The sequence below is a fragment of the Typha angustifolia genome, chromosome 10 (genome assembly GCF_048772165.1).
Source record: "Typha angustifolia cultivar Huaian chromosome 10, ASM4877216v1, whole genome shotgun sequence".
Lineage (NCBI taxonomy): Eukaryota > Viridiplantae > Streptophyta > Magnoliopsida > Poales > Typhaceae > Typha > Typha angustifolia.
This window is the reverse complement of record NC_133248.1, coordinates 2,919,121-3,063,299: the sequence shown is the minus strand read 5'-3', so window position 1 is coordinate 3,063,299 and position 144,179 is coordinate 2,919,121. Positions and strand designations below refer to the sequence as shown.

At 34.7% G+C, this 144,179-nt stretch overlaps 10 protein-coding genes and 2 long non-coding RNA genes across 27 annotated transcripts in view; 7 read left to right on the top strand and 5 right to left on the bottom strand.

Moving 5' to 3' along the window:
- The window catches only part of LOC140768285 (zinc finger CCCH domain-containing protein ZFN-like), a 15,459-nt gene extending 6,615 nt beyond the window's left edge, over positions 1-8,844 (bottom strand). The window contains exons 1-3 of the mRNA XM_073108517.1: positions 8,625-8,844; positions 8,387-8,544; positions 3,513-3,575 (exon numbers count right to left, since the gene is read on the bottom strand). Of these exons, the coding sequence (XP_072964618.1) occupies positions 3,513-3,575; positions 8,387-8,544; positions 8,625-8,661 (258 nt within the window). The 5' untranslated portion in view covers positions 8,662-8,844. The remainder of the gene's footprint in view (positions 1-3,512; positions 3,576-8,386; positions 8,545-8,624) is intronic.
- A 10,562-nt stretch (positions 8,845-19,406) lies between these two features.
- Positions 19,407-34,140, top strand: LOC140768847 (uncharacterized). 4 transcript variants are annotated; one of them, XR_012105805.1, is made up of 9 exons: positions 19,407-19,621; positions 19,909-20,063; positions 20,154-20,222; positions 20,342-20,648; positions 20,726-20,828; positions 20,918-21,187; positions 25,596-25,645; positions 27,753-29,613; positions 33,811-34,140. It is a non-coding gene; the product is annotated as an uncharacterized lncRNA (long non-coding RNA). The 4 variants fall into 4 exon arrangements; XR_012105807.1 differs by lacking the exon at positions 33,811-34,140 and having other exon boundaries at positions 27,753-29,055; positions 29,473-29,979; XR_012105806.1 differs by lacking the exon at positions 33,811-34,140 and having other exon boundaries at positions 27,753-29,055; positions 29,283-29,978.
- A 9,845-nt stretch (positions 34,141-43,985) lies between these two features.
- LOC140769401 (leucine-rich repeat receptor protein kinase MSP1) lies at positions 43,986-51,391 on the top strand. Of its 4 annotated transcripts, none has more exons than XM_073110112.1 (3): positions 43,986-44,019; positions 45,767-45,828; positions 47,033-51,391. In XM_073110112.1, exon 3 carries the CDS (start codon positions 47,119-47,121, stop codon positions 51,031-51,033), a length of 3,915 nt encoding a protein of 1,304 aa, XP_072966213.1. In that variant the 5' UTR covers positions 43,986-44,019; positions 45,767-45,828; positions 47,033-47,118; the 3' UTR covers positions 51,034-51,391. The 4 variants fall into 4 exon arrangements, with proteins under 4 accessions (XP_072966213.1, XP_072966211.1, XP_072966212.1 ...); XM_073110110.1 differs by lacking the exon at positions 43,986-44,019 and adding an exon at positions 44,053-44,391; XM_073110111.1 differs by lacking the exon at positions 43,986-44,019 and adding an exon at positions 45,020-45,330.
- Positions 51,392-57,858: 6,467 nt separating this feature from the next.
- LOC140768958 (CRIB domain-containing protein RIC4-like) lies at positions 57,859-58,729 on the top strand. The gene is made up of 2 exons (XM_073109446.1): positions 57,859-58,164; positions 58,249-58,729. Exons 1-2 carry the CDS (start codon positions 58,032-58,034, stop codon positions 58,530-58,532), a joined length of 417 nt encoding a protein of 138 aa, XP_072965547.1. The 5' UTR covers positions 57,859-58,031; the 3' UTR covers positions 58,533-58,729.
- Positions 58,730-64,849: 6,120 nt separating this feature from the next.
- On the top strand, positions 64,850-68,875 carry LOC140769071 (inositol diphosphatase DSP3-like). Its single transcript, XM_073109619.1, has 5 exons — positions 64,850-65,098; positions 65,188-65,281; positions 67,743-67,800; positions 67,919-67,962; positions 68,402-68,875. Exons 1-5 carry the CDS (start codon positions 64,896-64,898, stop codon positions 68,618-68,620), a joined length of 618 nt encoding a protein of 205 aa, XP_072965720.1. The 5' UTR covers positions 64,850-64,895; the 3' UTR covers positions 68,621-68,875.
- Positions 68,876-75,388: 6,513 nt separating this feature from the next.
- Positions 75,389-87,934, top strand: LOC140769096 (uncharacterized). 2 transcript variants are annotated; one of them, XR_012105851.1, is made up of 4 exons: positions 75,389-75,553; positions 79,025-79,121; positions 79,201-87,550; positions 87,628-87,934. It is a non-coding gene; the product is annotated as an uncharacterized lncRNA (long non-coding RNA). The 2 variants fall into 2 exon arrangements; XR_012105852.1 differs by lacking the exon at positions 75,389-75,553 and adding an exon at positions 75,748-76,571.
- A 4,597-nt stretch (positions 87,935-92,531) lies between these two features.
- LOC140768744 (purple acid phosphatase 15) lies at positions 92,532-96,165 on the bottom strand. The gene is made up of 7 exons (XM_073109135.1): positions 95,776-96,165; positions 95,396-95,587; positions 94,893-95,226; positions 94,276-94,493; positions 93,675-93,865; positions 92,887-93,171; positions 92,532-92,796 (listed from the first exon to the last, which is right to left on the bottom strand). The coding sequence occupies exons 1-7, from the start codon at positions 96,038-96,040 to the stop codon at positions 92,662-92,664; spliced, it is 1,620 nt and encodes a 539-aa protein (XP_072965236.1). The 5' UTR covers positions 96,041-96,165; the 3' UTR covers positions 92,532-92,661.
- A 5,179-nt stretch (positions 96,166-101,344) lies between these two features.
- On the bottom strand, positions 101,345-104,086 carry LOC140768875 (protein XRI1-like). Of its 3 annotated transcripts, XM_073109324.1 has the most exons (10): positions 103,903-104,086; positions 103,249-103,304; positions 103,045-103,167; positions 102,877-102,965; positions 102,640-102,715; positions 102,460-102,562; positions 102,328-102,365; positions 102,124-102,204; positions 101,731-102,000; positions 101,347-101,643 (listed from the first exon to the last, which is right to left on the bottom strand). In XM_073109324.1, exons 1-10 carry the CDS (start codon positions 103,932-103,934, stop codon positions 101,639-101,641), a joined length of 873 nt encoding a protein of 290 aa, XP_072965425.1. In that variant the 5' UTR covers positions 103,935-104,086; the 3' UTR covers positions 101,347-101,638. The 3 variants fall into 3 exon arrangements, with proteins under 3 accessions (XP_072965427.1, XP_072965426.1, XP_072965425.1); XM_073109325.1 differs by having other exon boundaries at positions 101,346-102,000; positions 103,922-104,049; XM_073109326.1 differs by lacking the exon at positions 103,249-103,304 and having other exon boundaries at positions 101,345-102,000; positions 103,903-104,066.
- Positions 104,087-105,271: 1,185 nt separating this feature from the next.
- On the bottom strand, positions 105,272-107,535 carry LOC140768469 (small ubiquitin-related modifier 1-like). The gene is made up of 3 exons (XM_073108749.1): positions 107,371-107,535; positions 105,620-105,769; positions 105,272-105,526 (listed from the first exon to the last, which is right to left on the bottom strand). The coding sequence occupies exons 1-3, from the start codon at positions 107,446-107,448 to the stop codon at positions 105,455-105,457; spliced, it is 300 nt and encodes a 99-aa protein (XP_072964850.1). The 5' UTR covers positions 107,449-107,535; the 3' UTR covers positions 105,272-105,454.
- Positions 107,536-110,383: 2,848 nt separating this feature from the next.
- Positions 110,384-115,666, bottom strand: LOC140769383 (uncharacterized). 5 transcript variants are annotated; one of them, XM_073110078.1, is made up of 9 exons: positions 115,508-115,666; positions 114,632-114,747; positions 113,652-113,793; positions 113,312-113,563; positions 112,166-113,225; positions 111,835-112,070; positions 111,677-111,750; positions 110,816-110,924; positions 110,384-110,738 (listed from the first exon to the last, which is right to left on the bottom strand). In XM_073110078.1, exons 2-9 carry the CDS (start codon positions 114,676-114,678, stop codon positions 110,688-110,690), a joined length of 1,971 nt encoding a protein of 656 aa, XP_072966179.1. In that variant the 5' UTR covers positions 114,679-114,747; positions 115,508-115,666; the 3' UTR covers positions 110,384-110,687. The 5 variants fall into 5 exon arrangements, with proteins under 5 accessions (XP_072966179.1, XP_072966181.1, XP_072966178.1 ...); XM_073110080.1 differs by lacking the exon at positions 115,508-115,666 and adding an exon at positions 115,081-115,134 and having other exon boundaries at positions 110,384-110,720; XM_073110077.1 differs by lacking the exon at positions 115,508-115,666 and adding an exon at positions 115,081-115,132.
- A 5,885-nt stretch (positions 115,667-121,551) lies between these two features.
- LOC140768131 (uncharacterized) lies at positions 121,552-132,856 on the top strand. Of its 3 annotated transcripts, none has more exons than XM_073108260.1 (10): positions 121,555-121,714; positions 121,765-121,830; positions 123,521-123,676; positions 123,757-123,869; positions 124,192-124,267; positions 129,875-129,903; positions 130,611-130,704; positions 131,182-131,271; positions 131,455-131,638; positions 132,088-132,856. In XM_073108260.1, the coding sequence occupies exons 3-10, from the start codon at positions 123,533-123,535 to the stop codon at positions 132,501-132,503; spliced, it is 1,146 nt and encodes a 381-aa protein (XP_072964361.1). In that variant the 5' UTR covers positions 121,555-121,714; positions 121,765-121,830; positions 123,521-123,532; the 3' UTR covers positions 132,504-132,856. The 3 variants fall into 3 exon arrangements, with proteins under 3 accessions (XP_072964359.1, XP_072964361.1, XP_072964360.1); XM_073108259.1 differs by having other exon boundaries at positions 123,508-123,676; XM_073108258.1 differs by having other exon boundaries at positions 121,552-121,830; positions 123,508-123,676.
- Positions 132,857-136,210: 3,354 nt separating this feature from the next.
- On the top strand, positions 136,211-138,379 carry LOC140768132 (pathogen-related protein-like). Its single transcript, XM_073108261.1, has 4 exons — positions 136,211-137,351; positions 137,468-137,600; positions 137,742-138,043; positions 138,148-138,379. The coding sequence occupies exons 1-4, from the start codon at positions 137,214-137,216 to the stop codon at positions 138,289-138,291; spliced, it is 717 nt and encodes a 238-aa protein (XP_072964362.1). The 5' UTR covers positions 136,211-137,213; the 3' UTR covers positions 138,292-138,379.
- Positions 138,380-144,179: the final 5,800 nt, after the last annotated feature.

Genomic DNA, 144,179 nt, shown 5'->3' with positions numbered 1-144,179 from the left:
GTACTTGAGCTATCCCACGAGGACCTTAAATGAGTTAATTCATTCATGTATTTATATTCTTGTATTTCATAATATGATTTCATTGTATTACTTTCATGCAATATCATACTCCATGCATTGTTAGTATGTCCATGCTATATTACTTTTGGTGTGATATTATAGTTCATGAAATGTTAATCTTCATACATTACTATTCTTCGTACAAATAGCAAATATATTGATCATGAATAATTAGTGAAACACTTGTTATGAGTAGGTAGAACTGTGAGAACAGACACATACTAGATATTCTTCGTACATCTCCCTATAGTGACTCAAGTCTATCTTAAAATTCATAGGACATACCTATTTCTGATCAATCTATGGTCTATTTAGGTGACTTTGACGAAATTAGAAAATAATCCAAAGTTAAATCAGGAATTTCTCCGAAGTGACCATAATCTCTCTTAATAGCTAGTGAAAAAGATTATCACACCTTCTAGTGACCCTAATTGGATTAACTACAAGGAAAAACACGAGTATCATCTTAAGATGACTTCTAATTGACGTGGATCCATAAGCATAGTCCTAAAATAAGACATTTAGCAATTTTTAGATTAAGAAGTTCTGAGTAATGAAATTGAGCATGTTATTAGCTTGTTAATCGCGTTATTGTTACTTGTGCTTTATTATTCACATTATGAGCATACCGGTTATTGTTATTAATATTGAGTTTTGGTTTTACTAGCTTTTGGGTGGATACATCCATTGAGATAAAATTATTAGCTCATTAATCTCTCTTAATATTTCAAATGCTAATTAGTGTGGCAAATAAGCGTGGTGCACCAGGACTTTACCTCAATTTAAGATTTTGGCCATCTATCTTCAGTTACAGTAGTGGTTTTAGTTTTAATTTGAAAAACTATTTGTTGCCTTATCTTTAGTTGGAAGACATTGATTGTATAATTTGGATATCTTTATGCCTTTGGGAGTTTTTGAATTGGAGTTATTAAAGAAATTTTGAAACTTTATATTGTGAAGTTGGATAGTTATTATTAACGCTTAATGTATCCCAAGCCTATTGGAGTGCATGGTCGGTCATAATTCAGAAATCAAGAAGTGACACTGCTCCTTGGTATAAAAAGAACACCAATCTGCAAAATCCGAGATAGGTCACCTTAGTGGCCTTTGAGGTTTCACATTTAACTTATTTGTTGCCTAGAATTGCTTAGCCATTAATTTGTATATTCTCATCAATCTTCAAAGAGTTGGCATGATGTTGATTATCAACTATATGAATCTGCTAAGTGCCACCATAGAGCCTACTCTAAGTTGCACCGTCAATGACCAATATTAGTAAAATATTGCATAACCTCACCGACAGAAAATAAAAATGGGGAAGATTTTGTAATCTCTAAAGGGAGACAAGGGACCTCAAGATACTTGCTACATAAAAGAAAGAACACAACTCCTAAATGCAAAGTATAACAGCAATGAAAGAACTTGCGGTTCTATTAGAACGGAAGCATGAGCCAAGAAACATAAACAAGTTACAGCCTTCACTCAATTCACTATTTGAAATGCAACTTAAAATATAATACTGCGTGCAGTAAATATAATTCCTGCAATTTAGCATTCAGGACACTTTGTTAATGCATACCATGTTAACTGTTAGTTTCTAGCTTCCTCAGAAGAATTAAGTATGATCTGGAAAGAAAAATAGGTATTTATTTTCTTACACAGAAGCTGAATATCCAAACTGATAATTATTTCACTTCAGCATGGATAGGGTCCTTCAAAAGATTGTCAGCAAACTAACCATCTACCTTAAAGAGTTCCCTCTTGCTTTTCAGAAGTCTTTGATATTTTGGATAACTAGCTACTTTTATTTACAGCCAAGTTCTTCCAGTATATAACCTTAGATAAATCAAGTACTGCAGGTGACAAATCAAGAGGAATAAATGCTTAATCAACGTCCATGCTTTATGAATCCTTGAAGCAGTAAGATTGTCATCAATATATTGAATACTTGCATATGTTCACTAAATTACAGAGATGACTATGTAGAAGACTAAAAGCATATGTCGAAAGTTTTAAAGTCACTCCATCTCTCAACTAAGTATACTGAAAGTTTTAAAGTCACTCCATTATCTTCTCCTCTTATCAGAAGAAGAGTAAAGAAATACATACCTGCCAGGTAATGCATGTCTATTTATAGTAGAATTACTTCTTCAAGAGTCTAGGTTAAGCATGGGTCTGTAGTTGCTTGAATTATAAAATTGTGCTTTCTTGGGGTACATTATGTTATAGAGAATAGATCTTAACATATACTATAGATCTTCACGATATGATGATTTTTGTAATCTAGTTAAAGCAATTCCCTAAACAATACCTCAAAGATGTCAAAGATTAGAAAATAGAGAGACAGACAGACAGAGAGAGAAAGAGATGGATAGTCGATTTAGAAAAAAAAAAACTAACATGAGAATCGTTTTATGTATGGTAGAGGTCCATACATACATGTCACTTTCTATGCAAAAGATGCTGAAGAATCATTTGATGAATTCACTTAGGAGCGTAACACCTTATGCGAACAGATAGTTTTTAGCAAGACTTTTCCTGGTCATAGGATCTAGACCCTAAATGTAAATTAAGGTGGAATTTTGAAAATGTTTTGAATAAGAATGAATAATGAAAAATACAAAAAGCAACCATTCCTACGTAACTAACTAACATCAGTCCCACATACAGACATAACCATGGCTGCCTCTGAGACAATCCACTGACTACTGCCAAAGTATCTACATGCCTCCAACTTACCCCCTCTTAGCTGCTATGTGGAAAGAGACAAAAGAGAGTGAAATCAAATAGGGGTCAATGATCAAAATGAGAGCATCAGAGGTAGTGAGTAGTGAAATGGTAGCTTTGCAAGGTTATAGAGATAAAGAGACAGGCTGTCCCCAGAGGGTATAATTTATAAAAACTGATACTCAGAGATAAAGGCCTGCACGTTCACTGGCTGCTTCCATTTCAGGTAAAACTAGAGCCGAAAGCCAATCTATGTAATTACACAAGAGGGTATAATTTATAAAAAAACTGACACTTCTGCTTCTGCTTACACTAAAAAGTCACTAGGTGTAAGATCCTCAATCTAAGTAATTATCAAGGATTTGAGATAACAGCTTGATTGGAAGCTCTTTCCCACATGCTATATCATTGAAAAACTGTCAGGATCCTTTCCAAATCAGCCTCTAAAACTAATCCAGAACCCATAATCATTAATTAGTAGAAATATATACTGGTTTCTGAACCAAAAGCAACTATAACATACAACAAAGCAGTTAAACCTTCACTTCAGAACATTTTAAAAATCTAGAATTATTTATGTGTGGGCGTGTATACATACATGTGGCTAGTCCATGGATATAGCAAAAAGAGAACGAGATGAAAAAAATTAAAGCAACAGAATCACATATACTAATCGAGTTCTATTGAGAGTTACATGAAAATCTTCTTAGACAGGAAGAGATTACCTGGCATTCAGGTTGTCCTACTCTTTCTGGATATACTCCCTTCATTCTTGCAGCAGCAATTGCCTGACATTCAACAGGAGCAATCAGGATAACAAATTTAAATAAAACAAACAAGCTTAAGTTTCTAGGTCAAAACAAACATTTTGCTCTTCTGAACTTTGATTCAGTATCAATTTGCCCACCCCATACAAAACTACAAATGTCCCCCTAAACTTTTGGAAACCTGTAACCAATCCTATCTGCTAGCCTACTGTCAGTTAACTTAAAAGAAAATTATCCTATGTTCTTGCCATAGACAAATTTACCCTCACGAAGATGAATAATTACTTGTTGGATGATTTTGCCTTCCATTTCATCTCCTTCCTCAAACTGGCCTAGAAAAGGGTCTTGTCTCATTCATCCCCAACCCTCAAATCTCTCCACTTCTCCTGCTGACCTTAAAAAGGCCAGCCTCCTTAATTTTTGTTATTCAACTTCTCTATCCCACCTCTTTGCCTTCTTGCAAATCCTTCTACGCTTCTTCTCCACATGGCCTTCAATGGAAGCAGCAGCAACACTAAGGGTGGGATCAAAACATCAAGTGACAAACCTTATATAAATCTCAAAATTATGGGTAGGACCAAGCAACAAACTCTGAAATCTCTGCAACAAACTGTATGAAATCTCTGCAAAAATCTCCCTGATGGCACAACAATCCTTGGTTTTTCATGGACCAAAATGGCCCATATAAGGTGTTTGTCATAAATAGATGATGAAGGGCCAGAAAAGTGGGTTATAGGAAGAGAACAGGCTGTGAACAGAGATAATAATTTGCATTAGGTGTATGCAAATTTTGGGTGCGATTGTGAATAGAGATAATAGTTTGCATCAGGTGTTTGCAAATTTGGGTAGGACCAAGTGATTCACCCCTCCCCAAATCAATATTTAGGGGCAATAGGTGACTTATGCAGCCCTAGGTGGAAATAAAGTGAATCCAAGCTTATTTCTCAGATCCACTTTCAGAAATAAGTCAAGATCTGCTAAAAAGTGGATCTGCTAAGATAAACCTACCAATCTGCTAAGATCATCTTCTTTTTCCACCCCATGATATCCCTTCTCTTCTCCATTTTAAGGTTTCGAAGGGAGATGGGTGCCAGTTGAGACAGAGTCCAGCTTCAGTAGTTTGACTAATACAACTGGGGCTAGATCAGGTTGTATCAAAACAAAATAAATTTGTTTTGGAAGAAAATAAAGTTTTTGTCGGGGGGCGTTCGAACATACTGTGTGAACGCCTACACGCATTCACAAATATAGAGAATGGAAATTGTGTATTCGAACAGCCTCGAGCCCGTTCGAACACCTGCATATGTTCGCAATTATAGAGAACGGAAAATCCACGTTCGAACGGCCTCAGGCGCGTTCGAACGCACTGCGACAAAAATACTTTGTTTTTAGGGTTTTATTTCTATTGTTTGAGTCCAAAGGATAGCCTCTAGGTATTGTGGAGTACACCCTAGTTGAGTAATGTTATGAAATCATATTTTCTTCTCCTATCTCTCTTTCTCTTCTTCCTTCTTGCCCTAACTTCTCATTGTCCCCTAACCTTCATTGGTTAGACCTTTCTCCTCCTCTGTCGTGGCCCTACTTCTTCTAGAAGCAACATCTTCTTTCCTTTTATCCTATTCCCATCTCTATTCGCCAATATTTCCATCCACATATCATCTTCTCCTTCCTTTCCACCACCATCAAGATCTTCCTTCAATCTAAATAACTAACCCATCCCATATTGGTCCGGTCCTTAACATTGACACAAAAAATATGAATGCGAGACGGCGGAGGTTGCAACAATGAGAAGAGATAGAGGCGGAGGTTCATCATTGTCTCTCCGCCTATCATTTATGACTTCAGAGCTCTTTTAACTTAATCGGATATAAACTTAGTCTTCTATTATCAAAACTCCACTACTTCTCAAGCTTTGACTTTCCTAGAATGATATGGCATTATTATTGTCTCGGGTACAAATAACAATTCGAAGACTTCCATTATATTTGAAGATTACCTGAAAATTTTGATCAAGATAACAGATCTTATTCAAAAACACCTATATCAAAAATCCAAACTACTATCATAAGATTTCACATCTTCAAACTGCTTCCATGACATCATTCATTGACCGGACTGCTCAGATGCATCTAAATGAATATGTTGCGCAAAGCTCATCCTCAAACATGTCACAAAACTGGTAGTAATTGATGATGTCGGACAATGCAACAGCTTCTTATGATCTCACATTTGGCAAAATCTTTCTTTAACCTTCAATTTTCTTAATTTACCAAGTATAGTATGTTCACTGCTTTTCTAGATAAACAACATATGGATCTAAAATCTTGACTGATAAAATTTTCAGGATTTGCTATTACATCAAGATAAGTTGTTTCTTGCAAATGTGCTAATATCATCAACTCTTTTATCTCCTGGCTGATTTAGCACAACCTCAGCTTTTTTATTCAAAATCTAGGACTCACTGATTTATCTTCATCTACCACTCACTGTTTTATGCATGGATCCCAAAATTGGCTGATCCGAATCGAGATCAACAATTACCGATCCTGATCCAGACCCAAAATCATTCTAGTAACTGGTCTCGGTCTGGGATCGATCAGTTTCGACTGTCTCAGTCATATCGACCCATCCGTCTCAGCCATATCGGCCGAAATTCGACTATCAGCCAAAACTAAAAAAAATTTAAGATTCAGTTCAAATCTAAAATATATCAAACATATAATTGATATCCTCACCTATCTTCTTCGAGTTTTCAGTTTTTATCCTCTATCTATCACACACTCTCCTCCCACCCCTCATACTTCATCAAGCTCATCCAATGGCTGATCCAATGAGTCCCTCCGGCTACTCCGCATTCTAATTAACTCGGGTGAGTATTTTTTTTATTCTCATTTCTCTTTTCTTTCTCACCCGTTCTTTAACTTCTCTTTTCTTACTATAAAACAACAATAGAGAAAGAAATCTCTCTCTTCACTATTGTTTTGCAAAAACAATTTACTAATATAAAAATTTGTTAAATTAAGGTCAAAATTCATCATAGTTTTTTAGTGGATTTTTCTTTAGTTTTTACCTTAATATATGACTAATTTTTATTTTTATTTTTCTATTATTTTTCCTAAATTTTTTTAAGTTTGCTTGTATTTTTAAATAATATTTAAAATTTAATGTAATTAAAAATAGTCTAATCCCATACGGATAGCCGATATAACCATTACAGCCGATACGTATCATTTTGTCTAACGGCCGAACCCGATACAGAATTTTGAAACATTGGTTTTATGCTTCCTCTACCACCCACAGGTTTATGTTTCCTCTATCTGTGTATTTCATGACTAAAGCCTCCTCAATGGTTTTTATAATCTCTATAAATAAAGCATTTGGAACTCCTCGAAAAGGTAAAATCGTCAATTCTACTTGTTGACGGTAATCCTGAGTTAAATGAGGGTCAACAAGCTTTCGAATCATGCCTATCATGGTTCAAACTTCAAAGTTCTAGTAAATTGAACAAATCAAATCGAGGCATAAACATTGCTACACTAGTCACAACCTAAACATCATACATCTTAGCTCAAGCATAAAGATTATAAATTTCAATTGAGCCCAATTTTTGCCAAAAGAATGCAAAAGGAGTAGCTTTTCCAGATCAGGACTCTATGGATTGGATCAACCCATTGACAATTACAATCACTGCACTTCCAAAAAATGCCATATGTTAAGCTAGACTTTTTTTAAAAAAAATCAAAAGGAAAATTTTATCTGCAAAGAAATTATTAAGAAAAATGCAAGCAACATAAGATAAAGTAGTCAATAAGCCCAAAATGTTACAGGGAAGTAAGATGTGATCACAACTCACAAGATTCCAAACTTCAGTTACACCTATCTATCCTCTGCTGCAAATAAACTGAAATAGAAATATAGGAGCATATAGTTCCTATCATATATGGAGTGAAATCAAATGGCACATTCTGAATAATCTAATGAAATATTAATGATATAAACAATACATAGAAGGAGGCATCAAAAATAAAAGTCTAAACAGGAACCCATGTTGTTCTTCTTTCAACCAAAGAAGAAAATAAAAATATAAGGAACACAAGAGAATAAAACAGGTCTGTACAAATTGGTAACGAGTATTGACAGGAGACAAGTGGACTAGACATATCTTATTGAGCATTAACATGGAACCAGAAGAGGGGGCAATTGTTAATGGAAACCAATGCCAAAACTATGATAGGCAGGCATGTGTATTTGTCCTGTAGTACCAACATGTTTCACATTAAAGCTCATCCATTTTGGTAATCTTAGATTTTTCAACTATAAAATGACATATCCATTCAAATCTATGTTCTTCATGTACACTTATATCCATCCCAGTTTGTGATCTTAGTTAGCTCTTAGCTAGCGGGGAACTTAATGTGTCGGACACTCAACAATTTTTATCTCAAAGCTAACCATATAGTAACTGCAAAAGGAGCACTTATAAGTATTATTTTGGGTCAGACCCAAACTTATTTTTTTCTCCCAAGTCCAAGGTTATACAGCGTTATTTTGGCCAATTTAAATCAATTTCCAAATTCATGCATGTTCTTGAGGAGCCTGCATATAGCTACAGCCAATGCAAAGGAGCCAAATCTCATGGTTAAAAGACGGGATGAATTGGTATACATTGTAACAGAGAAGCTCTATAAAAGGTAATCATAAAAACAGAAAGAAAACCAAAAACACATGGTAGTACAAAATTGAAAAAAAAAAAAAAAAAGTTGAACACATTCTTAATATTGCGAAATAAAAAAAGTCAAAATATTATTCGAAAAAAAAATTTTGAAATATACCAGCTTCCTATCGGGAGGGTGGTTGAATCTGCAAGTCATCCCAAATCTACAAAGGCCAGTCCTGACATAATAAGCACAGTCTGGCTCCCCCGGCCGCTCGGGATACGCTCCAGAATCCATAATCTCGCCTCCTCTCATGCCCATCTGCCACATTATCTCTGCAATACCATCACGATAGCAGAAGATTAGCTCAGAACCCAATTGCACAAATCCATGAAACCCTAACTCTAATCCTGACCGTCACCGAAGTCGCCGGCAGCGGCGTCGTAGTCCATCGGCGGTCATCAAGGGAATCCCGAGGCGGTCGGAGGCGTCATCGAGAGCGGCGAGGCTTCGATCGGATAAGAGAAAGAGGAACCCGGAAGCGAGAGAGGAATGGAAAAGGGAAGGGAAGGGGAGAGAGAGAGGGATGAAGGGGAGAGAAGTGGAAGGGGCGGGGGAGGGGGGTGTGGTTGTTTTCTCTCTCTCTCTCTCTCTCTCTCTCTCTCTCTCTCTCTCTCTCTCTCTCTCTCTCTCTCTCTCTCTCTCTCTCTCTCTAAAGAAAGCGTGAGGAGAGGAATAAAAACGACCACAGCCATTCACTCCGACAGCCAGTCGTTTGAGGGCTTTTTTTTCTGCCTATTTTTCTTTCCCACCAGCGGGAGCGGAATATGACGCGATAAATGTTAAATATTAGTTTTTTTGCATACATACCCTTAAAAAATCCCATATTTACTTATATACTCCTCTAAATTTTATATTTACACGTAAAACCTTCAAAATACATGGGTTTTACATGTATACACATAAAAACCCTTGCTCTTTACATGGGTACCCCTAGAGTTAACAAATCGCCAAAATTTGAATAATTTAGACATTATAAAAAATGAAACTATCCTTATTTTAATTTTCATAAATTTTCTTACTCAAGGATATTTTTATCTTTTCTTATCTTAAATTATTGAGATTTAATTTGAAAATAATTACATATGTTTTAAGGGGTATATATATATATATGTATGTATGAATATCAACTCTAGAGGGGCATACAAATAAATAAGTGATTTTTGAAGGGTATACACACAAAAAATCCAATAATATTTGAGGAGTTATACAAAAAATAATAATAGCATAGTCGGTCAATATGCATATGTGAAGATTGTGTGATTTATTAGATAATAATTATGGGGTTATTCGTGGAGTAACAAATAAAAGTTGTTTTTTTAAAAAATTATATTAACGAAAAGCATGGGCTCAAAATACAGTTTTAGATAGCAGGGGATAACACAAGCCATGCGCGTATCTTGACAAAATGGCTTGAAACTTAGATTGCTCTCGTTCACTGCATAAAAAAGTATTTTTTTTTATCTATTAAAAGTAGCAAGTCAATGAGTTATTTAATTTGTTTCATGATAGATATGTATGAATATGAAATTGGTAAATGTTGGCATCAAATTCTTTTGATCTACTAATTTCTTGGTGTTTCCATGGGCTGAATTTTTTGCTTAACTAATAAGTTAAAAGTTGAGAGTCAAATTCTATAGCAACATTACACAGTCTAAGCTTCCTTGCCTTTCTAAGCGCTCATGCTTCAATAGAGATTGCATCACTAAAGTTCGAAGGAACCAACCTGCAAATAAAACACACAAGCATTAGTATCTCTAAAGATCACCCTCTTTGCATGATTAAATGGCTCTAAAAACTATCTTGGTCAACTTTAATCCAATCAGGATGAGAAACCAATAAATATTAGAAACAAAATATTTTAGAATAAGAATGTGTTTAAGAGAGCCTTGAAAGTATTCGTAGTCATCATAAGCATATTGTGCCACAAATGATGTATTAGCAAGATATCCTTCTGAAAAAAAAATTATTATTCTAATTCTTTTATAATTATCAAACAATATAGTAATGACAGCCAAGATAAACATGTTCCTCTAATTATTCTAACTATCAACCTCCGTAATTACCATTAAGAGAAAAATGCAATCCCAACATTACCATAAAGAGATATGAAAATTGTTTAGCAACCTCATAATCAAAAAAATGTGCTTTGTAGATTTCTCATTTGTAAACAATCCGATTATACCACGTGACTCCTATAAGATTCTACCCCTCTCTATATGCATCACGTGGAAGTTTATGAGCTCAATAATATGCCACTAAGAATGAAGAGACCCAAAAATTAAACGAAAGAAAAAAAAAAGGTCCTTCAAGCTTCAACAAATTTATTCAAATAGAGTTAAAAGAGTGAGAACCTTTATAAGAGTACATACTCAAAGTACGATATAATAAATAAACAACATAAATCCCTTAAAATAAGTATAAAAAAAAGCATGAAAGAAAAGGGCCCATCGCCCTGCGAGATAAAATGTTGCTAAGCATCCTGCCAGGGTACTAATTAATCTACATCACTTGCTCAATCTAGTCTAACATTACAAGGCTTAGAAGAAAAAAAAAATTATATTACTTTACTAGAAAGTCAAATTCTCTGTAGCTTTTACGTCATAGTTATGTTTGTGTCATTCACATATTAAATATCAATATCATCAACAATATATATCACAAATTCTGAATTCTAAACAAATTTTGAATGTTGATATCAAATATATTTATTTTATAGAACAATATAAATTCAAAAATAACTTAATTTAAATGACTATAATGTTATTAACTAATCTTAATGCAATAAGTTTTACCACCCTAATGAAATCATTAGAGCCCACATTGAAAATAAAAAATTGATAGAGAACCAAGTGATATGCAATAACACACATTGAGGGCTTAAACATGGTGAAATAGTATTTGAACTAGAGTTGCTGCCATTAAAAATGAGAACGAAAGTGGTGTCCATGGTGACAACATAAAATGGCCAAAATAAATTGCACATTTTTATATTTAGATCAAAAGTATATCGAATAGAGAGACTTATATATATATAGTCAGAATTATATGAGTTCCATCAGAGTGTTGACCGACCTTGATAAGTCACAAGAGAGACTTTTTCCATTAGGGAAGATGAAGATGCCTTATTGACATTAGTCTTTAATATTTGGATTAAAGAAGATGAAACGATGGTAATAATCCTAGGTAGTTAGTATACTATTTCACCCTCTAAATATTATATTATACATACTTTTAGCTTAGACTTGGGATGCAATTAGTAAAATATGGAGGGTGAGTATAACATAGTATTAATTTTTGCTATGTTTTCTATGAATACGCTACTATAGGTTAATATTTTGTAGGGAGTTATATCAAATGCTAGAATAAAAACTGCCCATATAGATAACTTGTAGCAACTCTATTAAATATTGACATAGAAAGCGCCACGGGAGACTTATTATAACAAATTTACCAAACGCCATAATAAAAAATACCCCAATATACTAGTATTGTTATAATGCTGGCTCATCTTCAAAAAAAAAAGATATAAGCTGTCATAACAAAGAGAGATTAAAGAGCCAAACCTAAGCATCTGCAACTGGAAGTTTAAGATTTGTTTATTCAAAATATACTCAAACCAAAGATAAATGTTATTAGCGTCCCAATTACTCATCTGAATTAATCTAGTCACCTTTAAACTTAATCTTAACATCCATATAAATTTGAGTCGGCTTCCAAGCAATTAGCATATTAAAAAAAATCAAAGATCATAATTAATAAGTTTAGTACAATCATCACCAACATATCACATAAAGCTCTCCCCAGTTGAATCCTAAAGTGTTACAAGTTTTTATAAAAAAAATAAGATATTTTTTTCCTAACGTGTTTGCCCTATATTTCAAAACTACTATATTTAGCTGCATCACATTCACTTACAAAGGGTTTCCATCGTTTAGAAATTAAAAGATCTTGGGAACCATGAACACTCTCAGAGCAATCCTAAAATTTCTAATAGTGAGACATCCTCACTTTTTGAGCAAATTAATCCTGCTCCACTCTACCGGGTAGAGGACTTTTACATTCTTATTTTCTCCCAAGAAAATAATCTAGTTCTTTTAGCCATACCATCAAGATAGTAAGGGGCACAATAATATTAAGTATTTTAAAATATGAATAGCATTAACAGTAGAATTTATGCGCCGCAAAAGAAAAAATACCCTTACACCATTAATTATGTCTTGCTTCAACTTTCTCCAAGATATCATTCTAGTACTTAATTATCTATCTCTTAAGGGAGAGTCAACTCAAATATTTAAATAAAAATTTACATAAGGATATTCAAGGCATTTTTTAAATCCCTCGCAAGCAAGGAGTACTACACAAAGGCATATATAAGGTAGACTTCATCTTATTGACTTTCTAATTAGTGATGTTACTACAAGAGTCTCAAAGACTTCATTAATATACTTAAAATTAGTTATAACAACTTTAGTGATGATAAGAGTACTGTTCGTATATATTAAGATGACATATTTTATAGTCATTATGAATATTAAAACCATCTAACAACCTTTACCACATTTTCTCGTTAAAAAGATCAGATAAGATTTACGAAACTAAAATTAAAGAGTTAAGGATAAATATAGAATTCCCTTGTCTAATACCATAATTACTAGAAATAAAACTATTTATCAAGAAGGAATAGGTGATAGTAGAGATGAATTTATAAATCTAAGCAATCCATAAAATTGGAAAATGCATGCACTCGAAGATAACAGGAATAGCACACCAATCAACGTTGTCATAACCATTTTCTATATCCAATTTAATCAACATAAAAGGTTGAGTAATCTCTTCTGTAAGAAGAATATTATCTCTAATAGATTTGTCTGCCACAAAGGTCAATTGCTTAGGAGATATAAACTGCTGCAAAAGAGGCTAGATACAATTGGCAAAAAATTTAGCAAGTAATCTATAAACCACATTACACAAGGATATAAGTCTATCGTAAAAATAATAATAATGAAGAATACCTATATCATTGTTCAAATAAGTTGATAAAGAAACTTATAACATTACTTTTTGATTGCTTAATCTAAAATTTAGTTAAAAATACAACTAATATATTATAAAAAAAAGTGTTTACATTGCCTAACAGAATATAGGCTAATAGGTGGTATTTTCTCAAGCAATCATAGAAAATTAAAAAAAATATTTAAGTAGAAGGTGACCCAATTTACGAGATGCATACCTAAGTCTGAAATGTTTTATGTTGTTATAGTTTATCAATTTTGACTACATTTTGGATGGTGTCAATAAAATTCTCTTGATTCAAAAGGTTTGGTGATAAAATTTGATTTCTATAATTTGATATGTAGATTGTAGAGAAGAGTAACATTTTCATAAATCATGGTATTTATAATTTTCTTGGCAGAAGTCATAAAATACACATTAGCTTTTTTTAATCTTGATATAGACAACAATTGAGAGGATGATGATGGTGCACAATCTTTTATTGCCGAAGTGTCATTTTGCTAAACAAAATGTTTTATTGACTCCTTGCTTATCTTTCTACTAGTTGAAATAGGTGATTGTGAGTTAAAGGATGTACTGATAGGAACAAGAAGGAGATTTATTCTCTTTTTGTAGGGTAAGCAGATGGGTGTTCTACGGTACTAAAAGATAGGCTATAATACTAATGATAGGCTATAGAACGATTCCTTCAAGATTTGGATTTATTGTAGGAAGCAGTCCGTATAATCGAGGTAAAATATCTACCAAATATTCTTTTGTAGTCAGAAAATTATGAAACTAGGTGGAATCGATCTGTAACTCCTTGATCTACGTTTTTTGTATTTATGCCCTCTGCAGATTCGAACTACAACAGGGACGAAATTATGATTTAGTGTGGGTGATGGTGACGGGTGGAGTGGATGTTAGGGTATGGAGGTAATGGAGATGAAGGTGGATGGTTGATGTTGTTTAAGTGATAAAAACGAAGGGGAAGAAGTGGTCGAGATCCCAAAGAAGAGCGAGAACTCAACAGACGAGAGAGATTAGAAGTTAGGAGAGACCTTACCAACGGTAGAGATAGTAGGTTGGTGAAGAGGAAGGAGGAAGATTAGGGTAGAGAGAATAGAGAGAAGATAGGAGGTAAGAAATCAATAATCCAATACATAATAATTTTGGCTGCCATCTACACCTTTATAGAGGCTAGCCAACAAGCCCTAATAACAATAATTAACTTTAATTCTAGTGGAATCCCGCCGATTGTGTTCGAACGCACAAAAGACATTCTCTGTATGTGTGAACGCGATGCAGGCGAACGTGCCCGACCGCGCTCGAATGCACATTTTACGTTCTTTATTTTTATGAACCTAATGCTGGCGTTCACAAAGGTGTTCGAACACGCCCCTAACCATGTTTGAACGCGACTTACAAAAAATTTATTTTAATGAAAATAAATAACTACTGCAATAAGAAAATACCCTAATTAAATATATCATAAGCTAATTATAAGCATGTCATTGTAAAACTTTATAATGAGCCCTCTAAAAAACTCTAGTACACTTGTGAAAAACTTATCGCAAAACCACTCAAAGATGTCCAAATTATGTAAGGAAAAAATTGAATGCATAGAAGAATCAAATTGATGACTTTTAAAATAAAATATTGTTACGAATCAGATTTGAACCAATCTAGATTTAAGAAAATTGTGATATTTTATGTGGTGGTAACGTCATGAGTTAGTGTTTCAATGGTTCTAGTTTTATATGAATTTGATATCAAGATAAAAAGTTATAAACAAAATAGTGGAGGAAGGTCGAAATATGGCAAAATAGTAAATATCCGAGTGTTGTGGCAATCGTCGGAGAGTGGCAAATAGCTGTCAATGCCTATAAAGTAGGGTTGCTTATGGTGAAGGAAGGTGGCTAGGATTTAAAAGATCGGAAGACTTCTACGGTTATGATATACTACTAGAAAGATAAGAATGATCTAGAGGCTATATAAAAATGCTCACTCCCTCATGGCTTGGGTTTTCTTATCGTGAGAGGGCTTGCTCAGCCGTGCCTAGTGGTGCTGGTGGCGGGAGTTGGCCGTGCTAGGCTAGGAGAACAGCTGTCAATGCCTAGATTGAGTCCTTGATGGCGGTTTGGATCTCTTTCGAGCTCTTCTTCAAGTTCTCCTTCAATTTAGCTACAAGTTTCTTGAATAAAGTCTTCGCCCACGTTGGAGGCTACTAGTGGTGACAACGTTGAAGAAGACCCAATCGGTATGAAGATGAGATTTTGGTCCTCAACGACAACAATCTCTCTCAGATTTGTCTAGGATCTATTCACCAAACAACCGAGAAATGTTGGCTCTGATACCAATATTATAAATCAGATCTGGACCAATTTGAATGTAAGAAAATTATAATTTTTTATGTGGTGGTAACCTCGTTAGTTAAGGTTTGAATAGTTCTAGTTTCATGTGAATTTGATGTCGAGATAAAAAGTTATAAATGAAACAGTAGAGGAAGGTCAAAATAAGATAGACTGATAAATATCCGATGTTGCAGCAATCGTTAGAGGGTGGCGGACGGCCAAGGATGGTGGTGTATGGTAGCAAAGTAAGGTGGCTCGTGGTGGAGAAAAGTGGCTAGGATTTGAAAAATCGAAATGCTTCTATGGTTACAATCTACTTCTAGAATGATAAAGACGATCTAATAGTTGTATGAGAAGATAAAGATGAAATAAATAAAAATAACTAAACTCAATTCTCATTCCACAATTATTATTAAAATATAATCACTCATATTTATTTGAAACTCAAAATAATAAGATAAAGCTAAGTAACTAACTTGACTCGACTCAACTAACTCGACTCTTATGGTTGAATCATAACTGAGTATTTTCTAATTAGAGTTAGTATTCTAATAACTGCTCTTTATTGAATATCCATAATCTTGCAAATTTATACTAATTTTTGTTATTTTTAGTCCTCCTCATAAGTTAGACTTGAGCTTAACCGGATTGGGTTTGAGTTAGCTCAATGGCAAACATGTAAATATGTCTATCTTTTAAATCTCTCTATGATATAGTGGACGAGCCGGTCTAGAGTAAATCATAAGATACACATTTGTGAAAAGGGAAGTAGAGAAAAAATGGTTGTCAAGAAAATGAAGGAGATGCTAATGGAGGAAATCTTGCTACCTTCCAAAGGGATTTTTGGATGTTTCCAAAGGTTCCTACTTCTTTTTCTGTCCACAATTGATTGGTGAGATTTTTTCACTTATATCTTTCTTTTGGTGTTCTACTTAATGGTACGATTGGCTTAAAAAAAAAATTCTTTTAAAAAGTATGCATGCTTGCCTCTACTGTAATCTAGAGAAGATTTGTATTTTCCTATACATAGTGAAGAAGTTTGCTAGGTCAAAGCTCCATAGTTTTTCTAATTTTAGTTTTCCATATAAAAATCTCAGTGTGTGATTATTTTACTTGGGCTGCTATTGTTTCATTGTATTAATTGATTTCGCATTAGCTTCTTAAAAACAATAGTGTCTCTTGTTTGATTGTGCATAGTTTCTTAGGTGAGAATTATCTCACAGGAGCTGTTTTTAATGCTGCAGGGTTCAATTTAGCTGGCAACCTGGTCAGTAACTTCAAAACCAACATCTTCCTGAGGACTCTGTACATAACGATGTGTGATATTAAGTTTACCCTCCTCTTCCACCTTTGAAAAGAAAGGAAAAGAAACGTTGTTGTTAGCATTGTCAGGTAGTGTGTAATGGGAGTGATGGGAATAAATTTCTCAAGTAGAAAGATCCATCAGTGTGTACTGATGAATTAAACAAGGAATTTACTTCTTCTTCTTCTTCTTCTTTACTTTTCCTCATTAAACTGTTGTGGTCCATCTATCTATTCTTGTCTCATTTGATTCCTTTGGATCCTATAAATGATTTAAGACATAATATCTCTTTGGGAAATTAACAATTAGGCCCCATAAATTATTTGTTGGTGTTTCGTTTTAATACCCAATAACAGAAGGTAAATCAAGTTGCATGCTAATATTAAATTCTCTTAATTAGATTAAGTAGGTTGGCACCAATAATACACAAAAATATAATGCAATAAGGAATATATTAGTTGAGGTAAAAATATATAATAAATAGGAAATTAGTATTTAAGTGTTATTTAAGATATATTTACCGTTTACAACTAAATACCATATATTACTATTAGTTTTCATTTATAGGAAAAAGAACAGTCTTAACACTAAGAGGTAATCATCAGACATGCTGGGTTTTTCAGGCCAATCAAACTTAAATATTTATTTATAACTTGACCCACCAATTATTTAGATTAAACCGAACTAAAATATTATAGCGTGTTACTGCCGATTAGCCTACGAGATATCGAGCTTAGGGAGAACATAACGTGCCTAACGAGAAGTATAATGAGCCTCTACGAAGATATTTTAGTTTTGTTTAAATAGAAATATGCTTATATATTAATATCTAGTTTACTAAATATCGGATGTGGAACTAAAATAATATTGGACCACAAACGAGCTTAGTAGGTTGGGCTTTCGGGCTGAGCTTGAGATGGCAAAGACCTAGTCCACGCTGGTCGTTACCATCTCAGGCTCGGGTCGGGCCGGGTAGGGTCGGGCTGGACTTAGGCAGTCGGGCTAATGATCACCTCTAAGTGAAATATTAGAGATGTCGGACTCGGACTCGACCCAAAGAGATTGAGCTGCACCCGAACAGATAGACATGTCGGACCGCCCGAAGAGATTGAATCAGTAGCCTGCTAGACCACTCAAGCGGATCAATCACGGCATTGATGAGTTCCTCGCCTTCCGAGGACACCGGGTTCCAAGTCGGGTCGTCGGCGTCGTACGTGTCGCCGTGGAAGGACATGGCAGATTCGTAAAGTCGGCGGTGTCCGTCTCCGGCGTAGAAGTCGCTGGCATTGGCTACAGCGTCGGCATGCCGGTGCCCGTGATGAGAATCGACGACGAAGGACAAGCGGCATTCCCGGCGTCGGTGTCCGACGTAGGAGTCGCCGGCGCCGGCGTCATCGGAATGGCGCATGCCGTGCTGCACTCGTCCCAGGCGATGGAAAGACAAGCCGGATTGGCAAAGTCGGCGGTGGTGTAGAAGTCCGATGTAGAAGTTGCCAAACAAACGTAGTCAGAAGTCGGTGACGGATCGGGTGGGAAAGTGGCGTTTGCCGCCGCGGCCGCCTGTTTCTTCCGGCCAGAGGAGATCGCCTGCACGCTCTTATTGATCAAACACGGCACGGGGTCTTCACGTTGCACGCAGGCATTATCGAGTTACGATCAGAAAGGAAGAGATTAAGGGGAGAAGTTTAAAAGATTTCATTTATTAAGAATTCATATATACGTGCCGAGTAGCGGCGTTGATGGCAGGAAGCTCGTATTCGTACATGACCCAGCTGGTGCTCTTCTTCCTCTTCCTCTTAGGTCTGTCGCCATCCTCGTCGGAGTGCAAAAGGAAAGCATCTGCTTGTACCCGAGAACCCGGCCGCTTTTGCTTTGGACCACCGGATTCTTCTTCTCGGCATACCAGGTGCCGGAACCCGCGGGGCTGGCGGACTTATGACGCTGGAGGTTCGGCGCGAGAAGAAGTTGCCCATCTCCTCGTCCTCTCCGACAAGATTCCACGGCTCGGCGGAGTAGACCTCGGCGGAGACGACGACGACGTCGCAGCAAGAAAGCAGAATCTCGCGGACCCATTTTTCGAGGTAACCGGCGATGAGCTCCTCGTCGGTGGGGTTGAATCTGAATCCGCAAGGGAGGAGGGCATCGACTGATGGTGGTCCTCCTCCGCGCATTGTGGAAGGTAGGGTTTGCAATTTACGGTTGACGGTTGGAAGTTTCGAAATCTAGAACAACAACTCTGAACCGGAGGAGTGCGTGAGATGAGATGAGGCGGGAGATGTACGAGGATATTCTTGTCTTTCCGCTGCCTGCGCTAAATATTAGTTACCAAATAGCAGTAGGAAGGAGAGAGATTTCCAAATAGGAGGGGTATAGACGCCAACGGCGACGGCGACGTAGGATGAGCTGGCACGACTCCATTGCACGGAGCTTAATTCCCAATACAAGGTCTTTTTATTTTTTATTTCCTATCTCTCCTCTCCTTTCCTCTCCTCTCCTCTCCTCTCCTCTCTCTCTACTTCTACTCTAAAGCTCCGGTCTTTCTCTCTCCTCTGCTCTCTTTGACCATATTCTTGATCTCAAGGGACGTGAGGAGATCAAGGAGGGAGCTTTTGGGATCCTTTGAGGTCTAAGATAACCCAGGAAGGGTTTTCAAAGGATTTGGCGGTTTAGAGGTTCTCCTGATTCGATGCCGATATCATTGTCCGTTCTTCTTTTCTTCTTCGTTCCAATTGTTTTTCTTATTCTTTTTCGTCAAATGAATGAGCCTTTGCGTCTATCTTTTGTTGCTCATCACCATAGTTCTTGCCTCACTGAAAAGAGCCTTCCCGCCTTCCCCCCCCCCCCCCCCCCCCCCCCCTCTAATTTTTCGTAAGTTCTTTTTGAGTGAAATTGGAAGGAAAGTTGGATTTTTTTTTTCCTTCCCATTTTTTTGGGTTTAAGATAAGGATTTTGATCCGAGGGCTAATTGGTTTTATGTGTTCTTTCAGTTACAAAGTCAGGCAATCACGACCTTGAGAATGTTGAGGGAGAACAATGACAAATTTGATCTGATTATCAGTGATGTCCACATGCCGGACATGGATGGATTCAAGCTTTTGGAGCTTGTTGGCGTCGAAATGGATCTTCCTGTTATTACTTATTAGTAAGATTTTTAGTGAATATGAGAATTTGTTTCATCTTTCCTTCTTAACATTGTCTTGTTGTGGTTGTTGTCTTGTTGAGCATTAAACAGTTCAACTGACAGTGGGGACAGGATTCTCATAGGACAAGATCAGGACTTTTATGTTCTGTTCTTTACTTTGTAAGTTGATACCTTAGTAAAAGACTCATGGGACAAGATCAGGACTTTAAATCTGGAAAAGCTACAGACTCTATGAATGTTGTAGTCACAGAACTTAAACAACTTATTCATTCATGCAGTGCTGTCAGCGAATGCTGTAAACCAAGCTGTTATGAATGGAATAACTCATGGGATGTGCGAGTATTTGTTAAAGCCTGTGCGGATCGAGGAGCTTAGGAACATCAGGCCACATGTTATCAGAAGGAAGAAGTTTGATTCTGGACAGCTCAATAAATTTGATAATGGGGAGGATGCTCAAAAGTCAAAACACCCAGCTTATGGATCCTGAAGATGAGCAGGGTGTGGCTGATTGGAGTGGAAAGCTTAGCAAGAAGAGGAAGGAACAAAGTGAAGAAAAGGATGATGATTCTGACAAAATATTAAAATGTATAAATCCTATACACAACAAATTTTGATCTATGTTCTGTAATGCCATGACTTCTTATTTTGCATATTTTGTTCAGAGACTTTTATAAGTTGATGCTAGCAGCACAGAGAGATAAAGGAAGGTCAAGGCACAACAAAGGTGAAATTTTCTCTGTAGAACAATTACAGCATGCCATACAGGTAGTCCTACTTTCCTGCTACCAATGGTATATTTTATCTAAGATGAGGAACTAATATGCAATATATCATTATTTTCTTTTGTGCTTTAGTTAAATTTTCTTGGAAAAAGAGTTGTTTCTTGAGGTGAAAACTCAAGAAATTAACTCTTTTTCTAAAACGGAGATTGTAGTTGCAGAGCAATGGTACATTGATTATCAGTTTATTGGTCTTGAGGATGAAGACTCAAACGGAGATGTTGGCGATAATGAGGACGATAATTTGATGGTTATGATGGCAATAATGACAGGGAATTGAGTTCTGACTATGGCCAAAATGATCAACATCAAGATGTTATTTCTATGTTTAGAAACTCAATGGAGGTAAGAAGATCTATATTTTTCCTCAGGACTTGTTAAGCTCTCATGTCAAAGCTTCCATTTAAATTGAGCTCATTTAAATGCACTCAGTTGTTTGTGTTGTCTGTGATCATGCATGTTGCGAACCATGTTTAATTGAATGAAGTCAAACTTTAGTTGGAATTCTTTCTTCCCAATCCAATTGAGAACCACCAAGAAGGAAAATGATTCATATGTTTATGATGCCTGAAAACCAAAGATGATGTTCTTGAAGCCTCCTAACTCTATACATCTAGGTTAGGAACACAGCATATCGAGAAATTCTGGGCATAGAAATGCATGACCCATTATTTTATTGGAGATGCAAAGTTGCAAACCAGTTTCATTGTAGACAATCCAAGTTTGTTGAGTGTTCTTAAAGCATAACTGAGAAAAAAATCTTTACATTTTCTTCATATCTGTCCCTTCAAAGCATTTGGTTTCTGATTATACATGTTTATGTCTAGATTATATTCAAGAAATTTATCTCAATAGTTCTGATAACTTCTTTTGTATAAATGTGATTCCCAAGTATGGCAACTAATAACTACAGAAGTCCTGAACGCAACTAGCTAGATTCATTTCTTAGTTTCATTTTAGGTACTCTGTACTTTAAACTTGTCTACAAAAATTGAGTGTTTGTTAGTGAATTAAGTTAAGAATTTAAGATGCAAATATTACCTTTGATGTGACATACAAAAGTTAAAAATATATTGGTTTTGAAGGGAAATTAGAAATATGTAGGAAAAATAGTACTAAATTTTTTTGCACATATTAAAGTTAAAAAATATGGAAAAATGAATATTTTGTTTTTAAGCACATTGCGGGATTACGAGCATGTAAGCCGCAAGCGGCATTATATTTGCATAATAGAAAGTGATTAGTGGGCTTACAAGTCCGCAATTGCCATTATTAGCTTATAATGAACATTTATTTTTTTAAGCTTATGAGGTTGTAAGTCTATTGCTTGCTTGGTTGACAAGCCTGCAAGTCCTACTATAAGGTTTTCTTTTTTTTTTTTTTTTTGGAGAGACCTGTAAGTCCATCGCCGTCTTAGCTTACAAGCCCTGCTATAAGGTAAGGTCATTGTTTTTTTTTTCCAAAAGTTGCGGGCTTGTAAGTCTATTGTTAGCTTGGCTTACGAGCCCGTAACCCTACTACAATGTAAGGTCCTTTGTTTTTTTCACAACCCTACTACAAGGTAGGGTTATTATTGTGTTCTTTTAGTTAGTCTTGTGGGTTTATAAGCCCACGTGTAAGGATACATTTTGTTTAAGAAGTCCTAAATATTGCAAACTTTATTCAGAAAAAGTGAAAGTAAGTTATTACGGGCTTATTTCATAAGCTCGTAGCCATCTTATAAGTTATTGCAGACTTAATTTTAATTTTTTTTTAGGGAAATTGAGGATATATGAGAGAGGATTTGAAATAGGGTGTTTTATTACTTTAATGTGATATGAAAAAGTGAAAAATATTTAATCTTTTAGGAATATTGAGGATATGCCTTTCAAATAGTACCAAAATATTATTATTAAATTTGAGAAACATAAATATAAGTCATTGTATGTTACAAACCAGATCTGGAATGATCCGTTCGTAAGAAAATTATAAAAATTTAGGTGGAGGTAGCCTCGTGAGTTAGGGTTCTAATGGTTTTGGTTTCATCTAAATCAGAGGTCTGGATGAAAAGATAAAAATAAAATAGTGGAGATTGGTCGGAGGGTAGAATGGTAATTTTCGACGTTGTAGTGGTCGTCAAAGGGTGGTGGATGGCCGTGTAGTAGGGTGGCTGTTAGTGGTAGGAAGTGGCTAAAGTTTGGATGCTTGAAAGGGATCTATGGTTATGATTAACTCCTATGAAGATAAAGACAATTTAAAGGATAAAGTAAAAAGATAAGTACAAAAATAATAACTGGCTAAACTCAGATTTTTCTCAATGATCATTATCAATACATGTCCACTCCTATTTATAGGAGTAAAATCCCTAGCGGATTGATGTGGAATTCAAAACAGAAAGATAAAACTAAGTAACTAATTTGACTTGACTCGACCTAACCCATGTGGTCGGATCGTAACATTTTAGAGGTAAAATTATAATTTGAGAAAAATTTAAATTTACACTCATTTGCATTTTCTCTCTCCTATCTCACGTCTTGAACTTGGCTGGAGAAAAAAACAATGTTAGTTACTGAACATGGTTAGTAGTCTCTTATCAAGTTCAGGAGAATTACATGGCCTTATACCAAATAGGGGCTAAAGATTCATCCTTGAATGGAGATATATATATTTTTGAAGCATGGAGAAATTATTGTCTTACCTTTACCTTGTCTTTTGTTGAGAAGCTAAAGATCATTTTGTTGGAGATGCTTATGGCTAGCTTATAACTTTGGAGAAACTTAGGTGGCATCTGGTTTGAGTTCATGGCTTATCCCTGAATTTGGTTAGAGACTCTTAGCATGTTCAATTTCAAATACTACGTTTTTTCTTGCCAAGTTTAATGGTGAAAAAGGAGAGAGAAAATATAAATAAGTTTAAATATAATTTTATCCTTAAAAAAATATTTTTTTAAAAGTAATTAATATTTTTCACTTTTTCATGTCGCATCAAAGTAATAATGACACCCCTACATCAAATCTACTCATATATCCTCAAGGTAATCTTTTTGAACTCTCTGGCCTGCTTATAGTTTGGGATAAACCCATAGCACTTAAAAAAACTTAAACAATAACTTATCCCAAGATTGAGATTGATAATGAAAATTCCATCTTTTTTGCTGCATGGAAAACAAGTTGCAAGTAACAGAACAATTTAAACCAACCTATCAAGTCCCACAATGAAACACAGGAGAATGCTAGATAATTTTGCAAACATAAACAATTTCTAAAGATTGTCACCACGAAATGGCTATAGAAGGATTTATTAATCATTATGTTCTATGAAAATTTTATTCCATATAAGCACCATTTCCTAATATTGGGCAATGGTCACCATAATAAAGGAGATATTTGTTTCTCATATGTGCAGCTCAACTGTTGCTGAGGCACATTGAGGTTATTTTCAAACAGCCCCAGAATGCGTTCGAACGCGTTTGACTTAAATACTTCAAATCTCAAAATTTTTTAAACCAAATATTATCAAAACTTGTAGATATACTCTTATACATGAATAAAAACACTTATAATATTTTGTACACTATTGCCAATACTAAAAAGCTAACAGATGAAATATTTGCAAATGCTTTCTTTCATATCAATTGGTCAATTCTTGATTGTCGATCACAATCTAAACGATCCATAAGCTGTATTTGTCATTTACTTCATCTACCTTCCTAGTATTTCATGCTTTACCTTTAATTGCATTTCAATCATTCAAGTAAATGAGTCATACTTATAAAAGAGGTAAGCCGTAAGCCATAGGTCAGAGAATCAGATTGTTATGTTAGGATCAATTCATCAGTTTCCTCTTTTCAAGTACCTGTATAAAGGTTCAACTTTGTTAAAGTTGTGACTTATGTACAGTCATTTTTCTGTTCTTCTTTATCCTTTTAATTGTTTTCTACTTTGGTCCTTCAAAATACTTGATGTGAATCTTCAGCAATCCTTTTGGCTACCTTCCACTAAGAAAGTAGTCTCATTCATAGGAAGGTGGGAATAAGAGTTTTCTTGGTTGATAAGATTTTTGTACATAATATTGTGTCATTTTACTCTGTTTGCATCACAATGCCTTGTGAATTCATGTATATGCTTCGATAGACTGCAGGTCTTAGTTTTACAAATTGATGCATGTTGCACCTTTTTTTTTTTTTGTCAGAGGAGAATGTAAAGTCCATCTATAAACCAGAGAACAAATTGTGGGTGTCAACATGAATCAATTGCCAATTGGCATGTACTGTGCTGACAAACTGTGGACACTAGGTGTGCTAGCAGCACTTAAATCCTTAATCTGAGTCTTCTGTTGGTTTTCTCATTCATGAAAACCTGAACCATATCATCAAACTCATATATGAGAATTGTATGCACATATTTATGTTATCGAATATAGAGCAGATTTGCTGGGAAATTTGTTGCATGAATAAATCAATGTTTTATAGGAATAATTTAGCTTATAAGGTACAAATCTGGAGTATAAGATAAAGCCTTGATAGTTCTTTAAGCCTATCAATTTATGTGAAGTATTCTAATGAGTTAATTGCTATATCTCCAGCTCATACACTTCCAGTAAGCAACTAGGGAGAATAGAATGAATCTCGTTTATGCATATTAGATTCTCCCATATGGCTTTATTTATTATCTTTATTATTTATGATTCCTTTTCCCCATGCCTTGTTCACTCTTTGTTGGTTACTTGGGAATTGTTTTCCTGTTTCCTCATGTTACCTATGTATTATGGATAGGTTTTCGGATGTGTAACTCATACTACAAAAGGTGCTTCAGGTTCATCCAGGTAGTTCCCTGGGATATCGACTGTAATTTGTATGTGGAAAGTTTAAAAACTAGATTAATCAACTATGAATACCATAGAGCATTAGTTACACCTTGATTATAAAACATGTCTAGATGTTTTAATTGATTGTTTATATTGCCAATATAAATAAATGTGTATAGTTTCTTACAATGGAATTTGCTCATTTGATAATGAAGAGATCTTAGTCTACCATGGGAAATAGGGGCCTCCCAGATTAGCCAAAGAGTGCCTATTTGACCACATGGAGCTTTCTAACTATTGAAAGCCCTAAGAGGTTACAAGCAAGGATTGACTCTTATTACCATGTAAAACTTTTCATCAGCTCTACCTGTCTTGAAATTGGCTTGCAGTGCTTGCTTCAATTTGTATTTTCAGTTGGAAGAAGAGAACCAGATTAGCCTTTCCTATGTTAAACCATGCCAATTTGCGTCATTAGATTTTGATATTGTCCACTATCTCAAATATTTGGGCATTGCCCCCTCCGTCCGTAATATATTCTTTGGTTCATATCCTTATAAATGATTGATCTACTGGAGTCAACCTTGCTTTTAGATTGCTATAGATCTGTTTCCTGAAAATAACTTGGGAGAAAAGAGGGAGTTTGGAAGAGGGAGATAGACACTGAATTATCATCTCTCCACTGATATTGTGGTCATAGCACATTAGTTATGCTAGTTGATTGCTTTACTTTTTCCCCCCCTTTTTATCCCCATTTTCCTCTCTTGGCAACATGGGAGAATATTTACTTGTTTAAAGGGAAAACAGCTGCAAGTCTTGTAGAACCATGAAGTTCATATCCATGAGATGGTTGTAGGACTTGATAAACATTAAGGACTATGAAGCTTTATTCCGTATGGTGCATCATTTCCTAAATATAAGACAATGTTTGTCACCACTTTCAACTTGCAGTTTAAATTGCAGATGTTGAGGTTTTCTCTCTCTATTGTCAGCTTGTCACTCAAGCAAATACTGCTTTTATAAAGTAATGTGGAATAATGCATAAGAGATATAGATCATAAGAAGGGAAACCTATTCAAAACTAGTATCTAAGGGAGGGCCTAAAGAAAATATGATACTAATTTTGAAGGTCCTGAGATGAGAGTTTTACATATGAGAAAGTAAGAAACATTTGCCTGTAAACACCTGTATGCAAGTTGAATGACTTGTATGTTAAGGCATTTTAGTATGCTCCTGCACTGTTTTAAATATTTTATATTTTTGTCCTTTGGAGTACTTGATCTGGACCTTAAGAAATCCTTCATAGGAAGGCAATTTTAAGATTTACTAGATTGTTTGGTGGATTGGAAAGCTGAACATCTGATTCCATTATAAGGCTATGTAAGTTTACGTATCTGCTTCCATAGGCTAAATAGGCCTAATTTTTTCTCATCAATGCTTCCTCATTGTACCTTATGTTGTCAGAGAAGAAGGAACTGTCTTTTTCTATGAGCTAGAGAACATCTTTTTATCTATGAGCAAGTCCATGTCATGGACTTAAAAGGATCTCTTGAGATTTCCAGTTTTTCACCTTATCATGAGTAAGAGACACCTTATCATTAGTTTATTATTGCTGAGTGTCTCTTCCCCCATGCATGAAAACCAATCATATTTGCAAATTCATTTGAGTACATTGTTAGGTTCTTTTAATCATTACTCACAGTAGACTAACTGGGATTTACCTTCTTCCAGAATAAAACAATTCAATATAGTACAAAGACCTACCAGGAAATATCTGTCAATTCAATTCAATTATGCTGGAAAAATAGTATGATAAAAATGAGTGGAATGAGAAAATGTTCTCTCAACCAAGCCCACAGTATTGGGTCCACCAAATTTCTCTTTCTCTATGAATAAAATTCCTAGTTGAATGAGTCCTTATTCTCCAATATATGTATATTACATGTATTTCAAAGTTTCAACATCAAGTATTTGTACTAGATTTTCCCAATTTTAACAATCTAACAGGTCAGGATTTGAACAACTTTCACTTTATGTTAAGTTTGTTGAGTAACTTGAGTTTGCCACATTTGATCTGATTACGAAAATTTCCCACCAGTTATGATTCATAAATTCTGAGTTTGAACAGGTTAATTGGTTGGAGATTCAACTCAACTGATGGTGCAGCCAAAAGGTTATCAGGAAAGATGAGTCATCATTTTTTAAGCCTTTTGCCATAAAAATGCTTTCACCTACAACTGTGTTATATGCATGCATTACTTAATTACTGATCACTGGGATGATGAATCCATTAGATGACAAACGATTTACATGCATGTATCAGTTAATTGTTAATCACAAAGGATATGAATACTTGGGATGGAAAGTATGAAGATCAATCAGCTGATCCCTTCATGATTTGCAACCAACAAAAGTGGCTTCTATTCCGACTTCTTTTGTTTGCTTGTGATAAACAAGTGTGTGAGTCAAGCATCCTCAAAATATCTTCTATTTCAGTCTATGTTCCTCTTGAAAGATCAAACAAGTGATAGATGATTTGAAGGATCATTAAATAATGAGATGTGTAAAACCAGATTTTGTCTTTATGCCTAGATTTGTCCTCCATTTTTTCTTTTTCTCAATTGACCTTTATTATTGCAGCTTGTGTTCTTATTCTTTAGAAATACATAATTGTGGACTAGTTCATATTATGTTATATTCTGCTTTAGATCTTGTCATTCTTTCTCAACTTGCTAGTTGATCAGCCTCAGATGATTGTGAATACTAAACAAATACTTCAAAAAAGTAGTCAAGTCAATATCGGATTAGATAATTTTGACCAATATCATCTGTTAATTCTGATTGATGATGGAGAGAGAGTGCACGACAAGACTACAATTAACTATTTGTCTATCTGTATGTGTGCTATACAAAGTACATGTACAAAGTGTGTGAACCAAAGCATATTTATTATTTGGCATATTTTTGCAATTGTAGCTATTAAAGTTTTTACCATGTCACTAAGAACTTTCATACATGCAAATGCAAAATCATGAAAACCAGGAGTTCAATTAAATATCATACTCTTATCGACAGACACATTGCAATATTGCACATTAGAGCATCAATGAGAAAGAGATACATGAACTGATCATATGCACAAACCTCTCCATGTATACTGTCACACAGTTGATGAGCTACACTACATGGACTCTCATGGAACATTGATTTGCATGTTGTTCAGGTAGTCATCTGCTGCTATTCTATTGGAAGCTGTTAGTCAGATGCTTGAAAAGAAGTAGAGATTTATGTCTAGCATGAGGGATAAGAGCCACTCAGATTAGCCAAAGGAGATTGCCCACAAATCCACATGAAGTTTTCAGGTGGATTAAAAACCTCAAGTGGAGATAGGCAAGTCATCCTTGGCTACCAAAGAAACTCTTTATCTACATGTAAGACCTATCTTCCAGTCTATCTGTCCTTTGTTGGGATGCTAATGCTTGCTTCATGATGTAGTTATACTTTCAGAAAGTATACAATTCTCTATATCTTCCTCTATTGCCTTTGGTTGTTTATACTTTTATATCATCTGATCTTCTCCATAGAGAATATATTCTTGTGCTAATCTTGGGACCACTTCCTCTAGCTACATCACTTTGAGTTTCTATCATTCCCCTAGGGCTCTGGGGTGGATAAAGAACTTCTGAAGGTAGAATAGAGAAAAGCCTCAATATGTTTTTCGTGACGGCATCTTGCAGAAAACTCACTGTTGAACAGGGTTGTTTGGATAAGGGTTCAGAGCATGGGAGGTTTGATGCTTTCTTTCCCTTCCTTTATTGTAGTCTTTTGACATTCTCCACCTTTGGCAGGACTGGGAGTATATTGACCATGATTGAAGGAGAAGATGCCCAAAAATCTTATAAATAATTGGATGCTTCCAGTATCTCTACAGTACTACCTAAATTCACCATAATGAAGTCAAGTAGCACTCACCAACAGTGCAACGAAGGGTAATATCTTCTATTTTTAATATAGAAGTAACACCAAATGAAACAATTGTTTGAATTTAAGTCTGCACCTTTCAAAATTTGAATCTGCAACTTTCTTTGGAACGCCCACATAATAGTTAATGACCGATAATAATTCTATGCCGGTGTTTGAATGCATTGTGTAGCATTTCTACTTCGACAATTCAGCATTATAGGGCTCTCCAAAATTTGGAAATCCTATCAAAATGGCCTCCAATGCTGTTCAAACACCATCTAATAGAACAGCTGAACATCGATTGAATTGATATGACTTCAATCTTCTTTGCTGATCTGATATTAAGTTATTTTGTACCTAGGGTGTCAAAATAAACGATTCCGTTAGGGTGTCATTATGTGCAAAAAAATAATTAGGAGATCATTATGTATCATTATAGAAAATGGTAATACTGTTAAACTCTGCCTTTATTTTCTCAGTGGCATAGGCCAGTATGTGCGAATTGCAATAAGATATATGTATGTGAGAGTATATGTACAAGTATCTCATAAGTACAAGCACATAATCAAACAACATAGGAATGTATCACAAGAGTTTTAGTTACTAATTCACAATATACTGATGGCATGCCTCTAACATATAGCAATTCTCTAACACATGGTAAATAACAATTAATATTCTACAAACTGATCTAAATTACAGCTTATAATTTATATTATCTACATTAAATTGTGATGCCTTAGCTTTATAGTTTATAATTTCCTAGGAAAAATTTAAAAACAAATACTAATCAAAGAAATCACAAAAAGAACTATTGATATTGTAAGAATAAAACCTACTATCTTTTGTGTCAGCTAAATTATGGTGAACTTTTTTTATGTACTAGTCATCAATTTTAATAGTATTATTATTAGGTTTAATTATATTAACATTTTCTGAACTATAGGCTACTATAACTAGACCCTCTAAACTAATAGGGAGTGTGATACTCCTTTTTTTTTTTTTTCTATCCAAGTGGCATTATTCTGCATTCTAATTGGTTGTTATATAGAGAATACAAATACCTATTTTATCCTTCATTGCTAATTGACTGGACGTGATTTGATTGGGTTTAGATTTGGGTTAAGGTTGAGGAAGAAGAAAGGTTTGGGTTGGAGTTGAGGTAAAAGAAGAGTTTGGATTTAGGTTTGAGTTGGGGTTGATGAAAAAGATGGGCTCAGGTTGAGGTTGATTCAGATGAAAGCTTTCCATTGGGGGTAGAGAAGAAAGAAGAGAAAAAAATGAAGGAATGGGTTGGGTTGGGGTTTATCTAGATGAAAGCTTTCTATTGGGGAATGAAGAAGAAAAAGAGAAAGGAAAGAAGGAAGATAGAAAAAGGGTATTTTTGTCCTAATTTAAAGTATATTTATATTCTAAGCGCATATCCTTTAGAAATTCAAATCATATGTGACTATTTTTAGTCAAAAAAAATAAGATATCAATATAACGAAAGGGCAACACTGCAATGCTCCGATAGTTTAGGGGAGCTTGATCATAGTGTTTTAAACGGCGGGAGTTACTGTAATTAAATCTTATTATTATTATCAAACATTAATTTGTACTTTGTAATATTTATAGAATATTTATAAACTTATTTTGACCAATTATTTATCAAGATTTTGTAAACAAAACAAAAAAAAAAAAGGAAAAACTTGAATGTTATCTGGATATAAGGAGATGAGCAATTATAACCACTTGGGCCCTATTTGGGCCATGTAATGTTGACAAAAGTTGGCAAATATAAAGTATTGCATGCCATATGATATTAATATAGTTGAGAAATTTACTAGAAACACCCCATATTTTATTCTTATTATTATTAACGGCCAGCCATATGCGTAATTATCATGCAGCCCCTACAATTTACTTCTAATGCTGAAATATATCCTGATATTAGTTCTTTTAATAACTCTGAGCAAGCTTTTTAGAATTAGACTAAAAGTAGAAAGGATAATGTTCCTTTAAGGTAACAATAAAGGTGTTTTTAGGTCTTTTAATTTATTTATTTTTAGGGAAAATTTTATTTCACCCTTCTTTTGACCTTATTTTGTTTGGATCCCTCCTTTTTTTTTTTTTCACTTGTCTAAATCTCTGCCATTGGTTTTTGTCACATAGCCTTCAAGGCTTCAAGTTACTTGTAAAACCCAACACATTCACTAAATTTAAAAAGATCTTCTCTAAACCTTTCTTTCTCGACACCGTCAATAAGGTCAAACACTAAAGGGCCGATTGGTTGGCGGTTTTTATAAATGCTGCATTAATAGATACAGTGTCTAACTCAAAAATCATTCTTTCGTTTGGTGTATCGAATCTAACGCTGTATTTTAAAAAATTGAAATTTAATATTGAAATTATTGTTTGGTTTGACCCGTCCTCTTCTCTCATTTCAATTTAAATTTAATATTCTATTTCAATTGAAATTTGATTTTCTTTTAGTCGAGAATATAGTTGTAGTCTTTTGATTGTAAGAAATACAATCAAATACTTATAATTATAATATCAAAATAGTATTATAAAATACAACAACTAAATACTTATTATAAAATACAGCTAACCAGACATGTGTTTAACGAATACAGCATTATAAAAGAAAATATGAAAAAACCAAACAACCCCTAAGAGAAGTTATAATTTCGGTAGAATAATATGGTAGAACCCAAGATAGGCTCTTGATCTCTAGTAAAGAGGAATTTACAAAGGAAAAAAAATGCAATATTTAAAAGAGAAATTTCACTGTTACAAAATGGAAGATGATCTTCTTCTTTCTCATGGACTGTTCTTCTTATTTTTATGGGCTTTTCCTTGCCCTGATGAGAGAAAATGAATGATGGATGAGCCACTATAAGGTGAGAAAGCCATAAAATTAGTAGTGTTATAGGTAATTTTGGTATTTTAGAAGTGATGTTTCAGAGACAAAAGAAATTCACTAGAAAATATCACCCCTTCCTGTTTCATTGGGTTAAGGGATAATTTATTTTCACCCCCTAAACTATCATCATTTCCTACTAATAACTCCATAATTTTTATTTTTATATAATGACTCCTTAAATTTTTATTTTGGTATATAATGATCCTCTATGGAAAGGGTCGAAGTGTAGTATTTTTAATAGTTTAAGAGATTTTTATGTACCAAAAAAAACTTTAGAGAGTCTTTGTGGAGAAGGGTGATAGTTAGAGTGAAAAGTGAATTATTCTTTGGGTTAAAGTTAACTTGTGGGTTCTTCTAAATACTTATAATAAAAGACAGGATCAATTTTAGATAGGTGAAAAAGAAAGAGTTTGAAAACAAAATAAGGAAAAGAAATGCAAAATAAAATTTCTTTCTCTATTTTCAAAAGTAAATAAGAATAGTACTCTTCCACCGTTTGAGTATTATTGTCTTCACAATCGTATAGGAACTCATAAAACTCATAAACTTACTGATCAGCCTTTTCTCAAGTTGAAGTAATCCTTTATTAAATAATAAAATTAATTTTGGTTCACTCTTTTGTTCATATATTTTTTATATGAAATCTAATTGATATTATCTTATATGCATTGGAAAGCTTTTAGTCTTCTATAACTTCTTTTCTTATGAATATCTTTAAATTCTATTTGAGGGTTAAAATTCATCGGAAGATGACAGCTTCAAAATATTACTTAAGCAATTGACACTTACATAATCCATTATTAAATAATAGAATCAACTTCGGTTCACTCTTTTACTCATATTCTTTTCATATTTACTCTGATTGATATTATTTTATATGTGTTGGAAATCTTCTTATTCATTTATCTAGAACTTCATATTCTACGAGTATCTTCAAATTTGACAATTTCGGAGGGCTTAAAATTCAAATTCGACTATTTGAATAATGAACTTAAATTTCGGTCATCCTTTTGCCCATATAATTCTTATATGAATTTTGATCGCTATTATATAGGTTAATTATAGCTACACCCCTATAACTATACCCGATTTTCACGATCACGGCCTAAATTTTTTTTCATTACCACGTCCCCTATAAACATTTGATTTAAGTGAAAGGGCACACTAGTGACGAAATACACCTATTAACTATTGTACCCCTAATTAATATTCACGATATTATTAATTTTAAATAAAAAAATTAAAATAGTACATTACATATAATTACTCTCAAATAACTTATCTTCTCTCTCCACTTATCTTCTACCTTCTTAAGCATTAGGCGTGGAGGCGAGGTGGGCAAGATCGCAATCTAATCAACGCTGAGATTGGACGACAGAGATGCCTAAGATTGGGTTGCCATGGTGAACTACCATTTGTGTGTCTAGGGCCCAAGGCTTTGAGGCCAAGGAAGGCCATGCAAAAGGAGGTGGCGAAGGTGACCCACTAATTGCTTCTTAGAGTTGAATATCCATGTCCGACTCGGCGCCAGCAGGAAAAAGGTCCCATCTGAAAGCAACGGCGAAGATTGTGATCGAGGCAATCATGTGGTTGATGTCATGGTTGTAATAGCGGAGCGCTCACTTTGCACGTGCTTCAATGCCTAGTGCCAGAAGACAAAGGAGAGGGAGAGGAGAAGCAACAACGGTGGATGAGGAGAGAGGTGTAGATCTCGAGAAATAAAAATTAATATATTTTTCTGCTGGGGCAAAATGAAATTAATATCTTTTCTTCCAAATGAGGGCATTTCAATTATTTCTCATTTGACATAAATGTCACATATACTAAGTCTGTGAATAAGGTAGACATTGGACTAAGAGATAGAATAGAAGTAAATTCGAAGTTTACCGGAGGGACATTGTAATGAAAAAGAAGTTTAGGCAGTGACCGTGAAAATTAGGTATAATTCAGGAGGTGTAACTATAATTAACCATATTTTATATGGGTTGAAAAGCTTATTCAATCCTTTAGGACTTCTTATCATGAATATCTTCAAATTGGACTGTTTAGAGAGCTTAAGATTTATTGGAAGATGGCAATTGAAAATAATAATGTAATCCACAAAGAAATAATGTAATACTCATTGATCACTTACGCAATTTGTTGCTAAATAATGTAAATAATTTTTGTTCATTATTTTGCTCATTTCTTTCTCATATGAATTTTGATTGGTATTACTTTATATAAGTTGGAAAGTTATTATAACTTTCTCTCATATGAGTATTTTCAAATTTAATCATTTAGGGGCTTAAAATTTATTAAAAAAATAACAGTTTAAGTAATCAAATTTTAATAAATTTATTATTTTAAGTTGTCATCTACTAATGGATTTTATGCAACCGAGATTGTCAAATTTGAAGATACTCCAGAGAGATGAAATTATAGAGAATTTATTAAGCTTTTCAACGTAAATAAAGTAGTACTGATTGGAGTTTCTATGAGAAATACAAGCAAAATAATAATCACTTGCATATTGTGTTACTAAATAACGTAATTAACTTTGGCTTGTATCTTTTTCATATGAACTCCGATTAGTTTTTTATATACATTGAAAGGTTTTATTTTGTTTTTAAAACTTCGTCTCTAATGAATATCTTCAAATTCGATGATTTAAATAGCTTAAAATTTATTGAACGATAAAAGCTTAAAATCATCTTCCAATGAATTTTAACCCCTTAAAATATTTGAATTTGAAGATACCTATGAGAGAGAAATTACGAAGGAATGAATAAGCTTTCTAATATATATAAAATAAGTTCATATGAGAAAAATACTTACAAAATAGTTAACAAAATTTAATTGCATAGTTTTTTAACTAATTATATAAGTGATCAATGTATTACATTATTTCTCAATAGATTATATTATTATTTTAAGTTCCATCTCCAATGAATTTTAAACCCTCTAAATAATATTAATCTAAAGATATTCACTAGAGATAAAGTTATTAAAAAACTAAATATGTTTTTCAATGGATATACAATAATAGGCTAAGTATATTTTACAATATTGTACTTATGTCTAAAATCACTTTTACTTCTCTATACTTATAACTAAAGTGTGATCTTTTGTTTTCCTATCAAAATTAATAGAAATCTCAAATGACCAAAATACCTTATAGTGTTTGTTAGGCAAAAAGATAAGTTTTTTTAATCTGTTTTTGTTTAACAAGTATTTGTCTTGTTCTTAAATATGATCTAATTACTAAACTTTATAAAAGCTCATGTTTAATTATGCTTACCATGTAGGTCGCACAATCTAAAAAATAAGAGAAGAAAATATGTGCACTTGTATTCATAAAAAAAATAGAAATAGAGGGAACTTAGCTGGTCATTCAAACTTACATTTTTTTGGAGGCGCTCAATTAACTCAAACAAAAATACTAACAAACTCATTTTAGTCATAAGACAAACTGGTTTGAGCCTTTTTTTTTAAAGTGCGGGGGATAAAATAATTATAAGCATTAATATAGGGGTAAAATGTATTTGACCCTACAATAATTTTGATTAAAGTTCATATGAGAAAAATGTAAGCAAAACAGTCAACAAAAGTTAATTATGTTAAGCGTATTATGCAAGTGATCATTATTATAGTCGTATTTTTTTCATATGAACTCCGATCAGTATTATTTTATATACGTTGGAAAGATGATTTAATCCCCTATAACTTTACCTTTCGTAAGTATCTTTCGATTTAACCATTTTAGCGGTTCAAAAAATTTATTAGAAGATGATAATAATGACAATTTTATTTAGATAGAATACTAGTAAGAGAGAAGAGAAGAAGAAGGATATATTTATTCTCTAGGTTAAAAAGGTATTGATTTCTCTCAACAACAAAAAAAGTATTGTTTCTTCTTTGGAAAAGGACAAATATTTGCTGGGATGTCATTCCATGAGGAGTTCCTAAAATTTGGCTCTGAGCTGCTCAACAGTAGAATCCTTACTAATACGAAGAAGATATATCATGCTGCTATCATAGTTTAAATATATTTTTCTATCATCTAAAGCTATTTCACTATTGATATGGCATAGCACTGCTGCATGGCTGTCCAAGTGGATTCTAATTAAGATTATTATGTTTGTGTCTTTGACGTGGATATTTTTAAGGAAGATAGGAAGATGAATGAAGACCGTAAAAATGAAGTGCATAGGAAAGACGAAGAGCTCAAATAACTATCACAACTCTTTTTATTTATTAATAATTAAGAAATTCTTTTTTTCAAGATACTCTATGTTATACTATATGTAAGTCTGTCGTGTGTTATTATTTCTCGGTACTTCATTAAATAAAAAATAGAGTTGTCATAAAAAACTTTTAAATATAAGACAAGGGCATTTTGGTTATAAAACAATAAAATAGAGAGATTTTGTAAAGAAAATTTAAAAAGGGGAGAATCTTAAAATATTATCTTAGGTTTACGGGGCAAAAGACTCTACTTGAGACTTATTTTCAGTTATTTTACCCAGCAACCACATATTAATGTACGCCAAATATGCTTAGTAAACTACTCTCTTGTTTTTCTTATTATTTATGAGTTCGGAAGCTAGATATGGGCTGGACAAAGGGCTAATCATCCCTAGATATGGAGGCATTTAGGCCTCACCGAGCTTTTAGCTGCCTAGTTTAGGCTTCAAGCTATATGCGTCGCCTAACAATTGCTCCGAACCAAACGCCACCGAGATCTGCTCTAAGTTATTGTGCTATCGAGCTGTTCCTCTAAGTTAGCTGTACTGCTGAGTGATCAACCGAATGGAGTCAAAGCCATCAAACCACCAAATAATTTTTTCACAATATTATTTAGGGTTGTAGTCGAACCATAACATTTTTAGTCATGGAGAAAATACCTACCAACTCTACTAAAGTTGGTTTGGTTGGTGTAAACTTCTCTTTCTCACTATTTTCAACAAAGCCATTTTATTCAATAAAATTGACTAGCAAATTTTTTGCAAATCCACCTAAAAAATGAGGTGGCCATTTGCAAGGATATCAAAGAATAAACGTTTTTTTGTAATAAGACTGAAATATCAATCCAGTTGATCAATAATTTGTAAGTTAATTTTATGTTATAACTATATTAGCAAGAATATGTACAAACTCATGTTGCTGGCCAACCACATGCCTTGTTCTAATTACAAGTTTTTTAGATAATTACCTGTAACACCCCAAAAATAAAAATAAAAAGGGAGGGAGGGAGGGAAGGACTCGCGCAGGAGTCAAGCGCGTGCGTGCGTGTCCCAGCACCCATGCCACCCCGTCCTCTTCTCCTTCTTCTTCTTCTTCTTCTTCTTCTTCTTCTTCTTCTTCTTCTTCTTCTCTTGCCGTGCACGCAACCATCCCTTGTCTCCCCGATTTCTTCTCCACCCCGCCATCTCTCTCTCCCTCTCCTCTCTCTCAGGTTGCCGACGACGAAGACGAAGCCCCGGAGTCGACGACCGACGAAGTCAATCGTGCGACCCCTTAGTAAATCTCCTTTTCTTTTGGTTTCTTTCTTTCGCCGTGCCTTACCCCTTTCGACCGCGTGGCTGCGCCGCCGGCGCCGTCGACCTCGATGGTAACTGTGACTCTCTCTCTTCTTAATTTCCTCCTCTCTTTTCCCTTCCCTTCCCTTCGGCTAGCCACCTGCCCCGGGTGAGGGTCGCGGGCCGTCGACATCAAGGGCGGGTTGCCGACGGCGTGGGCCACCGACAGCTAATCTTGTGGGCTGCAGCAGCCCACCAAGGCCTTCCTTCCCTATTGGGTTAGGCTTGAGCCCACCCCAACACCCCAACCTAGTCTATTTGGGGCTATTTGGACCCTATAACCCTATTTGTTTATTCCACCTGATTAATTAGCCTAACCACTTCCCTAAAAAAAATTTATTATCATCTAAATAGTATAAATTTTAGGATGATATGGAACTCACCCTAGGGAATCCTTGACTCATGTAATTAATTCTATTAATTCACTAATCTTATGTATGGCTTTACTTGTGTGAATTAATAGGATCGGGATTTTGAGATTTCGGAGTAGCCGGCTAGCTAAGGAAAACTAGAGTACTGTGGAGACCCTCCAAGCGAGTAGAGTTTATACAAGTCTAGAATAACGTAGTTACAGCTATTATACCTTTTATGACACTATAGGAATGTTAGTATTAGTACATGCATCTAGTGTAATATGATATATTTTGACATGTGCAGTTATTGATAGTTTACTCATCATGATATTATGAGAATGTTAGCATATGCGTTAGTGTAACAATGCTCTATATGTATCTTGTATGATAAACTCTTACATAAATATCTGTTGTGAATATAGAATGTAACGATCATGATGGCTATGACATGCCTTATACACTCACAAACACTGCACCACTTTCACCTGTCATTAGTAGTCGGGTTCTAACTAGGCAGTACCCCTACTCACTCAGTCCGGGGTTAAGGGTAGAGTGTATCATATATAACTATACTATTAGCAGCCTACGCCTGAGGTCGGGAGCTTATGTGACATTCAGGTAATTATACTGCATAGTCAGAACTAGAAGAACATGATTGTGAGGCGGGGATATATCTCTAGCGGTACCCAATGACGTAGGATTAGGACGTTCATTGATGAGCCGAGGGCTCCCGATTCTCCCACTGAGGGCGATGATGATTTAGAGAGAGTGAGATATGAGCTCATGACCGGGGTCCTTAGTTTGATGGGCACAGACAACCGGTCACATGCAGTGTCGCCATACATGTGTGGGTGGCATTACTACTAGATGTGTATATATCCCTCATCGATATATGAGATGATGGATGATTATGTGATGGATAATTTTCTTGAGAATATCTACACTGTGTGGTGAATGGCTCGGTGAGATATAATAAAACATGATTAATGCATTGGTGAGCATGAAATGATTAAACTACTCTTTTATTGCTATGCATAACATGTAAACACTATGATTGAGATTTGTATGAATAAAAAATTATTATCAAGCTTTATATCTGTGTGAACTTATCTTGATATGATTAGGAGCTGGTATGTTCTAGGATAGTGACGTGTAGTTTTTATCGATTGTATTGATTTAGTAACTCATGATAAGTCATTTAAATAAGCATATTGTTATTGTTAATAACTATAGACATGCATTAGATATGCACCTGTGATTTAATTGTTATAGATTATGGATTCTACTCGCTGGGCTGTGTGCTTATCACTTCTTAGTGGCATCATTTCAGAGCTAGGGAAGTAGGTGCGAGTAGCGAGGAGTGGCTGTCTTTTTATTTTAGTTAGGGCATTGACATTGTATTTTGGACTTTAGAGTTGTATTTTGGATGTATATCTTGAAGGCTTGTTGTGGCATATGGAACTTATATCTGGACTCATATTATTGAGATTATTTATGGTACTGCTATGTACCTTAACCTTTACTGACAGGTCATGTGATGCACCGTGTGGGAAAATTTATCCACATGATTTACACGTGTATTTGAAGGTTTGGGTGTTTCATACCCACAATTAAGTCTCTCAAAAACAATTATTCTCACATGTAGGTTATTGAGCTCGGCTTATTAGGTTACTAAGCTCGGCTTATTAGGTTACTGAGCTCAGCTTATTTAGAGCTCGACTCATCTAATCGAGCCAAAGTCAATTTGCTTGAACTCAGCTCAATTTAGCTTGAAATATATAGTGTATATATTTAGTTTAACTAATTTATCTAAAATTATTCTAGCACATTAATTGTGTTCATAAATGAAGTTCCATCTAAAATTATGCTTGCACACAAGGGTATTATGATTCATGCATATAGTCAATTTGACTCATATATATATATATATAGTAATCCTTAATTGATTAACTTTGAATGTTTTTAAGATAATAAAAGAAAATATTTAAGAGTTAAATAATAAATACATTTATAATATGCATTAATAATAATAAAAGTATTATTATTATTTTTTTCTAAATTAAAATTATTTTGCAAATCAACTTCCAACTAATAACTTGAAGCTTGAAGATATCTAGGGATCCACTAACTAGTTATATTAGTACCAGCCAGTAGCATGGGCAATGAAATCAAATTTATTTATTTGCCGGCGAATGCAATGGTTTGGCTTGCGATCGTGTAAAAGATTAACTTAGCGACGCATCAGTTTGGAGATCTGATTCGACGTAGTCACAACTTAGAGCAGTTATATCCAAAGAGGGCCGGCTTTTTGTCCGCATATATCTAGCTTACGGATTTATGAATAATTAAACAAAAAAAAAATGCCATGCAAATATTTAGGTAATATATTCTACCATTTTACAACAACAACAAAAAAAAAAAGTTGAAAATACCCGAAACTACAACAAATTCCTGCACTCGGTTCTGCATACGATCCACTGCCCAGTATTCTGCACCGACGTACCGTAGGAGTAGGACCCAAACCCGACGCAGACATCACACGTCCTCTCGAATCTCTACGTGACACCACACCCAGATATCATGCCCACAAACTTTATTTTTCTCGGGACATTTTCAAAAAAACACCTACGTTATGAAGTTTTAATGGTTTAACCCTTACCTTAACCAATTTTTTTTTCCTTAAAACCCCCTATATTTTATAAGAAACAATTAATTAACACTCTACTATCAGTAACACAGCATCTTCGTATCAAATTATAAAAGTCCCCTTTACCGAGATAACAATTTAAATACCCAATGAGAAAGGCGAGTTATAATTAATACTAAATGTTAAATATATTATTTATGATGCCTTGTGAGATCTTTTCAGTCTCTTCGTCTTCTTCTTCTTCTTCTCTTCAAAGCTGCAGCTTTTCTCATAAATTGGCTGAGAGGAGGAATTCGTACAGCGTTTACTGCACTCTTAATGCCTCTCACCTCCACTGCCACAAGATACCTGGAAAAGGGCATACGTCATACGTGCCTTACGAGATGGAGAGAGAGAGAGAAAGAGTGGGGCCCATCCTGGGAGAAGATCTGCCCTCCATTTTAAACCGGAGGATCTCGTCCGTCGATTGAAAAGATCAAGTAACAAACTTTTCCCACTCTTTTGGAAAGTAAGAAAACTACATTTCCCACCCTATATTTCTACAAATTTATTTTCCAAAAGAACTTATTTTTGATACGTCCCCAAGAACCTTTGTACTTCGATCAAACATGAATGAAATCTAAAACAACGAGGTTTGAAATGCAAATTGTGAGGATAACGTCCGAAGTGTAATAAAATATCGATAAAAGAGAGTTTTGGAAGAGGTATATAATAAATGAGATATGTTTACTCTTTTTCACTTTTCTTCACGGAGAATCCGGGCGGCCACGAGCCAGTGGCCTCGAGAAGCGTGGAGTGCATGAGTGGGGTATGATCACCTCCCGGTGAGCAGAGCCAACGATTTGACGTGGATAAGACACGTGTGGAGAGAGACGAAGTACAAGCTAAACTAAAAAAGAGTTTTAATAAATAAATAAAAGGAAAGTCTTTTCGATCTCTTATTTATTTATTTTTTATTTTTAGTGGCCTGCACTGTAATTAATTTGGGTCGTTGACCAATAGCTGACAACCTACAAGTGCCACGTGGCCATAGGGCTTTACTTCTGGTTGACTAACTCGTCACCCTTGCCAGGAATGAGTAGTATCCATCATGAAGAGTTCCATATTAAATGGCTTGGCAATTTCTGCAAGCAATTTTAATTAACTGATATATATATATATATATTATATATATATATATATTATTCTGGTTATGAAATATTTTTTCTTTTAATTTAAAAATATTAATAATAAATTATCCTAATTACACTTGCAGTTTATTAATTTTTACCAGTCTCAGTTGCACAGTTTATTGATTTATATGCATCTTCTTAAAATGACCCAAATGTTTAATATATATATATAGTACATTTAATCCTAGATATTCAAAATTCTCTTTATTAGTGATTAATTTAATTTTAAATATTTATTCTCTTTTAATTCTCTTTGTTTGGATTATGATCTTTTATATCAGAGATACTCTTCTCAAATCTTTTGGGTGCTTTTAATTTTAATCCATCCTCTCTCTTAGGGATTACTTAGGTGTGGAGAAAGATCTAACATTCATTCATTTCATAGACTTTCTTCTCTCCTTCAAGGATCTTTGGCAGAAAAAATGGACCTCTCTTCAAGGATCTTCCTCCTCTTCTCTTCTCTTCATAGTCTCTAGTTTCTATGCATTATTCTCATTAATCTCCAATCTTTTTATTAAACAAATTATATATATAAAACTCTTCATGAGATTTGATAACATCAGTAGCTTCATATTTAAACATATTAAGGGTGAGGTTGATAACAACTGTGTGAGTCTCAAAGCCTGAGAAATATGGATAAACACTACTACAAAGTTTGGGATCAATGGCAATTCAAGATCATAATAAATAAGAGTTATCCTGCACTAGATGTCTCATTAACTAGAGAATTCTATGAATATTTTGGGCTGCAACAACTTTTATATATTATGGACAAGAGAAGCACTTGAAAATTTAGTTATATGACCTATTAAATATCACAAATCTCCTCTCTCTCTCTCTCTCTCTCTCTCTCTCTCTCTCTCTCTCATGATTTAGTATTTATCATTTGTGAGTTCATATAGTCTCCCATTCATGTAATCAAAGCACATAGTAAAGCTATTAATAACACAAAAGAAAGTTGGGTCTAGGAACATATTTATCATATTAAGACTATCTCTAAGGATTTCATTAGTTGATAGATTCAACACACACACACATAATACATATATATATATATAGTATTTTATTTTTATCAAAAATGAAACTAAACTTTTTAACTAGCATAATGATATTATATTAATTGAAATACCATGATTGTTACTAAAATCTCTTTCAAAATATATATTACTTAAACCTCGACTGTGAAAAATCTATTTATCTTTTTAAAGTAGTTTGAAAACTATCTAATGCCTTTAGATATCATAGTATAATGAGGTTTTTTCAGACAAGAAAGAAAAATAACCAACGATAGTCATTTAGATGTTTTTATTAACTTTGCGAGTTATACGTTAGAAATATTCTATAATTATTCCTTTACAACTAAACTATAATTACAATTCTAAAACAATCCAATAGTTTCAAAAACAATTAGGATATCTTAGAAGTTAGATGGGTATGAAATTTGAAAAGTTTAAAATATAAATTTTATCAAAAGTTCTATAACACTTGATTTTAGCTTTACTCTACAGTGTTAATTAAATCTAGTATATCACTGAATTATTATTGTTATATATATTGAAGAATTTTGGAATAAAAAGTAAAAAAGACTTAAATAAAAATAAAACAGAGAAAAGGGGAGATATTGCAGTACAACTGTACAAAGTGACCAATTATCTTCTCTCAGCCCAAATATTTTAACCTCTTAATTCTCCAAAATATAATCTTTATTTTTTCTTCTCCTTTTAATCAATCAACTCCTGACCTTGTTCTTGAGCATCTCATCATTAAAGTCCAATATTCCCACAAGCAAAGGTATTCCCCCTCTCTCCTCTCTCCACTCTCCACTCTCCTCCCTTCTCTCATTAGTCATGTGATATTCACATCCCTCATGTTGGTTATGATGGCCTCTGTGAGATAAGTACTAAAAGCAAGGAGAGAGAAGAGAGGCCACCAACCCCACCCCAGAGCTGGCTTTCTGGGACTGGTGGAGTGATCTGCTTGCTGCTCTTTGTAACCGTCTCCTTTTGGCCTCTTCTGAGCTGACACACACATACAAACACACACACACACACACTCTCTCTCTCTCTCTCTCTTGTTTTATTTGCCATCCATCTCCAGTCTTGATCGCTTTCTCATGGTTATCTCATGCCAAGAAGAATGAACTAAGAAGAGCAACATGAGAAGGTATTGTTATGTTACTTCTATGCTCTTGTGCTAAGCTTGATGGGTGTTCTTCCTCGATGTCAATGTGGGAGATATTTGTGTTCTTGGATTTTCTCTTATTGCTTTCTTTCTCTGTTTTTATGGTTTTTAGATCGAGAAAAGAGGAGAAAAAAAAAAAGATTTTCTTTTCTTTTTGTGTGTGTGTGTGTGTGTCAATGAGTTCTAGGGTTCGTAGTTCCTTCTGCATTGTGCGAAAAGTTCCATCTTTAATCATAATCTAGCTGCCACACGTAGCAATAAACAAATAATAGAAGTGTTCTCTGCTCGTCGTTCTAATAATAAAATGGAACCCTCGTCAGTGGATGGATTCCCGAAACACTTGTGCGCATTTTAAAATCTGATCTTGAGAAGAAGACGACACGGGCAGCAAAGATTCTTGGTTGGGTAATTTTATGTTAGTGCGCCGATTGGAACTGGAAAGCGTCCACTCTTGTCCCCCGTCCGTTTCTGCTTTACTCCGCCCGCTTATTCCACTGCATTGGATTAAAATAATCCGTGGTCTAATCATTCAGGAGCCAAATGGGGCACAAAGGTGGCGCATTTTTTGCTCCACTCTCTTCTCCCCCAATCCCTAGCCTTCGAGAATGGTGTATCGAGGGTTCCCGAGCTAGAGTTTTAGGGTTCTGTGGGTGGGGTTCTTGGTATTGGGACCTGAGTCTTTTCCTGGGTTCCGTCTGTTTTCCTTCAGTTTGGGTTGGGTGGGAACTCTACCTTACCGCCTCGTTTCTTTTCCTAGCTTCCAATTTCACTGCAGAGGTCAGAACCGAGATGGGTCTCTTTCTCTCTCTTTCTCTCATTAAGCCTTAAACTTGGGTTTTAAAGCCAATGGTTGGGTGAGAAAGAGGTGTGTTGTCTTTAATGGGGGGTGCGCAGTAATGTTGGCTTTGTGCTGCATTAGTGGTGGGTTCTCTGAGCTGCTGTTTACGTTTCCTTTATTATGTAGGCGTGTGGATATGGATCTATGGTGGGGGAGTGCTTTGCCCTTGTGGTGTTTGGCTTTTTGTTTCACTTGATCTATGGAAAATTTTGGGAGGAACACATGTTTCCTTTTACATGGGCCCCTTTCCTTTTATTTTGCTGTGTTTATGGGCTTCAGTTACTTTGTTGCTTGCTTTCACCTCTGTAAAGCTTCTTTATCCTGGTTAAGTAATTGTTTTGGCCTTTTGTCATGCGAGTTTTATGGTAAAGCTTTTGGTTTAAAGCAATCTTTTTCTAGAAAGCCTTATATAAGATTAGCTTCATCTGCTGTTGATCTTTGGAAGTGCTTGTTATGATTATTCTTGAACGATATTTGGGTATACGTTAATACGATGGCCACTTTGTGTTTCATTCTCAGGATTTTGTTCAACTATCTTGCTCTAATCAGCTGAGAATGGAGCACTAAAATTGCAATTTGAGGTACTCATCTTAGCTTTTTTGAATGTTTGTTTGTTCTTTTTCAAATTTGATTGTTTAATTTTTTTAAAAGAGATAAGATGCCCTCTTGCAATAGGCTCTTGCTAATGTATGGTCTGGGTGGCACAAGATGTTTGCATCTGTGCCCTTAGTTTTATAGGGAGGTTTCTCATGACCCAAATCCTTGACTATGGGATTCATGGTTACAAGCTTTACCCCTGCTGTTAGCTGTATAACTCTTGTCAATCCTAGAGTCAGAAGATCTGATTGAGATTATACTGACATGTTCATTGTTAGGCTATAGTTATTTGAGCAGTGAGCTGTTCACATTCAAAGATGCAATGTTGCTCTGTTGTTCAATATTAACTGTATGCAATGTTGCTCTGTTGTTCAAATATTAACCGTAACCTCGCAGAATATCATCATTGGTAATTTATCCATGTCTCTAGTCTGGCTATAAATCTCTGATCCATGAGCGAAACACTGTTCTGTTCACATTCGAAATGCAATATTTCTCTTTTTATCCAATATTGACCGTAAACTTGAAGAATATCATTATTTATAACTTATCTATGTCTCCAGTCTGTTGATTCAGTAGGAGTTTTGAATAAAATATTCTGTTCGTTTAAATAAAAAAAAGGAATTGCTGCATTTCATATGTGCATTTGAATGATTATAGCAAGACATGGATTTTGATCTAGTGTTAAAGCTCCTAATATAACCTTTAACCAGGTAAAGAGAAGTCTCTGAGTAGGCAAAGTGAATTGCAACATATACTGTAATTCTGTATGTTCTGGCCTTTTTAAGAGTTTCTGTTGGTTGTATGGACCACCTCTGGAAACCATGTGTACAAAATTCTGCATTGTTTCAAATCAGAGCAGACTGTTGTACTTGCTAGATTCAGTTTTGATTGAACAATCTCAGTCCTTATATTTGATGATTTCTAAGTAAAGCTGCTAGTTGCCCAAAGTGATATCTTGCAGTTTTCATGTCTTTTTGTCTGGCTACTTTATCATTGATTTACGTCATTTTCTTTTTACATCTCTTGGCTCCAACATACCATCTTGCAAGAAGTTGGAAGTCTCTTATGCAGTTGAATTCTAAATTCTTCGGTCAAGCAATTCTTGTTTATGAGTCCAAATATAGAACTCTGGACTGCTATATTGAAGACAATATATTAATGAGAAAACTTGCTCCTTTGATGCAGATAGTCTCCCTTCAATCCAAAGTCTGGAACCTGCTGAATCTTTGAGGGTGCGCAATCTAGCATTAGCTATAGTAACTCCCATAAAAATGTCAGTAGGGGCATTCTTTGTCTTCCTCGTCTTCTTTGCTGCCATCTCAAATGCAGATGTAACTGGTGATATCGAAAAATTGTTTATACTCAGAGACTCACTTGCCAAAGGAAGAGATTCCCTTCCAAGCTGGTTTGACGCAGAAATCTCACCATGCAACTGGTCAGGCATAACATGTGCTGGCCATACTGTTCAGGCCATAGACTTATCATATATACCATTAAGTGTTCCTATTCCGATCTGCATTGGAGGATTCTCGTCTCTAAGGCAGCTCAACTTAAGCAACTGTGGCTTTTCTGGTGAAGTTCCAGAAGAGTTTGGGGCCTTGCAGAATTTACAGTACCTGGATCTAAGCAATAACCAACTCTCTGGATCTCTCCCCTCTTCGCTTGCCAACTTGAAAATGCTCAAAGAACTGGTGCTGAACTCAAATTTCTTTACCGGAAGCTTGAACCCAACTCTTGGAGAGCTTAGAGGTCTCACAAAGCTTTCCATATCTGAAAATTCTCTTTCTGGAAGTATCCCAAATGATCTGGGGAACCTGCAGAACCTGGAGCTTTTGGACCTGAGCATTAATTCCTTCACTGGGACACTACCTGTCAGCTTTGCAAACCTCACCAAGCTCTTGCACCTAGATGTTAGTCGAAATGACCTCAGTGGATCAATCTTTCCAGGCATTGGTTCATTGGGAAATCTCTTGACACTAGACCTCTCCTCCAACAGCTTGGTAGGAGCTCTACCAAGGGACATTGGGAGGTTGAACAGTCTAGAGTCACTTTGGCTTGGCCCAAATGAATTCACTGGTAGTATTCCACAAGAAATTGGCAATCTAAAACAGCTCAAGGTTCTTTCCATCCATAACTGCAAGCTGACAGGGACCATTCCAAAGCAAATTTCCCACCTTAGAAGTTTAACAGATCTTGACATATCTGAGAATAGTTTTGATGGTGAATTGCCTTCAGGTATTGAGGAACTGAAAGACCTTATGTACCTGGTTGCTACCAATGCTGGACTGAGTGGACATATACCAGAACAGTTGGGCCACTGCAAAAATCTAAAGATCCTAGACTTGTCATTCAATTCATTTTCAGGTCCACTTCCAGAGAGTCTTGCTGAATTAGAGGCTGTTAGTACATTTATTGTCGAAGGAAATCAGCTGTCAGGTCCTGTTCCGGCCTGGATTAATAATTGGAAGATGGCTAATTCGATAAGATTCGATAAGAATCTTTTCAGTGGACCTTTGCCTCCATTGAGGTTGCACTTTCTGACTGCATTCTCTGCGGATGCCAATCAGCTCTCAGGCGAGATCCCTTCCAAGATATGTGAAGCTAAGTCATTGACTTTTCTCTCGCTGTCTGAGAATGCACTAACAGGCAGCATTGAGGAAACCTTCAAAGGGTGTTTGAATCTCACTGACTTGATCTTGATAGGAAACAATCTGTGTGGTGAGATACCGGGCTATCTAGGCAAACTACCTCTAGTTACGCTGGAAATGTCACAAAACAACTTCACTGGAATTCTTCCTGATCAGCTATGGGAGTCTCCAACCATCTTGGAAATATCACTCAGCAATAACCAACTTGTTGGTCAAATTCCTGACGGCATTGGAAGACTCTCTGGACTACAAAGGCTACTACTGGACAACAATTTCTTTGAAGGATCCATCCCAAGCTCAATTGGAAAATTGAGAAACCTGACGAATTTGTCTCTCCATGGCAACAGACTATCAGGAGAAATTCCGCTCGAGCTTTTTGATTGCACAAACCTTGTGGCACTTGATCTTGGTTCAAACAAGCTGACTGGCTCCATTCCTAAAGCCATATCTCAGTTAAAACTGCTTGACAACTTGGTTTTATCCAATAACCAACTATCTGGCCACATTCCAGGTGAAGTCTGTGCTGGATTTCAGCGGGTAGCTTACCCTGATTCTGAGTTCAACCAGCATTATGGTGTTCTTGATCTGTCTTACAACAGTCTCACAGGTCATATTCCTGCTGCAATTAAGAACTGCACAGTATTAAAGGATCTAAGGCTGCAAGGTAACATGCTTGATGGCAGCATCCCTCTTGAGCTGGCTGATATAATGAACTTGACTTCCATTGATCTGTCTTTCAATACTCTTATTGGTCCAATTCTGCCTCAGCTTTCTCCCTTGGAGAACCTGCAAGGCCTTCTGTTGTCAAATAATCAACTGGATGGTCTTATTCCAAGTGAGGTAGGTTCCATGTTGCCAAGCTTAGTGAAGCTTAATTTGTCTAGCAATAGGCTTACCGGTCCATTACCGAAGTCCATATTTGATATCAAGACTCTCATAGATGTTGATATAAGCCAGAATTCCTTTTCTGGACCAATTCCATTCTCTGGATTCAATGCCATAGGAGTAAGCTCCTTTCTCATATTCAATGCCAGCAACAACCGTTTCTCTGGTAGCATTAGTGAATCTGTCTCTAATTTTACCTCCCTTTCTGTTCTTGATCTTCACAACAACAAACTCAATGGAAGCTTGCCATCTTCACTTTCCAACCTTGACTATCTTACCTATCTTGACCTCTCAGACAATAACTTTCAGGATGCCATCCCTTGTGGTATTTGTAATATAGTGGGCCTTTCATTTGCCAACTTTTCTGGCAACAAGTTTGACAGGTATAGTTCAAAGGATTGTGCTGCAAACAGCCAGTGTGGATTGAACCACATTCTTCCTTTGGTAGCATATCCACCTCCTCAAGCTCTAAAGAGATCGTCTGTCTGGGGCATTAGTCTCGGTGTTGCATTTGCCTTCATGGCCCTTGTATTTGGCTTGCTTAGATGGAAGGCATTGAGGAAGAAGTCATTAGCACTTGTCTCTGCTAATAAAGCCAAGCCATCCGCTATTGAACCAGCCTCTAGTGATGAGCTTCTCGGAAAGAAGTTGAAGGAGCCTCTGAGCATCAACCTTGCCACCTTTGAGCATGCCTTGCTGCGACTAACACTCAATGATATCTTGAAAGCAACTGACAGTTTCAGTAAGGTTCACATTATAGGTGATGGTGGCTTTGGCACTGTTTATAAAGCAGCCCTTCCTGAAGGTAGAATGGTTGCAATCAAGAGGCTCCACGGTGGGAAACAGTTCCAGGGTGACCGTGAATTCTTGGCTGAGATGGAGACGATCGGTAAGGTGAATCACCATAACCTGGTGCCGTTGCTTGGCTACTGTGTCTTTGGTGAAGAGCGGTTCTTGATCTATGAATACATGGAAAATGGAAGCCTCGAGGTCTGGTTAAGGAATCGGGCTGACGCTGTTGAGGCTCTTGGATGGCCTGCCCGATTCAAGATATGTCTAGGCTCTGCTCGCGGGCTAGCCTTCCTGCACCATGGCTTTGTGCCTCATATCATACACAGGGACATGAAATCGAGCAACATTCTACTAGATGAAAGCTTTGAGCCAAGAGTTTCTGACTTTGGTCTTGCCAGGATAATCAGTGCATGTGAGACACACGTTAGTACTGATCTTGCAGGAACATTTGGATACATTCCCCCTGAATACGGACTCACAATGAAATCAACAACAAAGGGAGATGTCTACAGCTTTGGTGTTGTGATGTTAGAGTTGCTCACTGGACGGCCTCCGACCGGACAGGAAGAGGTCGAGGGGGGTGGTAATCTGGTTGGTTGGGTGAAGTGGATGGTCGGATGTGGGAAGCAGAATGAGGTGTTTGATCCATGCTTGCCAGTTTCAGGCCTCTGGAGGGAGCAAATGGTGCGTGTGCTTGCAGTTGCAAAGGCGTGCACAGCTGATGAGCCATGGAAGAGGCCTAGCATGTTGGAGGTGGTGAAACTACTTAAGGAGATTAAGATGATGGAGGCTGGTGAGGTGAAACTACTCAAGGAGATTAAGATGATGGAGGCTGGTGACATAGTCCCTGGAGATATCTGATGCCAACGGTAAGCCAAAAAAAAAAAAGAAAGAGAAAAGATCGGTACTTTCCACTGGTATGTATCATGTAGGATAGTAGATGTGATGTACAACTAATGTGATCATTGGAATGTGCTATTCCAGTTGTTTTAGATGGAACTAATGCAGCATAGTAGAGTATTAGACCCTGGAAAAAGAAAGCTTAAAAGAGGGTGTTGTATTGAACTGTTGATCTGCGTCGAGTTCTCTTTATATTAGCATGGAATCAAATATTGCTTGTATCTTCTGATAACTCGATGCTTTTCAGATATTTTCTTATACATGTATTGCTCTAGATGAAATATCTTGCACTATGGATTATCCTGGCTTTGCATTTAGAGGGTAGAACCATTGTGGCATATTTGCAGTTAGGTTTTTCAAACTTCTGGTTGGTGATATCTATACAAATCAAAAAGATTTACCATTTATTTGCTTCTTGCTGTGTTAGCCTCTGAACGAATATTTCAACCTCTTGTTATGTGTTGCCTACTTGTTAGTGAATATCTTTTGTTCTAGGGAAGAAATATTAAAGACATTTAGCCAGTAAATTTTTGGATGTCAACTAGAAAAGATGTATCAAGAAAATGGCCTCAAAGGAAGGAATTTATCCTACTACCGTGGTGAAAATTCATTCAGAATCATAAGATACTGATGAAGTGTTACAAATGCTATTCTCAACATGCTGATCTTAGATGGACCAAGTTCTTCAGATCCTTTTAAAGGTTTATCTATCCTTTGACATCTTTCTAAATCTTTTGTCAATGGTTTTTTTTTTTTTTTTTTTTGGATTCTATATTTTATTCTTTTTCCTTATAAAACTTTCTTTACTGCTTAATCTGTTCTCAGATACACGTATAAAAAATATTCTTTTGGGAAAATACAATTCATATTGCCTCCCTATAGTTTTGTTTTGTGTCATTTAAACCCCTATATAATTCTAACTTATATACAACTGCACGATTAGTATCTCTAGTTAATTGCCAAACGATGTTACTGCTAATCAGCCTTTCAGAAGGGCTATAGAAACAAACTGCAGCTGCTAACACTGAGCAAAGAGTTATTAGAAATTTAGAATGATCAAATGAGAGCTATCTGAGTTTTCTAATAGAAAAGGAGGCTGTGTAGCAGGATATATAGCTGATGTATGGCACTCATGACATTGCAATCAAACAAAGTTGAACTTTACTGACTACCTTCCAATACCGTCCAAAATTTTCAGGTAAAATAAATATGTAGTTATGATCAACTATTGATACTTGGGATTGATATTAAATTGATTCAACTCTAATTTCTTGGATAGCAATAGAATAAAATATTAAGTACTAACAGCAGATTCAGCAAGTCCCAACATCACAAATCAACTATGTCAACATAGATGAACAATAATTTCAAGTCATGATAATACTTGCAATCAATTTCCAATGGGTCAAAAAAGCTACTAGATTCAATCAAGCAACCACAGAAGATTCAGCTAATTACTTTATTACACATGAACTAATTAAAGATAGTTTCAGAACCACAAAAAACAACCAAAGTGATACTAAAATATGACTTCTTCTGCATCTTCCATACTAATTAGTCCAGTCTTCTTCCTAGTTAGCCTCTCCATCTGACCTGAATTCACCATCATCTATAAAACTTTCTAGGTCATCAATCTCATCATCAGAATCATCATGTGTTTCATTGGCATCCAACTTTTGTGAACTAGGAGGACATGATGCAGAGGTAGAAACTCCCAGTGTGGAAGCTGCTGTACTATTATCTACATCATCTCTCACTGTATCCCAAGTGAATCCACTCGCAAGAACGAACTGCAAATAGGGAGTCTCAAATCCAAACATTGCCCACCATTGATCTGTGCCAGATATACATACAATCTCATTAAAGAACATAGACATTATGCAATGCCAAATCAACAGTGAGAGGTGAAAATCTATTCCTGGACTGATGCTGGGGTTGGACCGCTGCCTTACTGCAATCTCCTTTGCAAAAGGCCCAGTTGCATTTCTATAAGCATCAAGCTCTTTTAAAATTCTATCTTGTATCTGAGGACAATCTGGATAAAGCTGCTGGATACACTCGAGCAACCCATCATAACATTTGTGTTCTTCTCTATCGCCTTATCGGCATAGAAGTACAGTGGATTTAGGAAGTAACCAGCAGCATACAAAGGGCGGTCTGTTTTTATACAAGTTTGCCACGAGATTTATCATAGTAGACTATATGCTTACTATAGGCTATATGCTTACCATAAGCTATATGGAAGGGTTTCCTAGAAAGATATAGAGTTTAAGGTTAAGACATAGAAGCTTGTATAAGATGTAGACTTTTTGTCTGTATATAGAGTTTACAGTTAACAAAATAATTCTTATATGTATCTTTTTTTTGTCCTAAGATGTCTTAAATATTTATAACAATTATATGTATTTGGGATGATAATATTATACAATTGCAACATGGTATAGTTTAACTGCGAGGGTGGGTCAATAAAATTTGCTAAAGTTGATAGAAATTGTAGTTACGATGAATTGATTGAAAAAGTTTCAAAAGCGAGTAAAATGAGTACAGAGCATTAATTAACGTTTAAAAATAGTGCATAGTAGAGTTTTCTAAAAGGGAAAATTGGAGTTAATTGGGATTGATGATGATGATAACATTGATATTATTCTTAATTTTATAAAACAATATCAATGTATGTTCAAAGTTTATATTGGAGGTATATCAATTGTTAACGAAAAAATAACCATATTAATACGCCAATTGATGTTACATAGATTGATGCGAATATAATCAGATCGGATCATATCATGATGATATTTGGCTTGATGGATCGATACTATTTATCTTTTAATTGATTTTTGTTTATTTCTTATCTAAGCTTTTAAGGTAAGGATAGTTATGTAAGTCTCAAATATAAGTCTAATTAAGTCACGTAAGTCTTTAAGGTAAATCTAGTTAAGTCATATAAATATCTAGTGAAGATAAATCCTACTTTGAGTCATGTAAGTCTTTAGGGTTAGTTCTAGTAAAACTCATTATACTTGACATCTATATATAGAGCAGTTGGGCTCCTTTATTTAATCATCCATTTGAAAAATTGAGAATTATATTTTACCCTTAGTCCATCGTAGGAGTAAGAGTAAGAGTAGCATAGGAGTAGTTATAAGAGTAAACTATGAGTAATAGTAAATTAATCTTCCATCATCACCTTCATTATCGTCCATCTTCTCTTTCCAAACCCTAACCACCATCTTCTTTAATTTTTTCCCTTTTTAGCTTCTCACCCCGTACTAGGAATTATATGAAACTAGAGCCAAAAGAACACTAACTTGATAGGCTACCACTCATAAAAGTATCACAATTTTTTTCTAAACATATCAGTCCAAATCTAATTCGTAACATAAATATCTAATGAAGGATCAAATCATCTAATTAATAGAGACTCTAGTCAACCAAGTCATGAAGGCCCTAGTGAACCATTTGGAGTCCCTAGAATTAATGAAGTTATTAAAATATAAGTAATGAATGTTGTAGTCAATCGTCACATATAGATTTGGTTGATCAGTTTGTTGATATGGCTATTGCATGCATTATTGAAGGTGAATAAAATAGTCAGGTTTATACAACATACTACGGGATAAAGAATCATTTAAAACATCTGATGAATAAAATATTAATGCATTGTTAAAGGGTGCTTCAACTGATGATAAGTTTGATGGAATTGCAGTTGATTTAATTAGTAATTTTAACTCAATGCTACAATTGTACGATGTAGATTTTACATAAAGTGTTGATGTTATAATTTACTTGTCGGTCCATCTACGCCTTTGAGGTATTCTGGCAGTGATTTGTGTGTTGGGATGCTTTTTATAAGCACAAAATAAGTACAAATATATATAAAGAGAAATATAATTAGCACGCTTCATTTGTTCAAAGTTAAGGCTTTTAATTCTAACATTTTATATATTAAGTGCAAACAAGAGGATGTTTACCAATAGAGCTTATAAGCACTATTACATAAGAGCTATAGAATATTAAATATTACTAAATATAATGGTATACATACTTGCATAAATCTTTCTTTGAATAAAGACCACCCTTAGTTGGATAGAAAGTTTGTCGCATATGAGATTAAAATATTTTTTAGTTGAATGTAGGTTCATCCTTTATTAGTTATTTACTATTGAGGCTTAGATGCACTTGCCGTATGGATTAACAATAGTAGTCGAGCATCGATGAGCATGATTGTTGACATGTATGTTAGTGCATTACAGATTATTGATGAGTTAAGACATTTATATACTCATTCTATAGTGCATCAGCTAGTGCCAGCTTCTATAAATCATCAACTATTACCACCTCCAGTAGTTAGAGATAAAATAGGAGGTAGAAGGAGAAAGAGAAAGATAGCTATTGTGGAGTAAGCCATAGAGAATGCGACTACTATACATGAGCCGACTATAGAGAAGCCAACTAGAGATAAACGTTTTACTTGTAGTGAAAACTTTTTAACGTTTCTATTTCTAATTTCGAAAACTCTAGTGTGGCAAAACGCTCAAATGGAAAGCTTTTTATGAAAACGCACAAAATTTCAGCACTTTATAGTTAAATATAATTGGCCGATTAAGTAATGGTTAGCTAAATTGGACAGAGCGAAACACTAAAGAGTTTTGGTGTTTCATCTTTCTAGGAAAATGCTTATTTTATCAACGTATTTTTGTAAAAATAAAATGCGAAACTCTTTAATATTTTAAGTAGGGTTATACTGTCGCAGACTCGCTTTGATAGTAAGTTTGAATGATGGTCTATTTTTGGTAAATTAATTTTGGAACATTGCTAGTTTGGTCAAAAACTCTCTATTCTATTATACTACTTATTTAAATCTTTTAAATTGTATTAACAAATTTAAAGAAAAATAAATAAATATTAGATATTATAGCTTTTGAATAATAATATAGCTAGTAGATGTTACTTTTTTACATATATTTTTATTGAAATTTTATTTATTTTAAAGAATAATCTTATAGATCTTATAACTTGTGTTAGTTTATTTCAATAATTAAATAATAAATAAAAAGGTATAACGATAATCTCTTTTACACTCTCAATTATATCGAATCAAAATAGTTTAGTTCTCTTCTCTCATTCTCCATCTACAAAGAGGAATTTGGACATTCTACCCATTGTAGTAGCTAGTCTTATACACCCATCTATTTCCTTATGATGGTGGCCTTCTCATAAGCAACGATCTAATATTAATTTCTACGTTGCCTTCTCAACCACTTGGCCACATGCTTTGATATTAAGATAGCTTGCGTGCCTAAATGCTTTAAAGTTTCATCTTGACGTTGGAACAATACATACCCCAATTGATTAAAAGCTACGGCAAAAGAAAAAAAAAAAAAACTCACTGAATCAAAGCCGAAATTTGCGACATTAATTGGTGATTTTGACTCATTTTTCTTCTTCTTGGTGTCAAAACTAAATTTTCAAACCATCAGTGATAGCTAATGGAAAGTTTCAATTTGTAGAGTTCTTTCTTTTAACCGCTGATCGAGATGACGGTTCTCTTATATCACTTAGTAATTTTTAAATTTTTATACAAGTCGTTGATTTAATCAGTAACTTATAACGGTTTTACTTAGGTAACAAAATAAACATAGTTTTGTACTAAAGTGTTAAATATATATGATGCATAAAGGAATATTTGGGAGGGCTAATTAGGTCAAAAACTCTTCAATGTATCAGTGGTGGAAGTAAAATATGCACCTACATTTGTACTATTCAAGAATATGCTTAGATTAAAAATGAAAGATTATGCTTAGAATGTCAACTTGTACTTGGATTGGGTGAAACAGTTGACAATAGTTTAGTAAGTATTTTTGGGCTCTGTGCAATGTGTATTATTTTAGACTTTATTCAATTCGTTTGATCTTATTCTGAGGACTAGAAAATGTCACCTTGTGTCATTGTATATACATCTGGGAGGGGATGAGTTTTGTTCTACATAAATACGTTGACGGGTTAATTGACTCTTATCTGATAACTTATGTGAGTTTGAGCGAGTTAGATTGGTTAAGACTTATCTTAAAATAAATTTTGAGTCTAATTACTTTTATTCAGGCTCGATCGCTTAATTTCAAGCAACGCTATGCTATGGATTCGATCCGAATTCAATTCGAGTCTAATTTGAGCCGTTTTAATTTTAAAATACTTGAACTCTTCTCTAATGTGAAAAAAAAAACAACTGTTTAAGTTTTTGGATTGATTAGTTACTAATACGGTATCAAAATCAAATTCTTTTTCATTTTCTGGAGGACATAGTTTAAACCTGGTGTTCATATATGTTATTAGTTTATTAGGTATAATAAGAAGGTAAATTTTTGACTCAAATGATTATCTAATAGTATTATTATTATTATTGTTGAAAATTGCTTGTATTGAACAGTTGAATTGATCTAGAATTGCCCACTTGAAGTAGTTGAGGATGGAGAAAGGAAAAAGGAAAAGGAAAGGAAAGCAAGGTGGATTTGGCTTTGTTTTCAAGGGAGAGACAAAAGATTAAAGGAACCACCAAGCTAAAAGAGAGACAGCAAAAGGAGACCTTTGCATACACACAAAAAGCTAGCAGTTGGTGCATGGGCTCATACTGTCCTACAAGTTATGCTTGCAATCAGAACATATATAAAAGTATCTACCAGACCAACCAACCAACCAACCAACCAACCAATCCAATCCAATCCAATCCAATCCAACCCACTAGATAACAAACTCTCTCTCTCTCTCTCTCTCTCTCTCTCTCTCTCTCTTACCAAATTAGTTGAGTTATATCTCTCCTATATCCTCAGATCATTCATACTTGATACCAAAGCCAACTTTTGCCAATACAACAACATCCACTTGCACTTCATTTCTTTTATGCCCACAACTACTCCCCTCTCTCTCTGCCCCCTTCTTCTTATTCTACCATTAATGAGATCATGAGAGGCCGGAAGATGGATAAGTTTGTAGTCCTCCCCTTCTCGGCCGGTTGCGCTTCTCAGTCGAGCATCGACGTCGTCGGCGACCAACCAAAGAAACTGCAAGAAGAGCCAACCCCGCTTCCTCCACCAAGTAAGTTAGTTAATTAATCAGCATCTCTTCTCTCTTATCCCTTTGTTCTATGATTGCGTCTTATGTGGCTGATCCATTTCAAAGGTGGAGAGAAGCCGCGAGGCTCGGTGGGGCTTTTTGCTAAGCTGATCAAGAGCTTGAAGAGCTTGTCGCAATTACTTGTAGTCTATGGAGAGTATGAGGAGGAGGTAGAGATGGAGATGGAGATGGAGATTGGTTTCCCAACTGATGTACAACATGTGGGTCATATAGGATGGGATGGATTCAACAATGTTAGTAGCATGAAGAGCTGGGATGGAGCTCCTCATGAGTTCCTCTCCCTCCCATCCATCAAAATTCAGCAGTTTGAGATGCCTCCACCCACATAATGATTTCTTTCTCTTCTCTTTTTTGTTTGTTAATCTTTTTTTTTTTTTTTTCTTTTAAGCTTCTTGTCTGTTACTGATATCTCCTGGTGATGGTGATGAAGGGAATGCATGTGAACTTGTATAGCTTTTTCTGATATGGAAACTGTTAACATTTCCTACTTCTCTTTTATGGCCTTAATTCTTGTTTTATTGATTGGGGCCAGTAGGTTAAGGGCAATAAATAAGGGCTAATGTTTTTTTCTTCTATTATCTAGTTAAAGCTTAGTTAAAGCCTGTAGACCAACCTTTCCGAGATAATTTAAGGTCTAATAGGCTGCATCTTCTGTGTCATGTTCATATATAAACAAGTGACCGACCAAATTACCCCTCAAACTAATTAAAACACTGAACTTATAAGCGTTTTATATTTTTACTCAATCGCTAACTTGTTCGGTATTTTTATCTTATGCTAAAATACTAAACATTGCAGCATTTATTTGTAAGAATCCGTTTAAATTAGTGTTTCAGTTGCTTAAGTTAAAACTTTACTTTTATATAAAGATACTTATCTTTTAAGTTTTCTATCATAAAATAAAACGTTTATAAGTTCAGCATTTTTTAAGGGCTACAGTAAAATAGACTCCTTCTGATAATAAATTTAGAGAGTAATTTATATTGATAAATAAAATTTAGAACATGGCTAATTTAGTCAAAAACTCATATATAAACTACTCAATAATTCCTACAAAAAGTAAATACAAATGTTCAAGTAAGGTAAATACTTTATAACACCTAAATTCTTACCAATTTGGTTGTTAAAATTGTTGGGATTTCTTAAACTCCAACATTGACCACTTGATAGGGCAAGATAAAAAATATATATATTAAAGCTGGATATATTTGTATGTGGTACATATGATTTGACATCCCAACTAACCTTTAAAGATTGCTTAAGAATGTTAAGAATTTGTCTGAAAAGAGAGGACATATTATCTTGGTTGGCTTGAGACTCAAATCTTTGTCCTTTGTCTTGAGAGAATCAAATCTAGTTACAAGATCCAATTTTATCTACTCTATTGGTAGGTAAACAAGAATAACGAGCTAGATTTTGTTTAATGAGTCATAGTGTTGAAAAAGGGAATTCCTTGTTCATTGTTTTTTTAAATTTAATACTATTTTAAATAAATTTTTTTAAAAAATAGCACTTCATAGTTATTTATATATCTAAGTTTTTCTTTTCTCTTCTTATCATTTGCCACATTATCCATATATGTCATATCATTATCCATCTCACCTCTTTCCTTTCTCCTCTTCTTTCTCTTCGACTATAACCTTTTGTTCTTAGTCTCGAGAATAAGAGTAGGAAAAGAAGGAGACAGATAATTGCTGACGAGTAATAGAGGATCCGTGGTTTCAATCAATTGGATTGGAGAGTGGAGAGAAGGGAAAGAAGAGAAATCCGAAGATAGATACGAACAACTATGGATAAGATAGAAAATGATAAGGGGGGAGTAAAATCTAGATCTGTAAATAGTTTAAGAGTGCTACTAGTTTTAAATTATTTTATTAAAATAATATTACATTTAAAAATAGTCTATGACATTAATCTTGGTGCAAAATCTAATAACTGGGCATAATAAAAATGATTTGCTCTTAAGACAATATTTTCTCTTATGAACAACTACGGATAAGATAGCAAATGATAAGAAGGGAATAAAAATCTAATAATTTCTCTTAAGACAATATTTGCTCTCATTAATTCAGACAAATTAATATGCATCGGCTTGCATTTGCACAAACGAAATCAGACCCGAATTCTTTGTAGAGTTTCTAATTTGGCTTTAGAAAAAGATTAAGATCACTTTTGAATTAATCTAAAATAATAGTGAGATTATTGCTTTCTTTATAAATACCTTTCATTTTTGTGATTTCCAATACAAGATTAATGGGTTGTTTAGTTGAGAGCCTTTTAAGATACTATATTAATTTGACAAATAATAGTTTAAAAAAATTAATTAGACTTAGATACAGCCTTCTGACATCCACTTAGATCATCAAATAGATGAAAAAAAATACTGCATCTATCCATCCTAACTAAATCTATCTTTCTCCTCTCATTTTGATCTCGACTCAACCCTAAGCTCTCCCTCCTCTCAGTTTGATCCCAACCTAATTCCAATTGATGTCTCTTATCTCCTCTCATTTCCATCATCAACTACAACTCATCTTTCCTTTTCTCTTTTTCAATTCTCCTCTAATTAAACATCTATTTACTAAATATGTTATTATGAAATATAACTAATCAAATATATGTTTAACAAATATAGCGTTATGAAATACAATAAACCAAGTAACACATTTGTTTCTCTAGATACAAGATTTAGAGAAACATGTATCTCTTAATACAAATGTATTTCTAAATGCAAGAAACCAAACAGACCCCTAAGGTTATTGCTTAACAAATCCCAAATGTCAACAACACACTTCTACAAAACAAATCCTTTTAACACAGTTTTGTGCATTCTTGGAAACTCTTATTAATAAAATAGGGAAGAGTTTTGGCTTGGTTGGAAAAACTAGTTTATTTATGCTTTTGATGATAGGTTCTCTTCTAGTTAAAATTTTATTTATGTGAAGTCTAATAATGAGATAAAAGAGTCTTTTCTAATTTGACTAGGAGAAATACCTAAGCTTTACGTATATGGCTAGCTTTTCGGAAGGCGAATAGAGGTCCATAGAAACTACATAAAGCTTTACGATAGAGTGGAGAGTACATTGTGGAGGAGGGCATGCAAGCTAGGCGCGTTGTTGATCCAGCTAGGCAACTCAAAAGGGAGTGTAAATTGGGTTTTTCAAACTAAATGTAAAGGTAAAATTAAAGTATGCAAGCTTATGCGTAAATTGAAATGATAATTAAAATCCCAAATCTTAATACGAAGAATGAGAATGCTACGAAAACTTAGATAAGATAGACAAGAAAAAGGAGATGAAATATATTATTGCAATTTATAGTGGTTCAACTAAGCCTATCCACTTAGGGATTCTTCTTTAAGAATTCACTACTTATTAAAATCATATAAGAGGATAATGGGTCCCTTGTGAGATATTGAAAATAATTGGAAAGAGATCCATTAATTAAAGCTATAGTAGAAGCTGAGTGAATGAGCTGATAAATCCATGTGAAATTTTGGGGCAGATAAAATTAATTAATAGTTTAACTAGGTTTAGAGATAAGAAAAGTAGAAATCAAATTCAAAATTAAAAGTCAAAAACCAAAATCGATTTGGTTTAGGAAACCCAAATACTATTAAGTTTAGAAAAATGAATTTAAACCATATTTAGAAATCAAATAGGAAATAAAAATTCCTAATTCCACTATAACTAAAAATCAAATTCAAGTCGGTGAATAAAAATTTGAGTAAGAGTAGAAAACTAAAATCATAGAAAATCTCTCTCACCCATCGTTATCAGAATTGGATTGAACGTTGACTTGATTGTAGGTCAGATAACTAAGTTATTGGTTCAATTAGTGGTTCACCTAATCGAATTGCTAGTTTTTAAAAATATTTAAATAATATATAGATAGTTTTAAATAATTCTAAAAATAAAAAAATATCTATGAAAGTAGTATAATTATATATAAATCTCTCAAAACATATATTATTTATATACATATATTTGTGGTTACTCTTCAAATTAAGTCATTTAATATAAAAAGATAAAAATATTATTAATTGAGAGAAATATTGAAAACAAAATTAAGGATATTTTACCTTTTTATATTTAAACTGTTAAAATTTTAATGGTAGTTTACTTAAAGAGATATTCATACAAAAAATAAAAATTAAAAAGATATACATGCAAAAACTATGTATTTTGAGTGATATATATTTAATTATAAATTTTAGAGAGACATATCAAATAAGGGCCTTTTAAGGGTTTATGTTAAAAAATACTAATTTTAAAACATAAATATATTATAAACTAAATATTTTTAAAATTTTAGGACTAAGATACCATTAGGATATAAAAAATAATAATTAAATATTGAGTGTAGTTGGGTAACTTCGCAAAAATAGTTACTCAACTAGTTCGCTAAAAACTAGCCAAGTTGCACGGATCACTAGTTAAATCATCGGGTTAGTCAATTATTATTGGGTCGATTACTTATCTGGTCTGATAATAAAATCGAATTGGTTTACTAATTGGTTCAATGGTCCAATCACCCGATTCAGTCTAGATCGAATAACTATACTCTCCTCAACAGAGAGAAAACTATGGACCCACCTAAAATAGATCGTTATACTGTTTTAAATCCTAAAAACAAATTTTACTTACAATCTCTCACTATACCAACAATTTGATTGAAGTCTCTCACTTATTTGAACTCCTTTTCAATGAACTGCTTTGTGAATCGAAAGCCTCATAATTTATTTCACTACTAAGCCATAGATCAACTCTCTAATCTGCATTCATGGAAGATGATAAGATGAACTTTCAGCACCCTAATGCTCTAAGTTCTAGTAATCAAACATATGAAATAGTTCTCCTCACTCAAATATAAAACATATAGTCTTTGGCGGAGCTTGAGAACTCTTGATGTTAGGACTCTAAATTCCTCAATTCTCTTTCAAATATATCTCTCACCCTATGACTTTAAGTCCCTTAAATAGAAATGAGAAACATCAATGATTTGTACAAAGACAAACCTCCAAATAAATTTCTAAATACATTTACAATTTGAACTTTCCTTTGTTTGTCTTGTGAACGCCACATAAATTTCTTTAAGTAAAGCATTCTAGCAGTCTGGAAGCTATTAACACCGTTCAAATGATGCCCTAAAATCTACTTATTGAGATTGATTTATGCTTCACTCAACTTGAAGTCTTTGCATAATTTAATCTTCCATAAGCTATGTGATTTGATCATATATATATAAATATAGTTTGTACAACTCAATTACATGTAATTTTGTCCATAATTTATCATTACACAAATATCACACTTACATCATGAGATCCACTTAGGCCGAAATTCTCTAATTTCCATAATTTTAGGGATGTAATTCTAATTAACACTATCAAAAGAATTAGCGAAATTAAGCTTATGAGATTAAGCTTCCTATTTAAATCTAGATAGATAGGAAAATAACTCGTCAGCTGTGCCAAAATTTTGAAGATGTGCCTTCGCTTAACAAAGGCAGACTGGGATGGGCTCTTATGAATCAAAGAGAAGGATCCTCGTTAGAATAAAGTCAACAACAGTCTAACAAAAAGATCAAATGATAATTCTGAAGTAAATGAGTCTTTATGAAATGTAGGCCTCATTTACTTTAGGAATAAAATCAATTCTAGAATAAATACTCCTCTTTGTTATTCTTAAAATGAGGTCTTTATTTAAGAAATAATAATTCTTATATTCACTTGTATTTTGAAATATGAAATGTAATAATTATCTTTAATATGATATAAAGTGAAAAAAAATAGGAAACATGTATTTTATATTTTATAAATTACCATGAATATCCTTTATATTTGATATTAAGTAAGTTGATAGGATAGATATCAAGGGTAAATTAGTAATTTGTATCTATGAAGTAAACTGGGGTCTGGGGCTAAGAAATTTGTATTGGATTGCACCTTGATTCGAGACGATCACATCCCCATTTGAAATTTGGCTAATAAAGTTTCATTTCTCAAGACCATTACCAAAAGCATTAAAAAATATATATCATATGATTATCACCTTCTTTTCTTTTGAGCCAAATTTATCACGTCATATTCAACCCAGGATGCAATTCAAACAAGAAAATAATAAAGAAAATTTACTTTCCGTCCAAGAAAAGGAAATTAGAAGAAAAAAAGGTCAAGGTTTTGACCTGCATTCTAACTGGCCACGAGCCATCACGGCCCACAACCCACCTAAGACTGACACGAACGGGCCCCACCTCGGTCGCCCAAATTAGATTCCGGTCAAATTTTGCCACCTCTCGACGACGTATTCTGATTAATTTAGGATTATCTGATAAAATAAAATAAGGAAATACATGCGTGTAATGTTATCATTGGCTGTTGAATATCCCAATCTCCAGATCTTATGAGCGATGGAACGACCAAGCATCCATCATAGAGGATTTCCTGAAAACCAGACTGAAGGGATCTGCTGCAGCCAGAGTTCGTTACTTGTATTCGCCCACACGATAAATGCCACGTATGACAAGCAGTAAATTTCTGACTCCATGAATATAGACAATCCTCTTTCCAGAAGCCGCCTTCGAAAAGAGCACGAAGAGCTCCGTCGAAAGCGACGCTTTCTCCACCTCCTCTATTTAAATCTCTCTCTTTCTCTCCTCGACGACGAGGACGACGACGGAGTTAGTTTGAAATGATTCTGGAAGAGGAGGGAGAAGTAGGAGCTTTGATATTGATGCCGAAATCGAAGCGAGGAGCCTCGAATCGAATCATCAAACCTGAGCTCTTGATTCCGCCATCCAATTTCGGGATGGTGGATCGAGGGATCTATAGGTCTGGATTCCCTGGTCCCGATAATTTTGGATTCTTGGATGCGCTCAAGCTGAGATCTATCGTGTGAGGACTACTTTGTGCCGGTTTTTTTTTTTGTTTGATTCTATTGGATTTGGGGGATTTTGACTGGTGAATCGTGGGGATTTGGGCAGGTACTTGTGCCCGGAGCCGTATCCGGAGGTTAGTGCCGAGTTCGTGAAGGCACGGGGAATTAAGCTCTTCCAGTTTGGGATCGAGGGGAGCAGGGTAATAATCTATTCTTTTTCTTACCTTTTCGCAGTTACTAAATTATTTCTTTTATTTTCTTATCTTCTTTTTTTCTGGATAACTTCACCTGCTCTTCTATTTGGACAAATTTGTGTATGCTAGACGTTCTTGTAGGAAAGATGTGAATTCGATTTTGGAAGTTTGTGTTTTTTATGTTTCATTTGATTCACTTACTTTTGTTATGTTGAACAATTAAGAAGATCAGAGTGATAATGTGTATAGCTGTCCTGTATAGGTGAAGCCTCTTGCCCTGAGATTGTAAGACTCCATTTGAAAAAGTGTAGTACTTGATGTTAGACTCACTTCTTAGCCTCGTTTTAGATAGTTTAAACAAGTTAAAGAAAATTGGGTCTCTGTTTATGAACTAAATTAGGGGTGTCATTATTATCCATGTGAAAAAAAAAATGAAAGAATGTTAGTTTTGAAGGAAAATTGAGGATATGTCATCTTAATGGACCAAAATATCCTTTTTAGTTGAAGTATGTTAGTATCAAAATATTATTATTGAATTTAACTAACTAGTTAAAGTTTAAAATTTTCTCAAAAATTGTGCCTTTCGCCAGTGGGAAGGAGTTGATGCGGTCATTGCGTGCTTGTAAGTCCATAAGTGGCCTTCATTGAATGGGATTTAAGGTCGTTGCTTTCATGGTTTATTTCCATAGCTTGTTTTGTGGGCTTGTGATAAGCAGACTTCATGGTTTGCTTACACAGCTCATTGCGAGCATGCTTGTAAGCCCGCAAAATGGCCTTCAAGATTTGCTTGGTAAGCTCATTCCGGGCTTGTGTGGTTTGCTTTTTTTTTTTTTTTTGTTGAAAGAAGTCCGTAATACAACTTTACCATCAATTCAACAATATACAACTTCACCGATATAAGCTGTTGAGTTTTTCTTTTTTTGGTGTGTACCTGTGTAAGTTGTTGAGTTTTTTATTTTAATTTTTTTTTCTTTTTGCATGCTATTGCTTTTACATGGTCTCTCAACCATAATGAAAGTTCACTTCTTAAGAAAAAGAAAAGAGAAGCACTAGCACAGTGAGAGAGACAAGAGAAAAGAGGAGAGAAAATTGACAAAACATGGAAAAGATAAGTGCAAATTATTTCATAGGTAAATTTGTAATATGAGAATAATTCAAACTTAGGCACATTTTATTTCTCTCTTTTCTCTCACTTTTTGAATTTTGGTTATGAATAAACTATCATTTGGTTACTAAATATGGTTAGTGTTCCCTAGTCAAGTTCAGAAAAATTTCTTGAACCCAAACAAAATGCCATGAAACATATACATATTCTTGAACCAAATGCCACCTAAACATATTACACTATTAAATTACATTAAAAATGAGGTGATGGTGAGCTTAAACAGTGACAAAGGGATATAATAAAGAAAAATACAAGTAAAAGAAAAACAGTTATTCTTGATGGAGCAAGAATAATATTACACAATCATGATTTGAAGGCAATATTGAAAAAGGTTAATAGTAATAGGAAGCCACTAAATTCTTTTGAATTTTGATCACTTTAGTAAACAAAATCATGAACTATAGGATAACAGCGATCACCTCTATATTATCTTATACTATGTATATACATATGCAATACAAGAATATGCATATCTAACATGCTTATGTATCATAAGTTGCTCTCCTACAGTAATAGTGAAGCCAATGTCTATAATTCTTTTGTGGTGTCTCTAGCATGTTGTACTGCTTCTTAGACCCCCATTATTTTCGTTGTGTTTTGTGAGATACAACAAAATGATGTTGTTAGAGGCAAGGGAGATTCGGTCAAAGAAAAGAGGTGAAAAAATAGGTTATGTGATGAACTGCTGACGTAGACAAGAAAACCATTGCTGGTAACAAGTATGAAATCAAGTTTGTGATATTTCTTTTCTTTGTTATTGCCTTTTATCTTTTGAAATCTATGTATGGGCATGTAATGAGGTTGCGGATCAATCAATAGAATTGTTATTGTTGCACAAGAGGGACTTAAAAATGGAAAGATACTGATATTACGATGCAAAAAGGGGTGAGTTAGCAGTTGGCAAAATTATGTCAGAATTGTCATGGTAGGGCAGAGGCCTTGTTATTTGCAGGAATACTAATTCTGATGTAGATCATGCATGGATAGTGAACTCTTTTACTAGTAGTAGGTTTGCTATTATTTGCAAAGAAATATCCTAGAATAAGCGCCGCATAACCGTGTACAACGTCTAGAATATAGTTTAATATATGACTATCATTCTTTTCACTTCTATACTTCAAGTGGCAGCTTTAATTAGTATGCTTGTTGTGAGAATTTGCTTGCCCTTTTTCTCTCTTTCAGCACACAATCTTTTTATCCTGCATCAATTGAAGTTTATTCTCGCACAGTATTCATTAATGTTCTCTCTTACTTGGCTATGATTTATGCTGTCAAAAATCTTAAAAACCTCTGCACTGGCAGGAGCCTTTTGTAAACATACCTCAGGATTCCATCGCGGAGGCTCTCAGAGTTTTACTCGGTACTTAATTTAGAAGCACTGCTAAATTTAAATTCCAGCAACTTTCTTTAGCATTTTATAGGTTGGGCTCAATCAATGAATATCTTTATACTTAGCAACTTTTTTTTTCTGGTCTCAGATATAAGGAACCATCCAGTTCTAATTCACTGCAAGAGAGGAAAGGTATGATCCATCTCATCCTAATTCATTAATATTAAGGAATAATTACATTTAGGCCCCATGAAATATCACCTTTTTCTATGTACATCTCTTGAACTTTTTTTTTATGGCACAAACTTCTTAAACTATTGAAATGAAAAAAACTAAAAAGACTAAAATACTGCCCCCGATGAGATAAACTAAAATATCTTTCTTTTCTTCCCTCCAGAACATAAGAATAAATATGTTATATAGCTGCTCACGAGATTTATATATGATAACTTATAAATAAAAAATATAACAAAAATCTAATAGAATAGATGTTTAAAATATTTTAAATAGTTCAGAGAGTCTTATATGTTACGAAAAAAAGTCACATACTTAAAAAAGAGTAATAGTTTAGAGAGTCCTAAGTATAATCAACCCTTCAATCTGACTGGAGTTCATGCATATGCTTCAACAGCACCGAACAGGTTGCCTTGTAGGCTGTTTCAGAAAGTTGCAGAATTGGTGCTTGTCCTCAGTGTTTGAGGAATATTTGCGGTTTGCTGGTGACAAAGCCCGAGCTTCAGATCTCAAGTTCATTGAGATGTTTGACGTGTCATGGATGATGCAATCTATTCACGGAATAATATATCGGTACCATGGATGTGGTCCTCGAGTCAGACGCCTTGTCTACTGACAAAATGCGTATTGTAACATATATTTTTCTCCAAAGTTTTATTATTTTTATTTTTTTTTAACTTCCTATAGTTATGATTACACCAATTTCATTTTGTTTTTTTTCTTCTTTAAGGCGAGAAAATCGCTGCGACAGCAAGCTAAAAAGAGCTGTTTGCTTCCTCATCACTTTTAGCAGAGAGAAGGATGTGTTTGAGATTCATTACACCTTTTATTTTCATTTCAAGTATTAAATGCGACCTATTTATTGTTTTAAGTATGGTGTTGAACTTGATGCTAATGTGTCTGAATGAGTTCCTTTCCCCTTTCAAAGTTATATTTTCTTATATCATTCGGCAGTAGAGAATTGATTACTTTGCTCAGTGATAAGATCCTGGGCTTCGTTTCTTAAAAATTGCAGGTTTTCTACTCAGTGTGATTGTAAAGCTCTTATGTTTGGAGTCATTAAAACAACACTTACCCTACTCGGATCCCATATTGGCAGAAGCATCTCTGTATAAAGTTTGTCTATTATTTTTTTCTCGAAGAAAGAGTTTTTTGACTGTTTGAAATATGCTCACCTGATATTGTACTCAAATAATTGAGTTCCAAAACTTATTTACCCAAACTATCTGACTGACTTTTAGTCTATGAATGCTACGTAAGTTTTTATTACAAGTATACAAAAATCACTATCAGAATTTGTAATTTTATTTAATATAAATTATTTTATTCTGTGAGTAATCTTATTTAATATAAACCCCTTTTCTATGTGATGTATCTAAGTTACAACCATATCTATTTAACTACGGGTATAAGAAAATTGTTAGTGATTTTAGTTGAACAAATTTGTTTAATAAATAATAATTTTTGAACAAAATTGATATCTCTCATGAGTTATATGAGGTCTAAGTGGACTAAAACTCAAATATTCCTTTTAATAAGTATAGAACTCATTTATTTAGGTATATAATTTAGGGATTTTCTCATCTCTCACCCTACTTTCTGTGTTCATTGTGATTTACACCATTTTTTCACTATTTTTTGAAACGCTCCCTTCATTCTATTTTTGTGTGTATATTAAACTCACTAAAAGACTCTTAGATTAGTATTCGTCATTAAATTTCTATAAAAACTCATTGATAATAGAAACGAGAAACATTTAGGGGTGAAACTACTAATATTATAATAAATAATCTAGTTGCCCTCCAATAAGACCACCATATCCAAAGAAATTATATTCCTCTTTTACTATTCTACATATATACATACGACCACTAGTCTAAGTACTAACTTTGCCTTCTAGTCTTTTCCGATGAGTCCAAGAGGATAGCTTCCCTTTCTTACTTTCACAAGGACAAACTGGTGATTCATCGTCCTTACCAGGGGTATTCCCGTACTTTCGCCGCTTTTTAAGTCCCTTTGTTTTTCCTTTTTACCCCCTATCCTTCTTCCCTTAATTAAAATAAATAAATAAATAAATATATATATATATGCCAACTAAGTTGATAGATATCAAGCCATGGTCTTTTAGACTTAAGTAATTATTATAAAAAATTATTTAGTGGCTTGACTTAATAGCTCGGCTCGATAGTTTGGCTCGATAGGTTGGCTCGATTGATAGGCTCAGTGGTACGATTCGAAGCAGTAGACAACTAAACAAAGGATACCATGCAATGATTTAATTGTACTACATCACACATCACTAAACTATGAAAAATAAACTAATAAACTCCTCCATTCTGCTATAAAATTACTAAATTTCTTTTTCCTACTATTTAGGAGCTCATATGAGATTGTCCATTCCTTTCCTCTCTTCTTTTCATCACTAATTTTTTGAATTAATCATTCATTAATTTGATGATGTCTTGCTTTCAAATGGTAGAATTGGCGAATTGTTCAACATTTTAAAGTATTTGATTTTGTTTTTAGACTTTCGGTTCTATTTCTTTTATAGTGTAGAGGAGTAGATTATTTTATATTTATATAAAAAAACTCAACTATATTTCATTAAAATTTAAACATAATCCCCTTCACAATAATTAAAATTAACTCTAGAAAGCATAACAATAATCTGTGTAGTATATAGACCTTGAAATGAAAAAAAGTAGTCAACCACAATCATAAGAATATATTCTCATAACCAATCTAATAATCAACAACATAACAAGAAATCATCCAGAAATCATTCCAACCATCTTCACATCCACATCTTTGCCTAACGATTAGAAATCATCTAGAATGATCGGGTCTTCCATCTCCCCCTTATCTAACCGCTTCGCCTTCTTCATAATTTTCTCCACTTGAATCTCTGTTTAGGATAGGAAGAGAGATATACTTTCCCATTTTTTAGAATAATTATTTAAAATTCTATTATTTCGTTCCAACCGGATAATCCAAATCACAGTTGCCACCTAGATCAACTACCAATTTCTCCTCATTATTCATTTTCTAAGTCTTTCCCATAAACCAATCTTTCTACTTAGGATTTACCTAAATCTCAATCTTCATTAACTTTTCCAAAATCTCTTTGACATATCCACATTTCAAAAATAAATGATCCACAAACTCATCCTTTTGACAGAACACGCATTGCAAACTTTTAGTCCACTACTAGTATATTAGGTTATCTTTAGTTAAAATTTTATTGTGATAATCTAACCACAGTAAAGCCCTCATTTGTAAAGGAATTTTTAACTTCTATAGACTAGGTAAATCTTTAGAAATAACTCATTCGTTATTTAGGAACTTATATAGAGATTTCAATGTATATATACCATCAACATTAGACCTCCATTTAGCACAATCCTTAATCCGATCAAGCATAGTGCCACCATTCAATACCATATTCACCATATGATACTCCTCTAGTTGCAAGGTATATAAAAGCCTCCTTCTATAAATCGGATTCTAGTGTTTTTCATCCCATACATCTGACACTAGGACATTCTCATATTAGATAATTTCAAACAAATTTGAAAAGTATATGGCTAAAGAGCAATCCTCGAGCCAAATATTTTTTTTTTGAGGTTTTTGTAACTCGACATCTACTTTTTTCTTATAATTCTTATTTAACACTCTTCGTTAACTTAAATAGTATCAGCAAAGAAATATTCCGTTATAATATATAAAATAATTTTTAAATACCTAAATTACCCATGCCTTTTTCAGAGGAGGGTCAGAGAGGAGAAAAAAATAGTGGTAGGGGTATTTTAGTGATTTGGTCGATATTAGTTAGTCAAAATAACGTCAGGGTATTAAATGAGAATTATAGAGAAAAATGAGAAATCGGGTTACAAAATCGTCAAAGACAAAGTGCGAATCACAAAATAGATAAAATATAAGATGTAATTTGTAAAATATTTAGGATATCAATCCAATTAACCTATCCCACAGATGGGCTTAGTACCCATTCAAACACTATGGGCCACACTCAGGGAAAGCCCACCAAAGCCCAGGAGATGCCAGACTTGGCCTTGTTAGCAATTGCCATCCTTTTTAACTTCATTTCATAGTTTTTGTCACTTCACTTGCATCTAGTATTGGTTGTCAATAACCTTAGCATGAAGGATGTAGTTTTGGGGCTGGTTTTGCGTTCTTAACTTTTATCACTCCAGTAATGCTAAAGTTGTTATCTTCACTATAACTATTATATCTTCTGATGGTGCTTCTTGTCCACACTGTATGGTAGGTTAAGGATCATTGACCAATACTTATTTGGGGTATGTTAGGAATTGCATGTTGATCTTATTTGGTTGTCTTATCTACTCATGCATAAGAATATGATTGATTTCATTGACCAGTACTTATTTTTTTCTCCCAAAAGTTGCAGAACAAAACTTGTACTGATTATAAAACTAGCAGGAGTTTTGTAATTAAATTATATTTCGTTTTATTTAATATATAAACTTATGTATATATTCGATATGCATTTTATTATATTATAATAGAGTAGATATAATTTACATATGCGGTACACAATGTAATCCATTATTATAAATAAATAAAATTAAATATAAATAAAATAGCAAAAGGTTATAATGTCTCTTTTAATTCGCACACCTCTTAAATGTAAATAAAATATATCTATTATTATACTCACAATTTTTTTGTTTGGTTGTAAAATATAATGATTACCCTGAATATAATGAAGGAGGACAACCCTTGCCCTTGGCAGATTCAAAACATCATACGTGATTGTAAAGCCCAAATGAATGGGCTTGCTGTGTGTACTGTAGCTCATGTAAGGAGGAAATATAATAGGCTTGCTGATTGAGCTGCGCTGAGGGGATTGGTTGCAAACTGGGTCGGAATGATCCGAGCGGGGGAACCAATTCCTCAGGAAATGTATGTTTTGGGAGAGATGGGGCATTACCCATGTGAGCCAACTATCAATAGCTAATTCTAGCTCCTTTACTCAGAAAAAAAAAAATACCCTGAATAAATTTTTAGAAGAATTTGTATTTAATTACTGACTATAAATAAGTATGTTAATTATATTAAAAATTTTGCTTAGAAAATATGTATGACTAACTTTATCACACTGTCTACTTACGATAAAATTTTATGCATAATTTGTCACGTGACTTAACTTATATAAAATTTGTAAAATAAATTTAAATGAGTGTTTAATTATAAAATATATTTAAGAGAGTTCAAATTTATAATAAGTATCACTTATGCATACTCTATGCACCAAAATGGTCATAAGTATGATATAATTTTAGGAATTTTCTTATTTGGCACCTAAAATTGTGTGTCTATTATAATTTATCCTCACTATTTTTACAGTACAATCCTTTCAACTTTTTATATTAAGTCACTAAAACCCCTAATGAGTGCTTATTATAATTATCATTAAATTTCTATAAAACACATTGAGTGGGTGGCTTTCAGTGATAAAAACCAAAGAAAAATATTTATCGGTAAATTAAAAAATATTAAAATGATAGGGTCTAATCCGCAACGATTTAGTTGCCCTCACATAAGCTGCACATTAGAGTGTAATCAACCGAGCTTGATTGAGCCTGGCTCTAGTCAAGCTTGAATTCAAAATAATTTTGAGCTTAGATATGTGATCAAGCTTGAATTAAAATTAGTTTAATTCGAGCCAATTTCAAGCAAATTTTAGGCTCAAATCGAGCTCGAACTTAAATGAGTCAATTAATAAGCAATTTCAAGCCTTAATTAATTTACGCCAAAATTCGAGCCTGATTCAGCTTAATTAAATTAACCTTGATAGAAACTTGAATCAAGCTTAAAAATAATACCTAATTTAAAATATAAACTAATAAAAATATCCATATATTTAAAAAAGATATGATACAATCAAAATTCAGAACTAAACTCTATAAGAGCCTAATACTCAATTTGCTCCATTTACAGCTACATACTACTTACTATACTTTAGGGGGAGGGTCAACACTCTTTAGAGCTCATAGACTCCAAACCTGGTTCAGTAGTTAGACACCAAATTAATTGTTTTTCTTTAATCAAGTTTAGTCCCCTAATAAATAAATAAATATAGAAATTATAATTTTCTTTCAATTTGATACTAATTTTTATTCTTGATATGATTGAAATATATCAATTTTATGTCTTGTCAATCTCTTCTTTTCTCTTCTTACTTTTAAAATATTCATATTATATATTATAAAATATGTCCTTTATAAGCTAGCAAATATATATTTATTTTCGGGCTATTATAAACACCGTGTAAACTAGCAAATTTGCATTAAGCTCATAAATCTTTTACTATTATAGACACTATATAATCAGCAAATTCTTTCAAATTTAAGCCCACAAATAACTATTATAGGTACCATATAAGCTAATAAATATGTATCTAAGCTTGCAAATTATTATTATAAACACACCATATAAATTAGTAAATATACACTTAATCACGTAAATTGTTATTATAGACACTATATAAGCTAGTAAATATATACTTAAACTCGCAGATATTTATTTTATATACCAAATAAGCTAGCAAATATATACTAAAACCCACAAATGACTATTATAGGACCATATAAGCCAGCAAATATGTACTTAAGCCTACAAATAATTATAATAGGACCGTATAAGCCAACAAATATGTATTTAAGCTCACTATTAATTATTGTAGATACCATATAATCTAGCAATCCTTTTAAATATATACTTATAAGCCTGTATGTGTTTATTATAATATTTATATATTATAATAATGACCATCGTCATGACCCGAAAGAGTATTTTCATTCATCAAATTCTTAGCTTAAGATACCTAATTTAAGACCGAAGCTTAGCCTCAAACCAAAAATGACCAAAAGTATTACTCATAATAATAATAATAATAATAATTATTATTATTATTATTATTTTGAGCTTTATCGAATTTATTTAATCCACTGGAAATTAAGTTTGGCTCAAGCCGAGCTCTGAGTCGGCTTAATTAATTTAACAGCCCAAGGTAGCTGCTGCTGCACATTATCCAAAGATAAAATCCTGTCCTCAGGATTTATTCTACATAAATACGGCCGCTAGGTACACTACTACGCCTCCATCCCTTTCCGATAAGACCGAAGAGGACAACCTGGTGATTCTTTGTCCTCACCAGGGGCATTCCCGTACTCTCACCGCTCTTTCTCCGCGTTGTACCAGGGACACGTGTCGATCAAGTACGCCCGGAAGGGCCACGGTCGTCCGCGCCCACCGACACGTTCCTCTCCTCGAACCCTCCTCTCCTCGAACCCTAACCCAACTCTTGTCTCTCTCCTTCCCTTAATTAAAAGAAAAAATATATATATTTAATCCCTAATTAAGGGAAGGATAACACGCAATGATTTGATCGTACGGCGTACCACTGCGATCACTAACCACCGAAAAATAAACTAATAAAACTCCTCCCTTCTGCCATCAAATTACTATTTTTTTGTTTTGCCACTTTCTCAGGAGCTCAGATGAGATGGTAAGCGATTCCTTCCCCTCTTCTTTTTCATCACGATTTCTTGAATCAACTGCCGATTAAGTTGATGATTTCTTGCTTCCGAGTAGTATATTATGGTTCTTCTGTTTTGTAGAGGAGTATATTAGTTTATGTTAGTTGATTTTGTTCTGATATTGATGCTTGATCTGTATATTATATATATGGTGCTGGTTTCAAGTATTAGTGAGAACTCCTATAATTGCATGGTGGTTGCCTTTTATTTTATTTTATTTTATTTTTTTTTGGTTAGTTTTTTTGTTAATTACCAGTATATGAAGCTGCTACAATAATAGGTAGGATTAGGAAATGAAATTTATTATTTTGGTCAGACTTTCTGTCACTTTTTCTTTTTTTCTTTTGGCTGCTGGTTCCTTTCATGATTGCCATACTTTTCTTGTTTAAGGAACTTCATTTCACTTCATTTCATTGTCTTGGCACTTCACTTGCTTCTAGTGTTGGTTCTTAATATTGAGGCTTTGAGGCTAGGTTTGTGTTATTGAGTTTATGATTCCACTAATGTTAAGTTGTTAGCTTCATTACTTTGGGGGAGATAAATTAGTCTTCCTTGTTCTAGCTATTTTTTTCTTCTGATGGTGCCTTTTGTGCACCATATCTATATGCTGTCTACACTGTATTTATTGTTTTAAACTGTCAAAAGTTAGAAAATTGCCGCATAGAAGATATGAGACTTGAACGAACAAGGTTTTCTTCAATCAGACCTTTTAGCAGAAACATTTGTGTAGTATTTGTCTAGTGTATACTTGTCTTTCCCAGTATATTCATTCATAAATTCATGCACAAGCAAATTATGTTTCTTATTCCTTCTTATTATGGGCATCTTTCAGTACTTGCAAGTACTTAAACAACAGTCTCCCGGAATAAGGGTGTCTTGTTTTGGAGCATCTTAAAGAATCTGGCGTGTAGTTGTTAGATGGAACAAAAACCATGCGGTGATGTTCCGTTGTTGAGTGCTCATGACCTCCTCTCTCTCAATTTTAAGGTCTAGATCATTTATTACTTCAAGTGGCCGATGTTTCTTCTATCAAAGATAACCTTCCCTTTAGAAGCTTCTATTTCTCTAAGATGTTATTATGTTTTGAAAGTTCAGTTCAAGAGACCGCAGCGGAGTGGAGCAGCCGCGACACGAAGTTCCTTACCTTAGCTGGAGGGGCACCATTTGATCTTTTGACCTTTTTGCATTGTGAAACTATTGGTTGCTTTGTCACTGACCAATATCTTTTGTTTGTGTTTGTGATTTAATTCTTATTAAATTTCAGAATGATGGAAGTATAAGATCATTGACTTGCAAGCTGTTTCTTAAACTTCAGTTTGGACTATTGTTACCAATTGAGAGAATTTGTTGTTGAAGCGGTGTCCGTGAAGTTTAATCTTACGAAATGATCTAAACTTCTTCTTGATTTCTGCAATAGAAGCATCAAGGTTGTATTTAGATTAGTGCTGTGATAGCTATGCTCAGTTGCAAATGTTGTGACATGTCTTTCTTGAGAAGTGATGAAAATGAAACGGAGAGGAGGGGATCAAAAGAGAAGGATCAGAAATTGTTGGAGTTCTGTTCTGCTGCAAGTGATTTAGACTCAATGGTTTGAGCAGAACAAATCTTAGATATGAATTTAACCAGATATATGATCAGCTTAAATTCAAATGTAAACAAATTGGAGAGAAGAGAAAGATCAAAGTTTTGATTCATGACATAGTGAAGTGGAGGAATATGGATCGGTTTTGTTCAACAGTGATAGGAGTTGAACTCCAAAGAGAAGAGTGATGCTAGATGATGAAAAGGATCAGGTGAAAAATGAGAAGATAATTGGTGGAATTCTCTATAAGGATATGTTTATTGATTTATCTTATGTAGATTTAGTATTTGGAAAAAAAAGAGCTGACCTGAGTCATCCGACTCAGAAATGCAATGGTTGGTTCCATGTTATTATTTGTCAGTGTGGTCTGTATCTTTGAATTTATTTTGAAATATTTTTATCTGAGTTTTCCTCCTTTTATAATGCCCAAATCTAGGTCCTGATTGGATGAGCATTAGGGTATTATTTAGTTTGTCACAACTCAAGTTGATGCTTAAAGTTTTATTCGCAAGATTGCCTTTTCTTTTGGGTGTAGTACCAACAGATGCCTATTTGGAGGGTTTTCAATTATGTTTTACAATATAAGTCAAAAGATGACGATTTTATTTTCCGTGTTGGGTACAGTTTCTGTTATGTCCAGAATTATCATATATAAATTGCAATTTCAAGAACGAAATTTTTTTTTCTACTTATTTGCATAACACAGAAGGTTATGAAGTTAGTCTGGTTCATCATTACTTTTCTTGAAGTCACCAAGTCTCAAAAAGCACCATGTAGCTTAGATTGTACAACTTGAATACTCATTTTTTGATTCACGAATTTTCCATTACATAAATAATTGCACTAACACTTTTTGTTATATATTTACTAATTGTGCTATAAATTTCTGTAATATCATTTCTTATAGATTTTACAAACATATATGGATATATCTATTATCCGATCTATATCCGTGTATGTACTTCATGGATATGGTAATTAAGTTCACTATCCGTACAAAATTGTATCTAGAAAAATATGGATATGGGTATAATTTTACCACTATCCGATCTGTACTTATTCCTTGTTCACCCCTAACTAGGATGGAGTGTTGAATATCATTGCTTCACTTCCATATTTTGTCATGCTATTTGTTTATTCATGTGTAGGACCATGGGAGTATTTTAGGACTAGCATGTTGATCTTATTTAGTTGTCTTGTTTAATAAAGAAAGAAAGTGAAGCGTCACGAGAACTATATTGTGTGGGAGCCTATAGATCTTCTTTATTTATGTGTTGTAATCTTAAAAAGCAAGATGAGGGAAGGGGATCCGAGTTCAAAGTTCTGCTGGATAGGAGTTGAATGTCTTCTATTCAACCCTTGTCTCTCATGTAAGCTTGTCTTGTAAATTTGAAACATCTCTTAAGAGGACTTGATATTTTGGATTCTTGGAAATGAATGGTATAACATATATACATTAATTTTTTTGGGTGTTTGTTTGTGGTATTATCTTCCCCATTCTCTCTTCTGCTTGTGGTTGTGCGACTTTGGGAGTGTATGGAACTTTCTATACTAGAAGGAAAGGAGAAGATGCTTGGGTTTGAGGACCCTGGGTTTCTCTCTATTCCCACCTAAACTTTCTTTTCTCCTCTTTGTTATTGCGAGGTGTATTAAACCGCTTCTCTTCAATTCATTCTTCCCATAATCTTGCCTATGTCATATTGAACCTTGTGATATTATCCAAATTAATTAAATTTGCGATTCTATTTTGATATTGTGCATTCCATTCATCTAGGAATATTTAATTACTTGATGCTGACTGGTATTTTATTCTGATGTTATAGAGAAGTTTAATATTATCAAATACATATATTTGCAGGTTAAGCCTTTGTTATAGAAGGTAGCGGAGCTTGTTTTTTCTGGACCTGAGGCTTGAGTTCTACATGCTATTTTGGAAGAAGACCACGTGCTTTTAGGTGTTGTTTTTTCTACTTCTCTGTACAAAAATCTAGTCAATATGTATGACTTCCTTACTTTTCTTCATTTTGATTTCAGGCTGGGCATGTGATAATGCATTTCTGCTTTGTCTCTGTCTTGGTTGACAACGAGAGAGAGCACGCTGGTCGGCACTCATGCAAGGGGCCATGACTGTGTACTGGCGTGCTTTTTCTCGCTGTCACTCATTTCGCCCTGGCAATATGGTTTCCTTTAATTTTTCCTGTCACTTATGCCTCACATTGGCACGATGAGGGCATCATTGAATCCATTTGCTGTATGGTCGTCTTTTAGAAAAATAGTCAATAATCTGATGGCTTATGTTTCTCCTGTTAGTTCCTATATTTAGTTCTTCTGTTGGTGACTGAAATTGTGATGAGCCTTGGTAGTTAGTTCTGTTTTTGGTAGTTATGGAAAACTGTCAATCTGTCATGATGATTGATGCCATGATGGAAGAGAAAATTGTACTGCCAGCAGAAAGATGAGTGAAGGTTATGATGGCAAATAAATGCTCAGAACCTCAATTCAAATGTCAGCCAAGGGGTCAATTTTGAACACTCCAACTTGGTTCTTGTTGACTTGTGTACAGTAAGACTTGATAAAAATGTAGTATCAAATATACATTACTATGCAAAATTGGAAGCACACACACGTGCATGTACATGTACACACACCTATGATGACACATCTCTAAGTACACTCATGTCTGTAGGCATATTAAATGAAACTTAAGAAAACACCAGCAATCATTGCTTCATTCAGGATCCACCTCATGCTTGAGCTGCTCTAATTCCGCTTTTTTGCATTGTTCTGTACTGAACAAGGTGTTCATATTTGTTCATTTTACAGACTATGAGCAGTCCATCAAATACTTCTGCTGACCAATTTCACTTATCTTCTGTACATCTTTTGAGTTGAACCACTTGATTAAATTGTTACTATATGTTTCCGTTTCAAATTTGACTGCCTACATATTTGCTTGGAGGTTAGCATCTCTAGTATAGAAAAAGGGGAGTATACTCTAGCCAGACTTAGTTGTGCTAATTTAGAAAAGTTATATAATTACTTGGTCTCAGTCAACTTATTGAGTTTCTTGATTTAATCCAAGTTTTAGAGTATTAGTTTGCCCAACCCATGGACCAAGTATAACATAATCCGAATTTATATGCAACTGGAGTTTGTAGCCTGGTTGATTAAAAAATAAAAACCTCACTGGGTCAAGTTGACTCCAGCAAGTTTACAGTAGACTCTGCGAATTCTTCTGAGCTGTGTGATATATTTTGACATCAAACTTATGTTGATTTTAATGTTTGATAATATTCTAATAGACAATTTTTCTTGCACTCATTCTGGTTTCCTGATTGGTAATATACTAATATGTAATTAAATTCTGATCATTGTGTATATGTGGAACAATTTTATTATGGTTCTTTAGATACAGAATTCTTGTCCTTCTCCTGTTTTAGTGACACCTTCTGTAGTTTATTTCTTGACCTATACAAGTTGGTTGTTTGATTATTATTTGATTTATCATACTTCTTTTCTTAAGGAACTCCATTCATCCATTGCATAATCATGTTTATTTTCCAGGTTTTGTATGCTATCTCGCATCTAGTTGCAAGGTCAGAAAGCCAATTTATATTAGAGGGAGCACAGATAAGAATACAGTATGAGAAAATGAATAAGTAGTTGCAACTAGTAGTAGGTTGTAACCAATTTAAATTACCATCTTTCAACTACTTATCATGATTACAAATTTAATATCCTATTAATTCTTGCACAGGTAAAGTAACCAATATTAAAAGAATGTGGAGTATTAACACAATTTCTTCTATCACTAATCAACAATTATACTGAAAGTATTTAGACCAAGCAAAGTATGAAATTGTAATATGAAAGGATTTACATCTTAGATCATGTTAAAGGTAATATCTTATTGTGTGTTGGATTGTTACTGATTCTGTTGAATAAATATTTCCAACTTCCATTCTTCCTCAAGATTCCTCAAAAAACCAGTTGTCCGTTAGTGTCTTTGTTAATGCTTCCATAATCTAGGCTTAATTAGCTAGGAGGGTCTTAAGGGCATGTATTAATTGTACAATTTTTTCTTGCACATCTGATTTGGGCATATTAATATGCAGATCTGAAGTGAGTCTTGGAGAATGGAGATATTGTACTTTGCAACTCTCCTAAATTAATTATCATACAGATGGGCTCTGGTAGATCAATGAGTAGAGCCTTACTGAAACCCACTCATTCTTACTTGAACAGACTTTAACATCATGTGATTTAAACAACAAAGGCAATTATATTGGCCTTTAGTTAGTATTTTTCAGTGTCTAATGCTTTATTGCTCTTTTGAAATGAAGGATAACATTTTGATTCCAGATAATATCAGTTTACCAATTTCACAAGGATACATTTTCTAGTTAGATTTTTCTATTTAATCATGTATCATAGGAAGCTATAAATGTAGCTTCCTACCCCCATAAATATTCTTATGAAGAAGAAAAAGAAATATCAGCATAAAATAAATTTTACTTTTGACATAGGTTCAGCATCCCAGGGTCATGGTTGCCTCCCTCACTCTGCTTTTGCTACATAATAATTCCTTTTAGAAAATATACTTTTCATATGATACAAATAGAGAAAGAGAAATCTGATCTAGTATATTTCACATTGGGAATTAAGTATATACACGTATATGTAGGGTAGGTTATCCCTTAGGTACAATATAAGACTATATACATTAACACCCTCCTTCAAGCTCAAGGTGGATCAAACACAAGGAGTTTGCCAACTAGATATTTAAAACGTAGAGTAGGATGCGACTTAGTGAATAAATCTGCTATCTACTCTATAGATGATATATGAGGAAGACTGATAATGCTAGCTAGAAACTAATGTTGAACAAAATGACAGTCCACCTCAATGCGTTTTGTCTTCTAATGGAATATAAGATTGTTTGCAATCTGTGTAGCATGTCTGTTATCACAATAGAGAGCAGGGGAAGAATGAACAGACATTAAAAGAAAGCGAGTAATAGTCCTCCGCACATATCTGAAAATTTGGAGCAATTAAAGTTAGCTTGATTAGTACTTGAAACATTGAGCGTGATATGAGTAAAGGAACTCTTATTCTGATTCTTGCTGCTCAAGAAATCCTAAACAAGCCTAATAAAGCGATTCCTCCTGAGGTCACTCCCATAATTGAGGAATTCTCGGATGTTTTCCCTGAGGATCTCCCGAGAATTACCACTAATGCGAGACATTTAGCATGTTATCGATCTCGTCCCGGGTGTAGCTCTTCCTAATCTGTCTCATTACCGACTTAATCTAATTGAACACACTGAACTTAAACGGCAAGTTGACGAGCAGTTGAGAAAAATATTTTTTTGAGAAAAATTCTAAGTCCTTGTGCGATTCTTGCGTTGTTAACACCGAAAAAAGATGAAACATGACACATGTGTATTAACAGTCGTCATGCCATTAACCGAACAATGGTAGAGTTACGTTTTCTTATTCCTTGCTTGGATGACATACTAAATATGATGGCAGGAGTCATGATTTTTTCGAAGATAGATTTAAAAAGTAGCTATCACTAAATTCGTATATGCTTTGGCGATAAGTGGAAGACTGTGTTTAAAACGAAAGATGGGTTATATGAATGGATGGTCATGCTTTTTGGCTTGACTAATGCTCTAAGTATTTTTATGAGAGTGATGACTTAGTTATTACGAATCTTTATGGGACAATTTTTAGTCATATACTTTGATGACATCCTTATCCATAGTCAATCCCGGGAGCAACACACAGATCATCTTCGTCATGTCTGCGTTGTCTTGATGAGAAAGCAACTGTATGGAAACCCTAAGAAATGTATCTTTCTAAGAAACAAAATTATTTTCTTGGGTTTCATTGTTTCGTTCGAAGGAGTCTCTACTAACCCTGATAAGATCAAAGTTATTAATGAATGGCCTGAGCCCCGTATCATAAGAGATGTAAGAAGTTTCATAAGCTCGCTACCTTCTATTGTCGATTCATTATAGGGTTTAGTATTATGATGGCTCCAATAACTGGACGCCTCAAGAAGAGTGAATTTGAGTAATCAACGAGTGCCACCAAAGCTTTCATCGAAATCAAGAGGAAAATGGTGAAAGCTTCCATCATGCGATTCCTCGATTTTATTAAAGTTTTTGAGGTCGCATGTGATACTTTTGGAATTGGTATAGATGGAATCCTAAGCCAAGATGATCATCTGATTGCCTACTTTAGTAAGAAGCTGAATGAAACTAGGTAACGATATGCCACTTACGATAAGGAATCTCTTTACCGTTGGAGGCATTATTTGCTTTCACAAGAATTTGTAATCTTCTCTGACTATGAGGCTCTTCGTTACATCAACTCCCAAAAGAAGCTTAATACTAGACACGGTAGTGGGTTGAATTTCTCCAGGATTATACGTACACGACATAAATCTGGAGTAAAGAACAAGGCTGCCGATGCACTAAGTTGTCGCATGATCCTTCTTTCAAAAATAAATACGAAAATAATAGGTTTTGATCAAATTAAAACTGAACACGAATCGTGTCCGATTTTTTATGAAGTTTACAGTATGTTAAGCGACAGAATGACTCGAGAAATAGCTGGTTTCATTTTGCAGGATGGCTATCTATTTACATCTCGAAAGTTATGCATTCCCACCACCTCGTTAAGGTAATTTTTAATTTGGGAGTTGCATGTTGGAGGTCTAGCAAGACATTTTGGGCATGTGAAAACTATTAAAGCGATAGAATATCAATTTTTCTAACCAAGCCTTAAAAGAGATGTTATGAGACTTGTTGGTCGATGTCACACATGTCAACTCGCTAAGTAGCAAAAATAGAATATGGGATTGTACACACCTTTACCTTTTCCTAACTGTCATTGGCAGGTTGTTTGTTTGTATGGACTTTATACTTGGACTCCCAAAGACTAATTGAAAGCATGATTCCATTCTTGTGGTAGTGGATTAATCTTCTAAGATGACCCACCTTATATCCTGTTCTCAAACATCTAATGCCTCTTGTGTTGTGAAACTTTATTATGATGAAATCGTTAGGCTGCACGAGCTCTCAAAAACTATTATGTTAGATAGGGATGTGAAATTTACTTGCTATTTTTGGAAAACCCTATGGCATGAAATAAAAACCAAGCTTCAATATTCAATCACTTTCCACCCACAAACTGATAGCAAACTGAAATAGTCAATAGGAGTTTAAGGAACCTACTAAGGACTCTTGTCGGTGAAAATCTAAGAGATTGGGATAAAAAATTGCCAACTACTGAATTTGCATATAATAATTTTGTTAATAGTTCATAAAGTCTTAAGTACAACTGAAGTAATGTATGGTTATAAACTTAGACAGCCTATAAATCTCATTTCTGTAACCCATTATCATAGATTGTTTGAGTTTGCATCTGCATTCGCATCACATATTCATGATTTGCATAAAGAAATCAATAACAGAATTGCTCAAAATAATGTCAATTATAAAATTCGAGTTGATGTAAGGAGATTTAAGAAATTTAATGTTGAAGACTATGTGATGGCCTGGATATGTCCGGAATAGTTCCCTCCTAGAATTGTCAGAAAATTACATGCACGAAATGTTGGACGTTTTAAAATTCTTAAGAAAATTAATGATAATACTTATGTTCTAGATCTACCAAATGATTTTAGTATCAGTTTTACTTTTAATATTGAGGATCTAGTAGCTTATAGAGGTCTCACTAGCTAGTAGGCCTACCAATGAGCCTATTTATGAGAAATCCTCTTTACCTCCACTTTTCAACATTCCACTTAACAGAGCAAATAAAATTGATAAAATTTTAGATGATGAGATTATTTCAACTAGAAAAGGTGAAAATCAATGGTATTTAGTACATTGGAAAGGACGACTTATATTTAATGACACGTGGCTTGATTATCATGATTTAGAGAGACATCACCATGATATCTTAGAGCAGTATGAGAGCAGCAGAATAACACACTCGACAGGGTCGAGTTCTCTCCCACCCGAGGAGAACAATGCGAATATCACTAATAGGACGCGATGGCATATGTACCAGCGTAGGAGGCGTTGACAGTTGATGATCCCCTCTGTGGGGATTTTATTATGATCGACTTTGTACTTTTAGTTATATAAGGTGTCTTTTGCTTATTTCATTGTAGGTCTATATAGACTTATTATATATTTTTTTTGAGGTTAATAAAAATTATTTGACTTTGCTCCTTTGAGAAAATTAGTGTGAAACTATTTTAAGGGTAAAGGTGTGAAACCCTATTTCTCCTCCCTTTATTTCCTCCTCTATCACTTTCTTTCCATCATGTTTTTCATCATAGTGCAAAAGATGAAACGGGAGGAGATACAAATGAAGAAGGTACAAAAATTACTCATCGAGAGTACACCTGAGTGATAGGACAAGAAGGGAGAGAATCACTAGGACATCCGACAAGTGGCTCATCAAGAGAATATGGAATGGGCATAGTCTCAAGAGAAAGCTGAGAAGAAGATGTTGAAGATAGAGGTTTAAGGAAGGTGAGGTCCTAAAAACTCATGAGAGTAATGAGCAAGGTTCGGAAAATAGGGATCGGGATAGGGATTGGGATTGGCCTTTTGAAATAACGATACATATCGGTTGGATTGGCCGTACCAGCCGTATTAGTTGCTTGGATCTGATCGAACTTTTTTTAATTACGTAAAATTTTAAATATTATTTAGAAATATAGGAAAAGAGACATGACGAGCAATCTGTATCTGATGAGTCAAATGATCATAACATCAATAGCGTTTGTGTTTAGAACTGTACTCAAGAACATATTGCATATATCGAGCTGACAGCTTGTCACACTCATGAGCAGAGAGCAAAACAAGCAAATACATTCAAAAATATGAAGATGACTATAATTTGATTTACTAGAGAAAAGAACATAATGAGGAGAGCGATCTCATAAGAGAGGATAAGACATGAGGTTGATAAGGTTAGCAGAAGTCTAAGAGCTTTTGCCCAAAAGGAACGAGAGATAGAGGAATTGAGAATGAGAGCACACGTAATCTTGAAGATATAACGATGCTTCTGTTTTGCTACACCATTTTGGTCATGAGTGTAGGGATAAGACTATTGAAGAAGGGTGCTATGAGAATGGAGAATGAAACACATAGTAGTAGAGATGTACTCTCAAGCACTGTCAAACCTGAAAATTGTAATGTGTTTGTAAAGCTGAGTGTAAATAATAGATGTAAAAATCTAATAAACTTGGGGAATCTTAGATCGATGATGAATGAGATAAACCCATGTATATCATGAAAAGTCATCAATGAACAAATATGACACCTAAAAGATAAAAGTGCAAGTCCCCAAATATCAGAATGAATAAGATAAAAAAAATGAACTGTTTTATCATTATTTGAAGAAAAAGGAAGAGCTAATTGTTTAGCCAACTTACAACCTACACAAACTGACAAAGAACTAAAACCAAAAGAATCTCATCAAAAGATCCATTTGCAGTCTAAAGTTTAAAGATTCGATAAATTTGTGAGTCTTTTAACTTTGGGTGAGACATTGTAGCAAACTTTCTTCTAATATTATTTTTTAGCTATGGAATCTATTAATTTTGCCATCCACACTATTTCCTGCTAGAACTTTCAAAATAAAAAATATTGCTAATTCCATTGTATGTGAGACTTCCCAAAACATGGGGTATTCAATTCTTACAGAATCATTTAGCTATTTTGTATGGGTTAGGTTTCCTGATTTAGGAAATATAATTGTTATTCATGTATTATCCTTGATACAGTGATAATACAACCATAGTTTTACAGCGTGTGTGTGGTTGTCGCTGGAATATCTGCAAGTATTGAGTACTTACAAAATAAGATGGAGAAAGGGACCAATCATTGATACATATGATTAGATGCTCATGGTTATTATATGACGATTTGAGTGGTGTCTTCTTTCTCTCAATCTTGAAGTTGATAATCCGTGTATCCTCTACTTCTGCTGAAATAAAGTTTCTATATTTTATCTTTTGGTTATTGTTTATCTGCTCTGAGCTTTTAAGGAAGCTGTGCATTATCATCAACATATTTGTTTGCTTTAAGGACAACCTGTATGAACTTGATAGCACTCTAATATCGTGTCAAACTATTGTTCGTTCTGGTCTATGTTATCTTTGATACCAGAGCTATATTATCCAACACAAGTTTTGTAGCAAATCTTTACTGTCCTACATTAGTTTTTTATGGGAGCCATATTATCCAACATCAAATGTTTAAGCTTTCACCATAAGCACCATCAAGTGGATAGGAAATTCTTGGCAAGCCATTCACAGGAACAGCTGAAGCAAAGTGAGGGACTACAAGATATAGGTACATATCTGAGTGTAGAATTGCATATTTGTTACTGATTTGTTCTTATTCTTATTCTTCTGATTTGTTTTGTTAAGGTTTTGATAGTCCTGAAGTTCTTGGAAGGGTACTGCAGTCTCTAGTCTTAAAGTTGCCAAAAGAAAGATCCTTCCAGATTTGGAGAGCCTATAGTTTTTCAAGCCTTCAGGCGGCCTTTTTGTTCATCTCCAGGTGTTGAAGACATTTGCCATACATTTCAAGTGAGCAAGCTAACTATTTCTTGTGGCTCATTGTAGGAAATATGGAGATTTATTATAGGCTAAATGTATAATGAACTCATTTTTTTCTTTTTGGAGGTGTCTTTTGTTGATCTTATAGCATTGTCTATGACCAAGTGCTTCAACATTTGACTATTGTGATTTTTGTTTGTGGATTCATTCTTTGTTAGCTATATGGTAATGTCATCTACCAGGACTGCCTTTCTTCCTTATTCATCATAAGTGATCTCATGCATTTTCCTCTTTCCGCAGGGCTAGTAATATTTTAGGGATAATTCTTTTTTGAATCTTCGAACTATCACTATTTTTTATAATGTCACTCTAAATGTTTTTTAGGTACACAATTACTTTAAACCATCAGAAATATAGGGTTATTATCTATCAAAGAAATGTTTAAAGTATTGATGTATAAATGGGGATAGTTCAAGAGGTGAAAATAAAATTATCTCTCAATTTTACGATGACATGGAACTCAGATGAGCAAAATCAAAGCAAATTTTGGGAAAATCCATAAAACTACAGCTTAATTCTAGTAAGGTTAATGTAGATCTACTGCATATGGTTTGAGCCATGAGTACGGAGTATTATGGGCTTTTTTCCCCTAAAATTTGTGCTTAATTTTAAAAAATCTAAAACATAGTAGGGAAATCGTCAAATTTAGAGTCTAATTGGTTATGATTCATCTAGACGTACCTTCTAAGTGTCGATCTACTTAGGGGGTACCACAAATATTTTCGCCCAATTTGAATTGAATCTGCAATTTATAGCTTCAATATATTTTTGTGATGTCACCACAATTTATACTCCAATTTCTACAAAAGAGAACATTTGTTACACTAACACCTTGGGCTACATTCTCTTCCTTCAAGTGGTTTACATTTAGGCTCTCTCCACGATAAAAGAAAATTAAATCAAGTATATCAACTAGGTTTGCACTAAACTGTGCATTTGGGGCACTACATGGAGATAGCATTCTTCTATAACGAGACAAAGAGACTGCATATTTCTTGCTCTGTCCGGAGAGGATGATGCAGCAGGGAGCGCGAGGGAAGACTGGAGATTAAAGTGACTCCAAAGAATAATGGCTTGGAAATCCTTTTGAAGTTATCATGGAGAAAGAGAAATTGTTTGATATAAATATTAAATTAATCATAGCTCAACGGTTTAATCCCTTTTTATAGGTATCAAATACAATTCTTAGATACAGCCGGATAAAACAATTGAACTGCCTAAAATTTGTGCGGGCTGGGTTAGAGTAGGTGCAGTCTCTAATGGGTCGTGAGCTTGTGGATCTGGTTCGGTTGATTTAACTTGACTCTATCAGAATTGCCAATGAGAAGATGTCCTCAGATATAGTGGGCCTCAAGGTGTTAACCTTTGCATGAATGTCAACCTTGAGCCCATTAATAAAGATACTCTTCAGGACCAAGTTCAACCAATTGGTCTCGTTTGAACTTATTCCGGTAAGCTTGAACTGTTGTTGACTGAGTCAGCTTAGTCAATATAGCCTAGAAGTCTTCGTATTGGGTTGAACCGAACCGAGCACAAGTTGCATCAGCAAAGTCCTGCTAAGACACAAATAGTCAAGTTTGCTCTTCCAACTAGTACTACTTGATTGCCATGCCCTCTAAGTTAAAAGATGCAAGCTAGACCTTCTAGTGGTTGGGCATGCTATCATACGTGAAAAATTATTCTACTAGGTAGGTCTAGTCCAGTGGGTCTCTTCTTAAAAATTTTGGGAAATCAAACTTCATAGTCTGAGCTTGGATTCCAAAATGTGGCACGTCAGCGCAAGCCAAGTGACCTCGTGGTCAATGCTAGTGATGTGGGTCATAGGCGCATGAGTCTGGCTCATGTTGTGCCTAGGCTGTATGCGGGTTTAGGTTATGCGAGGCCACCTAGTCATCCTTAGACTTGTACTCAGGCTCGCGGTCATGCTCATGTGTCCAAAAACTAATTCGCACGAGGTGGTCAAACTAGTTCACGAAAATTTTGCCAGCCTCAGGATTCGCGCACTTCATTTTCTCCATTCAATTGACCCAACCCTAACCCTAGAACTGAAGTTGGATTTCATCCTAGGGGCGCCTCCATAGATTAGTGTAGCCTCGGTGGCAACTAGGTAGGGTAGCTGACCTATCTCAGTCATCGTTTGATAGGTCTTTACAGTGGTGGAGCAATGATGAGAGGTAATGGAATCCAAATACCGAAATCAAGCTTGATTTTCTATAGTTGCAGCCATGGCGTGTCGTTGGCGGGTCCACCAGCCCTTAGGGGCTAAGGATGGGGCCCATGGCCCCCTATAGTGGAGTCACGGGAGAGGGAAACCCTGAACTAAAAGGTAACTCCTCGTGATGGTAGCCATTAGGTTTGACCACCCATTGGTTACTACTGGTTACGATGGCCACCACTAGTTGGCAATTGGCCCGAGGAAGCCAATCGTGGCCGTCGGTGGTCATGGAAGCGTCGGACCTCCGGACACTAGTCATGGGTTGGTTGCAAGGATACTAGTCTTCGACGGCGGTCTTCCAACTAGTGTTGGCCTAGGAGATGGTGGCTTGGACTAAGGGACCTGAATCTCCGCCAATGCAAAACTGTGATTTCAGCCATTGTTTTCCATCGAGTATGAGGAAGATGGCTCGAGTATTGTCTTTATCGGCTGCTCCAGCGCAACGGTCTAAATCTATAGTGGTGAAGACACTTCTACGGTCGGAAGAGGGGTTCTGGTCGCAGGTTGGGTTTTCTTACCATCTCCCTCACAATTTGTAGAGGACGAGCTCATAGACAGTGGATCTACCATGGCCGATGGTGCTGGGGCGTAGGATGGTTGTGCTGGCCTAGTAGAATTGTCATCAAGGCTTGGATCATTTTTTTTATCCTCTCGGAGTTCTCTTTCAATAATTCTCTCAATGAGTCCACGGACTCTATTAGTGCTAACAAGTCCATGGACTCTATTAGTGCCTTCGCCCTCGCAGGTGGTTATCAATGACAGTGGCCTGTGGTGTCGAGGAAACCTCCACAAGAATGGAGATGAGTCTTTGATCCTCCATAGGTATTTTTCCTTGTGGGTCTTCTTAGATCTCGTGCTAATCATCGATCTAGAAATGTTGGCTTTAATACTATTATTACAAATCATATATGAAACAATTTATACATAATAAAATTATGAGACTTTTATGCATGGTAGAGTTACAAGTTATAGATCTAATAGCTTTAGTTTCACGTGAATCCAAAGTCAGGATAAAAAGTTAAAAATAAAATAGTGACAAATGGTTAAACTTGAACAGATTGATAATTTGTTTACATTGCGGTAGTTGTCAGAGGATGGCAGACAGCCAAGGATGGTGGTGGACCGCTATAAAGTAGAGTGGCTTATGATGTGGAGGATAGTGTTTAGGGTTTGGAGGTTATGAATGGATTTAGAGTTGTAATATATTCCTATGAAGATAAAAGATAAAGACGAGATAATAAAAATACCTCAACTCAATATCATTCCACACATAATAATTATCTCATGATCACTCCTATTTATAGGAGTAAAGTCATAGTAGATCGGGTCCAATTTATCCTATTGGATTTACATCTACTTTATTAAACTTTAAAGCAAAGTAAACAAATCTAACTAACTCAATTCGATTTAACTTGAATCAACTGTCTTGACTGACTTAAGCCACGTGGTCAGAACGTATCACATCTCTCTGCCCCGTAGTTTATAGGGGTTGTTAGATACAATACTATATTCTCTATTACTACCAAATTATCTCATGTTCATTCTCTAGATTCTCCATACAATACCCAACTAATTTAGGTATAATTTAGGTTGCCACTTTTTCTTGTAAAGCTAGCTTAGTGATTTACGTAATTTAGTTTTCCATATTTACTAATTGTACATAAACTCTATATATTGAAACAGATCGTAAGGCTCAGTATGCAATACATAAGTCACTGTCTACGAAAATTATTTATTTAATCAGCTTTCCTAGACAATGATTTACTGACATAATAATATAGCTTAATAGAGAGTCTAGTTTCGTGAAGGCATTTTATTGTCCTTTCTTTGATAGAGGAAGCAAGTTCGTTAATCTTTCTCCCAGAGCTGGAACCCTTGTTGTCATAACAAGTTTGAATATAGGGAATACCTATTGTGGTTAATTCTAAATAAGTATTTCTCTTTGTTATTATTAAAATAATATTTTTATTTTAGAAATAATTATTCTTGTATTCTAAAATATATATATTTTAAAAAGAATAATGAGAGAGCCTTAATTAGAATCAATTAATAAAAAATTTAAGAAGTATAAGAAGAAAGAAAAAAAAAGAGAAATTAAGATGTGATTTCTTAGGATAAAACAATTCTAAGCTCTCACAGATTTTAAAAATATAAAAAATATGATATGATTGGTTGCTGTCTTTGCTTCTGACCTAAAAAACTTAATTGTTTCTTTCTTTTCAAATCATCCACCAAGTAACTGCGAAAAGGAAGTTTGAAGCCGTCCTAATCTTTTCTGGGACAAACCCAAGCGAAGAATTGTTGATTTCTATAGCGATTTAGCCTACTTCTCTAAATAGTTTGAAATTTACTTCTTCTTCCTTTTTCAGTAAGTTTAAGAATCAGACTCGAATCTCTAAAATGTTTCCAATAGTTGGAAGTCTACTTGTAAACATAATATTATCTCTGTAGCGCGATAAATAAGTGCGAGAATATTCACTTTTTCATGATCTAATTGTTTCTTTTTTTATTTCCTTAGCATTATCGCCAACATAGAGAATAATTCAATTGTGTATTACTTTTCTTTTCTCCTTCCTCTGTGATATCTACATCATTACAATATTACATACTCATAATTTCTAAGAAACTCATATACGTGATCTACTATCTGCGAATGCTGGACACTTCTCAGGTTGCCGAACTACGTAAATCTCATCACCTATATTACCATACATATCTTGGTTGCGATACCAAGTCCATAATGCATGCGTCTCATTTTTCACCTGCAATTAAATCGAAACATATAGTTTGAAAGGTCTAGTCCATGCTCAAATATATTGATTCAATTAAAGTCAAGATCAATAATATATCACCTCTAAGATGCCATGGCCAAAGCTACTTTCTCTATAAGCACTGTATTCAGGTTGTCGATCCCAGCAAAATTTGCCTGCAGCTGGGCCTTGTGTGAAATTTAAAGCACAGAAGCCACCCATGAACTGATCAGGTGTGGTCAATGGATTTGGGCAGTTGCCTGGTTCGTCTGCATGGTTGATTGCCATCTTCTCCCGGTTGCCACCGTCGCCGACCGTGATATGGACCGGACCGCAGGGATCCAGAGAGTAGTTATATACACGATTCGATCGTTCATAGGCATGAACCTGATCGTTTGAAAGTGAGGTTAGCAATACAAGAATTTTCAGATGTATCGACAGTCACAAATGCCGCTACAAATAGATAAAATGCCACTATAGATCTACATCGATAATTATACATGCCGTGTAGAAAACCATGTCTTAAAAAATCATACAAGGCTACTAGCATAAGAGAAGTTCACTAGAACCTTAGAGTTGAAAGAAAGAAAGAAAGAAAGAAATTGATTCATCTACAGTTGAACGTTTAGCAAATTTCTGTCATAAGAGTTGACAAAGAATGTGAGTAAGAATGTGTAGGAAGATGGATAAGAATAGTGCAATGTTGAGAGAAATAGATTTGAAGAAGAGATATGAGGAAAAATAAACAAAATCTACTAGCTAGCATATGAGTAGTAGTCTACTTGAACCTTATAACTGAAGGACAGAAAAAAGGTGCCATTTGCATTAAAATGTAATAGACAAATAACTAGGAGAACTTTTGCAGAAGAAGGATTATAGTGTAAACTTGCATGTCCATTGAAGATAATATCAACAGCATATGAATACAATATCTCCTCCATTTCCACCCTCATACACTCTGCTTCCCTGTAGTGAGCTTTGTATGTGGTGTACCAAGGTGGATGCCAAGTTGCTATCAACCAAGGGGTTACTCCCCTGTCTACCTTTGCCAAGTCTCTCTTCAACCACTTGTACTGCTTTCCTGTAATGCAACAATGAAACCATTTAATCTTAATTTTTGTATAAAAGATATACAATTAAAGAACTAGCAGATGACTAAAATTATTATTCCTTCTTGGACATTGTAATTTATGCATATATATAGCACAAAAGAAAATTTTCTGTTCTTATACAACCATTTAAGAAATTTGTACAAGGGTAAAATGATCTTTTTTAATCCAAGTTTAGTTTTATTTATGATTAATTAGAGTTTACAGGGTTTTACTTAATAACCTCTGAGATTTTTTGAAATATCAATGTTGCTATTATATTTATTTTGTAGAATATGACATTTGAAAAGTTTTCAGAAATCTTTTATAGCTTCCACATAATTTGATCTAAAAGCTATACACTTAAAAAGAGCAAGCATATGTATGATATACTACTGATCACCTGATTTGTTGTAGGAGGTGTATGCCCCCAGCATGATGAAGTGAACTCCTCCGGCATTGAAAGAGTAGTAGAAAGGAGAGTTTGATCTGCTCTCTTCTGATGGGAATGCAAATCTGGAGCTATAAGACACAAAGGTCTTGTTCTCAACCTGCAGCTCTATCTCATGGTTTCCTTCAATCACCATTATTGGAATTCCTGAGGTCACTGGCTCCATGTACCTGAACAACTAATTGCTGTGTAACTCACTCATTAATTTAGTTAACGTCTACTATAGTTAGTCTAATTTCTTATACTAATATAATGTGTACGTAATAGTTATACTGAATGTGACATAAAATTAAAATAAGTAGTTTAGCAAATAATTAAAACATTTTTTATAATGAATGGATAAGGGAAAGTGAGAGAAGAGGAAGACGAAAGAGACACAATGATTAAAATAATAGTTGATTGAAGTGATATTTTTTTAAAGATAAAATATTAATTAGTAAATATAAAAATATTAGATAAAAGAGGAGTAGAGAAAGAAGTAGATATTAATATACTTAAATAGAGCTAAGTGATATAGTAATATAAGAAGGCTTATTTCTTATTCCACAGAAGTTTAAAGTAGTACTGACCTTCCCCAGTAATCCCAACGAGGCTGATACGTTTCATGTATCGGAGTTTGTGGGAAGGAGCAAGAATAGCAATCTGCTCCAGTTCCATTTGTTAGGTACAAGTTCGCATAGCTAACATCACCAACCAAGAGGATTAGATCAGGCTGGTTGCTGATCATGTGATCTACTGTAGAAGTAGTGTTATATGTGAGACCCAAGTCACCAACAATGGCTATTCTTCTTGGGTAGCTCTGAGGTCCTGAAGCTGGCATTGTTGTGAAAGTATGGATAGCACTCATAGCTAATAAATGAGGATCGCCACACTGGTAGAAGTATTGTGTCCCAGGTTTCAATCCTGCCATAATAAATGGATGACCATGCCAAAAGAAAGAAGGGATTTTAAGGGCAAGCACGTAAGGAATTGTTAGAGGGATAAGCACACAATTACAGAATTTTAGAAGGATATACATAGAAAATTGCCTTCTATATTATTTAGCCATAATAGATTTGTTAAGATTTTTTACCTTTAAGACGAACATGGTGGATTATTCCAGACGTATAATTCTGGAGGCCTTCAAAGGGGTAGTTTTGATTGTAGATAAGTGAATGCCCAGTAGCCCTATGAGCTAAGGAATTATTCAAGCGGCCATAATGAACAACACTTTGAACAGTCTTAGGATCCAATGGTTCGATATCTTCACCAATTTGGAATTCTCCTGCAATGAAGAGTCATGAAACAATTATCTTCCTCTCTCCCTCTCTTGTCAATAGATACAAATAAAAACTAATGTCTTTCTCTCAGAAACACAGACAGAAGGGAAGTAAACTTTGCTGAAGTAGACAAGATAACACTAAAAGTGGTGCCCCAGTTAGACGCGGCTCTTTTGCAGTGAACAGTCCAAACCTGTGACCCAAGAGATCCAAACTGAGTCCTCGGTGGATGAGAGTGATACGACTATCTGCTCTGGCTCCCATCCATTCACCGTTCTCTGAACTCTAGGATCGACGTCCGGCAGGTCGACTGCATGCCCTCGGAAGGACTTATCGAGTGGCACTGTTACTGGTTTGAACGGCTCGTCCAACGTCGTCGGTATTCTATCGATGCCACCGCGGGCATCCGCAACCCAAAGCAACACCGCCACCGCCGCCAAAGGGTTCCACTTGCCCATTGGTGGGCTGCTATAGAATGCAATGATCTCAAAATAATCTTAGGATGAGAGAATCTATAATAGGGAAGATGAGAGAAATGTTGTTGTTGGCAGTTAACTTTTCTTACCGTACTCCATCTTTTGAATTCAACTTAAAGGCTAGTTCTTGTCAGGTAGGATTAAAAAGGAACAAAATAGAGGAGCTGGATAATGTACGTTAAAAGTCGGCCGGCTATGAAGAATATTCCGAAGGATATACCAAAGTTATTCTATGCAGTTTGTTATCCAATCATCCCAAAACTGCAAATATAATTGGATAAATCCAAAGTTGATGTGATCATTAAGACGAGATACGAATATTCTTATCCTTGGATAAGAATTTTAGAGTAGTTCCAGATCCTTTTGACGTAAAATTAAACATATTAAGATTAAGAAATTTTACTATCAAACTCCATTTCTCCTGCTACATTTTTGGTATAATAACAAGCTTGTTCATAACTCATATATGTAGAGTATTTAAGTCTTTCTTTTTCTTTTGCTCTACCCTTAAGTCGATTGAGATTGAGATGTATATAGCTTGCAAGCCAAGGGTGACATACGGGTGTGATAAAAGTTTCCTCATGTTACTATGCTAACTGAGAATATATGGATGCATTAATATAGATGCAAAATGGCCTTAATACTATTGAACAATGTGAGATATTCTAGGTATTTTAATCTTTTATTTTTAACAGCAATGAAATATTATTTGTTCCATCAATTGCTACTAGGTTAAAGTTAACTTAAGATATTTTTGATGCATTAAAAACAAAATAGGAGGATCAAACTATAAATATTTATATAGTAGAATGTGAATGATAATAAAAGGATAAAATGTAGGAAAGGTCAACTAGACTGTTCTTTATAATGGAAAACAACAATGAACCTAATGGTCAAGATCAAATTAACAAATCCCTCTAGTACGAAACAAAAGAATATAATCCGAAGAGAGACAAAATTAGATAACAAACTGGAGCTGGGGAGAACTTTTAGTCAACCTTTGCTAAGATTTTGGCACCTGTATTCAAAGAGAAACAAATTGGCTTGGCCTCATTATAGTCACTGGAAGGGGGTGTGGACAAAGACTTCGGCAAATATAACAGCTAGTAAGATGATGATTCACATAACAAGACATAATAATGTCATCAGAAAGTTGTATGAGATTGGACACCACTATAAGATCAAGAATATATGAGAATATATGAGGTGTTTTTAATTTTTCAACTTTCCCCACCAGGAGAGGCTTATATATATATATATATATATATATATATATATATATATATATATATACACACAGGAGATGAGCTCTAATAACAAATTGACAATAATATACTAATTTTTTCTAACTAAATGGTTATTCGTAGATGTATTTATTGTAACTTTGCTTATTTTAGGAGACTTGGATGAGTGTTTGTTTCTGTTGTTTAGTTGTAGTTAACTTTGACGACTCTTTCGGAGAGTGTGATTCAATAAGCACATCATACTAATACACTTTAGACATTTATTTGTATAAAAATACCTTTTAGTTTTTAAAGTAGTAAAAAAAAAAACTCGTGTGCGTATCTCTTACGTAAATTATACATATTTATTTATTAAAAATATGCATTGAGTATAAAATTGAAAGCATTCAATTTAAAGAGTCTAATCTTACTATTATTAGAACCTAAGATTTTTTTTATATAAACAACCCAATATTAGAGTGTTTATATAAATAAAAATAGAGCTATACATGCATAGGGGTGGAATGAGAAATTTTGATAGCAATTTTGGTTAGAAACCGGCAATATCTCTAATTATACAAAAAAACTCATGATAATATTATTTGTTATAATAATCTAATTAAAAAAAATTTAGGTATAAAAAAAGAGAAAACATGTCTAAGATTTCGCAATTAATCAAATTTGAATTTCCCACTAGATAATTTAGTTTTCAATACTAAAATATACTTATTTGAAAATAAAAGAATATATGGAAGCATTTTTTATTTAGGAGGGTCGATTAGTGCTATCAATAGAAATTTATTCAAAAAATATTATATTAAATAAAAATTTTCAAATTTAGAGAGAAGCCATGGCTCCCTCTAACTTTGATTATATCCTCTCTTGGGTTTGCCCTTAGCGAGTTCAAATCTTAGAAGCAATCTTTTCGAAAATTGAGGGTAAAATTGTGTAGATCTTTTCTCCCTCCCGGTATAGAAGCCTAAAGCAAGTGGACAATTTATTTGCTAATATCACCAAACCCGGTTCTATTTGTTATTCCTAGATTATATCTTCTAATGTGCACAAATGGACAATCAAACAATACCACTATTTAAATTCTAAGGACAAAAGTAAAAGAAAAAAAGAAAAAAAGTATTAGTTGGATCAAAACAAGTGTGTTTATTGACATTGATTCATGACAAAGAGATCTAAGAAGAGAACTTGCATGGTCTTATAAAAATGCTGAAATGAGATATAAGGAGATATCCACAAGCATTTGCTAAGACATAGAATTAATTTCTTACATTCTTTGCGGATTTTGAAGCAAAATTACATTGCATCTCGTTGTGCAAATAAACTCACAAGTATTGATTAACACTTTCTTTTTCTTCTTTTTTAATTAATTTAATTACATTTTGCCTTTCTGTACTTTAATTCTGTATCACTTTGTCCCCATGTACTATAAAAGAGTATAAATATTCTCTATATTTTTGAAATTCTATAATCCCTTAGACACTGTTAACAGAAGTTGTAAAATTACTTTTCTATCCCATTGTAGTTGGATAGAATTATTATGGTTTATTAGCTAAAAATATTAAATTACATATTTATCCTCACCTACCACCGATTGGACAACTCTGCCTTGCACGGTCATATCACACATTTTATTCACATCGTCAGTTTTGAGAGAAGAAAGAAGAGAGAATGAGAGAAGAGAGAAACCCTTGTTCTTCCCTTCTCATCCCGTCTTCTTCTCTTCTTCTTCTTCCCTTCTTCTTATTCTTTAATCAGCCACTTCTATCCCTTAAACTTTTCCCTCTTAAGGATGTCAAGACATTCAAGTATCGGAGAAGACACCGAACAGCAAACATCAGAGGAAATAGAGTAAATCAGAAAGTTTGTAAAGTTTGTCCACTTAAAATTTCTTCTTTTATAAGGTGTAGACTTCCTAGAGATATATTATAATATTAATATCTTGGTCTCCACCCCAAATTTAGGGTTTTTCGAAGGCTTAGTAAATATTCTATACTCCACCCATCTTTGTTCACTCTTCTTTTCAAACATGTGGTCTCTCTAATTTATACATGGTCTGCACTTTATAAGCACATTAAGTTTGTCTGCATAAATATTGAGTTTGTATGTATGCATATTATAAGTATATTGAGTTTATTTGTCAGATATAGATAAATATTCTAATATATGTTTCATTATAAATGTAAATTGCAGACAGATGCAAGAAGTACAGTAAATAGTAAGCCCAATCAAAAAAGTAAATTTAGTCAATGAGTCAAGTAGAGAAACACCTACCAGTATTGTTGAAGTATTGAAGACTTTAACATTTTACTCTTTCACATTGTTACTCTAATATTCTTAGATTTTCTAATGTCATATTTTAATGCAACCTTCAAAAAATGCAACACATAACATTAATGTTCAGAATAATAGAACTAGAACTTCACAGTAGGTTTTGGACAGTGTTTGTACATTTATTTCAACTAAATACATGTCAAGTGAATTTATTGTAATATTTATAGTATTATTATGTCATATTTTAATGCAACCTTTAAGAAATTTTAATGGTAAAATTCTTATCTTTCAAAAATAGTAAAGCCTCCTGCATAGCAACAGAGCTTTGATTATCAAAACTGATCTGTACTTTTCACATCTGACCCCTGCATAGATAGGACAGTAGTTAACCTACCGGATCACAAACCTTGCATAGATAGAGCAGCAGTTAGCCTACCAGATCACAAACCCTATATCCGGAATATCTTTTTCAAAGAGCTAGAAACCATTAACTCACTCATTCCAAAAATTGAGATTAATGCCAAGATTTGCTCTCAACAGCTCCCACAAGGTTATAGCAACCCTACAAGAAAAGAATAAGTGGGGGATAGTTTCCGATTCCAAGGAGCACAGAGGGCACAAATTGTCGGTAGTCATTTTGAGGCAATTTAGATAGCCTTAGTAAGGATTTTTCCCCAGCAGATTTTCTAGAGAAAGATTTTGATTTTGGAAGGGATTTTAAAATTCCAGAGAATTTTCCAACCTTTTTATTCATTTCTCCTACCCTGATGAGATTATATGTAGATTTAGACGAGGCAGCTCCTGAGGGGTGCAACTTCCAAATCCAAATATCATCCCTTTCTCTGAGGGCGATGACAATACTCAAAACCTTATCACCGTTTCAAACCCCATTCACCATAAAATTAGACACCAAGTTAATGGAGTTTCTCATCTCCGTATTAATATAGGTGGGCCACTTATCCGGCGGAATGGTAGAAATCCATGGGTCACACCAAACATTCGTGGTTTTACCATTGCGTACCAACCGCAATAAGCCTTCTTTAATTTCGTTCATAGCCATCAATAATAGACGCCAAGACCAAGACGAATTTCTAGGCTACAATGATACCAAGAGTGGGGAGTCCCATATCTGGCAGTAACCACCTTGGCCCACAGCTTATCACTACCATTTAAGACATGCAAAATATTTTTAGCCAGTAAAGAGTAACGCATGGAACACACGCAGGTCTCTAATAGCTAGGCCTCCATCACATTTAAATTTAGTGACTTTATCCTAGCCGATAAGGTGCAGACCTTTATTAGAGTCACCTTTTTCCTACAGGAATTTACGCGAGATCTTAGTAATGCGATCAACAACCGCTAGTGGCGTCCAAGTGTAAGCCAGGAGGTGAACAAGCATAGAATTAAGAACAGAATTAATAAGCACATAGTCTATTTCTCTTCCACCCCGAGAGTTTGGAATCAACTTGAGCGAGAAAACTTTCATGATCTTTAATAGTTAGGCGATTAGGCGAAAAAGTGAATTGAGACTTAGGTATATGATAAATTATAATAACATATAGCACAAAATTGTTAGCACTTGGTTATAATTATTACTAAACTAACTAGGAAAGAGCAGAGAAATTACATATAAGGAGTTGTCTAGCAACATGAGACTTCACTTCAATTAATAAGAAAATCAATGATGCTTGATAAAAAAATTTAAAAAAATAAGTCATTGAATGCATAAGAGCTAGTACCATGTGATATATTAAAGAGAAAGTCATGTTTTCTTTCCTAGAGGGAAGGATAGATGTCTTTAACACCAACATTCTAGACTAGAGTTTCGAAAAATCAACAAGAACTTCACAACCTTCCAACTTAAAAATGAAGATCAAAGAGGAAAGCCTAAGACTATTTGAAATTCTACTATCACCATTTACATCGTGCTAATAATTGTTTAGCATTGTGCTTACTCATGGAAACATTAAAGGCAAGACCAAGAAAGATTCAACAAATGTCTGACTAGGATCCACGACACACGGATCCCAAAAGAACAAGCATGTAAGCGTTGTCGATTATCTGGCCAACATTATCCTGTAAAGGATCAGACTATCAAATGCATAAGAGAGAGGACAAAATAACAAAATATTTACAACAGACCCGATTTTCTCAAGTCTCAACCTCTGGTTCTCATGATTGTAATGTTGCCCTTTCGACCTTTTGTGTGGATTCTTGTTTTGACGACCACCGGCTTACCAGAGAAAGCTGAAGGGGGGTATGGAATTGATTCCTCATCCTTTTTATGCCTTACTTTTGATTCTGGTGGGGCATGAATTCGCTGATTTATATCCTTCAAAGTCACATCCCCATGAACTCCGCATGGTTTAATCAGGTCAAAAGGGTAGGCAACTGAAGTTAACTTTGTTGGCGCTTCATTAAACGATTTCCTACCTAAAAGATGGAAGAAAGTGTTTAAACTTCAGTAAGAGGAAAATTGAAGAGAACTATGTGAAAGGCAATCAAAATTACAAAAACAATAGACAGTTGTAAAGATAAACTCTGTTTGAGATGTACCCTTGGAAACTCTGAAACAAGGCGGAGCGGGTGTCTTTTGCACTACAACAGCTTCCACCTCAGATGGGATGTTACAGAACTCTAAATAGACAGACTATGGATCAAAAACTATGCACTGTAAAGTTTAAAGCCAAATGCTCGGTACTATAGAAATAAGCTATAATAGGTGATGAGGAATTTAATTCACAAAGAGTCGTGACTTACCAGAAACATCAATTTGGTCCATGGAAGAAGGATTGTTCCTGCAGGAAATTAACCACATGAAAACATTCAGGATGAGTAACTAGGAGACCAAAGCAAATAGAACAGAAAATAGTTCTAAGAAAGAACACCAACATCTCTTCAGAGCTACAATGAGTCTTGTTTTCATTTAAGCAATCCACTAACCATCCTTCTGATGATTGATCCAAACCATCATAATTTAAGGCACAGTTATCATCTGAAATGAACCTTAAGAGTCAATAGATAGAGAGACCATTGCAGTAATTCGATTCCATAAATATAAAGAAGACCAACCTGAAAATCCCAAACTCCATTCTGAATTCCACTGTAAACTCTCGGAAAGTCCTTCCATCGTTGACAACTTTGTCACCTGAAAAAGGACAAGAACAGAAACGGTACAAAAAACCTGAGGCAAACAAAAACTATCCTTTCTCCACATATATATAAGGAGATAACTCACTTAGTCCATCTGAATTACCCAAGATTAAAGTAAGAGGGAAGATGATTAGTTGGTTCATTGAAAATGGCAACCTCATAATTCTCAGAAGTAAAACGAAGCACTCGTCGTCTTTTAAATTGTGAAGCCTCTCTACATTCCTCCAACTCCTTGCTGTTGATCTCTGCACTCATCTTTCCCAAGTTACTCAAGCAATCAATTAAGACTAGCCATGTATTAAGGGGAAAACAAGAAAACCATACCTCCTATATCAGAGACTTGGTAACTTGGATATGCGCAATCCTTTGTCGGTGTCTGTTCCTCCAGCATGTAGAAGAGATCATCTACATTTTGATTTGCTTCATCCCACAAGCAATGAGATATATCTGCAGAAGTAAGAAAAACTATAAGATGCAATATGCATGCATTCAAAAAGGATTTTAAGGAGGATGGTTAAAGCAGCAAACCATTGAGTGAATCTCTCTGCAAATTATACTCCTCTCCTCCTGATTCCCACATCTCACTTTTACATGTCCCAGATTGTGACAATAACAGTAGCACAAAGAAAGTCAAAGGGAGTTTGACGAGAAGGAAGCATTACCAAAAGAATCGAAAATAAGCAGAATTCAAGGAAATCAATTGCAAAGAAGAAAATAAAAATGTAATTTAAATTGAATTATTTGATAGCCCAACATGATAACAACAAGATATTTAACTTGACGGTCATTGACAAGCTTAGAACTAGGAAAGTGTCAAAGCTTTAGAGGGCATATCATCATGCAGAAAGAGTCACCACTAGCATTGTCAAAAGTAACAGTGACCAATTAGCAACTAAAATGGAATTGAAGAACAATAAGCACATTTTAATCAAGTAAAAATTTTAAACAAATTGAGATAAAAATGCACTCTAGCAAGAAAACCCAAGGAAGAAGAAGTGATAAAAATACTAAAAATCGAAAAATAAAAACCTTTCGAATAGGAATATGAAAACCCCATCAAATCACAGCCAACATTATTCGTAGTCATTCAAAAAAATCCATCCTTTCCTTCATTTATTCTCAATTAATCTCAAAAAAACGAAACCCAATAAAAAAATTGATGAAATGTGAGAAGGAACCCACTTGAGCTTGCGATTGTTACCATCAAAATCCATTCCCTCCTCTACTTCTGAATCCTTCAGAACCGCAATGCTTCCAATCCAAAAGGCATTTCATATAAGAAACAAAGACAACAATAAATTATCGAGATCGAGATCAAGAGAGAGAGAGAGAGAGAGAGAGAGGAAGTTATGTGCTTCGTCTGCACACAGTTACTATTTGACAGCGAGCACGGATAAAAGGTAGTAATAATTAATTACAAAAGGTAGGATTAATATAATAATTAATTATTCCTTAATTGGAAGGATGGGAAATGGGGACAGCATTCCCTCGATTATGCGATTTGGATTAAATATATTTACTTATTGCAGTCCCAATACAAGCTTGACACTTATATGCGGAAGGTGGGGCAATCGAATCGAATCGAACCGAATCGGATCGGATCTACATTGAATCCGTTTGTGGAGTCCCACAGCATGCTTCCGCATACAAGTATTTATGCGCGGTTGATTTTTTTTTCTGCGGGTAGGGCAGTTAATATGAAGGGAGTTGTCACGTGTCCTATCTGACCTGGCTCGTGAACCATCCGACCAAGTGGCTTAATAATAAATTCCTGGGAATAGGAGCAATTAAAATTATTTTTTTGAGTGGGTCTAAGCCTACGCAGCAAATAATATAATTAAGTAGGTGAGTTATAAATTTATTTTAATATCTTATTACTTGAATTTTGATTCACGTAGTAAGATGTTGCTGATTGTGTTAGCAATTTTTATTTGATATAATTATTTTATTTTATATTTTTTTGAGCGATTTTAAGGACGGGTGGATAGAACAATAATACCGGTGAATAAATTGGTTAGTGATTCAGCGATCTCAATGGGTCCCAAAAGATTGTTCATGAAGTCACGTGACACGCGTGACTCTAATAAATGTTTATATGAGGTTGCACTCTGGACTTCGTCCCACAATATTAAATTATTAATTGACTCAAACCGATCAATTTTGGAAAAGCCCTAAATAACCCTTTTTCTTTAATTGCTGTCTTAAAAGAGTTGGAAGAATAAAAGATTGATTTATTCTATTACTTTAAAAAAATTGTCACAATGTGAAATAATATGGTGGGTCTACTAAGATTAAAAACCAACTAGAATATGGTAGTATATATTACCAAATTACCGACTGAAACAAAATTATCCATGGAAGAGGAGTAATATACCAGTACCACTCATTTTGCAGTGTAGCTTCGTTCAAAATGTCCCAGAAGGGAATAAAGGAACCAATTTGAATCATATGTGTAAAGACCTACTAATATAGGTGGAATGGAGGAAACCTATAAAGAACCAGCTTGAAAGAGTAGAAGTCTTATAAGATGCTCAAACAAAAATAACGAGACTATAACAAAACAAACAAGTTAATAGCATGAGAAAGAGTTCAACATTTAAATAAGTCAAGCATTACAAGCTTCCAAAACATTTTTTCTAGGATAGTTACCAAAATCCACTTCTCAGGTCCTCTGGCTGCTACCCACTTTACAGGATTCTTAATTTGTTAGGATTGATAGAAGTAAAAAATATTATTATGAGCTGCAAGTTGCTCCCCCAGTTTGGTGCAGCATGGCATCAATCTCATCCCCATCTTCCATCTCAAGCTGAAAACGATGGGAGGAAGAAGAGGATCAAATACAAAACAAACTAGTAGATATAAAATGAATCTAGAAGAGAAATAAAGGAACTAAAAGTACTTCATCTGGAGTCTGCTCCCCTCGCAGCCTACGGCCATCAAACAGGAAGGCAATGGAATTGAAATCAACTGACTGGCGATCACAGTAGGCATTCATGAGCTTCCGCAGCTGTGTGCTTCGCTTGATCCTGAAAAAGACCTCATTCCCATCCTACAAAAGAAAAAAGGTAAACCTGGCAGTCTTAGGAGAACTTGCAGTATAGGAAGAAACATTGATTTTACAGATGAAAGAAAAGAACATATACATGGTTATGGCAACGGAAAATCAAACTTGACCCCTATGTTTGCTATTATTTCTGTTGTATAGAGATAATGTAGCCATAGGTTGAAAGTCAAGATTACTATATTCTTTATAAAACTGCTCTACCACCACAGAGGGCACCATTCCTGAGAAATTTTAACTACTAAGAGGAAGCCAATCACCATCAAGGATTTATAAACATACAGCTGCAAACAGTATGTAGGTTGTCAATCTAGCTTGTCGGTTCACAAGCCGCTCAAGCTCAGTCCATTTAGAGCTCAACACGAGCTCCAAATCCGAGTTTGTTTACTAAACAAGCCAATCTCAAGCTAAGTTTCCATATTGATCTGCCTCTATACATTGTAAAAGTCTTAATTGTCATCTTAATAGTATAAAGAATACTTCTGGAACCGAGCCAACTCAGTATTGCGGCAAGCCAAGCTCAACCTTGAGTTCAGTAAATTCCAAGCCGAGCTTGGATCAACCCCTAACACAATGGCCACAAGTAGTCGTACTCATACCAGTTGGTAACCATCTCACAAGTTACAAGGTGATGATCGGCAGTGACTGTTCACATGTTCAAGGAAATATTAACATGTGCTAACAGTTAAAATCCTTCTTCCTAACCCTCCCTTTGATCAAAGAAGAAGGTGGAAATTTAGGTCATTAACAAGTAATCACAAACCAAAAGGGATTGTTTTGATAAAGATCATTTATAAGTAACTGAATATATGTTCTTCAAAAGCAACATAAAAACCTACCTACTCGGCCATTGCAAACAACTATAAGCTATCTTCTTCGAACATAATAAACTCAACTAATTCTTTTAAAAGATGAATGAATTACAAGAATAACCTACAGAACTAGAAATTACAGTGGAATCTCTACAAGCATCTAGAGTTTGAAGTTTATCTTATGCTTTGCTTCAGACAGTTAGTGTTGACTTATCACTAGAAATATTTCCATCAAGATTAAGACATGCGTTACTAGTAAAAATTGATGGAGGAGTTAGAATGCCTTCATACTAATAAGACAAAAGTTAGATTACGTCTTGATACCTGAGCTCCCGTGCTCAATCTAGTAATAACTAACTCTTCCAATCAGAAAAACTTTACTACAAGATCAAGCTTCAACTTCTCTACCTATTCTATGTTAAAATCTTGTCATCAAGCCTGGTTGCCTGATGAACAAGAAAGAAACTCTAATTCTATTGAAAGCAAGGAGAAACTGCATGCACATCAACAACTTTGATAACTAGATCGCACATGTAAACCAGCCACGGTAAGCTAAGCAAAGTAAAACCATATTGAAATATTCCTAAGGAAAAGAAAATCTAATAACATCATACGATTTATAAGTCTACGAGCAGCAAAATTTCATAGAAATAGCACAACTCTTAGGAAAAGATCAAAGAACACCTACAAACGATGAGAGATAAAATCGTCATAAGAAAATTATATGCAAAACTTTGTGGAGAAAAGAAAAAACAGAGAGATCGAAGGAACCCTAACCTGTCCTTTGACCTTCAGATTGATATGCGCGGCCGCATCAGCCGGCTTCTTGTCCTCGTCTTGGCCCGCTCCCGACATTCCGATCACTACCTCGAGGGCTCGATTTCTTCCTCTAGGGTTTCTAGGTTTCAAGTGTCACGCGTCGGAGAAGATTTAGGAAAAATATTTAATCGGAGGAGTACATCGACTTCCCCCAGTCGAATTTAATACTTCTCTCAAGTCCGCCCCAACGAGATGAGAAGTCTACTTCGGAGGCGTATGGTGGCTATATATGCGGACGTGTTATTATTCGTTGGATCTGACACGATGGTAGAGCGAACGGATGAGATGAACGTATGTAAATGAAAGCAGAAGATATTATATGCGAGCGGTATCACGTTTATCTGCCTGCTACTAGCACAATTAGTTGAGGCGACGCTTAGTTTCCACGCAGTATAAGTTTTTAAAAAACTTGGGACGCACGTGCCGAGCATGTGCACAGAATTCTTCTCCCTCCTTTTTTTTATTTTTATTTTTTCCTTTTTTATTTTAGTTTGGTGGTTAGTTGGTTCATTTTTCTCCCTTCTTGTCTTAGTTTGGCCTCACGAAAAATCGGTTAGCCATCTTGTGTCTCCTCATGACGGTTTGATAATTTCCCTCTTATTATTTTCTTGCCAATGTTACTCTTCAATGGTCATCTCTCTCCTCAATTAAGGCTACACTTAGTCTTCGAACCCTTTTCTGGCTATCTCTATCTCTGGTCGATAACTTTCTCCTTCATGAAACAAAGTTCTTGGTGCCATCCTTTGGTGCCCCCATGGCTTAGTTTGCCAAGTGGGTTATCTCCATGGTCGCCGACCATGGAGTGAGTTCTGAGCGTTATTGATCGCCCAAGTTAGTCATTCTCCTTCTAGTAAGGACTGCTATGGTAGTGAGGATAAGTTTGTTGTCATCAACTGAGATTGTTTGTGAAAAAAATTGCTGAACAGTTCTCTCCCGTCATCAAGCTCCTTTCCATCAAGATGGACTCCCTGCTATATCTCTTGTTGGGTCCACATCTCATGTGCCTTTTTTCGGCTTGTGGGAGTTAGCAATCATGCCGGTATTGGCCTCCAGTGACGATGATCACCAGCAGCCACATCTTTTTTCTCTCTCACTAGTCTCTTACCAAAAGAGATAGAGGAGAAAAATGGGGTTGGGTGGGTTACTTGCAGCCCAACCCAACTTAGGCTTGGGTTAGGTGCGGCTCAGCCCAAGGTAGGAGTGGGCTAGGCCGCGATTCAGCCCATGGTCGGGTGGGTTAGGTCGTCAACAACCTAGTTTGGGGTTGCGTTGGTTTGTGGCTCAGCTTATGATTTTGTAAGGGTGTGCTAGGCTATGACCTAGTTTTTATTTCAACATAGTTAGGTTTGAGTTAGAACCTTAGCCCATCTTAGTGGGGTGGTGTCATGGCCTATAGGCTGGTCGTAGTCCAACCCATCATTTATGCCTCTGGCTGGCCCAAATGATTTAGTCGTTCTCTAATTTGTTTATTTTACATAGTCATTTAATTTAGTAAATCATGTCAACTTGGGCTCTTAAATGATATCATAGTTGTTATAAGTCAGCACCAATTAGTGGAACAATCAATATAACGATATTTGCATTATTCTTAATAATCTACCTGACTATTATTATTGTTTTATTAATTTTACTTAAGCAATAAATATAATAATTCTTAGGTGGACCTACCCAAATATATAGCGACTGACTATTGGTGATTTAATTTATTAATTTCATATAAGTTTGGATTTGTATTAATAGTACTTTTATTATCATGGTAGATTCATTACTATATAAGGATAACCTAGTGGCATAAGAGGAGCTAGTTAACTTAAAATTAGTGTTAGGTAAGTGAATATTCCGTAGTCTAGAAGTAATATAAATACTAAAAGGATATTTACTTTATAATTTTATCATATTCATATTATGCATGTACAGATATTTATTTACTAGTCAGCATAATTATGTGTATTGATCGTTTCATAATTATGCATGGAATATTTGGTATATTATTAGGGTATGATAACTACATTGTACATGCGGTATGATTGATGATGTGGATAATGACACCATTACCATATTGTTAAGTCACATCTCGATAGTGTTCTTTTATTCGCTCAACTCGCGATTAAGGATAGATTGTATCTAATACTTATATTTATTTTGGCGAATGCCCGAGGATGTTAGGTTATGAAGGAACTATTACGCATTGCATATGCTGGTTTGAATTAGCACGACATTATCAATTATAGAGATTAAATACTAGATGATCTTCAAACTATAATTAGGAGGTAAGAGTTATAAAACTAGCAAATGATGTGGGGTGAGAGCATTCTTGAGCAGCGATTTATGATTTCCGCACAAACAATGCTATGATGTTGAGTCGATGACTCAAGTAGGTAGCATCTAGGCGCAATATTAACCTTTGTGATGGTGATGAGCTTATGATTAAAATCCTTAGTTTGTGGTAGCAGACAATCAAACAGTCGTTCGCTAGGTATTAGGCATGCAATACTATTGTTATATATCTTCCCTCCTTGATGGGTGTTGTTTGATATGAGCGTTTAATGTTGCAAATAGCTGTGACTCTACGTGAGGCTGAGATAAATGATTTGATAGTTGTATATTAAAATTTATACCAATTTAAGGTATTATGTTGTTGGTTGTAAATCATTAAAGTGCTATAATTGTTACACTTGATGCAACATAAAAGTTAGAGATATTTTTGGCAAATGATTAAAATTCTTTATATAAATGATTGAGAGAGAAGAGAGAGAAGAGAGAGAGGAAAGAGAATAATAGTTTATTAAAGTAATATCTTTTTAAGAGTAAATTAAAATTGATGAATATAAAAATATAGAGAAAAGAGAGGTAGGTATTTGTATACAAAAAATGGTAAATTTTCCATGATCCTACAATATTCTCATAACATCCATCTCTAAATCTAAAGGAGTAAGCTCAAATTTCTCACAGTAGGAATCTAACAATCAAAAATAATTTCTCCACTTTAATTTACCTTTTCCTAAATAGGCTTGTTCAAAATGCCTTTCAAAAAGTTACAAGATCTCTACCTCAGATAATCTAAAACAATTATACAGCATAGCTATTTCAAGACATGAGTAAAGGTAAATGGCTCTGTTTCTAGTCATTTTACATACAAAACAAAATTCCATTTATATATTCATTACAAATTTACAATCTACAACTCAAAAATATAAGCTTGCGGCGAATTTACTAAGGTTCCTACTTTCAAGACAGTTCTTTGTACAGATCAATGCAGAAAATCAATGCTTAGTTCACTGGCAGTGATCACATTCCATGAAGTCCTTCTGAAAGAAAATTTTCTCCTGTATCACATAAGACAATACTTATAATAAATATGTATCTCTATGTATATATTTGTTAGCAAAATATGATAGCTTACCTCATTATGATGCTTAAACTGAAGCTTTTTCTGACAATGGCACGAACGGCGTACCGTGTGAACAAGGCGAAATAGATGCTGCATCACCGCTTGCATGTGATTGTGGATGCTGCATTCACAAAAATTTATTTTGAGAAGTAAAAACTGAAAAGGAGGCGATCGGATAATTTAAGCCTAGTCTAATAATTTTGCTCGACGAAAGTAGAACCTTCATTTCAAATGGTGAAAAGGGTGATTTTTTTGAGTTAATGACAGAATAGGATCCAAAGGATGGGAAGATATAAATGTCTTTGGCCTCTATAACTCTATTACTTTGAAATTTTAGTAGATGGACTTTAACTTATCTGAAAAATGTCTGAGAACTTGAATTCAAGTCAGTTACTGAAGATTCCATTTTACACATACACTATGATTCTTTTTCTTTACAAGTGAATAAGAATAATAGACAGTAACTACTTAGAGTGCACACCAACATAGAATTTATACACTTCAAGATTGGATAAGCTCAGAATGCCTCTATTTCTCAAGATGTATTATGACTCAGATGTCTTCCCTATTGAGCTTTTCACTGATCGACGTGCTATAACATTAATGATAGATATGAATCTTTCAGGTTCTATCTTTATCTCTCAAACATTTGAAACATTCCAATGCATACACTCATGCAAAAAATTCATATAGTTACTAATTTACTCTACAATAAACATAAGTTAGGTCACTTCATCAAACATCTAGGACTGAACCATACCATGATAGGCTCATCTTGAGTCCATCTCACATGAAAATAGCACCACTTAATATAGAAATTTGTTGATCATGATTCATGATTCACTTTAAAGAAAAATAATCAATAAACTTCACCTTAGTCTGTGTCGGTTGCAGGTCGTAAAAAATGCCAGTAAACCATTTAATATGCTTCGAATTGCTCGGAAAACCTAATAAGTTAATCAATGCATCAGTCTTTTTAGTTAAATAAACAGATAAACAACTCTAGGGAGTTAGATATTTGTTTTACAAACCTGTGAAAAGAGATTGTTCCAGAGGTCCTGCAAATCTGACATATCATATGGACTTTGTTTTGTATCTGACAGATATGTAAGCTGAAAAATGCTAATAATAGTCTCCCAAATGTCTTTAAGTAGGCTGTACGTTTGGGATAGCAAAGACCCCATATAACTTGCAAATGTGAGACCATACTGGAAGAGAACAAGACATATTTCCCATACCGAGTGCACCAACGGGCAAATTGATGTTGCTGAAATTTAGCAGATCTTAGTTTACATAGTTATATTAACTATTAAGAACTTCAAAACATGTAATAGTTATTATACAACTAAAAAAGTAAAGTACCTATAGTCCCAAAGCAGTCGTGTAGAAGCTCAAATGGTGTAAGAAAAATCTCAGCGAGGTCGATGAACAAATTGCACATGGATTCAATCGCAGACCATGCCATTGAAGATAACAACTCACTTATTTTTACACAGGCACTCCAAAGGGGGAAAATGAACTCAACAACTTCAAAGAATGGCCCCACCAATGGTTCTGAGACTGCTGTAAGTATTGCTATTGTTGCGCGTGCCACCAAGATAAACAACTTAATAGTCTTCCTTAGATTGCGAAGAAATAACATTGTGCCAAGATACTGTATCCTTGTAACCATATCCCATGCTTCTATCCAACCAAAAAAAGGACCACAAAGACGAGCAGCTGTCGCCTTTAAAAGCGGTATATTCTTATACAAGTCATAGAACCCAATAAGAGCTGTTACCAATGATATCAAAATGTAAAGAGTCCTTGCAAAAGGACGCATCCATGGGCGATAAAAATGACAGAATAAAGGATAGGACTGAAAAAATATAACCCAAGAAGGAAGCCCAGACTCAAGCAATGTCAGAAGCCTGATGTCCGACATGATCTCTTGACGAAGTTTAGATGGCAGTAAATTATCCCTGAATTTGAACAATATCATTGTATATGAATATTGAGTGAGTGAAACAAAGGATTCATCTATTTCCTTGTTCAATGATTTCTTCTCCTCATGCAAGCCAAGCATCCCGAGATGGTCATGACCGAACTCATTTCTACTCTTATTCTGGTTGTTTTTCATGCCACAAGATTGTAGAGCATTAACCACATTATCTGGTTCTGTTGGAGGTTCTTGGATTTCCAAAAATTCTTCTTCAGACACCAGTTCCAAGGGAGATGCCTTTTGAGTTGATATCTCCTTAGAAAATAATTGCACATCCAATAGATTATCTAAATCAGACAATTTCCTCAGATAGCTCTTGAGTGATTGTGTTTCTGATAGATGGCCCACAAACCATAAAGATATGCAATTTGAAGCCTGATCAGGACTGTAAAATTCCCACTTTTTCATGCATCTGACTTCTATAGCTAGAGATGTGTCGGTCTGTAGATTACAGATAAGCCTTCAAAACACCAATGACCACAAAATGGGGAAGAACAATGATGAAGTGAGTGAGGAACTTACAATACCTGAAGTTCATTTAGATAGTTTATGCCATGCACATTCTTCCATGCTACTTCAAACACAAGAAACCCATGAAGTGCCTCGCTCAAGTCCATAGTAGAGAGAAGACGTTTAGTCTGCAATTTTGCAGATTTAATGAGCCATCGATGGGACTTCTTAAAGCTCTCATCACTGGACTCATCATTAACTTTGTCTTTGCTGTCTGTATTTGAGCCCTTATGTAATGTCAGGGAGTTCATAAATGGTGACATCCTGTACTGCAAATGAATAAGCGAGACAAGTCACAACAATTTTATGGAAAGCAATTGGAACAAAAGTTATAATCAGATGGTCAAAAAGTTAGACCTTTGTCACCATTTGTTGCCATAACCTTGCTGCCCTGGAGTGTTTGTTCATCAACCATGGCCGGTTATCAACGAGAATGAGAAGCTTTTTGCTCAGAGGAGAAAAGTATAGAAAGGCTTGTGAAACATAAGACTGTATATCCCTGTAGTAGAAGACCATGAAAGAGTAGTAGGTTATTAGCATCACAGATTCAGCATGATTGTAGAGGCAATTCAAAGATGCGGAAGATTGAGATTTCGCAAATTTGTGAGTGTTGAATGGATAATTAATGCTGCCTTCTTTCTCTTAAAATAAGCTGAAATTAAAATAGAGGACAGACCCTAAATAGAGTATATATCAGAAATATTTCCTCTTCAAAATCTTCAGCAAAGGTAATCAGAAATAATCATGCACTATCTGCAAGGGACCGCAAATGTTTAGATAAGCACTAATATTTTGATGCAAAGTCTGTAGTGCAGTGTGCTTTCCACAAGAATTTATGCACTCCTGTATTTCGAGAAATTGATCCAAGTAATATTGTTTCAGAAGACATGAGTTCATGCTCTGCTTGGTCTTCTCACTACCAAGCATCAGATAAAGTGAGTGCAGTATGTGACTGCCTTTTGTGATAGAGAGGCAATTGCTTCTTTATTCCATAGTCTCAAAATTCTTCCAAGCATGTAGAAGGAAGAGTATAGATGTAAATGTAGATGCTATACTTCACACTCAACTCTATTAATGTGAAAAACTAGCTTCCAGTTAATAGTATCAGAAATTTGGCATTTTAATTTGATTTCAAATGAGCATGCACTGCCATGATCAATTCTATTCAACAGCAATCAGTTATAGTTGAAATAAAAATCAGAGATTAAAGTATTGAAGAATTTCAAAACAATATGATTAAATGCAACACTATGATGAGATTAATCTTCTTTTCTGCAGCGTTTTAATGATTAAAACAGCTATGCAGAGAAAAAAATTATTAAAAAAAAGAAACTCACCCAATCTGCAAACCAGTCAATGGATAAATATCTGGCAGAGCCTCCATTGGCTTTTCCAATTGTTGCAAGATATTCAAAAGTTCAAACCTTTTTTAATTGCTCTCTTGCTCCCAAACCTAGGAAAAGAAATATGCAATGTAAAATATTAAAACAAGGTCTATAAAACATGAAAAGGGTCTATCTTCTAAGCATAAACCGAGAAGGTTAACCAAACAAATATACACCAAAATTATGATGAAGTACACGAACTGCGAAACAAGTCAACTTCAGATTACAGAAAGAATGTCATCTACCACAGATTTTGCTTTAAACTTGGGACATGTTTCTTTCCATTGCAAAAGATACAAGCGAGTGCGAAACATCGTAAAATGGTATACAAAGATGAAGGTCAAGTTAATCTTTCAGATAATAGGTAAGCTTGGCGGAATTGGAACTTAGAAAACTCTTGCCTTGGTACCATGTGAAATCACCAAGTTCGCTAAAATCATAAGCTGATAGAGAATGGTAATTTAAGTGTTCTATTTATACTAGTAATAGAACAATAAAAGCAATAAGAAATCAAAGGGATAAGAGAGAGTGAGAGAGTGACAGAGGATAAGACAGAACCTAAGAAAATATCAATATAAACACCTCAAAAGGAAGAGAATCCAATTCTATCCAAAGAACAGTCAAAAGAACTTCAAAGATTCTTCATCATGCTTAAATTTGAAGACAAACCCACGTCCCCGTTTTTGAAAACCACCGACACCAATCAAAATAAACAACAAAAATAAAATAAAAAATGAGAAGACCCACAAACAAACGAAGCCAGAATCATACTACACACTAAAGCTCAAAACAACAAAAGAAGGTAAAATATTACAAAAAAGATCAGACCTTCGATCTCTTTCAATGGGAATTCCCAAGAAGAAAGGAGGATATGAAAGGGGAAGCGGGAGCTTATCCTCGATCTCAGGCAACACGCAAAAGAAACGGAGGCACGGGAGATGGAATTGGAAAGGCGACGACTTTTAGTTTGAATCCCCATTTAAAGGAAGCCGAATCTAAATGTGGAGGTGTACGCGGAGAGAAACTAGGAGCATCTCTTCCCCTTGCAAACCCGAGGGAATCGATTCCCAGAAACTACCTCATCGTTTCCGTCCTTGAAGAAGTCGGCCGTACTACCGAACTTTTAGATTGGGTGCGGGTTGGCGGGCAGCACCCACTTAACGGGTCGGGTTAGGTTGCACCCATTTTCAAATTCTAGAGTAACATTGGACACCAGAATGATGGGCCAGGATTCTCATGTGTGCTTTAGTTATGTGTCAATACATTAATCGCATACATTCAATAATCTAATTGAGCCTAATATAGTAGTAAAGTGAAAGTTAAGTAACGAAATTAGAGAATTAAGGACATAAGAGATAGGCAGGATCAAAAAACACTATGGTACTAAACTAATGTAAGATGGAGTAGGGGATCTTACTATGCAATACTGTACACAGATGAATAAAAAGATGAGAACAACATAGATGATAGAATGAGCAAGAGAGAAAAATTATTAAATATAGGGTTAAATGCATTTTACTATCTTGTATTTATATCAAAAATTACTTTTTGTATTTGAAAAAGTTTCAAATTAGTTCATATACTTATGACTAAAATATAACCGTAAGTTTTTTAATCAAATTTAACTTAGTATCATGACTAATTTGATCATTTGACAGCGTAATCTTAAAAATCCACGTGTTTTGCTTAACAAATACAAGGAGATGTTTTAGTTATTTTGGCGGCACTTAGATAAGCTTGAGAGAAAAATTAACAGTCTCATTAATCATTTGACATAGACTGATTTGAGACTTTTTAAAGTATAAAAGGATAAAATATATTTAGACATAAGTACATATTATAAAATATATTTAACTAATACATATATATTATAAGAAAACTCTAGTATTCAATGCCTTCGTTAGCAATCCAAGAATTGCATTTCGAAAAAACATGGGAACCGGTCACCAACTAATAAATGAAATTAATAATCTTTTATTAGAAGTAGAAGAGGAGGAGGTAATTTTTTGTATCGTTTACTAAGGTGTTATTTATCTCTAGATTTAAAGATTTTCATAAATATATTGTTACGGACCAGATTTGGAACGATTCGTTTATAGGATGATTATGAAAATTTATATGGAGGTAGCCTCAGAGATCGGGATGAAAAGATAAAAATAAAATAGTGGAGATAGGTCAGAGAGGGCAGAACGGTAATTTTTGACGTTATGGTAGTCGTCAGAGGGTGGTGGACGGCCGTGTAGTAAGGTGGCTGCTGGAGGTAGGAGGTGGCTAGGGTTTGGATGCTTGAAAGGAATCTCTCTCAATGATTCAATTCCATAATTATGGATACATGTCCACTCATATTTATAGAAGTAAAAATCCATAGCGAATCAGATCCACATGCATATTATCCAATTTATTTGAAATTCAAACAACAAGATAAAACTAGCTAACTAACTAAATCAGCCTTCTTTATCTTTCTCAGATTCATCCTTCGTTTTGTGATAGATAGATTCTGAATCTAGAGAAGTTGTGAATACCAAATTTGTAGATCTGGCAATGTTATCCAACTGTTTGATATTATTCGGATGTCTGTAGAATATTCTGTGAATATTTATCTGAAACTACGCAAAGTTAGATTTAGCTAATTAAAAAAAATCCTATCTAAACTAAATAAGTAAATAAGATATCTAATCTCTCCTTGATGTGATATGATTTGACCCGATTCGCATCATATATCCTTTCTTAAGAGTATCCTGTCATATTGGATACAAGCTCTTTGAATGCTTACTCTCAGGTTTAAGAATCATAAATGAACCAATAAGCCTTTTCTCTTAAGATTGGATTCATTCTTTCTTTGGTTCCTCTGCTTATTTTGTTCTTTTTGGAAAATGAGATCGGATTCTTCTTAGAAAGAAGAATCTAAAAGGTTTTATACTGACTAAATAAAACTTTAACTTAAAAACCAGTTGATCCTCACAATAGTTTCATGAATCTCTTTATTAGTAATTTAGATTTTAAAAAAGCATTGTCAATTCATTATGTGCTGAATTTCTGCATCTACATAGCATATCATATTGTTAGGACAAAAGAATTGCATTGAGTATAAATTACGTTTGATTAAAATTTTGTGGATTTTTGCATCTCGATAGTCTTGAGTTTATTTAATTTTATTTATTTATTTAAGTTTTAGAGAGTATAATGAAATAAAAAAAATAAAAAATTTATTCATTGCGTGTTAGTGTATGCCAACACATAGAGATAAAGTCTATATTTTAAGTGAATTTAGTGAGCTTAGTAATAACAATATGGATTCCAAGCTCATTAAGAAACTCGACGATATTATGGGTTAATTAAGATATTAACTCAACATGTTAGAGCTACTAAGAATGCCCTGGCCGAATATCAACATATGATTGGTGTGCGATTACATGTGATAGAAAGGCCCTACAGTTAGGCCCCTCTTCAAAATGATTATCACTTTGATGTTGAATGCGACGAGTCTTCTATTCCTTTACCTTGTCTGCATACTTAAGAGAATAAACGTGATCCCAATAAATGATACTTGCAGAGTATTCAAATGGATGCCTCTCTATTCGATAGGCGATTAAACCCTCAATATTTTTTGGATTGGCTCAAGGACATGGATTGTTACTTTAAATGGTATGATCCATATTCGATTGGTTTTCCCCCCTAATCACAAGACACAAGAGGAGGTATTTGAAGAGAGCTTGTTATATATTTTTAGGCAAATTAGTCTTCCATAGTCTAAGGATACTGTAGATTTTAGCATGATATTGTGAATATTATGATAATACAAAAGTATTGTGAGATGCATAATAGTCATTATGTTCTTCATTTTTAAGTATTGTGCTTACTCTATTTCTTATGATATGATATATACATTATAAAATTATGTGTTTTAATTATGATGATTATGATAAAATAAACTTATTCATGTGATATGATGCAGGGTTAAGGCGAGCAACATTATAACTAGTTATCTATCCCTAGGGTTGTTAAAGAGCCGAGCTTAAGTAAGCTTAGCTTGTGATTTGCTCACCCAATATTGACTTGGCTTAGCTCAGTTCGAATATAACTCATTTCCAAAATCATATATAGAAGATAACCAAATCAATTAACAAATTTAATAACTTTGGGAAGTGCCCAAGTATAAAGACTACTCTTTTTAGTTAGTTCCCACATAGGACTAAGGGAAAGTAAATGGAAAACAACATAAAAAATAGAGCTACTTAAATAAATGTAATAGCAAGGGCTTGAACGCTCAACACTCACATTGAAAAATTGCTCTTTCGGCTGTGCTAAGAGAAGGTAAGATATTTGTTGATATATATATATATATATATATATAGTATAATACATGAAAGAGTTCACAAAGTTGCTATCCAAACTTTTGAAGAGAGGGACTAAGGTCCCATTTCCCTTCATCAGCCACTTTTGAGTTGGCGATACCTATTTTGTCACTTGAGTTACTTTGAGCCGAGCTTAAGCAAGCTGAATCTAACTCGACTCTACTAATTTTTTGAGTATGAAAACTAAGCCTCTCAATGAGTTGAGCTTGAGCAACTCAAGAATCGTCAAGCTATTCGAGCTATTTTGACAGCATTATCTATTTCTCCTCGATGTGTGATGCTCTATGCGAGTTTATAATATTACTATGAATTAGATATAAATCGATCTGAATATAACTTATAAATTTTTTTATGGAGGTAACCTCATGAGTTACGTATCTAATAGCTTTAATTTCACATAAATTTGAGGTCATGGTGAAAATTTAAAAATAAAATATTGATGAAGGTTCTTATGAGGCTGATAAGTAATTATCTGATGTTACGACGATCGTTAGAGGGTGGTGAAAGGCCAAAGGTGGTGGTGGATAGCCATATAATAGGGTGACTTATGGAAGAAAATGGTGGCTAAGATTTGAAAGCTCAGAAGAGGGTTTATAGTTATAATCTACTCTTCAAAATATAAGAACGATCCGACTATGGTAAAACAGTAAATATGATAATAATAATTTGGCTAAACTCAAGATTCATTCAACGACCTAATTAACTCATGATCGCTTCTATTTATAAAAGTAAAATCCTAGCAGATCGGATCTACATGCGGATTATCTACTTTATTTAAATTCAAAACAATAAACAATCTAACTAATTTGACTTGACTCGACAAACTTAACCCACGTGGTCAGATCGTATCAAATATCTTGTGTGATATTTTAATTGAAGCTCTTATGTGAGCCTATGATTTGATGAGTGATAATTAGTTTAAGTTCTGTGTGAGTCTATAATATGACATATAATTGCATAGTATGATGTGTACACAAGATATTAGGTATCTAATGAGTCATGAATAGTTGATACATGAGATTTAATTACTATTCATTCAGATTGCACATCAGGGTCACATTCTTGACTATGAGTTGTATTATCACTATATGTTTTGCATTATTTATAACTATTGTGGATTACACTTGCTAAGATTTTCATAGAGTAGCTATTGCTGTTGTTTATTTGTAAGTTTTCCTATGTCTTTTCTTAATAGTTAGTCTCGCTCTTGTGGGTTTGAGACTTTGAATTACATGGACATATATTTTAGGACATTTGTTATGACATGTGAGTTATGTTAGATAATTCTTTTGAATTTATATTTTTGAAAATTAGTCATTGCTTAAATGTGATACAGAAATATTAACTAATGGGTCACATGAGCACCACACCGAGGTACTTTCTATGTGATGAGTATGTGTATTTTGAAGGTGTTAAGTAAAATTAGAATCTTATAGAAGTTTTTCTTGTTAAGAATTAATACATATTATTTGTCAAGTTAACAAATATAACTCTGCTAATAAAGTATCATGGGATAAGCTAGTGCCAATAATCTTATAGGAAACTATAACCTAATAATTTTATGACATAAATGTAGAATACTGAAGACATCTCTCATTTTATTTTATTTTTCTCATTGGACTTCCTTAATAGTAATAAATACTTTTAATCAAAGTAATGCTAAGATCTAGTTCTCTCTGACATTTTAAGGAACATATATCTAGCAGCAAATACAGTAAATAGAGTAGAAACTGATTGAATATTTAGTAAAGGGTGGAAGGAGATGCAAGACTATCTCATTCAAGACTAATCGACCATCTGAAATTATATAAAATTCTATAACTATTTTCTATGTAAAATTTTATGGTGGCACCCTCACATCTGTTTTATCCTCTTCACCCCCATACTAGATATGAAAACAGGTAGGATTAATTTGACCTGACCCGCTATCAGAAGATTTGGATTAGAAAATTCTACCCCATCGGGGTATAGATTCGGATATAGATTGAGTTTTTGAAAAATATTTAGATACAGATACAAATACGAGTCGAGTAAAAGTTTTTGAATACGAATATCAAATATCCGTTTACCCACATAAATTATAAATAATATACTTATTTGTTATATACCCTACTTGTTACCCTCTAGAATCTAACCCAACCCATTAGGTTGTTAGTAAAGGGTGTAAACGAGCTGAGTTTGGGCGAGCTGGGCCTAGCTCTGCTCGACTTGAGAGTCAAAAAAATTCAGCTTTGCTTGAGCTTGACTCAATTGTTCGTGAGCTTAATGAGTCAAAAAAAATCAATAGATCATAGGATTATATGGGAAAAATAACAAATAAATGGTGAAAGATATGATTCAAATTTAGATTTACTGAGTTAATAGAAACTATTTTAACCAACTTTACTGTATAATATTTATGCATTTATTTTAATCTATATTATTATTATTATTATTATTATTATTATTATTATTATTTCATATATTATATATCAAGGCGATTAACCTTTAGAGCTCCAGTAGCTTAGAGCTCGACTCGACCAGATTAACCTTTCGAGCTCGAGTCTTTCTCTAGCCCTACCTGCCTCGAACTATAGTTGAAGCCTGATCACCCTATTCATCTCCTCCGTCGCCAAGCCACCTCTTTCCTCTTCGCCAAGCTCCGCCTATTCGCCGACGCTAAGCCACCGCCTCTTCGCCGACGCTAAGCCACCGCCTCTTCGCCGTCGCCAAGCCACCGTATCTCCGCCGTCGCCGAGATCCTACGCCTCTCTACCTCGAGCTCGCCTACCACTTTGAGAACCCCCTCCGTTCACGGTTAGCTCCCTACCTCGAGCTCAGTTTCAAACTAGCGTAAAACATTTCTCTTGAACAAAAGCTTAGCCTCTGTTTCTTTGAGTCTCTCTGTTGTATCTTCATATGATTTGGCACAAATCGCCTCAATGGTGTAGGTAGCTGGTTTAAAGAATTTATCACCTTCACAATGTGTTAGATAATCTCAGATTAAATCAATATAATAGCGTAAGCATATATTAGGACAGCAAAGAACAAAGACCAAGCAATACAGACCATATACAGCAAATATATGAGTGCCAGGTTTTAGTTCAGAAACTTCACAAAGTTGGAGACCTTCCAATCTCTTGAAAAAAGCAGCTTTTGAAATCTTTGGCCATTGTTAATTGCACCACTATTAAATCCATTTGTAAACTTGAAAATGTAAGGAGTACATCCCTGCAGATGTAAGAAGTACATCCCTGCAGAGTTTCTAGTTTCCTTACCTTAGTTATTCGCTTATTTTCATATGCACTTAAATGAGGAGGATTGTTTGGATAGTTGGATATTTTTGATTCCTCTCTAACTTTGGGATGCTGATATTTTGTGAATTTGTGTTAATTTAAATTGTTGAAGTTAATGTGAACTTGTGTCTACACTTTATATTTGTGTCTAGACTTTATATTTAAACTTGTGTAATTTAATTTTCTTGAAGTTAATGTGAACTTGTGTCTAGACTTTGTATTTGAACCGGTTTTAATTTAATTTTCTTGAATTTAATGTGAATGGAGTGATTGCATGTTGAAGTCAATTGAAGTTCGTGAAGTTAGAAGTAGAATCTGTTTGTATGTTGATGCTCAATTGAAGTGATTTCTTGTTTCTTGTGTGGTGTAGTCTTGTTAATAATGTTATATTATGATTTAGCGTTCCTTGCTCATTTAGATGGTGAATATTGATATTATTATCAATAATGTGTTTTATGTTGTTTGTAAAGATTGATTTTGCTAACTATATTTATTTGATATGCAAATAATCATTTTTGTGAAACTCTTAGTATTTTGTGTCCAAAAGAAAGGTAATAATTCATTTAACATTCGATTTGTATCCGTTTAAGATCTGATTCAAAAGTTATCCGATCTGTATCCGAAAATTATCCGTATTCGTTTAGTTAGGATATGATTTTAAATTTTGTTATCCATCCAATATTCTTATCCAAACTTAAATCTGAATAAAAAATATACGTGGGTTAAGCACTATCTGATTTGTTTTCACCCCTATCTCGGACTCTTGTTGACTCCTATCGCAACGAAACCTAAGCCCGATAACACCATCCCGTCCTCTGACGGTAAGTACCTCTTCTCTCTCTCCTCTCTCCTCCCTCCTTTCTCCCCTCTCCTCCTTGCTTTCTCCTTCCCCAGCAAAAGCCCACCATATACTAGCGTTGTGGGCTATAGGCATCGCCAGTGTTTAGCTCCCACCCCTACTCTTCCTTCCTTTCTTGCTCTCTCTACCTCTTTCTTTCCCTTTCATGTTTTCTCGTGTGCTCTCGCGTTGTCATTGTCATCCTCTTGCTCGTCAATGTTGTCTAATGATGTCATCATGCATCGCTGAAATCCTTTTAATTTTTTTCCTCTTTGGTGCTGGCATCGCTCTTTATCATAACTGTCGTTGGTAGTCATTGTAGTTGTTTCCTTTTTATTCTTTATTCTCCTATCTCTCTAGGGTTAGTTTTTAGGGTTTCTTGACAATGGGGTCCGAGAACATGGAAGAAGAGGGGAGGCTTAGGACGCTTGTCTTCCAACTACAGACTGAGGCCGGCGTCCTCGATCGCATTGTGTACAAGAACAAGAACCAGCATCGCCGCTGCCCTTACTTCCAGTTCCTCCTTAAGGTCCTTTATTAAAAAAATTCCCTTTTTTCTACTAACATTTAGCATATATGGAGTTTTTGTTCATGCTTTGTTATGTTCAGGTGAGAAGGGATTTGAGGCTCTTGCAGTCGGCGCGCTTGTCAGAGATCTTGAATGCACTCCTTCCTATTGTTGAAGGTAGGAGACCAGCTCAAAGGGCTCTTCTTCCAATAAGGTGAGGCGTTGTACTTTTTTGGGTTTGATTTGTTTACAAGTTCTTTTTATGAAAAGGGGAACTTTTATTTTTTAATTGGAAATTTGTAAATTTTGGTGTCCTTCTATTTGTGTTATATAATAAGTAATACAGAAACTGCTGTGGTTGTAACATCCTGACTTGAAAAATGTTTTATACTGCTTATTATAGCTCAATCTTTTATTCAGCATTGATATGTGTTGAATTGATCAACTGTGCTGCCTTTCTAGTGGATTTTGGAGTGTAGATGACATATCTCTTAATTTTACTTGAATTGCAAGTTTGCAACTTTGTGTGTTTCCAGACCAAAGAGAAAAGGCCCTACTGTAAGACGGACCTACCAGGAACGACTCTTGGGTGTTGCACGCATACTCTCACAGGTGCCATTTGCTGTCTCTCTATTATTATGTTTTACATTTACATGGTTAAATGGAAGCATGTTTGATGAATCCTCTCTTCTAGTAATGCCTATTTGGATTGATGCCAGATCACTTCATTGTGCTATGTGATCTATAAAGTTATATTGTCCTGGCAGGTCCCCAGAAGATTCTGGACGTTGCCTTGCAACACTGTTATTGATTCGTCTTGACAACCTACCTTTACTGTCATGAGTTTGGTGTTGATATTACACCATAAACATGCTAATATTCTTCCATTAATGGCCTGATCATCATCAAACAACTTTGACTTAGACTCTTGGCACATGGAACATGAAAGCTTAAGTCGTCCATTGCCTGATATATATAAGTTATAATGAACATATACATGAGACTTAATTGGTACCAATGTTTCCAAAAACTGCTGGTGAAGGGTGGGCAGGTAGGGGATCGCCTAGCATCTAGGTGCCTAGAACTAAGGTGGATATAATGCAAAAGTGAGATCAAATGGTATCTATGTGACATCCACAAGTAAAGATATAGAGAGATATCCATAAGAAAACTTGTTACTGCTCCTTGTGTGGAGGCAATGGCTGTTGCTGCCATAAAGAGGTGTAGTGGCAGCAACCTTCTAGGTGATGCTCTTCACTGTAGCAGTCTTCATTGTATCCTTACAAGAAAAAAGGAAGAGTGAGAGCGGATGAGAGAGAGAGAGAGAGAGAGGTCCAAAACACTGTCCTCCAGTAGTCAAAAGAGTACCTTCTCCATCACATTGAGAATAAAGGAAACTAGGGCAGAAACACCCACTACCCACTTAGGAGTTTGGAAGAATACTTATACTTAATATCTCTATTTAAACTCCTGACGGGCTTGAAAACCACCTAATTACTTGGTGTGTAGCCCCTGGCCAGCTGCTTGGGTGAGCACCTATGCTCAAACTGCCTTAAGGATCCACCTATATAAAGTTGATGACCAGGCTGCCCAAGGTTGTTGCCTAGGTGGTCACCTTGGCCCTTTTTTGGAACATTGATTAGTACATCTAAAGACTCACAAAAATGTCACCGAGAATTGTATAGAGTCAATAATCATAGCTGAAGCTAATTTCAAGCAGATCGCAACATTCGAATCAAGGCAACTTTAAAAGCTAAATTAAATTAGCAAATCCTAATGAAGGTCATGAAACAGCTGGTTCCTATACTCAATAGTCTATATCTAATGCAATTCTTGCTCACCCGAGATGATAAGAATACTGAGCTATACAAACTAGTGACCAGTCAAGCTATGCATAAACCATACATATAAGAAGAGGCCACATGGATGTCCCATAGAAACATGATATCAAATAATAATATAGGTATCTAGAATAAGTGTAAAACATGAACAAATCCTTTCCACAAATACTTAACGCAACTTTATTGCAAATTATGCCATAATATGTTTTGGAGGTATTCACATAATTCCATAATATAACTTGTTAAAATCTGTAAGCATGAAAAATATCTCAATATCTTGAGCATGGTTAGTAGGATTTGCCGATACAATCCAAGCCCGATCTCAGTCAATTTGCTAGGGTCAGGTAGGGTCGTCTTTGATCAGCCAAATTCGATCGAGATCGAGATCGATAGGTTTGGGTCAATCGGGCTAGATTACAATTTGGTCTTGCTCCTCACACTCTCTTTTTCTCTTTCACTCTTTCTTCCACTCTCTCTTTAGTCTCTCATTTTTCATTGACAACAAACTCTTGTTTTTTGTTTTTTGTTTTTTGTTTTTGTTCACTATCAACCTTTTTTTTTCATTTTCTTCCCTTCTCTCTCTCTTTCTTCTTTTGCAGCTATTTTTTGTCTTTTCGTTTTATCTCTCTTTTCTTTTTCTTCATTGCACAACATTTGTTTTCTTCTATTCTCTTTTTTTTCATTGTGCAATAGAAAATTATTTTATTGTTTAATTTTCTGAATTATATTTTTAATTTTATCTCTGTTTAGGTGTTTACATTAATATTAAAATGGCTCCAAGAGAAAAGTCATGATATATCGACATTGGTTGGCAACATTGTATTCCTCATAGTTAAGATAAAAAATGCGTCAAATGTAACTGGTTTGAAAATGAAATGAGTGACGGTGTTAGCCATTTGAAAGAACATTTAGTTGAAAGATAAGAAAAAATAGTAGCTTGCATTTAGGAGAGATAAATGAATAGAGTAATGAAAGAAAGCAGAAATACACAAAGAGATGAAGAGATGAGAAGAATCTGTGGTGGTAGCTTTGAAAGATATATAATAGTTCATATGCAGGGAAAAATAATATATGGGTAGTAGTTTTAGGACTCCTAGTGTTACGGGCTTTACCGTGGAGTTTGAAAATATTAAACCAATGAATATATATCTTTAGAAAAAAGGTTGTACACAGATCATTATCAAGACAGCTTTCAAAGGGATAAAAAATATAAATAAACATATTGGTAGAGCTATCTCTAAATTTTTTTTCTATAATTATATTCCTTTCAATATAGTTGATTGTCCTTATTATCACACCATGGTGGATGCTATACAATCAGTAGGGCTTGACGTTCCGCCTCTTAGTTCAAAAGATATTGCTACTAAATATCTTGAGTCAGAGATAGATAAGCTTCATACTTATATTGAGATATTTAAAAAGTATTATAATAAATTTGGTTGTATACTAATATATAATGGGTGTACTATATATAATAGAAGAATTATAATTAATTTTTGGTGTACTCAAGTATGGAGATTATAATTTTGAAGTCTGTGGATGCAAATTATATTTTTCAAAAGTGCAAATTATATTTTTCAGTTGATAGATGAGGTAGTAGAAGAAATTGGTGAAAAAATAGTAGTCTAAGTGGTATTGATTTATAAGGCTGTTAGATAATTATTTATGATGAACAGACAATATTTATATTGGATGCCATGTGCTGTATATTATGTTGATCTCACGTTGAAGGATATTGCCAAAAATCCAAAAATTAACATGGTCATATATGAAAGTCAGAGATTAATAAACTTAATACATAATTATGGTTGGATTCTTAATTTACTTAGGCAAATGACTGGTGGTAAAGAGATTATCAGACTCGGTCTCGTTAGATTTGTTGCTCATTTTCTAGTATTGAAGAGCATCGTATGATATAAAGATGAGATTATGCGGATACTCTTATGAAGATATGTATCTATCAGTCCAATATTTCAGATTTCGCTGTAAAACTTGTAACACCTCGAGTTCTAGAACTACTGTCTCCATATCTCTTTTCCCTTACATATGAATTGATCTAGATCTTTGAAGGCTACCATCACTGTTTCTTCTCATCTCCTCTTTTTGTGTATGTCTGCTTTTTTTTACTACCCTTCTCATCTATCTCTCCTCATCATCCTCTCCACTCTACTCACTGCTATTATCAATATTTTCATGGTTATGTATTAACTCTTGATGAATCATTGATTCTCATCTTTGTAAAATTTGTTTATCCTTCTTTTTGTTTATTAGATGGGTCGGCATTTATTTTTTGACTTCCAAACTAACTTAATTCTAAGTTGTTGTATTTTCTTGTCTTTTAGCTAAATGTTCTTTAAGACAATTGATACCGCTATTCATTTTATTTTCACACTAGTTGTATTTGACACGCTTTTTGTCTTGGCTAAAAGGAATGCAATGCTGTCAGCCAATGTTGATATATTGTGACTTTTTTTAAACTTTTTTAATTTTAATGTAAATATCTAAATAGAGATCAAATTAAAAATATAATTTAGAAAATTAAAGAATAAAATAATTTTCTGTTGTGTAGTAAAGAAAGAGATAATGGAAGAAAACAAAAAAAGAAAAAGAAAAAACGGATGCTGTCATGCTGAGCAATGAAGAGAAAGAAAAGAGAGAAAACGAAAAGAAAAATAATAAAAAGGTAGCTGTAGAAGAAGAAAGTGTGAGAAAAGGGAAGAAAATGAAAAAATAGTTGACATTGAAGAAAAAGAAAAGAGAGAAAAAACGAAAATAAAATAAATAAATAAAAGTTTGCTGCTCGTGAGAAGGAGAGACTAAAGAGAGAGTGGAAGAAAGAAGGAAAAGAAAGAGCTGCTGTCCAGTGAACAGTGAAAAAAAGAGACTAGAGAGAGTGTAGAAGAAAACAAGAAAAAGAAAAAAATTTGAAAAAGTTGTTGTCACTAGTTAATAAACAGTGAAAAGAAAGGTGAGAAGAACAAGAGAAAGTAGTAAGTGAAGGAGAGAGAGAAAAATCCAAAAGAAAAAAAGAAAATTGAAAATCTGCTGATAGTGAAAAGAAGAAGAGATTAGAGAGAGAGCGGAAGAAAACCAAAAAATGAAAGAAAAACTATAGTGTAGTGAAGAAGAAGAAGAAATAGAGAAGAAAGAGAGAGTGGAAGAAATGAAAAAATTAAGAGATAAATAAAGAAATAAAATTAAAAAATTACATACCGGAGTTTGCTGAAGTTCACCGAAGCTAGATTTCTTTATAAGAAAAACAATGGCTATATGATAAGAAGAGAAAAAGAGAAAGAACGAGCGAAATAGAGAGAGAGAGAGTAAAGAGCAAGATCGGATTGGGGACATCAATAATTGATGTCTCGGGTAGGATCCGGTTAGATATATCATAAATCTGGCCCGATTGACCCAAACAAATTGATTGGGATAGGGCTAGATCAGCTTGGATCAGCTGATCCCGATTCGATTCGGCCAAACCTACTAATTATGGTTCTGTGCACATGGGTTAAGATTTAAGAGGGACAAAGTTGGGAAGTTTGAGCTATATAGTAAAGGAATTGTATTTTTATGCCTTAATTCCTTGATACTTGGAGAAAATAGTTAAACTTTCAAGTTTCAGTGTCATTATCATTCTCATGGTTTTGAAAGGTGTTTTCGATAGTCACCTTGGTGGGGTGGAGATAGAGGGGCTCACGATAGAGAGATAAAGAGAGAGGGAGAGAGAGATAGAGAGAGGCTCACGAAAGTGGAGAGTCCATGTGCTTTTCCTTTTCTTCTCTTTTCTTATTTTTATTCTTCTCCTCTTCTTATTTTTCTCCTTTTCTTTCTCTCTCTTCATAGGGAACCCACCATTATTTTCCAATGTGGTCTCTGACATGTACTAGCGATTGGGTGCAGTCACCTCTCACTAGTTGTCATACGCTCTCTCTTTATATATATATATATAGTTAATTTCTTATTAAAAATTTCTTGTCATTGTAGTTGTAAATTACTATTAAAATTTTTATATATGCATATATATAAAATTTCTATATTAGTATAAATTATATATCATATATAAAAATTATTTATTTTTTATATAGTAAAAATATTAGACTACCTAGACATTATGTGGTGGGGTGATCGGCCGCAATCCATGGCCGCCTTTCAAAACATTGGTCATCCTATATACCTTGTTTTCTGACAATTTGAAATTTTTGATAGGAGTTGTTTTAATTTGGTAAGTGGATTTGTCTATGCATATGTTCTCATTTTTGACACTATTGCAAAGATGTGGTGCTGAATATGTTGCTTACAAGTACTCCTTGCAATGGTCTCTTTGGCTTTTTTGATGTTTGATATTTGCGTTTATAGCTAGTACTTTCTTTGTTTTATGCAGATGGCTGAACCTCTTGTCAAGGCAGCAATGTATCCTTCATATGCATTTTATTTACTTATTTTACCTGTATTTGTGCCTTTCAGAACATTTAACTGAAAAATCTGAGTGATGTATTTTATAAACCTCAGAATCATTGTGGTCAGACATAAAATGCTGTTACTTCAATAGTCAGTCCCCTCAAACAATTTTACGTATCAGTTACTTTATTGTTTTTCCCTTATGACCGTCTTCTCTGTTGTATTCTCTTTTTTCAACTCTAGGGTTCACCTTAATGATTTATATGAAGTCTAACAGTTGATGATCTTGTTTCTATTGCACATGACCAGATCATCTTCATTATAACTAGGTAATCTGATTTTATGTACTTGACTGTTACAATGGTCTAAAAGGAAGTGGCTCTTCTTAGGTTCTACTAATTTTGCAATTAACAAGCACCCCAGCTATTGGTGACTTTTCTCCATATTCATAGGTAAAGAAAATAATGCAGCTGGAAATAATTAGGTATTTATCCAATCACTTTCCCTTTTTTCAGTTACCTGCTATTTTCTCATTTCTTTGATTAATATCTTTATTATAATGTTAATTTGTCATTTAGTAAAGATTTGGGTAATGAAAACATAAGGATTTAGAATTGGGTGTTTCTGCAGTCTTTGTTATAATCTGAAACTGATAGAATTGTTCATGTGTCAATGCTCATATATGATGCAGCAGTGAGTTCCCTTTAACTACTTTGTAGTCAGATATCTCTATTGCTTGCCAAATCATTTTTCACTGGATTTTCAATTATGGTCTTAGCTTTGCTGGCACGAATTAGAGTTCTAGTTCAACAAGTAAGTATTTGTAAATAAAAGTCATATAATCCTTTCAATCTCACGTAATATATTGTTACATACTTACATGATGGCTTAACAAGGTCCAATATAGTGATATATAACATAGATTATGGTAATCAAGTTTATTTGCAATGTTGTTAAATCTTGGTTTTGTATGTTATGACCAATAAGTTAGATGTGGGCGAGTGTTTGAGCTTTATCCTCAATGAAAGACCTCTTTGCTTTTGCCATCAATAAAATTCTATTTCTAGAAAATTGTCACCAAGAAATGGGTGTGCCAATGGGTCTTTAGATTTCTTGAGTACTGATTTCTTTACCAGAGATCCAAAAGGAAGAGGTACGAAATGAAACAGGAAAAATACATACAAGATCTGAAGAATATGTTTAAACTTTAAATAATATTTTCTTCATTCAGAATGTTTTGCTGTTATTATCTTTTCTCTATTTAATTGATATGGTATACTTTTTTAACAGATTTTACTAGATGTAGTTTCATTATTCAACAAGGTTTCTGCTCTTTCTCAAACAAAACATTCTGTAAAGCTTACTCAGGAAGGAATAGAGGTCAGTTTATGCAATCTCAATTGAGCATCTTGTTCTTAAATCCCAAGTGGGAACCTGTATGGTTTTCTTTTCACCTAATGGAATTTGATCGACATAACTTTTGATTAATCAACATTACGTTTCTCAGTGAAATTTGTTGGTTATCTGATTGGCATACAATCCTGCTATTGTTTTTCTTTATAGGCTTTCAGGGAGTACTTTCCCTCTAGTAGCGATGGTCTTATTTTAGAATGTGTGTGGCAAGTGGATAAGTTTGTCTTGCTTGAGAGGACAGAACATAATCGTAATAAGAACGAAGATGAGGATCAAAAAGCTCACCCTTCTGAAGCATCAGTTCAGTATGAAACAGTGGAGCTTTTCGATAAAGGTTATCATTTTATATGACCTCTTCTATCAACTTGGATTGAGATTTTATGTTACTCTTTTTCCAGAAAATATTACTTAATATTATACTATCTTGTAATCTGTTCATTATCTAGGCTAACAAACTGAAAATTTTGATTTCTTCCTCTCTTGAACAGAGTCGTTGAACTTTTTAATGCACGTATAATACTGATGTAGTAGCTCCTTGCTGTGTGATCTTACACGTCCTTTAACCTTAGTTTGCTTGCTGCTACTTACCTCTATGAGTATTCCCTAGTCCTTTTATTGATGGATGTAGAAGCTTTGCCTGCTAGTTTTTTCAACATACTTATGCTTGTAGTGAATATTGACAGGACACATTTAACACTTTAAGATTTTTCTATTGTTTATATTGTCATATCATGTGTACCACTATCCTGTCTAATATTCCATGATGCTTCAAATGTATTTCAGATCAGTTTATGGACAATGATCTCAGTTTTGAGAACATTCTCACGAGCTTTCCTGCTGAATCATCCACTCTTGCCATCAAACCAGACAGTGCTTCATTTACAGACCAAACAATAGCAAAAAATGATGACAAGAACAATGCTGATGGAAATAAAATGCATTTAGCGAACCAAACGTTTCCAAATATTGCTGCCAAAGATACCTTCACTACAAGCATTGATGTAGCTCCAAGTACCCAGTATCCAGAAATCCTGCCTGAGCCAAGGAAGAAAGTGGCATTTGTCTCAGTAAAACCATCGGCGTCACCCTCAATACCAAGCAAGAAGCTGAAGTTGGACATGATCTCGAGCAATGCTGCTGAAACTGAAGATCCATTTTCTAGTCTAGTTGCTGGAATCAACGATAATTCCTTCTTCTGATCAAGTGGACTGAAATCACTTTAGCCTTGCTATATGCTTGGTGCAGTCTTGAGTCATCCAGCAGCATCTGAGTCCACAAAAGATTATTATTCTGGGAGCTACTGTGTTGGCATGAGGTATGTCTTCCTCAAATAGTACTTAATTGGCAACAAGATGGTTTCCCTTAAAAGTGGTGATGGAGCAAAAGTTTGAATCAACCTCAGCTACTGAGTTTTGTCAGGCTACATAACTAAGGTGAAGTAGGTTACTTAATATACATATTTTGTATAGGTGAAATATATTCTTAATTAATCATTTTCTAATATGCGTTAAAGATGCATATGCATTTGTTTACAGTTAATTTCCTTATTATCTGAGTCAGCGCTGTTGTTTTTGCTGTATGATGGGAGAAGGTAATTGATGGAAAAGTTGAGATCTTTGTATATAGTGATTCATTAAAGTGTTGGATATAGTCCATCTGGAGCGCGGAATAAGTGAATCTTGTATCTATTTGATAGTGAAATAAATTAATTCGTGAGCTTATCTGATTTGTGATACTTTTTTTTTTCTCTTTGTTGAAAAACAAAGAAAAATTTTTCCACGTTAAAAATAAAGAAAATCATGGTCTATAAATAATTGGTTTTGATTTTCTAAATATAATTTATAATCAATTTTTTTTTAAACCAGTAGGATTAGAATTTCCTAGTTTTATTTGGACTTTTGGTTTTAGAATTGGACTGATATTTGTTTTTTTTTTAATGTATCTTTAGACTTAGTCGAATTAGGATTCCTAGTGTCAGATAAAAGAAATTCCTAGAATCCACCAAAAGAGGAGAGGAGATTCTACTATGGGTAAAGGACTTTGCACCATTAAAGCTTTAGGAAGGAGGCCTTTAAGAGTCATTCATCTCCATTAAAGGAGATCTCTTACCCCAATGAACCTCGAAGAGAAGAACGAGAAAGAGAAAGATATCCACCTCATATGCTAAGTTCCTTTGTGTTGTAGCTTGGAAAATCAAATGATGATGACCTTGGAGAACTAAACCTTACACCACTACCGTCTTAGCTAAGTTCAGAAGAGAATAGGTTTTACTAACCAAGTTGAAGACACTAGTGAGATAGACTGATTCATGTGCAAGAAAGTCCAAGCAAGCATCTTCCAAGTTGAGAGACTTTAATCACCTTGTATGATCAGCACATTGTGTATGATCATCGTGTACAATTGGTAACATTGTGTGTGTTCGATGTGAGTGAGAGTTGTAAGTAGTTTGATTCAACTGAATCTTATTAATGATTCATTTAGATATGTTTATGGTTTTTCCTCTTCTGTGTGATAGAGGGATTTCCATATAAATATAAATTATTCTTTGCGATTATCGTGTGCACATTGCCTTGTATGTTAGGTCTCTAGAGTGAGCTGCTATTAGCACATCATGTAGTAGTATGGTAACAAAATGGCATGGTAGAACTTTTCAAAGATGAATCACCTTACAACCACTCTCTCTATTTGGATCCATCTCTTAGTGAGTCCTAGCTTAAAGGCCAGCCTACTCGTATTCTCTCCTCTATTTCGGAAATCTGGAAGGTCGCAATGCCAAGATCTTTAACGAAACGAAGACCCTGCCAACAGGAATTATGAAAAATGGTCTATCACACTGTAGCCCTACAAAAAAACCGTTGAACTCGTAAGCGTTTTACCCTAGAGGTAAAACACTATCAAGATAAGCATTTTTATATAAAAGTAAAGTTTTAACTTAAATGGGTGCAATATTATTTCTACAAAACATTGTAGTGTTTTATCGTAAGATAAAAACGCCAAACTAGTCATCAGTTGAGTAAAAACATAAAACATTTAGGACTTTAGTAAGAAAAAACCTATTTTAGTAATAACTTCTATTTTGGTAAATAAAAATTGAATCAGCGCTAGTTTGGTCAATCACTCGCCAATGTCTCTTACTCAACTAGCAGTCAACACCCTCGCCTACCTTAGACTTGGAGGCTTAGAGTACAATTATATCATTATGGTCCATAAATCAATGACCTAATGTTGCATGTAAAATTTATCCCATAATCTAAGATTGCAACAAGTGGCCTAAGTCCCTTTTCTCCTCAATCAACCAAGGTGAGTAACACTAAAGTCTCCAATCATTTTATGAATATCCTTCTATTTTCTAGAATACATATTTTAGAATAACAATTAAATATCATAATAACACTATTTTTTAATATAAATTTTACTCATCAAAATTATATATTATAGACACACTAACTAAATTACTAATTTATCATTAAATCTTTCGCATCAATCCATTTTATATCAAAGAGTATTTATCATAATTTTATAAATATAAAAAATATTTTTCTAATTTTTTTATATCACATTAAAAATTTTTTTTACACCTTTATTTCAAAATATAAATACATATGAATAATCATTCTTATAATAAATGTCATTTTGAGAATAACTAATATGAATAACTATTGTAGTATTGCCCTTATTCCAAAAGTGAACTAGAATAAATATTCACAACCTTATCTTTTCGTCTAGCTATCAAAAACAAATCTATTCATAAATGGACTGATCCATCTTGAACCCATGATTGTATGTTTAGTGATTAATGAATAGTTTACAGGCTTTTTTTTATAAAAAAAATAAGAAGAACAAGTTAATAATTTTCCAAAGGGAGCTATTTGTTACAAACTTACCCTTTTTGGTCATCTTGGCGAGTCCACAAGTTACTCCATCTTCTTCACAAAATAAAGTAAGCCTCAAAATAAAGATTATATAGACTTTAAAAGTGCTTAAAGAAAATAAGTTTGTTTTGGTGAAATTCTCACTTTTATTTTATTCACTGAACTTTAGATCCATTTTACAACTAAGATCCTGTTTGAATATAATGTAAATTTTCTCCTTAGAGCTTTAGCGCCAGGGTAATAAGATGATGCATATCTTATTACTACGAAGGTCATAATACCGTCGAGTTTTCAAACTATGGCTTTGCTCGGATACAATTCAAAAAAGATATTATGTTTACAATGAGCCACAAACACAAAGGATTCATCTTAAACAACATCTGGTCCAATGTCAATGCAGCTTCCATGTGTTCTATATAACACAAGTGCCAAGAGTATGAGAATGGCAAAAGGGTAGCCTATTTATCATCTGTTTTAGAAACACCATATTTAATTATTCTTATAGATTCTTAGACTATATCGCATGCAAGACCAGCTCCCAGACTAGCAAACTTTCAGACCACATAAAAGAAGTTTCTTCTATAAGTTAACAGCGCATACAACATATGAAAAATATAAGTAATAAATCAATAAAGAAGCAAAATTTTGTCCCCCCACAGGATTTCAACTATTAGGAATTGTGTTAATGATAAAAAATATTAGTATTTACAAAATAAATTGGCAAACTGAAATGATTCTTTTTAGTATGCAAAGTAAATTAAAAGGGCATTTCAAATACATATCACTAATTAAATAATCTGAAACTATAAGTCTTAGATTTAATGTCTACATGACTAATAGAGAACAGAGTTCAATTAAGTGGTTTTAGAATATATCATGAATTTAGCTTCTCCATATGATCTAATAAAAAAATTCATCGTACATGCATCAAGTCACAAAACTAGCAATTAGGTAGTCTAATTGATATATATATATATATATATATATATATATATATATATATAGCTCCTTTCACCTAAGAGCTCTACTAAAAGAGGTCATTGATACTCTTCTCTGTCTTGGTAGCCCCCTCTTGATTGGAACACCACCTCCATCATTTCCACCCGGGCCATCACCAATGGTGTCATTTCTCCAATATTATTTTTTCCGTTACTTCTATATTGATCTCTCATTTCACTCCTTTAAGTCTTGGAAAATCATAGATTCCTTGGGCTTGGGGCGGAAGATCACCAACCTCGCCGACCCTCCCCTTTGTGAGGCTTGCAAGATTGGTGATAGTGATGATGACTTTCATTAGGGTTTCATCAAGGTCCTTTTGTGTCGAGGCATAGGATCACCTAGTGAGGCTAGGAAGATATGATAAAAAAAGGTCTAATGATCTCTGTTTTAAAATAGATACTGAGCTCAGAGTGGACTTCTTTTTCACTCTAGTATTGCTAGCTTTTGGCTCGATAGCATGGTTTTCCTTAACTACAAAAACTGCTACCATGGTATTTTAGGTATTCAAAGATGGCCTAAGTATATAAGCCTTTATATAGGCCAAAGAAAACTTAGCTATTAAGATAATTAAATATTTTCAATAATACTTAAAGACAAGCTTTATTGGTAAAGTTCTCGTTTCTATTTTATTAATTAAATTTTAGATCCCTTTTACAACTAAGTATACAAGCATATATATATATATAGGCTAAAAAAAAACTTAGCTACTAAGATACCTAAAATATCTTCTCTAAGATATTTGGGAGGCTAAGGATAAAGTCAAAAGTTGTCATTCATTATCATTATCGACTTAGTAGTGGTTAAGCTCAAGTCTTACCTAATTACTGTAGTGTCCCTCGAGTCCAGCTTTGCTGTAACATTGCTTAGACTCTTGAACTCCCATGACATTTCAACTTTGACCAAAATTTTGATGGGGTGCAACATGTTGAAGACTATTACTTCGATCCTATTGTCTGCCTAGTAGTATAAATTAAGAACTATTTCCATAATCCTGATCAAGCATCAAAATAGTTCTCCATCTTCTTTGGAAAACAATTGATGGCATCCTCTGACGTTGAGGGAGACAAGTATCGCTCTTTCATTTATGGAGAGAGTGAAAAGAACACCGTATGGAGGTATGGGGCTCCTCCCAACTTTGATATTGTGAATAAGCTCTTCGAAGAAGGTAGAACTCAGGTAATAGTTAGCAACAAATCTTTGATTAAATTAACACTAAACCATACTTGCCACTTCCTTACCCCTTTTAACATGCAAATAAGTACTTCTTCTTCTACACAAATTAAATTTGCTAGGAATGGCCAGTGGGATCTCTTGAGGAGAAAGTGCAGCGCCTTGTGAAGACATGGGAGATGGAGTTGTTCTACAAGATTCGGCCTCAAGACTACAAGACCATCAACCCAGACAAGTTTCTTTTCATTAACAATGGTGAATCTTTATAGTTGCTATATATTTTTATTAATCTTTGATATATCTAGCAAGCATGGCACTTTGTGAGGACGTACGTGTCAAAAGCTTATCTAGCTATGTGAGCAGCTTCAGGTTAACTATATGATCTTATGATGGTAGGTCGAAAACCTTTAACATTGAAACAAATAGGGGAGATGGGAGGAGGCTACAATGCCTTCTTGCAAACCAGCTTACCTCCTAAGCTCCGGATCTTTGACCCGGCACAAGAATCGACGGAATCGTCGCAGTCGGCGTTCACCACCGCCTTCCCTCGTGGGTTCGTACTGGAAGTGCTACAGGTCTACAGCGGGCCGCCGGCGATCACCTACAAGTTCCGGCACTGGGGTTACATGGAAGGACCATTTAAGGGGCATGCTCCAACTGGAGAGCTTGTTGAATTTATTGGCATGGCCATTTTCCATGTACGTACATACTGGTCTAATTACCTCTCTATCTACGAACGTCCTTATTTCTTATGTACTTTAATTAGATCTCTAGACACATACTCTTATGCATATTTTAATAGGTTGATGACGAGATGAAGATAGAGAAAGTGGAATTCTTCTTTGAGCGTGGAGATTTCCTCTCGGAGTTCCTCAAAGGTGCACCAATTGATCATAGTATGCCAGCAACTATTTCAGGCTGCCCATTCATGGGAAATAATGAGTAGACCAAAAGTCGAGCACAGAAGGAAAAGAAATACTAGCAGAATAAATAACTCAGTTCACAGAAAAATATCGTATAGCTTTATATTACTACATTGGCTTGGCCTTGATATATGCCTCTTATCTATCTTGCTTTCAGTCTGCTGATCGATGTGAAAGTAGTTGAAGGTTTATCTAATCTACTAGTATTATAATCAACATAATAATCTGATCTATTAATTAGTCTGCTGATGTAAAAGAGGCCAGGAGTTCTAAGGAAGAGCAAAGATGATTGACAAAAAGCAACGGGATATATATACGATCACCACTACTCCACCAGATGAACCCACAAGATATATACTGAATGAAGATCACAAAGAGATACATATTAAACCGGACAGTGTTTCATCAGATACTGTCTCATCAAAGAATGTTCCTATTTAGATACTGTGTTATCAAAGAATTGTTAATTTAACTAGTTCACCCAGAATGGCATTATGGTCCCAAGCTCGACCATAATGCCATCTAAGACTTAAAATAATTACGTCCCAAGTGCAAGCCAGGTGAAATATACTTGAGGTAGACTATATTGGAAACAGTTTTACACCCCAAGTTATTGATAAGCCTATCCTGCATGGTGTGATATGAAATTATAGTTGAAGGTCCATGTTGTTGTCCTCATCATCCTAGCTTTCTACTTGTCTACTTGAAAATGATATTGCACAAGAATAGTCAGTAGATAACAAGAAAACTAATAGATGTAATATGGTTGTCTTTTTTCGGATGAGGATTCATCTTTGACAAAATTTGATATTTGTTTGTTTTCTCTTTGGATGGATGATGACACGATTCAGCTTGTTTCTCCAAGTTTGTTTCTAGACATATGGGGAAGAAGACATGCACTAATAAGTGATGTAAAAAGTGATCATTTATTTGAATACGGAAATGAATTAGTCCAAACAAAATCTAAGCCAAATCTAAGCCAGATCTAAGTTAGATCAATGATCTAATAAGTGAAAACAATTAGCAGGATATCTTAATTGAATATAATATATAACATTGATACTATCTCATATCCATAATACCAAATTAACGCAGAAGAGGACTCAGTAGTTTGATGATGGCTGGGAGAAATGATGACACATTTGCCAATAGTATGGAGGCCATAGTAGATCTTTGAAAGGGAAGGAATTTATTATCTCATTCATCACCACAAACGTTTTCTTAGCCTCAAGTCCAGACTCCTCCCTGGAAGTAGTTCCACCAATAACTGAACATGTTATTAAATACTTTATTATCTCATTTGTTTGTTAATATTTTATCTTCTGTAATGACATTACAATTGCAATACTTTTTATGCTCTTGACTATATCAACTATTTACTTAACGATTTGACTGTAGTTCATTTTGAAGGTTTCGGTTGCTTAATTGTGATTGCTGTACATATTCTATTATTGTCATTTGTTCATTAACTACCTTCTTTTTAGTGTGAATTTTAACGAAATAACTTCATATCTTGAATGTAATTGCTATGGTTAATGTAGACAACCCTGAGATTGGAGTAGACATTTTCTTTTTAAAATGATTGATGCAATTTTATAGATGCTTGTTTCGTTCACAGTATTCTAGAGTATGGCCTTGCGCCAATCATAATGAATACAGTACTGGGGAGTTCTGCATATTAATTGGATTTGACTTTTTTATTTATAATAAAAGATTAATTTTTTGACTATCGAAAATACATACACTCATTTTTATATGTTAAATTGAAAAATCAAACGCAACTAAATTGCAAAAGCTATGTAAAACTGCTTGGGTGTTTTTTCTTTCAAGTCAAAATGGGCTTACTTACAGAATCAGACTCATTTATGTAAGAACTGGATCCACAATACAAGTAGGTTGAGATCATTCATCCTTGAGGTGATAGTAAAGTTTGCTAATCCAGATCCTAAAACTATCGTGCGGCCCTAATCGTCGGATATATGTGGAAAGTATGAGACGAGCTTCGCATGCATATTTGTAGCTATTCGACGTATAGCTGGTGTTGAGCAAAATACCCAAATTGGTGAAGGAAGCGGAAGTAAGGCCTTCACCCCAAATGTCACAAATGGGAATAGAGAAAGGAAACTAATGCAATGCTTTGGAAAAAAAACTCCGAATAGATGTTAATGGTGATAGAATATCCCTAAGCAAGTTCTAATCACGGATTAAACACATTAATGCAAGTAATTACCAACAATGGAAATAATAGAGACAATACAGAGAGAGAGAGAGAGTGAGATAAGATTTACGTGGTTCGGCAATGTGCCTACGTCCACGGGCGGAGCAATCTTCTTTACTATGCAAATTCCTCACTTACAAAGAGTTTAACAACTCAAATCACTCTCAATACAATGGTGGCTCAACCCTCATAAATGTTCTTCCAACTGCCAAGCCCTAAAAACTCTCTTTAGTATTTATAGTCAGGTTTAGATTTGAGGATTTTCCGCGTCACGTTCGAATGCCCTCGGGGGCGCATTGAACGTACCCAATATCAATACAGCAGAACCAAAGGGCGTTCGAACGCAGGAGGGGGCCGTTCGAACGCTTGTAGAAAAGTCTACTCTCGGGTTGGCTCGCGTTCGAACGCGGCTGGGCCGTTTGAACGCCCCCAGGGCCCGTTCGAACGCACGGCATAGAAATGCTGATACTTGCTGAAAATTTGCTGAAACTAAATTTGAGCCAATTTTTAACAATTCTCCACCTTGGCGAAGAACTCAAAACTTCAACAAATCACTCTTCACCATCCCAAAGTGATTTAATCCTCCAAAAAGTGCTCCGCCTGCAAATTTGCATCCTAAGACGCCAAACCAAAATTGGTCAATAGTGAGTGACATCGATCAAATCCAAACAATGTTGGAATTTGATTTTGGTCACTACTTTTGTTAACATATCAGCCGGATTATTAGCGGTTCCAATCTTGGAAAGTGAAATATCATTTTCTTCTAAAATTTCTCAAACAAAATGGAAACGAACATCAATGTGCTTTGTCCTTGTGTGATGAACTTGATTCTTAGCCAAACAAATTATACTTTGGCTATTACAGTGTACCTCCACCTTCTCTTGATATACACCCAAGTCATCCGTCAGACCTAGCAACCAAATAGCCTCCTTTATAGCCTCTGTCACTGTCATATACTCTACCTTTGTGGTAGATAAAGCAATAGTCGACTGTAAGGTGGACCTCCAACTCACCGGTCCTTTAACAAGTGTGAAAACATATCCCGTAATGGATCTACGCTTATCCAAATCACCTGCATAGTCCGAATCCACATATCCAGTAAGATATAGACCAAGTCTATCATCTTTTACAAAATTTAGTCTAACACCTACAGTACCATGGATATATCTTAGAATCCATTTCATAGCCTACCAATACCCTTTTCTTAGAGCATACATATATCTACTAACAATGCTAATGACTTATGAAATATCTGGCCTAGTGCACACCATTGCATACATTAAGCTTCTAACTGCACTTGCATATGGTACCTTAGACATAGACTCTCTCTTGGCATCTAAAGTGGGTGGCATAGCTGCACTGAGCCTAAAATGAGGTGCCAATAGTGTACTTACTGATTTTATTTTGCTATCAACTCCAAACTGTTACAATACCTTCAAATACTGCTCCTGAGTTAAGCATACTATCCCCAATTTTCTCTCTTCTAATCTCCATGCCAAGTATCTTTCTTGCTTCTCCTAGATCCTTCATTTCAAACTCCTTATTCAATTGAAGCTTCAATTTATCAATCTCCACCTTGATCTTAGATGCTATCAACATATCATCAACATATAAGAGCATATAAATAAAGGATTCGTCTTAAAGCTTCATAAAGTACACGCAATGATCATAGTGGCTTCGCTTGTACTTGTGCCTCCGTATAAACTAGTCAAACCGTTTATACCACTGCCTAAGAGACTACTTCAGGCCATACAAAGATTTCTTCAATTTGCAAACCAAGCCCTCTTTTTCACTAATTTTAAACCCTTCCGGCTGTGTCATATAGATGTCCTCCTCCAAATCACCATGTAAGAAGGTGGTTTTCACATTCATTTGGGCTAGCTCGAGATCAAACTAAGCTACCAAAGCTAGAAAAATCCAAATGGAGGAGTGTTTCACCACTAGAGAAAACACTTCATTATAGTCAATCCCCTTCTTTGAATCCGACCCCGCCTTTTAATTGATGATCATCCTTCTTAGCATATATCCATTTGCACCCAATTGTTTTCTTCCCCTTAGGGAGCTACACCAATCCCAAGTTTTATTTTTCTTAAGGGCCTTCATTTCATCATTAATTGCCCCTTTCCAATTTACTCTTTCGGTGTTCTTTATAGCTTCTTTGAAGGAATTGGGAAAGTCTTCATCAATCACCGGAAGAGCATTGGCCAACATATCAAAATAGCGTGTCGACGGTCTGATTTCTCTCCTTGGCCTTCTAACTGCTATGGAGTATTGATCATCAGTTTCTAGCTCCACATTATCATTCTCTTGCAAATTTGAATCTTCATCTTCATTTGCCCCTTCTAGAGGTGTATCTTGTGGTGGACTTGAATCTGCCTCAAACTCCACGTGCCGTGGAACATCTTCGGCACTATCATCAATCGGGCTATCTGATACTTGACTTTGTTTCAACATGGATGATTCATCAAATGTAATATCCTTGCTAATGATCAATTTTTTCAATTCTGGCCTCCAAACCCGAAATCCCTTCACACCAGTGCTAAAGCCCAAGAAGATGCCCTTCTTGGCTCTAAGATCCAACTTGTTTTCCCTGACATAGTAGTATGCAAGACAACCAAAAATATGTAAAGAATCATAATCTGAAACGGGTTTGCCAGACCATACCTCTAATAGGCTCTTCCCATTATTTGCAGATGAAGGTAGCCGGTTGATGAGATGACATGTATAGTTGACTACCTCAACCCAAAACTCCATGTCCGATCCAGCATTGGACAACATACATCGAACCTTCTCTATTAAGGTCCAGTTTAGACATTCTGCCATGCTATTTTGCTGAGGTGTCTCTCTAACAGTGAAGTGCGTCTCAATCCCTTCTACCTTGTATAAACTCATGAAAGGATGTGAAGTGTACTCTCCACCGTTATCTGATCTAAAGTTCTTTATCTTCTTGCCAGTCTGATTCTTAATCATCTTCTTCCAATTCTGAAAAATTTTAAGCACTTGGTTCTTATGGTACATAGTATACATCCAAGACCTTCTAAAGTAGTCATCTACAAAGGTGACAAACCAGTGCTTTCCTCCCAAAGAGGCCTTCTGGGTAGGCCCTAAAACATCTGTGTGAATGTAATCTAAGATCCCCTTGGTCCGGTGTACCGCAGTGGCAAATTTAACTAGTTTGTTTGCCCAAAACACAGTGTTTGCAAAATTTCGATTTGAGGATCTTCACACCCTTTAGTAAACCTTGACTTGATAGGCTTTGCAAAGCTTTTTGTCCTGAGTGCCCCAACCTCATGAGCCATAGCTTGGAAGAGTTTACCTCACTAATAGAGTTACCTGAGGCGGCCGCTACACTTCCCAAATCCGTAGAGCATTGTAAGAAGTACAAATTGCTTCTTCTTATGCCCTTCATCACCACCAATGCCCCCAAGTCACCTTCAATGCTCCACCCTGTAAAGTAACAGTGGAGCCTTTTGATTCCAAAACCTAAGGGAGATGAGGTTCTTCCTCAAATCTGGTATGTACCGGACTTCAGTTATTTCTTTGACTGACCAATCTTGGAGCTTCAGGCGAATAGTGCCAATACCTTCAACTTTACAAAGGCTATCATTGCCCATAAACACAACTCCACCGGAGATCTTCTCAAAAGTGGAGAACTAACTCTGGTTTGGACACATATGGTATGTGCAACCAGAG

Bases quoted from the DNA above. Each gene is read 5' to 3' on its own strand.
- LOC140769401 (XM_073110112.1), top strand. From the start codon at position 47,119: ATGTCAGTAGGGGCATTCTTTGTCTTCCTCGTCTTCTTTGCTGCCATC.
- LOC140768958 (XM_073109446.1), top strand. From the start codon at position 58,032: ATGAGAGGCCGGAAGATGGATAAGTTTGTAGTCCTCCCCTTCTCGGCC. The intron at 58,165-58,248 runs GTAAGTTAGTTA...TCCATTTCAAAG, and splicing joins AACCCCGCTTCCTCCACCAA to GTGGAGAGAAGCCGCGAGGC.
- LOC140769071 (XM_073109619.1), top strand. From the start codon at position 64,896: ATGATTCTGGAAGAGGAGGGAGAAGTAGGAGCTTTGATATTGATGCCG. The intron at 67,801-67,918 runs GTACTTAATTTA...TTCTGGTCTCAG, and splicing joins GGCTCTCAGAGTTTTACTCG to ATATAAGGAACCATCCAGTT. The intron at 67,963-68,401 runs GTATGATCCATC...ATGCTTCAACAG, and splicing joins TTCACTGCAAGAGAGGAAAG to CACCGAACAGGTTGCCTTGT.
- LOC140768744 (XM_073109135.1), bottom strand. From the start codon at position 96,040: ATGGGCAAGTGGAACCCTTTGGCGGCGGTGGCGGTGTTGCTTTGGGTT. The intron at 95,588-95,775 runs GTTTGGACTGTT...TCTTCATTGCAG, and splicing joins TTGGATCTCTTGGGTCACAG to GAGAATTCCAAATTGGTGAA. The intron at 93,866-94,275 runs GTGATCAGTAGT...GTTGCATTACAG, and splicing joins CACCTCCTACAACAAATCAG to GAAAGCAGTACAAGTGGTTG.
- LOC140768875 (XM_073109324.1), bottom strand. From the start codon at position 103,934: ATGGATTTTGATGGTAACAATCGCAAGCTCAA. The intron at 103,168-103,248 runs GTTTGCTGCTTT...TTACTTCTGCAG, and splicing joins GCAGAGAGATTCACTCAATG to ATATATCTCATTGCTTGTGG. The intron at 102,205-102,327 runs GTAAGTCACGAC...CTGTCTATTTAG, and splicing joins GGACCAAATTGATGTTTCTG to AGTTCTGTAACATCCCATCT.
- LOC140768469 (XM_073108749.1), bottom strand. From the start codon at position 107,448: ATGTCGGGAGCGGGCCAAGACGAGGACAAGAAGCCGGCTGATGCGGCC. The intron at 105,770-107,370 runs GTTAGGGTTCCT...TTTCTTTTGTAG, and splicing joins ATCTGAAGGTCAAAGGACAG to GATGGGAATGAGGTCTTTTT. The intron at 105,527-105,619 runs GTACTTTTAGTT...CATCGTTTTCAG, and splicing joins GGGAGCAGACTCCAGATGAA to CTTGAGATGGAAGATGGGGA.
- LOC140769383 (XM_073110078.1), bottom strand. From the start codon at position 114,678: ATGGAGGCTCTGCCAGATATTTATCCATTGACTGGTTTGCAGATTGG. The intron at 113,794-114,631 runs GTGAGTTTCTTT...CTTCTACTACAG, and splicing joins TTGACTGGTTTGCAGATTGG to GGATATACAGTCTTATGTTT. The intron at 112,071-112,165 runs GTACTTTACTTT...GCTAAATTTCAG, and splicing joins CGACTGCTTTGGGACTATAG to CAACATCAATTTGCCCGTTG.
- LOC140768131 (XM_073108258.1), top strand. From the start codon at position 123,533: ATGGGGTCCGAGAACATGGAAGAAGAGGGGAGGCTTAGGACGCTTGTC. The intron at 130,705-131,181 runs GTAAGTATTTGT...CTTTTTTAACAG, and splicing joins TTAGAGTTCTAGTTCAACAA to ATTTTACTAGATGTAGTTTC. The intron at 131,639-132,087 runs GTTATCATTTTA...AATGTATTTCAG, and splicing joins AGTGGAGCTTTTCGATAAAG to ATCAGTTTATGGACAATGAT.
- LOC140768132 (XM_073108261.1), top strand. From the start codon at position 137,214: ATGGCATCCTCTGACGTTGAGGGAGACAAGTATCGCTCTTTCATTTAT. The intron at 137,352-137,467 runs GTAATAGTTAGC...TAAATTTGCTAG, and splicing joins TCGAAGAAGGTAGAACTCAG to GAATGGCCAGTGGGATCTCT. The intron at 138,044-138,147 runs GTACGTACATAC...ATATTTTAATAG, and splicing joins TTGGCATGGCCATTTTCCAT to GTTGATGACGAGATGAAGAT.